This window comes from Podarcis melisellensis (assembly GCF_964234715.1).
Source record: "Podarcis melisellensis genome assembly, chromosome: 9".
NCBI lineage: Eukaryota > Metazoa > Chordata > Lepidosauria > Squamata > Lacertidae > Podarcis > Podarcis melisellensis.
In genome coordinates this window covers 58,781,229-58,925,407 of record NC_138541.1, presented here as the reverse complement: position 1 = coordinate 58,925,407, position 144,179 = coordinate 58,781,229, and the positions used below count along the sequence as shown (strand labels likewise).

Below are 144,179 nucleotides of genomic sequence, written 5' to 3'. Positions count from 1 at the left end.
AGTATTCGAGATTTCAAAGCAGCTGCAGCTATATTTATATCATCTGATGCCTGATCATTGTAACCGGTGAATCAAACCTGGGAGCTTCTACAGGCAAAATATGTGCTCTACGTTATGATGGCAAATGAAGCCAGTGATAGTTTCATAGCAGCCCCATCTGCATTATACATTGAAAGCAGAATCAGACATTCAGCAAAGAACCTTGGGAACTGTAGTTTGTTAAAGGTGATATGAGAGTTGTTAGGAGACCCTTATTCCCCTCACACAGCTGATTTCCTAGAGGTCCCTGGGAAGAGGGACTGGCTGTTAAACCACTCTTGAGAACTGTTGCTGGGAACAGAGGCCTCCTAACAACTCTCAGGACCTTTAGCAAACTACAGTTCCCAGGACTCTTTGGGGGAAATCCGTGACTGTTAAAAGTGGTACAAGACTACTTCCAATGTATGGTGCAGATAAAGGTAAAGGTAAAGGGACCCCGGACGATTAGATCCAGTCGTGGCCGACTCTGGGGTTGTGGCGCTCATCTCGCTTTATTGGCCGAGGGAGCCGGCGTACAGTTTTTCTGGGTCATGTGGCCAGCATGACTAAGCCACTTCTGGCGAACCAGAGCAGCGCACAGAAACGCCGTTTACCTTCCCGCCGGAGTGGTACCTATTTATCTACTTGCACTTTGACGTGCTTTCGAACTGCGAGGTTGACAGGAGCTGGGACCGAGCAACGGGAGATCACCCCGTCATGGGGATTCAAACCGCCAACCTTCTGATCGGCAAGTCCTAGGCTCTGTGGTTTAACCCACAGCGCCACCCGCATCCCATGGTGTGGATATGGCCAGTGTAAACCATACAACTAAAAACGGCGCTTCAGAATAGAGCTCTCCATAAACGGGAGTCAAATAGAGGCCGCTTAGGATGCAGATCGAACCCCTATTTTCCCATCTGCAGTGTTGAAATAAGAATCAGCTGCCAGTCTGGTCAACCTCTGTGCATGGAATCCCAGTGGGAAGGGAGAGACGCCATTTTGCTTTTCACCTCAGTCAAAGTAAGGTCTTGGGACCCAAAAATAAAAATGCTAAACTCCATTAGGAAAACCCTTAAAACATAGAGTCCTAAACAGACGTATAGAGAGAGAATATCCTATTTTGTAGAGTGGATCTTAACTCTTCACTTACCCACGGCCCCTATAGAGCACATCACAACTAGAAGCAGAACACACCAGATGATGTCTTTGTTTACGCTCTTCTCTAGCTTACTTCGCTTGTACCGAAGCCCTGTGTTGTTTAACATTGCCTTGGTTTCGTGACCTTTCGACAACACAAAACACGTCGGAGCTTTTAATGCAAACTGAAACAATTAAAACTGCACCCCGCCGGGGCCAAGGATAGACACTGGTTGTTATAACTTTTGCAAAGTTTGGCCCCCGAGTCCCATAATTCTTACTAGATGCAAATGGCCACTTGGACTGGAGAAAATCCCAAAGGCCCAAATTCCCAACTTGGACGCCTGATGGTAGTTACGCAGAGTCAGCATATAGCATATAGCCAGGCAGAAATCAAAGCTGCAGAAGGCCTGTGCTAGCTTAAGGAAGTAGTTTGAGTTAAATAATGGGCTGGGGAGGAAGTTGTTTCTGCAGCCAGTCACACTGTGCCACCTGCGCCAGACTGAGTCCTTGGGCTTTCCAGTTCCCCATCGCTACTCCCATTTGACCAAGAAGTAAAACCAAAACCTGGATGCTATGCAAATAGGGGCAGGCTCTGTTCCCAGTGGCTCCTTGGAAAGAGGGCATTTTTGTTTATGGTGCCCTAGTTGTCATACACACACACTCTTATCTCTCCAGGGAGGCTAGCCTAGAGCCTAAGTCATTAACATCTCTTACATGCCTGGCAAAATCCTTTTTATTTCCCAAGGATTAACAACTTTACAGTTGTTGTTTTTTTAACCCACTATAATAAAATTATAGCACTGTGCTTTTTTTTGCTGTAAACTGTTTTATAGCTATGAAATCCCCAAGACATTTTGAACTGGAGGAAGGCACAGGAATGTTTTAAATATTGATCTTTATATAAAGAATTCTGTGGAACAACTGGGAGGAGAAGAAATTGATGTGAGGGGACACTGATTTTAGGAGCCTTTGCTATTTATTGAAGCTCCCTTCCAACCTTCACTTGGCATCATAATGGATTAATCCTCTACATTTAACAGTTACACCCCTAGAATAGACTTTATCGCACGAAGTATTAGGCTGCACCCAACCAAATCCTTAGAACGTTATTTTTATTATTACTTATTCTTTATTAAATTTGTGTCCCACCCTTCATCTGTAGATCACGGGACAGTTTACGACATAAAATTACAATATGAAAATTGTTATGTAGTGTAGTTTCACCCTGGGCCAACAGGGGGATACTGTATATAGTTTTCACTCAGGTCTGTAGATAGTTTTCACTCAGGTCCGCGGCAGTTATTTTAGGCGGGAACTCTGGGCTGTTGTTGTTACAATGTTGACAGCCGGCTGCCTATAAAAGCAGGCCGGCTGAGCTGTTTGCAGTCAGTTCTATTCCAGCTTACAAAATAAAGAGCTACTTGAAGAAATCGCTGTGCCGGCTGCTATGTCAACCCACAACTTAACACTGGCGACGAAGGTGGGATAGATGGACATCAAAGCACAGCCAGATGCGGCCAGCCTCTGAACTGAGCTGAATCACTGAGCTGAATCACAGAGCTAAATCACTGAGCGAAATCACTGGGCAGAACCAATTCAGAGCTGACTGTTCTGGCTAGAGCACTGTGTTCCATCCATACAACACATAGCAAAAATAAGAATGTTGACAAACCAATAAACCACCCTCCCATTTAAAAAGGGCATCAGATATCAATCAGCCCCAAGGCCTGGAAGAAGAGGAACATTTTTGCCTGGTGCCTAAAGATATGTAATGAAGGCACTGGCCGAACCTCCCTGGGGAGAGCATTCCACAGGAGTAGAATCCCCTGAAATTCATTGGCATAAATTAGCTGTGTCTATCATTTCAAGGGGTTACTCTGAGTAACAATAGGGGACAACCCTTTGTGTTTGCCAGGGATGGCAATGAACGACTTCATTTCTCAGGCCCTGCAAACCAGCGACATCTAGACAGGGCACTGACCTGCGTACACCACAATGCCAACAACAACTGTTGTATTTCTGATGGTGCATCCTCTCATCAGCAAGTTGTCCTTGCTCAGGCCCACTCGTTCATTATCTGGGTGCTCCCTGTAAAGACAAATCCAGCTCAAGATGCACTCATGTTCACAAAGGCTCCGCAAATACTGCCAACACCCACGGACAAGACATTCAAAAGAATATATCCTAGAGCACTCTTTGACAACCTGGTGCCCTCTAGATGCTGTTGGGCTGCACTAGCTAGGACTGATGGGACTTGCAGTCCAACCGGTGTCCGAAATTAGCCAGACGCCAGACATATTTTGCTTTCAACCACTTGCAACCAAGTGGATATGCCTGGGTGCTAGGACATTGCCACCATCTGGGGATCATTGGATCTAGACTGTTTTCATCGACTAATATGCCACCTTGTAGAATTCTATCAGCTATATTTTATCTGCACAAACGGAATGAATTTCTGGAACCAAATGGCTTTTTCCGTGCAGCCTGAGCAGGAGCAGAGACCTTTAAGATAAAGAGGGCGGAATACAACAAAATATATGTGGACTGTCCCAGGATCAAGTGACTTTCCTTCTTTCAGTTCTCAAAGCCGTTAACCCAGTTCAAGGCTGCCATCTGAACTAGAACCAGAAGTTCAACTGAGAATCAATCACAGCCAGTCCATCATTTGAAAAACAAGACTTTAGAGCTGTCTTGCCCTAAAACAGCAACTAAATATTCCGCTTTTGTGACTGCAACCTTCAGGAGCCATTTGTTGCCTAGATTATATATCTGATTTTCAACGAATTTGGAAGACACCAGGTTTGTGAAGGCTGTCCTAGAGCATCTCGCCTGCATTGAAAACATCTCCAAGTGAGGTGGCTTGGTGTGTTTGGGCTAGTCATTGAGAAGAAAGCTTGACAAGGGCACTTTCAGTGCAATCCCTCATTGGTGTTTGAATTGTAATACAGTGGCAATACAATTGTAATACAATTGTAATAATTGGTTCTCAAACGTAATCCGTTCCAGAAGTCTGTTCGACTTCTAAAACATTCAAAAACCAAGACGTGGCTTCCGATTGATGCAGGCGCCCTGGAAACAATAGCTGACAACTGCATTGAACGTTTGGCTTCTGAAAAACGTTCCAAAACGCTTACTTCTGGGTTTTCAGCATTCGGAAATGTTTGAGTACCAAGGTGTTTGAGAACCAAGGTAACACTGTAAATCAAATTCATTGGCAAACGGTGTCAGGCCGTGATACAAATACTTTGATAATGTAGCCCAATAATGTAAAGTTGCTAATAAGCTTTCCAACTTCAAGCTGGGAGCCTCCCTTGACTCTGAAGCCGAGGGCTTTCCATGGGATCAAGAGCTTGCATAGCTGGCAAACAAGATTTGCCAGGAAACCACTTTGACGAAGGAGTGAAGGCCCAAAAATTCGTCCTTGAAAGGAATCTGCTGTCAAGTCACATCCCATAACCATTTGTGCCTCTCATCCCAGTCCCTTCTGCGAGGGGAATAATAAATAGCCAGTAAGTGGCTAGGCGTGGCCTGAAGACTGCTAGCTGCTGCTCTTCACTTTAATACGAGTGCTATAATATTTTACCAAGCAGAGAGAGCAGACAGAGCTTACCCCAAATTACTTACATAAACCCCCGGAACCTGGTAAGATCATTGTTTGGCGCCTCACACTCTATCCTGCTTGCGAAATTTTCCGGATCAACTTCAGTTTCCTAGATACAAATTGGGGGGGGGGGAGAGAAGGGGGAAAATGGAGCTCAAACGTGGGATGCAGCAACTTCGTTAAAGTTATGTCTATCTACGCTGGTTGGCATGACAACCTGAGGTAAAAATCCAGGTACTGCTAAATCTAGATCCTCAGAGAACTGAGCAGGTTCACAGGAAGGCCTGCTTTCCCGCTTATTGGGTGCAAGAAAAAGTAAAACCCGCTCTGAGGTGACTGAGAAGAGTCTCTTGAATGACTGAAAAAAGGGCAGAAGTTGCTGGTACAGACCTCTGCCCAAGAAAGTTTGTGAGCCAGTGTTATCAGAGGGAAAGAAAATGGCTCAGACAGACCCAAGGCCTCACTCGGTTTAATCAAGCCCCATATGCCACATAAATAAGAATTGGTTGGTTACTTTTTGACATCGTGACAGAAATGTAATTGACAAATAAGCACTGAGAAGGGATAGAGATTGTAAAATTTCCGGAAATTTTGAAGCCATGAGGGAAAAACGTTTCCCCCCATAAAAAAATAGAAATTTTGGGAAAACTGAAGAAAAAAAAGTTCAGTGTGGAGTAGTTTTACAAATTGTGTGAAACACGGTGTATATAAAAGTATCATGCTCACAATAAAACAGGTAGCCACCCCCCTTTCCCTCACAAGCAAAAAACAAAAGCAAGAAACCATCAACATAAAAAATCAACAGATTTGCCCCTTAGCACCAACAGCAAATAAAGTTCATGTCCACCTCAATATTTAGGCTCCATAGAAGGTCTACCCTTTGAGTAGTGCTTAAAAAAAGAAAAGAAAGAAACAGAAGACACAACATATACATGTAGTTTATTCTATCTCATTTCCTGAACTACTGGTATCATTTTCCATTTCTTCTTCCTCTTCTTCTTTGTCATTTTTCTCATGGACTTCTAAAAAACGGCTTGGGAAAAAACCGGGGGGAAACCAGTCCCCCCCGCCCCCAATTTTTCCGTCCCCCCCCCCCCAGGCCTTCACATCTCTACTCAAGGACAGCTGGGGCAAAGCGTAAGGCAATTTTTTTGCATGCCAGGCCCAGAAGTAACCAACATCCAGTTACTGAATAGTAAGGCTCCAACTCTGTTTGAAAGAAAAAGGAGTGTGTGTGTGTTTTTAAATTGAATTTCTTATTATATATTACAAACCGCATGATGGTAAGAGAGCTTCTAAACAGTTTACAAAAATATACAACAGAACATTAAAACGATTGATAAAACACAGTTAAAAGCAGGTATTTAAGAGTATTCAAAATATGATTAAAGTCAACAGTGGTTAAAAGGAAGTAAACCGCATGCAGCTTCTACGTGTTCAGATGGGCTGGCCCTAATGAAAATGTTTTGAGCAGTTGCCGGAAAGAGTACAGTGAGAGCACCTGCCTGGTGTCTGTCGGCAGGGAGCTCCAAAGTGTGGGTGCTGGAAGGACTGGGGAGGGGGGACACAAACATGAGGGGGGAAGGTTATTTTTTCCCCACAGCGGTTTTTTTTCCAGGAAAAATTGGGGAAAAAAGTGTGTGGAATAGTCAAGCTATATCAAACTTCTTCTTTTTATCAATTTTTTCCAGGGGGAAATGGCTTTGGAAAAAGATCTGTCCCCCCCCCCCAATTTTTTTCCAGGCCTTCCCATCTCTAAGAAAGGAGGAGTTTTTATTTTTAAGGTAGAAGAGTCCACCTGTTAGTGACTCCTTTGACTATCTATCTAGTCATTGCATATGAGTGTATTAATATAAGGCAAAATATACATGGGTTGATCAGATCCTGTGCTGGACTATTTATTACATTGTACTCTCCCCTACCCCAATTATACAGAATACCTCTCCCTCAGCCACTGTTCTCCCCTCTGTGAAACGGGATATAGTATTAGTGCATCTCATAGTTGTGGGATAAATCACCTTTGTGGAGAGCTTCTTATGCAACAAAAGAACTAATAACGAGGAACATTCTCAGCGGCAGTGAATGTCCAAATTGTGGTGAATGTCAACATTCACCAAGGTGTGTGTGCCTTTGTGTGTGTATGCAGTGTTTTTTCTAGAAAAAAGAGGTGCCGGAACGCACCACAAACACCTCCATTGTTCTCTTATAATGGCAATGGTAATGGCACCCACCTGATAATAATAACAAATTTTATTTATACCCCACCCTCCCCAGCCAAGACTGGGCTCAGGGCGGATAATACCAGATATAAAACAATTGATTGAAATACAACTTAAAAACAAGATTAGAAACAGCATTAAAATGCAGCCTCATTTCAGCAGAAACTCAGCTGAGAGGTGCCGGAACTGAGTTCTGGCTGGAAAAAAAGTCCTGTTTGTGTTTCTGGAATGACATTGTGAATCACAAGGGTTGCTGCCAGAAGGAAGAAAATTTGTGTTGTTTTTCTGTGTGTGCTGAGAGGAGAGGTATCCTGGAGACAAAATGAGTAGAGCCAGGAGTCCGAAATCAGTACAAAGAGAGCTGTCAAAAACTATTGAAGTTTATAGGATTCCTCCTGATATGGATTATACACAGACTTTCTCCCAAGAAGTGCCCATTTATACCTGCTCGCCAAATCCTCTCACAACCTGTCTCTGTTTCAGGTTGGTCTCTCCGTCAAGGCTTGATGTTTCAATGTGACAGATCCCATCTCCATCACTAGTATATATCAGCACCATGTCAGCGGGAATTTCCTCATTACACAACAGTCGGATAAAATCACCAACTTTAACATCTTTCCAGAACTTCTCGACATATGCCTTTTTATTTCTGGGGAGGAAAAAACAGGAAGGGGGAGGCGCAAGACCCATTTTTTAAAAAATGATAAAACGAACTAGAAGGAAAACACAAAAAGCAATAAACCACCACGCATTAAAAAATCCATCCGTTTTCCAAACCTTTTCAGCAGGGGCCAGTCCACTGTCCCTCAGACCTTAGGGGGGGGGGGGCTGGACTATATTTTGAAAAAATAAAATGAACGAATTCCTATGCCCCACAAATAACCCAGAGATGCATTTTAAATAAAAGGACGCATTCTACTCATGTAAAAACACACTGATTCCTGGACCGTTTGTGGGCCAGATTTAGAAGGCAATTGGGCTGAACCTGGCAAGACTCACAGCATTCGTAAGGGGACAATCGGACAAAAAATTCTTAAAAGAATGGGGATGAGCTAAAGAGTATATGAAAAAACATTGTTCTGGAATAAGCATACTGGTATGTAACGAATGAAGCTTTGCAGGGTTAAAGAAAGAGAAAAATGGTGCAAAAAGTAGAAAGATAGAGGTAATCTACATTACACACAACAATTTAGAAAGAGTAAAAATTTTGAGGTCTTAGAACAAAGGAAGTAAGTCAATATCTGTATATGTACATAATGATTAGAATGATGATATGGTTTTATTTGTAGATGTGTGTTTTTGTTTGTTCGTTTTTCTATTGTTTTTTTGGTTTTTTAAAATTGTTTGTACTGTTTTATTTTGGATTCATTGTTTTTTATATGTCCATTATATCCACAACCACAGGCCAACCCCTTCCTCCAAATTCTGCCTTAGCCCTACTATCTCTGTGGGCTCCACCACAGAGAACTAGTAGACTTCTTACTGACTGTAACACAATTAGTGATAGCTCAACAATGGAGGAACCTGGGATACAGCAATGTTTGAGCATCTCGCCAGACACGGAAGACCAATTATAGAGGCATAACGAACAAAGACATTTTCCAAGAAAAATGGACCCCTTTCTTTATGTTAATGACCAAAATCAAGACCTCGTTATACCAACTGCTCAACATCCTCAGTGGAGAGGTTAGGTTAAGTAGTATGTTTGAATGTGTATTTGATTTTTAGAACAAGCACCTCCATATCCAGAGCACACCACCCATTCCTACAATCCCCTCTCTGCTCATGTCCCCATCACATTCAATCCTTGTACAACGATTTCAAGGGCAACTCTACCCACAAGACTTGGGTTATGAATGAATGAATGAATGAATGAATGGATTTATTTTGGTCACTGGTCAGGTGGTGCTGTGTTTCAGTGTTATGTGCTTTTTTAAAACCTTATGTGCCAACTTTTAAATGACCGGCCTATCTGACAATTAGAAGTCCATCCCTCACAACGGTCTACTGAAGTTTTTTTTTAAAAAAAACACTTTTGTTTTTATTTTTCAAACTTTTAAAAATGATTTTACTGTGTGGTTTTATGTATTTATATCGTTGTAAACCGCTGCGATACATTTCTACAATACAGCGGTACATAATTATTTTAAATAAATAAATAATCAAAACCACTTGAGCTCCTGTAGTTTGAATGCTGGAGAGTTTCTCGTCCTATTCTTATTATGTAGCAATAAAGGGCAATTGCATTTGAGAGACCTGCTCCTTCCAGATTTGATTTTCCTGATACTCCAAATGCAACAACTTGCTTAGAAATTGCATGCCACTGCTCTGTCAGCCAGAACTTGGCATTTGTCAGCATCATGGAAATAATATGTAAACAAGACGGAAAGCGTGTTAATTATACTTAAGTAGAATATGAAAACTAGCTGAGACCCAAAGGCTCGTGGTATATTTGTTTGTTTTTAAAAAAGAGGATAGAGGAACCATTGCACAAACAAACAACAGGTTTTTCCCCCCTTGGGGTCAAAAATCTGTATCAGCAAACATTCAACAGACTGCAAGCCTAAAAGGAGAGGCCACAAAGGACAAGAGGACATTCACTTTTTTGTATTTTCCTGCTCCCAAAAAGGCAAGGGAAACAAAAGCAGAGAAAAGGAGGATGGAGGAGCAGCACAGCCTAAAAATATTTAGTACAAGTCAGTTGCCTACTTCCTTTCCTAGATGGTTATCACTGGTTTTCTAAGCGGACATAAAAATCAATGTGCAAAATCGATACAGCAGTATAGGTACAAAACACACTAAAGCTGCATTAACGTCTGCCAAGAGCCTCTTGCCTCCCAAAACAATACCGTTAAACTGTAATTACCACTTTTAAGCAGCGCACATTTCCTAAAACAGATAATGAGTTCAAGGCCCTATCAAGAGCTCAATCTGAAAATATTTTAAATTCAATTTGCACACAGCCAATGTTACGCATGTTAATATACACTCAAAACCAAATCTTGCCTTGAAATGTGCAAAGCCAGTATGAAGGGGAATCAAGGGGCTGGTATCTGTGGCACCCTCCATACCTGGCTGGTATTTCTGCATTTTGCAGCCCAGTGTGAAGGAGAGCTGGATCCGGTGCAATGTGTATTCCCACCCCACTGCTAAGGCAGGTTCATTATCGTCTGGGAAATGTAGTACAGCACAATCATCTATAAAGAGCGAATTACCAATTGCTTCAACATATAGCCAACCTAAATTATGTCTCCTGAGATGCAGATTGGGATTCAAGCCCTTAAACGGCAGCAAGGTGTGGAGCTGGCCGTTCCGTGAGGCTCTTCGTATAGCGGTTTTTTCGTCTTGCGAAGCAAGCCCATTGACAGCTTAGCGGATTAGCGGCTTTTAGCAATCAGCTTTTAAGCGGCTTATCAGCGGATCAGCTGATAAGCGGCTTAGCGGCTTAGGAAAAGGGGGGGGAGAGAAGGGGAAAAAACCCGCAGGAACTCACAAGACATTTTCGTCTTGCGAAGCAAGCCCATAGGGAAATTCGTTTTATGAAGCGCCTCCAAAACTGAAAACCCTATCGTCTAGCGGGTTTTCCGTCTTGCGAGGCGTTCGTCTTGCGGGGCACCACTGTATCAGCTTAAGCACAGGAGGAGAACGTGAGCACTGTTTCATTCTCTTCCCCGATTCCCAAACAGGAAAAGCTGGCTATACATTTCCAGCAACTATTCACATTGCTATTTTTTTTAACCTGCCAAACCTTAAAAGTCTTGGAATCAGGTTTCACGAAAGACTGCCTTCCTCTATATAAACCTACCCAAGAACTGGAATCTCCTACAGAGGCCTCTCTTGTTGTATGTCCAGATAGTTATAAGGCGACCATAGAATAATAGAAACGTAGAGTTGGAAGGGACCACGAGGGTCCTCAAGTTCCTGGAGGCCAAAACATCTGGAGGGCACCAGACTGGGATAGGACGGCTTATGGCAAACACCGGCAGCTGCACGCCCAATGCACAATCACTCATATACCCACCCATGGTAGATAGGACTGCAAACCACAAAGAGCCACAGGGTATCACCCTGCACTGAGGAGGGTGGGCGGCAACATTGCCACCCATTCTCCTGCTCCCCTACCCTGCGTCAGGCCCGACCCGAGGGTGGAGCTGTGGCCGGGCATGAGCGCCGCAGCCAAGGTGCAGCTCCTTCTCGCTTAGAGCCAGGATCCGATGAAGGAGCCTGCTGGATGGGGGGGTGCCTGTTTGCACCTCCGCACAAAATTGTGCCCGGCCCCCCCCCCACGCCTCTGACTGCACCCATCAATTGTGGGGCGTTATCCACTGGGAGCAGTCAAGTGCAACATTCCTTCTTTTGCTAGAGTGGCCATGCAGGGGATGTTGGTCCAGTCACTTGAACTTCCTGTTCCTCTTGGCCTGGAGCATCCTTCCTTGCAAGTGACTAGTAGGTGGCCGTAACTTTTCAAGACCTGGTAAAAGGCCAAGTCATGCAGCCACCTTCCTCTCTTTGATATTTTTTTCATCCTGTGAACTTCCTGGTTCACCTGGACAGTACTGCTGGCTGCCAGCCAGCAGTCCCCCAGGTTATCTCCCATATGGGGTAAACTTGTTTTTACACGTTTGTAACTTTAAGCCTAAAGCCTACCTTCAGGGATCACACTGTGCTCTGCCTGATCATGAGTAAAACTACTTTTTGTTACTTATGAATAAGACTGTTGTGTCTTTATTCTTTTAGGATGGATTAAAGGGGTCTTACCAGGAATAACAGAACATATCTCAATCTGGGCAAGCCAAATTGAATTGCTTCTTGTTTTAAGAGACTCACACGAGTTTGCAACCAGCTTTCTGCTGTGTAAAAGGGGGGTGCACTCTGCTAAGTAAAGAAGCTTGCTAACGCGAGTTAGGGAGGATAATATTAATCAATATATCCTCTCCTGCCACCCTCAACTTTCCCACATCAATCTCCCAACACAGGTCATCTACCAGGGCGGCCAATGCAGTTTCAGCTTCAAAACTGGACTGGAAGCCAGGATGAAATGGATCTAATTATTTAACTTCATATTTATACAGTGGTACCTCTGGTTAAGTACTTACCGTATTTTTTGCCCCATAGGACACACCGCCCTATAGGACGCACCTAGGTTTTTTGGGGGGGGGAATAAAGGGGAAAAAATTATTTCCCCCCAGGCACGGGGCTGGTGTGGGGGAAGCCCGAGCTTCCCCCGACTCCAGCCCCCAGAGTAGCCTGCTATCTGTAAGCCTAGGGAGCCGTGCTGGTCTCCCCAGACTTGCGGAGAGCTGCGTGAAGCCCGGGCACGCTCTTCAGCACGCCCGAAGCTTCGGAATACAGGCAGCTCTGCGCAACTTTGGGAGCCCGGCGCGGCTTGGTGCCGGGCTCCCGAGGGTTGCGCAGAGCTTCTGACCCCTCTCGCTCTCCAGGCTTCAGTGAAAGCCTGTATTCGCCCCATAGGATGCACACACATTTCCCCTTCATTTTTGGAGGGGAAAAAGTGCGTCCTATAGGGCAAAAAATACAGTAATTCGTTTTGGAGGTCCATTCTTAACCTGAAACTGTTCTTAACCTGAAGCACCAGTTTAACTAATGGGGCCTCCCACTGCCGCCGTGCCGTCGGAACACAATTTCTGTTTTCATCCTGAAGCAAAGTTCTTAACCTGAAGCACTATTTCTGGGTTAGTGGAGAGTGTAACCTGAAGCGTCTGTAACCTGAAGCGTATGTAACCCGAGGTACCACTGTATTTGTCAAAGGCAATGGTAATATTATTTCTGATTTTCTTACCTACAATAGACTTGAGTCACTATGTTGTTTATTTTTTTGTCCAACTGGTATTTTGCGTAATCCTCGACACCATCTTTCACAGCAATAATTGTGAGAACCACAATGAGAGGGATCATGGTGATTTCTTTCCTGAAAGCTTCCACCACTGGAACCCAGTTCAGCAGAACTATAAATAAGAAATATAAATTGGCAGCTCTGGAAAACACAAACACAACAACCCACAGGATGTTAGTGTCAGCCATTGACGCGAGTATAAAAAAAAGTGTCTGAAGCTTGATATGACACACATAAGTGAGTAGCAGTTGACTTCAGATTAGTATTCAGCTCATTAAGGATGGGTAAGTTGATATTAAAGCAAAGTATGGGCATGCGTGTTATAACTAGGCATTTACTTCATGGGGCTAATGGCAGAAAAAATCCCACAACACTAGAGTAAAATCAGAAAACGTTTCCCAATTAATCAAAGCAACATTACACACAACCACAAAATGCAGCTCTTCTCCCACAACCATTATGCTTCCAAATCACCTTTTCTGTTTTCTCTTTTCAGTTTTATTATGTTTAAAATTACAGTCCAAAACCAAGGCTTCCTACATCAGGACGTAGGTGCTTAGGATAGGGTATACCAGGGTTAGCCAACCAGGTGCCGTCCAAATCTTCTTGACTATGGTTCTCACCTGCCCCTACCTAGCATGATCAATGACCAGGAATGATGAGAGTTGTAGTCCACCACACTGACTACACCCGGGGGTACATCAACAGTTACATTAAATTCAAAACGTGACATTATGCCTGTATCTCATGCAACTAAACTATCGCAAATGTTGACCACGAGGGTGCCAATTATTACGTATTCAAAGGGGCCAGCAGATTATTTGGAACTATCTAGTAATTATCTAGTAATTACCGTATTTTTCGCTCTATAACATGCACCTGACCATAACACGCACATCGTTTTTAGAGGAGGAAAACAAGGGAAAAAGCATTCTGAATGAAACAGTGGATGTATCATTTTTGTGCTTCATGCTGTGGCCACAGACATGTGATCTGATGGTGAATTTGGGGTGACCCAATGCAAAAATCCTGAGAATCCCTGTGGATCCATGCTTTGTAACCACGTTTTTGCACCATTACAGCCCCAGGCAACAGTGGGTGCGTGATTTTGGGGGGGCAGGCTGTAGCCATGGACATGCTATGTGATCTGATGGTGAATTTGGGGTGACCCAATGCAAAGATCCTGAGGATCCATGTAGATCCATGCTTTTTAACCACGTTTTTGCACCATTGCAGCCCCAGGCAACAGTGGGTGCGTGATTTTTGGGGGGCAGGCTGTAGCCATGGACATGCTATGTGATCTGATGGTGAATTTGGGGTGACCCAATGCAAAGATCCATGTGGATCCATGCTTTTTAACCACATTTTAAGTGGGGAGGGAAGGAAAAACACAGAACGGACAAGGAGCACGAGAGGGGTGTGCAGAGAAGCAGCTGGCTAAGAATGCAGGAGAGTGGTATAACGGGAGGGAGGAAAGGAAGGCAAAAGTTTTCCCTCACCTACCCACCCAAGCCAGCCAGCTCGCGCGCGCTCTCTCTCTCTCCCCCCCTCCTGCATGTTTTCACTCTGCTTTCCCCTCTGCTTGCCTGGAGGGGAGGGGCTTTCCCTGCTCTTTGTTCCGTTTGAGCAAACACAGCAAGGAAACAGAGAAGGGTGGGCAGTAAGACCCTGAGGCAGAATGCAGGAAAGCAGCCGCTTCCTCTTTTCAGGTTTCCCTTCTCCGAGACGCGCGATTTGATTTTTGCCTGATATTTTTTGCCATTTGGCTCCAGGGACCACACATTCGCTCAATAACACGCACAGACATTTCCCCTTCCTTTTTAGGAGAAAAAATCTGCGTGTTATAGAGGGGAAAATACGGTAATTACTGTTCATTATTGTAACAAACTACCATTGCTTTCACTCTGAATGTTGCAAACAATACTATCTAATTATCCTTTAATTTCACAACTGTGCACGTTACCTGTGAAACTGTTCGAATATGTTCTTCGGTATAAAGTTCCAAAGTCGGTACTTGGTAGTCCGTATTCTGTTGTTTTGATACAGGTGGGATACTTTTTCGTATTCTTCCTTAAAATGCCCCAGACATGGTATAACAATCCTGTGTTTACTGATGGTCTTGGCTGGCTGCTGGAAGGTGACGTCATTATTGCCTTCTGCAGAAACCATGCGCTGCCATTTGCACCTGGCCCACTGAAGTGACTCTTCCATGTTCTCGTGAAAACCAAGTCGTGTCCTTTACTTTGCAGCATGTTAAGATAAAAAGAGATAGTTGCAGAATAAGCTGGGTGAAGTTGAAATGCACATGACAAGTGACGACAAACTGCTGTTTTGTGTTGAGAAACGTCCAATTCATCCAAAGCCAGTTTTTAACTTTATGATAGCAAATTAACACTGAAGTGTAACTTTAGATGATGATGATGGTGATTATGATTCTATTAATTTATACCCCACTCATCTGGATTGGCTTAATGCCCATATAAAACCACAATAAAGATACTAACCAATTAAGAGAGACCAGAAATCATTGATTAAATGGCAGAATGACATTACAGAGCTATTCATTTGGATGGGTTTGCTATAAAAGAAAAGCCAAAGTCTTTGTGCAAGACGTTTTTTTCAAAATGTGCCCCCTCAACTTCTGTGTTTGACTGGAGAGCTCTATGTATTAATAGGCAGGGAAAAGGGAGCACTGACCAAGATCCCTAACAGGAAAATTCTCTTATCACTGAGACCAACAAGATACTCTCTCCGCCTATTACCTGCCAACACCCCTACTGACCTCTCACTCAACACATCCCCCTTTCCCTGCAGGAACAGACACAACCTGCTTCTTCCACCAACTAGCAGGTTAGATAGCCTACCAAGAAATCCTTCTTTCCTTGTAGCCCGTGGCTTGACAATTGCTGAAATAAAAAAAAGAGAGAAGTCAGCTGTGCAACCTACTTTTCCAGCATCCCTCTCTGTGTGCACAGATTACAGAGCCTACCCAATATTGCTAGAACTGGAGTGAGTGAGCCATAAGTAAAGGGACTCCTGACCGTTAGGTCCAGTTGTGGCCAACTCTGGGGTTGTGGCGCTCATCTAGCTTTACTGGCCGAGGGAGCCGGCGTACAGCTTCTGGGTCATGTGGCCAGCATGACTAAGCCGCTTCTGGCGAACCAGAGCAGCGCACAGAAACGCCGTTTACCTTCCTGCCGGAGTGGTACCTATTTATCTACTTGCACTTTGACGTGCTTTTGAACTACTAGGTTGGCAGGAGCTGGGACCGAGCAACGGGAGCTCACCCCGTTGCGGGGATTTGAACCGCCGACCTTCTGATTGGCAAGCCCTAGGCTCTGAGGTTTAAACCACAGCGCCACCCGTGTCCCGCATGGGTGAGCTATAACCATACATATATCTGAGAGCTCCATATATCTGAGAGCACTTCATCACAATCAGGCACCACTGCATACTTCACTTAGGATAATCTAGCAAGCCTGCTTGTCCTTAGGTCCTGCAGGTGGCTCTGTTCCTGCTTAGATATACGCAACTTGGACACTGGGACGATGCAAGGGGTGACTGGACCGCTGGATTGCCCTATGCAAAGCATGGAAGGGCTCTGCTTGACATAACTGCCTGCAATAAAGTGTGCAGGCCAAAGTCAATGCTCAACCAGTGCTGAAGGGTCCTGCTCAGCTCCTATCCGATTGCGTCCAACCTCACAGGGTTGTTGTGAGAATGAAGGAGATGGGAAAAATTGTTAATGGCCATGAACCATTAGAAAAATGTAGGAAATAAATAATACCCAGGATGTATAAATAAGTAATAGGGACGCGGGTGGCGCTGTGGGTTAAACCACAGAGCCTAGTTCGAAAGCACGTCAAAGTGCAAGTAGATAAATAGGTAGCGCTCCGGCAGGAAGGTAAACGGCGTTTCCATGCACTGCTCTGGTTCGCCAGAAGCAGTTTAGCCATGCTGCCACATGACCCAGAAGTTGTACGCCGGCTCCCTCGGCCAATAAAGTGAGATGAGCGCCGCAACCCTAGAGTCTGTCACAACTGGACCTAATGGTCAGGGGTCCCATTACCTTTACCTATAAATAAATAATACCTAGGAAATGTATTATCACACCCAGACTTTTCTCTCTTCTCTCTCTTTTTTTGCAAAGCTATTTCCTGTTTTTTCTTTACCCGGTTTGGCTTTTTCCGATACAAAAACAGTGGTGAATGGGGATTTGCTTCCCCACTGCAGAATATCTCCTATCCGCTATAGTCCCCATGAAGAGGTATTGTAATATGTTCGTTTCTGCAGTTGTTCCGATAGCCTGCAGATCGAGCACTAAAGACACCTGGCTTCGAAGCCAACTCTGGATAGCACCAAGGTTAAAGCTGTGTGAGCCTGAGCTGATAACAGCATTTTGAAAGGAAAAGCCATTTAAACTCCCAGCTGGTCACCCAAATCCATGAGTCAGCATCAATGCAAGGAACTGCTGTTAAGGGAGAGATGATAACATTGTGCCCCAGGGGCACAATCTGTGAAATGTGCACCAAGATCATGTTACCTAAGGAACTTTTCTCAATGAACTGGGGAGTGGGGGCGGGAAAAGGCATAACAAAGTGCTGGCAGTCTTGACACCTTTCTAAGGCCAAAGCCACAATAGAAATGTGGTCTTAACTGAGCTACTCCAGCTTAACCACTGTGGGCAGCTAGGCATCTGGTGAATGAAACCTCGCCATTAGTTCAGCTCACTGAATCCACACCACAGACTGTCCATGCCTAGTTTTGACTGAGATAAAGAAGGCAGTGGGGAAAGTCATTTATAATACCAATACTAATACTAATTTATTATTTATACCCCACCCATCTGGCTGGGTTTCCCCAGGCGGCTCCCAAGAGAACATTAAAAACACGGTAAAAGATCAAACATTAAAAACTTCCCTAAACAGGGCTGCCTTCAGAAGTCTTCTAAAAGTCAGAGAGTTGTTTATTTCCTTGACATCTGACGGGAGGGCGTTCCACAGGGCGGATGCCACTACCGAGAAGGTCCTCTGCCTGCATGATTTCCTTATCTGTACGTCCCAAACCACCAGACTGAGATTCAGATTTCTGGAGAGATTTGATTAACTAATGAGATTAACTATCTTTAGTTTCCATTCCTTGTTTCTCTCCTCCCTGTGCATACATTAGTTTATTTATAACTAATCACGAGAGACTGATATTTTTGCTTTTGTTGTTATCGTTACTCTTTCCTGCACCACTTCATAGTGTACAAAACTCAATGGAATCCATTTTTTAAAAAAACAAAAGAAAAAAAAAAACAAATTACCTTGGTTTTACCTGGATCTGTTTCAGACTTGGTTCAGGCACTGTTTGGGACTGAATTAGAGAGGAGCACCACTCTTTTCTTAACCTTAGCTTCACCCCTGTGGTAAGACCCACAGCAGTCACTTAGCTGTTACTAGCTACATTTGCAGAAGCAAAGATGCACTCCTCCTGTCCTGATACAGGTCATTCGCTAGGATGACCAAGGCTGATTCAGTCCCAAACAATGCCTGAACCAAGTCTGAAACAGATCCAAGTAATCCATATCCTCCTGAAATGGCTCAGTCACCATTCTCTCCACCACCTTACCTGCAACCGGGAAGTTTTTTTTTTTTTTTAATAAATCACATATAAAGTTTAGACGGAATGACACTGATAACCCAGTCCTTTGTAGCTTCAGTTGCTATCCTACCTGCAGTGTTTGTGCAGAACGATATCTGTCTTGTGTGTGGTTCAGAGGATAGGATACAGTGGTACCTCTAGTTATGAACTTAATTCGTTCCGAAGGTCCGTTCTTAACCTGAAACTGTTCTTAACTAAAGGTAAAGGTACCCCTGACCATTAGTTCCAGTCGTGACCGACTCTGGGGTTGCGGCGCTCATCTCGCTTTATTGGCCGAGGGAGCTGGCGTACAGCTTCTGGGTCATGTGGCCAGCATTACTAAGCCACTTCTGGCGAACCAGAGCAGCACATGGAAACGCCGTTTACCTTCCCGCTGGAGCGGTACCTATTTATCTACTTACACTTTGACGTGCTTTCGAACTGCTAGGTTGGCAGGAGCAGGAACCGAGCAACGGGAGCTCACCCCGTTGCGGGGATTCGAACCGCTGACCTTTTGATCAGCAAGTCCTAGGCTCTGTGGTTTAACCCACAGCACCACCCGCGTCCCTGTTCTTAACTCGAGACGTGCTTTTGCTAATGGGGCCTCTTGCTGCCGCCACGCCATCAGCACACGATTTCTGTTCTCATCCTGGGGCAAAGTTCTCAACCTTGTAACCTGAAGCATTTAAAAACCTGAGGCGCTTGTAACTCGAGGTACCACTGTATTGCACTTGAAACATGAGGGACTCGAGTTTAAATCCCTACAACGCTGGTAGGCCTTGCCCAAGTCTCTTGACAGGAATTCATTATCAGTCAAATAGGCATTCAAATGAATTACTTCAGATTTGATCTATGAAAAGAAATAACAAGAATGTCCATTGGAACCAATGGGAGCCATTTCCCTGTTCTTATTGTAGCTTATATTTATTTCCACGGAGCCTGGTCATATCAATTGACATCTGCTGTTCCCATTATTTCTTGTGGTCCTTCAGGGAGCTTCCATTGTTTCTGGTGGGTATTTTTACCATTCTTTTTAGCAGCATTTGAAATTCGTCAGGTGCATCTTGCACCTGCCTATCAGCCACTTGCAACCAAGTGAAGACACCTGGGTGCCAGGATAGCACCTGATGTCTCCACCATCTGGAGGTGCATGCCTGGGCATCCTTGGATATTATTGACTGTTTTCACACGCTAGCAACACATCCTGTACAATTCTATCCATTATATTTTCTCTGCACAATCGGAATGAATTTCAGGAACCAAAACGTCGTATTCAAAAATACAACTGTGTAGCCGTCCTTAGTGGCAACGAAGCATTCTGTTTTGGCAACTATAACCCTGGTTCAAGGAGCCATTTGGCATCTACCATATATCTGAGTTTCTAACACTCTAGTACACCCTATCCCAATTGCCACTGTAAGAAGAGGGCAGACGTTGTCTGATGCCTAAAAGATAGAGAGGTGAAGGCACCCGGTGAACACGGCTAGGTGTAAAGTTTCAGAGCTTGGGTGCCACCACAGAGAAGGCCCTTTCTCTAGCAGCTGCCCACCTAACTTCTGAAAGCAGGGTATGTGGACAAGGGCCTCTGAAGAAGTATGCAACTGATTTGAAACAACTGCCAATGCAGTCTATCTGCAGCCCGTGAACTAGTTTTCCAGATAGCTCATTAGTTACCTATAACTTCCTAGGGCCAAATAAGAACCTTTCAAGGAACTAATCTCATTCAGGGAAGACGGGGCAAACTGCCAGAAACCAACAGCCTTTGTTGCAGCCACGTTTTGTTCAGCCTACTCCAACATCTCAGGAATGACAATGCAACTGAGCTCTTTGCAACTACGAGTATGCCAGCAACAGCAAGGAGGTTGGGACGAGATGACTTGCCCTTTCACTTCCTGGGCTCTATTCTAGATTTGGCTGTCAATCTTTCCAGTTACCAACTACCACTGTATTTACCAATTTGAGTGGTGCAGGTAGATGTTTGGTTCTATATTAGCATTACCTTATTTGTGAAGCTTAGGATGTTACTATGTCCTATACATTTATATTTTAAATGTGCAATGGATTTAAGTGGAGCCATTCTGTAACTTTTTCTTTTCTTAGAAATTCTGAATACTGTATTAAATGGCATATAAATACTTGAGGCAGAACGTATGCTCATTTTCAAAGGGGGAGAGAAAGAGATGGCAAGGATGAATGAAGGGAAGGGTAAACAGAGGGTGTGTAGGAAGGGAAGGTAGAGATAAAAAAATGTTACATTATGGGGGGAGATTGAAATCAACTACCTTTACAAACAGAAAGGTAGTACACAAATATCAGAAATTCATCCCTTCTTAAACAAGTTTTCACCCTTAAAAAGCCCCACCAACTTGTTAGATTCCGTTATTCAGGAAAACCATATAATCCATTGTCTACAGAAGAGTTCATGAATTATCATTCACCAAACTGAACACACAAGCAAGGTTTAAGTAGAAAAGTGCTTCTGATACTGTGAAACATTACAGAGATGTTGGAACCTGTATAAACATCTGTGGATAACCTGATCCAGGTCTTGTCTTAACAAGCCCCAGAGCTACCTACCATTCCAGATACTGATCAGCATCAATTAGAGTTTATCTCTGCATCTTTCATAGTCACGGCAATCCATATGAACACAAATTATGTCTTTATATAAACCTTGTTAATGCATTTTAAAGGTTAAACCATTAAACATTTTAAAGGTTAAACCATTAAAGGTTAAAAATTAAACCAACATACACTGAGCAGAATTGAATTATTTTAATGGTGATATCCAAGATTAGTCCTACACATAGTAGTAGTGATTTCCATTTATTTAGATGGGTGTACTCTGAACGGAGGGACGCGGGTGGCGCTGTGGGTTAAACCACTATGCCACTTGGGCTTGCCAATCGAAAGGTCGGCGGTTCGAATCCCTGCGACGGGGTGAGCTCCTGTTGTTTGGTCCCAGTTCCTGCCAACCTAGCAGTTCAAAAGCACACCAGTGCAAGTAGATAAATAGGTACCACTCCGGCAGGAAGGTAAACAGTGTTTCTGTGTGCTGCTCTGGTTTCGCCAGAAGCGGCTTAGTCATGCTGGCCACATGACCCGGAAAACTGTCTGTGGAAGCGGACAAACGCTCGCTCCCTCGGCCTGTAAAGCAAGATGAGTGCCACAATCCCAGAGTCGTTCGCAACTGGACTTAATTGTCAGTGGTCCCTTTACCCTTTACCTTTTACTCTGAACAGGACTAATGATGGATATCACCCTAAAAGAAATAAAGTAGCATACTATCTGATCTTAACTGTCATTATAACCTGAGACAAAGCTATAAAGGTAGAATAAAATCAACTGGACTTTCTAAGTACAGTAAACATGGTGTGACTCTGGCAATTAGCATGCATAAAATTACAGTCTAGTAAATACTTATTTATCCACCTTAATACTGTACATGCTTAACCTGTATGAGAGCAACTTATCATGTTTTAAAAGTGTTGCTTTGTCTAACTTAGCCATGTTTTTACATATTGTGACAGTGAGTTTAAAATTTGAAACAGAGATCAATCCCATACAGCTCAAGGCCAATTCTCAGGGCTAAATTCCCTGCAATGGTCTGCATTAATTCCAGGGAATTAATGTGATTGTGGTTAAATAATTCCCCCCCACCGACAGTGGAGATCCACTACTCAACACATGCACAGAACCATAAGAATAGCAAGGAAAAACCAAAAGCACAGGCAGTGAGAACTGGTCCCACTTAAAATGGAAGATAATACCAAACTCTTCCCAATCACTTCATAGTCTCTCAAAGGACAATAATAAAGAGATATAACCTATTAACAATCAACTATAATATACTTAAAAACAGAGACATAATGGCCAATGCCTGTTTCAAGGGGCTCTTATATTTTATTATTACGGTAATTTTTAAATCCTTTAGGTGTCCTAATCAGTACCTCAGAATTCAATTTCAAATACTAGTCACTCCTTTTGCACTTGAAGGAGTGACTAGTATATATAATGGGACGTAAAATAATGAAAGTCTGCCTCTCCCTCCCTCCCACATCCTGAGTGCTCGAAGTCCAAATTCTAATTAGTGTACCTTTTTAATATATGGGTGCGAGTCTTCAAGTAGGTATACCCAAAGCATCTATAGTACTTCTTTACCACAGCTCTGCTTATCTCTAAGGCTACTTAGCAAACAAAACTTGTTTAACAAGTAAAGTGCGAAGCTCAGTGCTTTTCAAAAACTGCCGTGTAGGTGTAACCTCAGCAATATGGATTTGCCAAAATATTCCTTTGGGGTTTTCCTGCAGATTGCTTATATGTTCATTCCAGATCACTCTGCAGTCTATCATGTGCATTTAGTAAGGGAACTTCAGAGCCCTCTAGCTGAGAGGACACCCAGAGATACCACATCAGTACATTTGTCCCTTCTGTTTATGTACCCAAAATATTTGACTCAGCAAATCTCTCCTGTAATGTGCTGAAATCAGTGGTGCTAAACCAAGGCAGATTCCGTTTCGTAACCTTCTAGCCCTAAGTGTGGAGAACTTCCTCAGGAAATACGTACAGGAACAAGAAAGTCAAATTGTTGGTGGGCTGCATTCCCTAAACTGACCCAAATATAGTTGTTTCTTCCACAAGGAACACTGCAAAATTGCTCTTCAGTGTGCAGAGAAAGTCGATAAGCAGCTTACGCAATCTTTCTGCACAAGGAGGACTGGCTCCAGATAACAAACCTCACCATGGAGAAGTACGGTATATATATGGGTCCTGCTTCCCCGGCCCCTGAGGGCAGCTCTGAGCATTCAACAGCTCAGCAACAGGTAGAAAATCAGGTGCAGCTCAAGGAGACGCAACAAAGAGGAAAGCCACCCACTGCTACATTTCTGCCAGAAATGAAACTGCTCAGTGCACAGAGCCACTGCTGACTAAAAAACGAGAAGCACACCTGAAAATAGCAAGGCCCTATTGGCCAGCTAATAACACGGTAAGGGCCAACATAAAGTTTTATTTAGTATTGTTTTATTATTTATTAAATCTGCATACCTCCCTATACCCAAAGATCTTGGGGCGGTTTGCAACACAAAATGACAATATAAAAAACAAAATACATAATAAAAATAAGAACAAAAACAAACTGATAATCCCCATGACCACTCTCTGAAGAGTCTTGGCCCTCTTTGCTGTCTCGATGTTTGCAATGACCCAAGTAGTAGAGTTGGAAACTGCCTTATACTGAACCAGATCATTACTCCTCCTAGCTCAGTACTGTCTGCACTGATTGGCAGCAGCCGTCCAGAGCTTCAGATAGGAAATATTTCCTTGCCCTACACCAGAGGTAGGCAACCTAAGGCCCGGGGGCCAGATGCGGCCCAATCGCCTTCTCAATCCGGCCCGCAGAAGGGCTGGGAATTAGCGTGTTTTTACATGAGGAGAATGTGTCCTTTTATTTAAAATGTATCTCTGGGTTATTTGTGGGGCATAGGAATTCATTCATATATTTTTTCAAAATATAGCCCGGCCCCCCAGATGGTCTGAGGGGCAGTGGACCAGCCCATGGCTGGAAAATGTTGCTGACCCCTGCCCTACAGTGATGCAAGGGATATAAACAGCAGATGCTCAGCAGATGTTGTGCAAATGAACTGGGACATTTCCCCCCCTCCCCAAAAAGCCTTCTCACAAAACTCAGTATGTAGCTAGAGCTACCAAGGAGCCTTAAGCCCTTCACAAGACATCCCTCATCCCACCACATTTTGGACAACACCTAAAGCTATCCCAAAGAGACGATGCCAAAGATACCTGGGTGGTAGCATTTGCTGGGGGACAATTGGTGTCCCCATCATGTGTCTAGCCAGAATTTTTGTTGGGGGGGGGGCAGAACCTCAGTTCACTATGTATTTTTTATTGATTTTTATTTATTGGGGGGCAGCTGCCCCTCCCTGCTCCCCCTTGGCTACACCCACGCTCCCCTTACTTATGGGGAACAGTGCCACTCGCTTAGTAAGGCTGAATGCCTTTCAAATGCTTGGCGCCACATTTTAGACGACCAGACACATAACGATTTCTCCAGCCTAGCAACTGCTACAACAAATCAAGTGGTTTAAGCAAAATAGCACCTTACCTATTCTGGATCCACACAGCTCCAAAGCAAAGTAACATTATTTTCATGCAACAACATTTAGCGACTCTTTAGCCATCGCCGCTGAAGGGATTTGCAAAAGGAGTAGCACAGCAGGCTTTCTAAACATAATTCTTAAATGAAAAAATACTGTATTACGGGACTGCGGCCTAGGCGGTCAAACCGTTTCTCACAAATCATATATGGCTGCCGTGCAGTTCAGGTGCGGCTCCCGACAGGTTTAGAAAGATGAACGAAAGAAGCTGATCTATAAGGGTAAGTCAAAAAAATGTGTGAGAGAGTTAAGAGTGCCTTTTCTCCTTCTCTCATCCCTTTCCCTAGCCACACAGTGGCCAAATGGATCCCGGGAGCGTGGGGTAGGGCTTAAGGCTCAGGAGGAAGCAGTAATATCGCTGAAAAGCAGAGAGAAAGGAATAGTATTATGCCTGGCAGAAGCTGAGAAAGGGGAGAGGGGGAAGCAAGGCCCTGGCAAAGGAAGGGGGTGGGAATCATAGGGAGAATAAGGAAGCAGTGTTGACAGCCAGGTCCGTTGACAGAGAAGAGATAACTAGGGAGGGTACTGTATGAGGATCGTTGCAGAAGGAGAAACAGCAGCGGGGCTGTGCCTTGCGGCTCTCAACCATTGGAAGATATTGGCAGGATTTCCTTTGGCACAGAAACTTGGGCCGCCCCTGAGCTGCAACCGCCTTCCTTAAGCTCAGGGACTTCCTCTTCAGAACTATAAACTAACTCCCACTGTTCTCAAATTCTAGAAGAGATGGAAAGAGAGTCATGTGACCCACAAGATGGCTGCTCCAGAATTCCATGGCTCCCACACTGGCCTGCTCCTCTCAGCCACACACACACCTGTACAACTGCTGGTCCCTTCCTTCTGGACCCAAAAAATAATTGTTACTAGGCTCAGAAGACTGACCCTAGAGAACCTGAAGTCTGTAGGAAGTCAGATTCAGAACGTTTCCTCTCCCCAGAACAGTTAACTTCAGACTATTGACATCCTCAATCAGCCACACGCTTAATCTCTGACTCCAAGACCCCCTTCCGCAGCCTTACTTTAATACTAAAATGTATCAAGGAGGACAGAGGCCCAGTCTCCTTACACAGACAACTAAGAAGAGCAAGCTGATTTTCTGAGGAAAACTAAGGAGCATGTATACTGCGGGGATCACCGTGAAGACGATTAAATTGGTGGAATATGTGGGGAAGGGATATGTGTCCCACCTTACAGAAGACAGCTGCCAGAGGACTGTCCTCTATTTGAATATTTCCATTTAAAGTCCAGTCTAATAAGGGAGATCAACAGCCTTGTTTATTAGCAGCAATAGGCAAACAGGTCACCTGGTCACACTCTTCCTCATGACGGTGAGATGCACTGGGTTTCCATTGAAATTATAGTAATTATTCTCAGATTAGTATATATGCAAAAATAAATTGCCATATGCAGATATGTGGCCTCTTTTTGTCTCCTATTTATGGGTGTCCCTTTTTTTGATGTGTAGGTGTCCTTCTTAGATTTTTAAAAAATGAACAATCTGCTCATACTAGGTGTCCCACAGAAAGCCCAAGAAAATACCTTGCTTATAGCTGAATTTACAGCTTAAAAAACACAAGAGGGCCGAAATAGAGAGAGTGCCTACCAACTCCTGAAGCCCCACCAGTAAAAGGACTATCAATCAGAGCTGTAATAGTACAGTTTTGAAGAAAGACAAACATGGACTTCCAGGACTCGCTGCCATGGTGAACAGCGCATCCCACACTAGCGGACACCGGCTGTGCAGCAAATTAAAGGTAATTTAATAATAAGGATAATCCTTGCAAGCCCTCCGCAGGATTGGGAGGTGAGCTTTCACTTGCAGGTTGTCTGAAACCTGCCTCTCGTTCCGATGGAATGCGGGGGGAACGGGACAGGACAGGACACTGAGTGCATAGCACTGCAAGTAATGGAAACTCTTCAACGCAGCCACCATGAGTGGAGATACTTCTGTTTTTTAAGATGGATCTGAATTTGAACTTAAGAAACAGATGTGTTCTGGATGAAGAAGACAAGATAACCTGCTAAATGAATCAGCCACTGAGTGCCAAGGTTTTGATCTGGAGAGGATTTTCGCCATAACTGGATTAGTATGTAGGTGGAGGGGAGCCTTTGTTCTCTCTTTATATGCTGTTTTATGAGTCGGCAAACCTTCACTGAAGAAAGAATTAACTACTAATGGAATGCAATTATTAATGGAACGCAAGAGGGAATTAACAAGAACTTCATAATATTTACGGATTAATTGAAAGAATGGAACAGTGTGAAAACATCAGAATGATTTGTGGCATTACCCTCTAAAGAGGACTCTAACTTTGAATTATTATGGCTCTGGCGAGACAACAGCTTATTAACAGATGGGAAAGAAATCAAAGAAGACAATGCTGAAAGTCTGCCCGGAGCAATGGACAGACACCAGATCTCTTTCAGTTTGGAAAAGCAAGAAGGCGTGAAGCTGTGGTGCAACAAGAATTGAATCCTTGAAGTGGGGGGGGGGATGCTGCAAATGATAGATTACAAAATAAAGGGAAGGACGAATGTTGGGAAAAAAAAACATTTCACACAGAAAGTTACAAGATATAAACTCTTCTTGCATAGTTAAATATGAACGAAAGTCATCACATCAGTGGCTGTTAAAATAAAGGATTAAGATCAGAACTGTTTTATTTGGATTAAATAAGAGGATTGGAACAGGACGAAGTAACATCATCATCTCCTGAGAAACAGAAAATGGGAAGTCACCCAAAATGTTTAATTTGGAATTGGGTAATTGGCTCTTTTGATTGTATTAAGATTTGGTATTGTATTAATGTGGCTTATATTGGATTGTTGTTAATGAAAAAAAATCAATTTTTTTTAAACAAAGGGGAAAAAGAACACAAAGATATAATATATAGTAAAACAAAACAAAAAGAAAACTCTAGTCTTGTGTTTGAAGGTTATAAGGTATATAATTAATAAGACCTTAGCAGATAAATCACAATGTAGCATAGTTAACACCTGTTTATTTCAATAGGACTACAGTATGGTGAGCAAAACACTGAACCCAGAGTGTTTTAAGAAAGGGAAAAATATGATGAATGGCATTACCTCCTGCAAACCAACTGTACAGGAGGAAGAGAGGGGATACTTCATCTTGTGGCACAATGGATCAGTGTATCTGGCTGTTAACCAGAGGGCTGGTGGTTTAAGCACTAAATCATGGTTTAGTATTTTGTGAAAACCAGGCCAGTATATCAAGTAGAAATGCAGGCCTAACCCAATGTCATAGCGAGGCTTATTAACCCTTCCACCTTAAACAAGCTGTGGTACAAACATGGCACTTCAGGTCTCTATGCTGCCATCAGCCATGCATTAATCCGATTATGATTCTTTCATTGGGGCTGGGAGTGGGGCAGATATAACAAAATCAAAACCCTTTTCACATGATCTGACAAAATCAACTCAGAAAATGGGAAGCCTAATTATCTTGTGCAGGGCAGCATAGTCTGACGCATAATTATTCACTCAGCATTAGAACAGGGCATGATCCTACATGCTTTACTGACACTCAGCTTATTGAGTTAAGCATCTGGTTTCATTGTTATTTTTGCTACAAGAATCCCATAAGCAAAATACTCATACAATGCTGATTGCTGCCATTTTGCTAGTGTCTCCTAGTTAAGGTTGCTGTAGCAAGCAGGTCTCTAGGTTACAATGCAACAGGTAGGAGAGGGAAGTAGATGGAAACTGCCCACATGGAAAACAGATGGGAGAAGCCGAAACTGCCTCATCTCCCAGGAGATTTAAAGGCACAAAGGAAATCTCTAGTTTGTAGCTAGGGAACTCTTAATGGCCTCCTGGGTACTCTTTCCTCTTTTTACAAAATAAATATTTTATAGTTCCCTGCCTAATCATCAAAGTAACTCAAGGGAATTTACAATCCAAAACACAGGATACACACACACACACACACACACACACACACACACACACACCATCTTTATTAAAAGTACAAACTAACATCAAAGCCAATCCATTACCAAAAAAACCCAAACAAAAATCCTAAAACCACCAGGCTCAATACACACTCAATACGTTTAAAGCACCTGACTTCCCCCAAAGAATCCTGGGAACTGTAGTTTATCGCTCACAAAGCTACAATTTGCAGCAACCTTAAACTACAGTTCCCAGGATTATTTGGGGAAAATCAAATGATGTGTTCACACCAGAGAATGATCTACAAGTCAGGAGTTCCTTGGTTCAAATTTTGCCTCTGCAATGAATTCAGCTGCTGGTCTCAAAGCAAGCCACACTCTTTCTCATTCTTGATCTCCTCTACCCCTGCAATATGGGGACCAATAACACTAACTGGTAGTTCTAAGGGATTGCAACAAGATAATGCATGGGAAGCTCTTTAAACGTATGGAAGTACTATATAAATGTTTGGAATTCTGTCTAAAAATTTAATTCCCTCTCTCTACTTCATAATAATAAATTTTACTTATATTCCGCCCTCCCCAGCCAAAGCTGGGCTCAGAGCAGCTAACAACAGTAAAATGGTAAAACATTCTAAAACCATTTCATTCTAAAATTAATTCCAATCAAATTAATGGCAACCATTGGGCTAGAAGTTCTGTGAGGATTGCCAAAGGAGGGAGTCAGGCTGTGCCCTGGCCAAAGGCCTGGTGGAACAGCTCTGTCTTGCAGGCCCTGTGGAAAGATGTCAAGTCCCGCAGGGCCCTAGTCTCTTGTGACTATGTTCAATAGGGGCAAAACAAGAAAATCCAGCTTGCTTGTGCCATGAGGCCACAGGCTGAACTTTCCCAAAGACCAAACCCTAATACTGAATGCAAATGTTAAAGCCCCAATACCCGGATGGAGAACCTGTGGCATAGGCAGTGGGGATTTGCGGCACACCTGGACAAGTGCAGGAAAGCCTGCAGGCCTGCCCACAGGATAAGAGTCAATCAACTCTCCTGCCTTTCATTCCTAAACTGTGCTGCTACCTATTCTTCAGCTCAGATACTACAGACAAAGCCACACCAAGGCAAGTAGTATGGGACACTTGTGCTGGCCTACCTTATACAGTGGTGCCTCAGGTTAAGTACTTAATTCGTTCCGGAGGTCCGTACTTAACCTGAAACTGTTCTTAACCTGAAGCACCACTTTAGCTAATGGGGCCTCCTGCTGCCGCCGGAGCACGATTTCTATTCTCATCCTGAAGCAAAGTTCTTAACCTGAAGCACTATTTCTGGGTTAGCGGAGTCTGTAACCTGAAGCGTATGTAACCTGAGGTACCACTGTACTTTAGATTTGACTTACCACACATAAGCCTAAAAGATTGGCCATCAAATGGCCTAATGAAATGCAAACGTTGAACTGCAGCTTACAAACTCCACACAGCTCTGCTCTGCATCCATAATTACAAAGATCACATGAGGCTTTATTCTACTTTCCCCAAAACTGTTCTAACTTCCCATAAAGTTCAACCAATAGAAAGACACCAACCTAATTTTCAAATACACACCTATACCTGTCCTGGTCTATTTTGAAGATACAAAACTGAACGACAAAACAGAATCAATCATTCTGAGCGAAGCACAGGTTTGCCTCATGTGGCTATGATAAAACCTTCCTTAGGTTACTTCTGCCTACTCAGAAGTAAATCCTAAAAGTTCAGTGCGGCTTCCTGTACCAGGTACTGTAATGTTGTGACGTGCCTGCCCCTGGGACGTTAGGATGAAAGGTGTATACAGTACAGTATATTATAATAAAGATGCACAAGACTTGCAGCGTTGGAGAGGGGCGTCTGAGGAATACTTACGTTCGTTTTTCTAGACGAATAACAAGTACAGTAAAATCCTGATTTAATAAAGCAAAGCCAGGAGAATAGAACTTTCTGACTATGTCGAGGGGATTCCGACAGAGCGGGATGGTAAAACGCTCTGGATAGAAAGGGAATCAGCAACGCACCAAAAGGAAGGGGAAGACGAGAGAGAATGAATTCGCTCGAGAAGATGCCTCTTTCTACCTCTCCCCCTGGGCGCATCACAAAAACGGCCTCGATTCTCCCCGCGCACTCGAAGGATCTCCCTCTGCCGCCGCTGTTCCCACTACGGTCCGAAACCTAGACTCGCAGCCAGCCGCCTGCAGCTGGGAGCAGATCCCCTCCCCGCCCACTTCGCCGGCTGCAGTAGGAAGAACCAACCAATGTGGGGCGGGGGGGGGGGGAAGGCTGGGACAGCGAATCGTCTCCACAAAAGCCAATCTTTGCAAGGACCCGGCCTCCGCCCTTTCTGACGCCTCCTTCAGGCATTTCTCTTCTCCCAACAGAAGAAATCACAGATCTGCAGAGCTGGAAGGGAACCCATAGGGTCATCTAGTCCACCCCCCCAAAGCAGGAATCTCAGCCCGTGGTCCCCCAAAACTATACCCGACCCTGCTTTGGAAATGTGCCAGCAGTTTTATTTCTGCACCACGAGGACCCGTTTAGAGCAATGCGGCATTGGCTTCCGTGGCAACTTCTGTGTCGTTGTGTTTACTTTTCTCTTTCACATATTTCTTTTTGCAGCAGCTAACTTCGGTCTAATTTTCCCCTTTTTACTCCTTCTGTCTTCATTAGTTCTGAGATCCTAGTAACTCTTGTTTAGGATCAGTGCCTTCCTAGGATCAGTGCCTTGTTTAGGATCAGTGCCTTACAATACAGTGGTACCTCGGGTTACATACGCTTCAGGTTAAATACGCTTCAGGTTACAGACTCCGCTAACCCAGAAATATTACCTCGGGTTAAGAACTTTGCTTCAGGATGAGAACAGAAATCGTGCAGCGGTGGCGCGGCAGCAGCAAGAGGCCCCATTAGCTAAAGTGGTGCTTCAGGTTAAGAACAGTTTCAGGTTAAGAACGGACCTCCGGAACAAATTAAGTTCTTAACCCGAGGTACCACTGTATTTGTTTGTATTTGAATATCCAGGAGTTCCCATTAGTCCCGTCCCCCCACTTTATTTAACAGCAACTGTGACAGAAATGAGATCTCGGCATTTTATTCTATGTGTGACTAACAGTCCTGAATGCCCCCCTAAATTGTCTTCTCCAGACATTTCTGCTGGTGCCTGGCAGACAGGCACTGCACATTGGGAATCACTAAGATCAGGACTCAGCCAAGTCATTTTGTTGCCTGAGACAAAAAAACTCAGAACAACAACCTCTGTTACTAGTTAACATAGAGTACCACCCCTTGGCAAATAAGTGGGAGTCTTCTGAGCAGATTATCAATTCAATCTGATTCCCAAGACACAATCTCCCACACTATTGCTTTCAGTGGTATCCCAAACCTGCTGAGGAAACTGCCTCACCTTGTATCATGACAAGACAGTCTTTGGCTAGAATGCCAAATTAATATCTGGATATCAATATTTATTAAAATATTTCTTAATCAACTCTCAGGGCATAACAATCTTCACACTGTGGTGTACAACTCCAGAATCAATCACAACAACATGAAATCATTTATCTGAAAACTCACAACCCCTTAAAATTAACAGTATAAGTTAAACCAAAGTACAATTATGAAAAATGTAGATGAAAATTAAAATACCACATTTTTCTGTGTATAGGACTAGGGTTTTTTTTTTACTACAAAATAATGTTAAAAATTAGGGGGTGTCTTATACATGGGGCCCCCACATTTTCTTAAATATGAGTCCCCCAAAATAGGGGGTATCTTATACAGTACATGGAAAAATACATTATGTTTCTTTAAAAACAACAACTAATAATGATGGAGCAGAGCCAGATGGATTTCCAGGGAGAAAAAAATTCCATAAATTCGGAACTACCAGCCTAAAAAGCCATGCTCCCAATACCCATTGGCCTTCAGACATCAATCTTAATGCACAGGCAGGCTCATATTGGTACAGATAGTCCTTCAGATAGTCAGGCTCCCAAATCAGAAGTCTCTGATGCAAAAAGCAGAAGGTCACACTCTTATTTATGACTTTAGAACGAAAGTGACTACCGTGCTAGTTCCACTTCTAATATCATTAATCCACTTTAGAATCCTCAACCATTTTCTTTGGCTGTACTATGAAGATCCCCCTCTCCCAATATGTATATACCTACAAACTTTATAGACTGCTTTAACTACCTGGCACAAAACATATGCCACATTTACTGTATTTCAGTTAAAAGACCGTTTGGTGTGTTTTGCCTGGTTGGGAATATCATAAGGTACTAAGTTTGTTAAGTGATAATTAACCAGAAGTAATTGAGCATGAGACGCAGGGACGCAGGTGGCGCTGTGGGTTAAAGCCTCAGCGCCTAGGACTTGCCGATCGAAAGGTTGGCGGTTCGAATCCCTGCGGCGGGGTGCGCTCCCGCTGCTCGGTCCCAGCGCCTGCCAACCTAGCAGTTCAAAAGCACCTCCGGGTGCAAGTAGATAAATAGGGACCGCTTACCAGCGGGAAGGTAAACGGCGTTTCCGTGTACGGCTCTGGCTCGCCAGAGCAGCGATGTCACGCTGGCCACGTGACCCGGAAGTGTCTCCGGACAGCGCTGGCCCCTGGCCTCTTGAGTGAGATGGGCGCACAACCCCAGAGTCTGTCAAGACTGGCCCATACGGGCAGGGGTACCTTTACCTTTACCTTTAATTGAGCATGAGAGTATGAACCCAAAAGATTCCCAACCTTTTGCCTCCCACTGAAACCAATAGGACTTTCCTAAAGTTTCATGCCGGTGGCCTGTGGCATGTCCCCATTAAATATCCCCATTGATTTTTCATTGTATTCTGATTGCTTCTTTTAGTTCTTATACTGTATTTTATTATACTGTAATTTGGATTTTATGGAATGAAATATGCAATACAATAGAATACAATATAAGAAATAAAAGAAGCATTGACATACAATGAAAAATAATATAGCATCTGGCACAGCGCGTTACAATTGTGACAAGAGACATAAAAATCATTAAGTGGTCCTCCAAGAGCACCAGCAATTTTCAAGTGGTTGGCGGGGGAGTTTGGGAACCACTGACATAGGAATACCATGATACTTGAAGCACCAAAAACAACTCTTTGGACGGAAAAGAATGCTGATGCATCTCAAAGGGCACAAACTTCATGAATGTGTATGATCTGGGATTGTTCAAAGCTTATTTGGGATGGTAGAGGAGCTGCTGTCTATTGGACAGAAAGAGCTGTTGTTTCAGATGAGAAACCAGGCGCCAACCTCAGCCTTGCAATCTTGAACTAGATTGCAGGCAAGCAGGCAGGGGCTAAATAAACTAAACTAAATATCACTAAATAAATTTATCACTAAATAAAATGCAAATTTGTTCTGCAATTTTAATTGAGAATTTCTCTTTTCTCTGCTTAGCTGGATGGCCTTGAATTCTAGTTATGATGAAGCAAAACTTCTCCCTATCCACCTCATCTGCACTATGCATGATGGCTGGAACACTAGCAGAGGGAAAATGAATGAAAAATGTTTCATGCTCCAGGGTGAAAAGAACCCACTGTTGTAGATCTTACAGAGGAGACAGGAGTGGGTGCTATAGGTCAAGTTTGTACGATTTCTCACCCTTTTTTCACCAGCCTCTGGTTATTCTAGTGTGGGGTTAATGAGAATTTTGCCTGCTAGCTGGTTGGCTACAGTGAGAGGAAAATGCGGTTTCTGCCCCAGGTGAGAGTGTAGGTATAACCTGTCCTTCCAGGCGAAAGACCCTAGGTGAGAGAGATGGGGTGGCTTGATTTGATGCTTTTCTATTTCTCGTCACAAGGTTAATTGAAGTTCCTCACATCATCTAATGTGATCGATTAGTATATTGTGATTTTGTTAATTTATATTGTACTTTTATTATATACCAGCTGTCTTTTGACCTGGTTTGCAGCTTGTTCTGCTGAAACATAAACACACTGATATAAAGATCTGCCTTAGGGCAGGACCACTAACCAGCTGCCCTCCCTTCTGGAAGTGCCGGGTCCGGATTAGCACTTCAACTCAAATATAAGGAGAGCCACGCCTTTGAAGCTGGGATGGGGCATAATGCGTTGAAAGAGTGGGGCGGGGCTTCAGTCGTTGCGCAGGCTCCTGGCGCAGCAGCAGCAGGAGGAGGAGGAGGATGACGCGGAGGCGGAAGCGGCTTTATTCGGGCGCTCTGATAGGGCGAAGCCTGGCCAGCGCGCGGTCACGTGGCCCCGCTGCGTTCGAAGCTTTCGCCTGGGGAAGCGAGTCGAGACCCCCGCGCGTGCGCAGCTTGGATGGGTGGGGCAGAAAGATGAAGCTGACGGAAAAGTTGCCGGCCGAGGAAAGGCTGAAGGTGAGAACGCGGGGAGGAGTGGGGGGAGGGGGAGAAGGCTGGCCGCTGATTGGTTAAAAAAGGCGCGCTCCTTTTTGCCTGCGTTGGAGGGTTTGCTCTGAGGCAACGAGGTGGTTCTGAAGGAGCGACTGCGGTCCATTCCCAAACTTAGCCCTCCAGATGTTTTGGGACTACAATTCCCATCATCCCTGACCACTGGTCCTAGTAGCGAGGGATGATGGGAGTTGTAGTCCGAAAACAGCTGGAGGGCCAAGTTTGGCCGTGCCTGAAAGCCCAGAGTTTTGCCTCCAGCATATGTGTGACGGTTCACAAGCAGGGCGTGGAAAAGATGGGTTGTCCCCTTTCCCAAATGACCCCTACATCCCTCGGGTTTCAGAGGAACGGCGCTGCTCCTGTTCATGGAGGCTCCATTCGCTTCATGCCAGCAGTGCTCCAGCTTCTGAAGGGTTGATGGCAGGCAGAAGCTGCCATGCGGGCTTCTCTGGTGGAGCCCTGAACTGACTGCATGGCCTCCGCAGCATGAGCTGGTGCTTTTGCCCTTCGCCATTAGGAGTCAACTCCTAATGGCCGAGGCCCCTTCGCCCCCCTCCAATAAAATATTTTTTAATATTGTTGGGCATTGCCATTCAAGTAGTGTGTGTGTGTGTGTGTGTGTGTGTGTGATGTGATCAATTATGTGGGCGGGGCTTACCTGCCCCCCATATTTTATTCAAGTTGGCACCCCTTGTTCTTCACTAATGCACCTGAAAAGGTTCAAAGATAGTGTGTTTAGAGCACAGACTTGGGCACAGAAACAACAGGTGATCTCACAGGCAGGGCTGGCCCCAGTGGTGTAGCGTGGGGGGTGCAGGGTGGGCCGGCCGCACCGGGCGCAACATCTGGGGGTTAGGGTTAGGGTGCGCAAATCCATGGGTTAGGGGCAGTGGCGTAGCGTGGGTTGTCAGCACCCGGGGCAAGGCAAGTAATTTGCGCCTCCTAACCCGTGGATTTGCGCCCCCTAACCCGTGGATTTGAGCCCCTAACCCTAACCCCCAGATGTTGCGGCCGGGCCCCCCTGCACCCCCCACGCTACGCCACTGGTTAGGGGGCGCAAATTACTTGCCTTGCCCCGGGTGCTGACAACCCACGCTACGCCACTGGCTGGCCCACCCACGAGGCGACCTCAGGCAGCAGTTTCCATAGGGACAGCAGATTCTGCTGTAGATCTTTATGGTCCCTCCTTGTTCCCGATGTAGATCTTCACTCACCTCTTCTTCCCAGGTGGGGAAGGGGGGGTTGCCATTTTGTGTTTTGCCTCAGATGCCAAAATGTCTTGGGCCAACCCAAGTAATTTCAGAAGAACCCCTTGCTGGACAGAGGCATACCCGGAGTCCTGCAGGACCGTTTTGTTAATTTTAATTAATTTTGCTAAGGCTATCATTTGGGAGTGATCAAACTGTTGATTGCAAATGATGTGGTGTTGCATAGCAAAGTAGATGTGCAAAGATCCTGTTCGCTACTTATAATTACAAACATCAGAAAATACAACATCAATAAAACCAACAAAATGCAACATCAGTAGAACTAGCTGTCTCTTAAAGCTTTGTTTATACTCATTTCTTCCAGTTCTTTCACAAAGTAATTGATGGGATTTGTGGCCGCGCATACCCTCGATATCAAGACTATAACACTATTTGGAATTTGACAGAATGGATGGAGGTTCTAGAACAAACCTCAGCATATTTCAAAAGTACCGTTGCCAAAGATCGCTCAGATGAAGAGGTATCCATACTTGTTTTGTGACTTTGTAAATAAAGACTCAGTATTGCTATTCTAATTTATGTAATAATATAAACTGTTATGAGAAAGTTATAAGCAGAGCCTTTGTGTATCTGCAACAGGTATCTGCTTCAAAATTAAGTAGAGTTAAATTCAATTTGCACTTTTCAATTAAAACAGATTCTGCATTAGTACTTCATTAGTACTTCAGCCAGTGTATTCTGTAATTCTTGTACATTATGAAATGAATCTAATGAAGTTTAATATGTCTTAAATCTTTCATTTTGGATAATGTTCGGTTAAAGACTTTTCTATTAACCTACAGCTGGTAAAAGTCGTTGAGCTACCTGTACTTGATTTGTATTCCCGAAATGGTTACCATTTTTCTGATTTTGATTTGATGCTCTAGAACATCTTTTACTCTGATAGCGAACCCAGTTGGTGAGTGCCAACATAAACGAAGCCAAAATGGGGGCACTGAGAAACAAGAGGGAGGTACTAATATGCATGGGGGACCCCCAAGGTTTTCAGAAGTAAAAATGATAGTATGTATATATTTTAAGAAACCCAAAAATGAAAGTGGGGGGAGGGAAATTACCCCAACAAGGAGTGTATTGCTATAATTGTACAGCCAACAACCACACAGTCACTCCACTGCTACATGATTAAAGGACTCGTAATCAGATGATCAGGGATGATGAAACAGCTGGAAATAGGGCCAGGTGCAGACACCTGCAGCCAAACCAAGCAGCTTTGCGTTTGCCTTCTCCCAAGTTGGAGTTTTGCCATGGACTGCTGGATGCCCTGTCATTCCTAGCCTGCATTTCTTACAGTTTTCCACATAGTCATTTTCTCTTTCAGGCACTTCCCTACACCATAGTTTTGACAAAGGGGAGACAGTTTATGATTTCCCAGCTGAGCACATGAAGGGTTTTGCGGGCCCAGCTGCTTGTTGCTGGTTATCAAAGCAGTAGGAGCTGCTCTTGCCTGCGTATCGGTGGTACCCAGTTGCATGTGGTCCTCAGCTGCAAGGCTGAGGCCCATATTTTAGTCAGTACTTATAGTAGCAGTAGAACTGGCGTAATATAGGCATTCTGGTGGTTTTGATTGTGCCTACAAAACATACACAGAAATGATGTGGTCTTTAAAAAATAACTCTTGTATTTACAAGTACAAACAATGCCAATTGTTATTGTACAGCCTGTTAGGTTTACGTGTTTTTTCCATTTTTTGTTTTGTTTTGTAGGCACTTCAGCCATTGGACGAGCTGAGTTCTGACTCTCAAAAAGCTGTGGTGACTTGCTTGAAAGGCAGAAAGCATGACATCAGGCATGCCCTGATTGAAAGAACAAACGGCATCTGTTCGGCACGCCTCCTGGATTTTGACTGGCAGCTGAAGGTTAGGCTAACAGTTTCATTCCTAGCTGTATAAGACTGCTAGATCAAGGGTAGCCAAACTGTGACTCTCCAGATATTGTTGAACAGCAACTTCCATCAACCCTGAGCATTGGCTACAATGGCTGGGGCTTATGGGAGTTGGAATCCAGCAGCATCTGGAGGGTACCATGTTGACTATCTAGACAAATATATGTGGCCTATGAGACTTTGAAACAGACTATAGCAGATCAACTGAGGGGAGAGGAGGCAGCCTGAGGTTCCCCATCTCTGCTGTATAGTATGTAGTAAAGATTCCAAACAATTGTTATTAAACAGTTGGTATAATCATGAGAGTTTCTTTCTCGTAAGATTGAGACGAGCCATAGAAAGGAAGTTGGCTATTATGTCTTATGCCAGGGGTCAGCAAGGTTTACCTTGCCTGGGCCGGTTCACTCCAGCGGAGATCCCTCTGTGGCCTGGATCGCACACTCCTGCGATTTCCGGCATCCGCGCAGACGCGATTTCTGGCACTGCAGAAGCAAGTTTCTGCGCCGTGCCTGTTTAGCACAGCGCGCGGGGACTCGCTGAGCGGGCGGCTCTGTTCGGGGGTGGCTCGTGGGGCGGTTAAACAAACCCTGTGGGCCACTTGTGGCCCATGGGCCTTAGGTTGCTGACCCCTGTCTTATGCAATAAATGAACGATGTACATAATGCAGCATTTCTTCACTCTCCTGAATTGGACTGGTTTACAGCATATTTACTGTATGGCATAATAGGTTGTAGCAATGTAACATGCCAATATAACCTACAATTCCGCTTGGATTATATATAGAACATTCAGGTTGTTTATAAGATCTGCATAAGAGGATCTTTGTGAAATCTATTATAGTAGTTTGGTCACGTTAATGAGAATTATGCAGCTGGTAGTTTGCAGAACATCTGGCCGTCATGCAAAATGTTTGCTCAGAAGAGTGATTACTCTTCTAATGTGCTTCTGCTTGCTTCGCTGTGGTTATAAATTGCCTCTTGCTTAAATTTGTTCTGGAAGCCATTAGATAAAGAGAAGTGTTTTTTGTGTGTCTTATTGGAGTTCTTAAAAGCATTATTTGTTGAATGTGAACATTTCAGTAGGAACTTAATTGTGAGCCTTTAATCTGTAGCCACACGTGGCTCTTCATTTCTGAAGGGCTTGCAACTTTTCTTTATGGCTAAGGTTTAATTTATACTGTAAATCTGGTTAATCTGCAGTTCTCTTTCCCCTCTGGCTAATTTGTGTGCATATTTTCAGCCTTTGTGAACAATACCTACAGCCAGACCACCTTCTGTACCTTCAGGTATATATGTTGATTATAAACCCCACCAAACATGTTTGCATCCAAACCCTAAAAATACCTCCTTAGAAGTGAGACCCTGTGAAGTCTATATATGGTCTGACAGGTTGTATTAGCACTGCCAGTGACAAATCACATTGAATCCTGGAAACCAAAGAATTACTCTGATGCAGTAAGAATGTTTTCTGAATAGATAGTCTTGCTTTATTATGGATTATTCCCTTGCTAGGTTGGGATAAACAATGTATTACACATGGACAGCTTCTGTCTGGTCAAGGTTTCTTTTCTGAGTGCTTCTATACTGCCTTGCTAAGGACATAGTATCCAAGCCCAGCTGATTCCATAATGTGTGCAGTTTTATGGGTCACACTGGGGATCCCACCCCCTGCTATATTTTTGGCAGTTCTACTTCACAACAATCTATATGAATTAGTGTATTTATTTAGGATACATACTGCTCTTCAACAACAAGGCAACACATTCTCACACTGTACAAGGTGGCTTACAATCTTATTTCAGTAGAGTTTTCATAGCAGGGGTGGGCTTCCACAAGTGTATTTCCCACCCTAGAACAAAGGAACAGATCCATTTATGATACTTGGGCACTGGCTGCTTTGGCTTTGGTAGATCTGTGGGCAGATCCCTTTCTGCAAATCTGAGCTTAATAACAGTGTCTGCATTGAGGGCTCTCTCACCACACAGCTCTTCGTAGAGAAAGCTCACCTGATGGCAGCTAGAATTCTCCTAGAAGAAGACATGTTGCAGTTGCTCTCCTCCCTTGCCAATATCAGTGGGGGAACTCTTGGCCTCTGTTTTATTGTTGCTTTTCGAAAGTCAAATTCACATCCTTTAACTGGGTTATTTCCAGAGGAAATTTCACTCCAGCTGATTTGAAACCTGTGCATTTGCTCCATATAGAAAGCTGCTCAGATCTTTGTTGTTGTTGTTTCTGATTAAATATTTTTGGTCCAGGATTCTCAGTTACAGGAGGATACCCAGAATATACATCTTCATGTCTATATAGTTAGTATAAATAACTTTTTATCAGCCTTTCAGAATCCGCTCACTTTGATGTAAAAGTGCAATCATAACTGGCCTAAGCTGTTTTTTTTCTTTCTAATTATTCTCCTGTATAGCTTGCCCTCTCCAGTGATAAACTATCCATGCTGCAAATGCCACTTCTAAACCTGGATCTGGATTTGACAGAGAATGGTAACCTCAAGCCGTACTCCATAGAAATGAATAAGGAAGAGCTACAGAACCTAATAAGTTCACTGGAAGCAGCCAACAAGGTGTGTATCACATTATTTTAGAAAGCTGAAATTACCCAAATGATTTCCCTGATAAAACTAGCAACAGTTATTTGTATGTAAAGAGTACACTTTATGGGATGTAGCCAAGAAAGTTGTCCTGTTTCTTGGTGCAAGGACTTCTGCCTGTGCAACAGGATGTCCTCTCCCTCTCCTCTTCCTGCCTGCCTCTTGGCCTCCCCATTTGCTCTGGAGGGCTGAAAGAACCCACATAACAGATTAGGGGGCACAGGGAGAGGAAAAGGAAATCCTGTTGTACAGATTGAAGTCCTTGTGCCAATAGCACAACTTTGCTGGGGAAAAGCCCTCATTATGTAATAAGATCCTTCTCTGGGGCTAGGAGAAACTTCTTTAGGTCATATCAGTTAGAAGATATTTGACTTAGGACAAGGATGGGGAATCTGTGGCCCTCCATAACTTAATTCAAATGCAATGGGAAGGCTTGCTAGTGTTAGCAGTGGGGTTATTCAGCTGTCTTTAATTCAAAATACTTCACTATGGGTGGCAAGATCTTTGGAGTCCCTTTCAGTTCTGACTTCCTGCCCTTGTTTGTTGCCTTGGAAATGTCTCTTCTGGCAGAAAGTGCTATGAAAGTGAAAGCCTACTATTTTTCATGTGGAAGAAGATTACCAATCCACCCCTTAGTTGTGTGAAAGCTATTAGAGACTTATTTTATCCTTTAGATGAGAAGGCAAAAAATGTGTGGGTGTAAGTTTGAAATGTATTCAAACATTTTAAAAGGCTGTGTAAGCCGTTGTCTGAGCATGAGAACCTACATAGTTGTTAAACGTTGCTACTTAGACTTACTGCTTCCAACTTTTGTATTCCTCTTGAAGGTTGTTCTGCAACTGAAATGATTCTGCCATCAGAAGTGTCCATGATAAGAAAATAGATGTGTGTTCTTCAAAACAAAAGGAACTGAAATGCTTCTGAAGTGCTGAGGTTGACACATTAAAGTGAGAGACGGAAAGATGTTATTCATAATCTTACTGAGAGAACAACTCTTGATCTCTGCTAGGCCAAAATAAATGCAAAATAGCATTGTGGCTAACCGGTGAACTTAACTTTGATAGACTGCTGCATTTCTGAGAAGTTTTGAGTGCCATGTTAAAGCATTTGTTGGAGATCCTGAAGATAGGCTGGACTTTGTCTTATCATGTTACTAACAAGCAGCCAACAGTTACCTGAAATAACTTGATGCAAACATTCCTTTTCTTCTTTTCACGGGATTTATGTAACTACATTGCAGACTAGGACTGTGAAAACTATTTTAAACTCAAAGACACAATTTGCTGTTATATTTTGGAACTGCATAAAAAGAGGTTTTGTTTTGCAGATTGAGCTCTGTTAAACACAATAGAATGTGTCTACAATTAAGTGTAGTGGATTGAACATGCCTATCACCAGACCATTTTAAGCATTCTACCTGGCTGTAGCTTGTAATGTGCTTCTGTGTGAAATAAATTGATTTCACTTAAATATTAAAGTCGGGCTGTGAAACAGTACAGTTTAAGCCAACACAACTACCCCTGATTGGTGTGATCTAGCTTATATTTGCTTATCAGAATAATTGCTGGTAGACTGTTTAAGTGAGCACACTTACTTAAATGTCAGCCCATGATTGCAAACAATGATTGCATACTTAGAGTTTGCTCTATAAAGTACATGTATCTATGTAACACACTAAAGAAAGTTATTGAAAGAAAACTTCCAAAGCACTTGACCTTTCGCCTTACAAAGCACTCTAAACCATTCTGAACTAGTTCAAAGAAAGTCAGTACTTTTTTGTGGATTGCAAGGCCATGGGAATTTGCCTTGAAGATTTCTGTCTGCAAGAGCCACCATCATATGATGGCTTTTGATATTGCACTTGTTTTGTTGTCTCTGTAAACCCTAACTTACCTGTGAGATGGTCTGTGGGTTGGCTGCAAAGGTATCTGGGTAGATGGTTAGTGCCACACTTCTCAAGATTTTTATTTGTGTATCCATTTTGTTGAGAATTGGAGAAAAGACTCACAAATTGGCAAATAGCTATAGTATTGCTGGAATAAGGTAATATATCATTTCCTATATACAAAATGCTTCTGAGTTATGGAGAAGATCCATTATTACCAGTACTTCAATGCCAGTATGGAAAGGAGTATTTTTCAAATGCTTAAAGTTTCTGTATGACTGACTGATAAAACATGACTTGAGAAGAGATGTAGCAATATCATTTTTTTCATGAGTTTTTTAAAAAAGGTATGGGGAACAAATTTTTCATTGTTTTATTTACACACACACACACACACACACACACACACAGCCTCATAATGCATGCTTGAAATCTCCATATAAAATTTCAAGCTGTACAATGGAAAAGTTTTTAAAAAAATGTTTATTTGGTTACTAGGAATACATCAGCTAATGAAATTTACATTTTATTACATTTTCAGAAGCTATGAAAACTGGTTTAATGATAAAACGTAAATAATGCTACTTCGTTTGCATCTCTTCCCCATCCCCCGCTCATTCCTGCGGCATTTAAGAGGAAAGTCCGGAAAACGAAATACTGAGTAAAAGAACAAGGGGATGGTAGTTTCTGTACTACTGTAAAAAAACAAAAGACCCCCACAATTTCTCTTGAGTACTGTGTTTCAGAATTGATTTTTTTTCTAACATACATAAAGACTAAAATCAAAATATGTGAAAAATCAAAGTTGGGACTGGGGAAGGGGAGTGAGAGATGGCACCAGGCATATTGACACTTCTAAAAGGAGAGGCTGAAAAATCTTCATAGTTAAAGGAACAGCCATATATGTGAACCTGAATGTTACGTTGCATCCGATATGTGGATGAACAAATAGTCCATTGTAAATGAAGAGCGTGATATAAAGAAGGATGGCTCTTGTGTGGCTTATTGGATCAGAATGATGCAATCCTGGGCCATTTTAAAGATCTGCAATCTGACTATGCCCCTGATCAGTCTGTGATGTTGCAGTGAGTGGTCAGTACTGTTGAGACCTGGGTCCATATCCTTCCGTCGTCATGAAGGTCACTGGATGGGTTTGAGAAAGTAAGTTAGTATTTATCAACCTGGCTTGTCTTGTAGGATTGCTGGTAGGATTATCCCAGGTGTACACTGCAAAAAGGTAAAGGTATCCCTGACCGTTAGGTCCAGTCGCAGATGACTCTAGGGTTGTGTGCTCATCTCGCTATGTAGGCCAATGGAGCCGGCGTTTGTCCGCAGATAGCTATGCTATGGCGAACCAGAACAGCGCATGGAAATGCCGTTTACCTTTCCGCTGGAGCGGTACCTATTTATCTACTTGCACTTGATGTGCTTTCGAACTGCTAGGTGGGCAGGAGCTGGGACCGAACAACAGGAGCTCACCCCGTTGCAGGGATTCGAACGGCTGACCTTCCGATTGGCAAGCCCTAGGCTCAGTGGTTTACACCACAGCGCCACCCGCGTCCCTGTGCACTGCAAAAGTGTATACTAAAAATGAGAGAAATAGGTGAACACAGGCCATCATTTTAATATAAGGTGCAATTTAGGATTGTTTTGTAAATAAGCAATTCTAAACTACAAATGGCTATCATTACAAGGAGACCCAGTTAGCCACATGAAGATTACTTTGAATGCCACTCCCAACTGCGTGTTGGTTTAGAACAAGCAATAGGGAAGAATGGCGTCGAAGAATGAATACTGTCTGCTTAACAAGGATCATGATCCATTAATGTTTAGGGAGCAAGCAAATGTGCATTCACTTTGGTGGCAAATAAGCAACATATGCAAGGTGGTGAAGAAATATAGCTTGTTTTTGTCTTGGTTGAACTAACTTCTGTTCACCTAAGGCTGTGCAGATTCATATTTTATTGGATATGGGTGCTTAGCCTGTTTATCTACAGACACTAGATACTACAATGTTAAGTACTTCACACAATGTCAGTTATGGGCTGATAAATATGATAGACATAGTTTATTGAAAAGGATGATTCCTCTGTCACACAGCTGTTATTCTTGTGGGTTTCTTTTGCTATGATGCGTGGCTTGCAAAATATGTACAAAATACGCCCCCCCCCCCAAGCAGTGTTTTGAATGAAGGCTGCAAGAACAAGGTCACAAACCAGGGAGTTTTCTGGCACCAGTCCTCCTTTGCTGGACAGAAAGGTGTGTTTTCCGCACGTGTGATCATTTCTCAGGAGTGTCATCTTGGAGAAATCACAGCACCTGCTCACTGAGTTTTGTTATAAACAGAGTCCAGTATGCATGCCAAAGGCAAAAATCTAGCACAAATATTAAACATTGAAAACTTTGTTTAAACAAAGGATGGTGATAACACCATTTTAGCTGTTGCAAGGTTTAGAAGAAAATTTCACAAATGCTGCTATGGAAAACACTGCTTTTTCTTGTTTTGCAGTTTAATTTTTAAGATCGCCAAGAATGAACTTTGCACCTCACAGTGAAAAGATGCCACTGCTCTGTTGCAATGAATGAGAACTCAGCAGGAATAAATGGAGCTTGTACAGGAGACCTTCCTGGTGACCTTTGTCCTATACTAGATCAGTTGAATCAGCGTATGAAAATAATCACAGTATTGTGGGCTTTACAGGTTTCTTTTTCAAAACATACAAAAATGTACAGTTACTCCCAGAAAACACCTTTGGAAAAATATTTGAAAGAACATTTGTGTTGACAGCAATAGAGTCTAGTGCTACATTATGCAGAATGTGCAAAAACAAACAAACATGCAGTTATATACAGTAAGGAAACAGAAGCCTAACAAAAATTATAAAATACGCACACTCTAAAAAGTTAAGACGTGGGATGTGTAAAAAGCAAGTACATAAATTCACATTGCATTAACAGATCAGGAATTTTAATCAGAAAATGCAGCATATCTGTATACAAAATAGAAAAGTTAATCATAAAAAATTAGTCTATTTTTCCTCTCTTGGCATTTTGTTGATTTTATTTCCTAGAAATCTTTCCTTTCGTTTTAGAAAACAAATATTTAAAGGGATCCTTTTAGCAAGTGAACTGCAGAAACTGCATGTATAAAAGCTCTTTCATGTCGAATAATTGGTTTCGAAAATGTGTTTGCAATGAAAGTTCAGCTGGAATTTATAAGTTTTTATGAAAAATTAAGTCAAAATATTTCTTTAAAATACGTAAATGAGATTAAAACGAGCCACAGAGAAAGGCTGCCCCCACCTTCTTAAGGAGATCCTGTAATGTGTGTAATTGTATTAGGGCCTTGTTTTTATTAGACAAATTCAAAAATGAAAAACGGTTACTTGGAAATAGTTCATTTGTTGCTGGAAGTGCGTTTTGATGACCACATCAATCTGGTCAGGAACAATAGAAAGTTGTGAAACTGGCTTGGGGAATATAATCTCGGTGTGTAGATGTTTTAGATAGATTTGAACCACCGTATCGTGGTTCATCTTTGCCTTTGGATAAGAGTTTCACCTTGATGGCCTCATCCTAATAGCAGCCATGGACACCTAATACTCTAAATTGTTTAGGCCAAATTTTTAGATTTCTTGTGGATTGAGGCCTGTAGAGTTCAGATACGTTGTCTCAGATTCCATCCCTGATATATTTCCATTATTAATCAGCTGCTCAAGCCACAACGGCAATCCTCCCCATTTCATTTTTAATTAGTTGGCAAGTTTATACACAAAAGGTTTATGCAATTGTTCTTCAAGTTACTTGGCAAGTACTGTACAAGGTCAACCCAAGCTATCCTGGCTAACAAGAGGTTGCACCAGGCTGATTCACTGGTGTCTGAAGGCACCAATGGTAGACCAAGAGTAGTGATGGAAGACCGAGAAAGTCTCCATCATGTGCAAATGCAACCAGGTGCCAAATGGGCAGCTCTATGCTTATGCAAGGAGGTCCTGATTGCTTAATGATACGACTTGATAGGAATATAAACCATCATACTGCAACCTGTCTGCATAACCTGTGACCCACCAAGCTGTTTAGCCAAGAACCTGATAGACCTCAAATTTTGCTGCCTGCCTGTGACTGCACAAAAGGGTGGGATTATTGATACAACCAGTAGGCTTAGCAGAACACAAGCTCTAGAAACCTGACTGCAGGACAAGCCAACGTGGTGCCCTCATTTTGGGACATTGGCAACTGGGGGGCACTGTATTGGTTACCACCACCCTACCCTACCATGTTCTTCTGTGTGCATTCATGTAGATGAAAATGTATTTGCAGCAAAAGGAAGACAGAGCAGATTATTGACCAAGAGCAAAGCTTCATTTTATTGTTCCTTCCACACGCTAATAAAACTATATAATGAATGTTTTCGTATATTCTTTCCTCCTTCAGTTCTACTACCCTATATTTAATGTGTCTTGTTCCTTTTTTATGCAAGAAGGGTAATTTCAAACGTGGGACTCTCACAGTCAAGCAATGGTTAAACAATTTCACAGAATGTATGCTGTAATGACTTGCTGGGTTTACATATTGGGTGAATTGCCACCTGACTCCCTAATGACTCATGCAAGAAATGGCACAAGTAGATTTACCACCTTGTTATCTGTGGCAAAATGATGTATCTCTCATGGAATTAGCTGATAAGATACACACTTTTGTATGATTTCATATCTGCAGAGAAAATGTTAGATATAGCCCATTAGTGATTCTAGTCAGGGTAGACTTTTTAAAAGGACATTTCTGCTATGTAATCCATTTCCATTCAGAAGCAAATCCTGGTTAAGTTCATTGGAACTTGCTCCCAGATGAATGTGTTTAGGATTTGCAGCCTTACAATTGTATAAGCAGATAGCTAGGAATTGGTGGAAAGGGGGGATTGAAGAGACTAGAAGGTTAGCAAATGGTGATTAGTGCTTCATCTTAATTTTAAAGTGTTTTGACCCTGATGGTCTCTTGTTCCATAAACTTCTGCCCCTCATATTACAGTTAGAGTCCAAGAGATGGAATGTATAGCCATGCTCCTCAAACTCTTATCACCGTACAACTTGATGGATTTCTTTAGTTGTTGGTGCCACTTTGCTTTTAATCTTAGAGTGGCACCCGAGACAAGCTTTGGCTCTCAAAGGGGTGGTAAATAAAAGAGGAATGAAAGCACACACACTCTTTATCATGGCAGGAGAGCATTTTTCATTTGGAAATTCTAAAGCAAGCCGTTAGTGCCAATTTAGCTATCTTTTTTTTTAAGGTCCTTGTATTGATTATACGTACCCCAACTTCCAAAAGCTGGCAGCAATGTTGAATCAAGCTATAGAGCTATTTTCCCTGTTGCTGAATCTTTAATTCAAAGCCACTGATTAGGTTTTTAGAGGTGTATCCAGATGTATGAGCTAACTTTCTCAATGCCTCAAGAATTTAAGCATCTCCATAGTCACACAAAAAAAAGAGGAACAGATGAAAGTCCAGCATTTGAGAACTAGGCAATGGAGAAGAATTCGTTCCAGTAAATGTCAGCTTTAGAAGATTAAGATGCTGTGTTTTCATGCCTATTTGTACAATCGTTTTGGAAAAGAAGCAGGGTTTCAAAAATAATAAATTGAAACTGAAATTCCAGCAAAGCCTCATACTGTTTCAACATCAAGAATATTGGCGTTACTCAGTTACTTCATGGGATATCGTCCAAGCATTTTCCTGAGTCTGTCCTGTATTATCTGCATATACGCTCCAAACTGACAGCACATGGCAGTAAATTAGCTTTTTACATTAAATATTTCAGGGTCCATTTGTGTAGAACAATTTTTTTTGGGGGGGCTATCTTTTTAGGAAACAAATCTCCTCCACCCCCTGCAATTACCCTCATTTTAATAATAAAAAGTTTGGCTCAGTTCAAAGAAAATTGAACCAAGGTTTGTATGAATAAGGCACTTTGAGGATATGTTGTTTTCATGGATACTTTTTCATGGATTTAGATAATACTCAAGCATGGATGCATAGAAAGGCACAATGTGAGTGAAACCTCTTGGCTCAAATTTAGTGCTACTTTAAAAAGGAGCTTAAGATTCTGCTTCCCGTTTGGCACTTTGGGTATTTCTTTAGCTGTCAGGGTTTTAGGAGAACATTATAACAGATAAATAAGGAATGGGAGTCTTGCTGGGATAACACTGCAAAACCGGGGCTGGCCCAATGCATTTTGGGAGGGAATTCGAAATGCAGCGGAAGTGTTAGATGCCTGTTGGGTGTGGTTTGAGAGAGGTGATGATGTGTCTTGTTACTCTTGACTCTAAGGAGATCATTCAAGTCACATACGGAAGGCCTTCTATTCTAGACATTACAATTTCAAAAGGTCCTTTCTTTTTCCTTTTCCTTTTTCTAAAGTTCTAGTCTAGTAACTCTAGGTCTAGATGATGGTAAAGGTAAAGGAACCCCTGACCATTAGGTCCAGTCATGGCTGACTCTGGGGTTGCAGCGCTCATCTCGCTTTATTGGCCGAGGGAGCCGGCGTACAGCTTCTGGGTCATGTGGCCAGCATGACTAAGCTGCTTCTGGCGAACCAGAGCAATGCACGGAAACGCCGTTTACCTTCCTGCCAGCGTGGTACCTATTTATCTACTTGCACTTTGACGTGCTTTCGAACTGCTAGGTTGGCAGGAGCTGGGACCAAGCAACGGGAGCTCACCCCATCGCAGGGACCCGAACCGCCGACCTTCTGATCAGCAAGTCCTAGGCTCTGTGGTTTAACCCACAGTGCCACCCGCATCCCTCTAGATGATGTTAGCACTGCATTAACCCAAGCTGTGGTTTTCACTTCTCTGATAAGATGTTCACTAGTGAGACTGAATATATGGAAGTCCATCACTTTCTAGCAAAGAGGCTCAGCTAAAACAAATGTCCTGGGAGATAGGAGGCGAGCAACATCATATATTTGTTGATTCTTGCTTTGTTTATTGGGAACAATTTATCCATTGTCAGTAAGGCACTTTCAGCCCCATCCCCATAGATGCTTAATAAGAAGTCCTGCTTATTTCAGTAGGATAGCATTTTAAGTAACGCAAAAAGCGACTTCAGCTTAAATTATGCATGGGAAGAGCTGGTGATTCATTTTGAAGATCCAAACTATTACTGAACATTCCACCTTCCTAAGGCACAGAACCCTGGCATGTTCATGATGCATGTGTAGTAACCAGATTTATATGTGATATCAAGCACAAGGGACTTTTGATGCCACACCTGGAAAAGAGTAGCAGTACCAAAAATTGGGCAGGAGTAGGTCTTAAATGCTCATGAACTGAAGGCAATATTGGGCAGGAGAATGGCAAGCTTTGAAACTGATGTGCAAAAATAGCTTTTGACTTAATCGAAAGTGTCAATAGAGTCTTGGGAGACTGTCCGATCATGTATTCACCAAACTAATGATCCTCCACATTGGATGAGTTATCACCCCCCCACTGCAAATAACATGCATGACTAGGTGCATATATGGGTGTATGTCCATCCTACTAAAAAGGGTGGTAATGGTAAAAGTACTGTAGGCATTGGGTATATGTGTATGCACAATACTTGCTTTTCCATCAGTCCCACATAATGATGAATGCATGATCTGGGCGCATGTGCATGAGTTCACTAAAACAACAAAGAACAGAGATGTGAGATTTGTAGCTCTTCAGATGTTGCTAGACTCCAGCTCCCATCAGACCTAGCTGGTGTGAGATAAACAAGTCAGAGTGAGTTCTAGCACCGCCTTTGGGCCAGCCTGTAAAAGGCCTCATACTACTTGGAAAAGCTCTGCCAGATGACATAATGAAGATGCAATGGAGGCAGCAAATTATGCCTTTTTTGCTGCCTTCGCTACCACTAGGTAGGCTCAATATTGAGCTCTTACCAGTGCTCAGTTGCATTTGTTTGGATCTTTCCTTCACTTGCTTTCAGGCTGTCTCCCAGCTTGTTTCCTCGCCCTAAACTCTGAAGTATACCAGGGGGGCCAAACGGGCTCTATGAAGTGGAAGAGGGCATTCAGGGGCGATTGTTTCAATAGCCTGAGCCATTTGGATGTTCAAGAGGTCAGCCAGGACTTGCACAGGGGCGTCAGTCATATCAGCCAGAAACACCCCCTGAGCTATTTGGAATCCCACTGGATCCATCAGCCTCCGAGGGCAGACTTTCCTAATAGGTCCCCTGCCTCTGTAGAGGGGGAAAGGTACTGACAGCCTAAATCTCAATAGGAAGTGATCGAACCACGACAAGGGACTAATGTCAGTGTCCCCCACTTTCAAATCACCCTCTTCCTGCCAAGTCAACAAAATAAGGTCCAGAGTGTGGTGTGCCATGTGCGTTGGGCCGGTGACATGTTGGAACAGCCCCATGGTTGTCATGGCGGCCATGATGTCCTGAACTGCCCCAGAGCCAGCTGCCTCAGCATGAATGTTGAAGTCTCCCAGAACCAGCAGTCGGGGAGTCCTCAACACTGCCTCTGAGACCATCTCTGTCAGCTCAGGCAGGGAGACAGCTGGGCAGCGAGGCGGGCAGTAAACCAGCAGAATCCCTAATCTGTCCTGATTGCCCAATGCCAGGAACACACTCAAGACCCGCCCGCCCCCCAACTGGACAGAGAGCCTGGAGATAGAGAGAGGATCTCTATAAACCACAGCAACTACCACTCCCTGACCCTCAAGTCCGGCCTGATGTTGCACTGGGTACCCAGGTGGACACAGCGCATTGAGACCCTGTTCACCCACACAGATTTCAGTGATCCATTGGACTGGATGTAATGGACTGGATGAGAGCCAACAAGCTGAAACTCAATCCAGATCACACTGAGGCACTGTTAGTGGGTGGTTCCCTAGACCAGATGGGTGGGAGATTGCCTGCTCTTGATGGGGTTACACTTCCTCTGAAGGAGCAGGTTTGTAGCTTGGGGTCCTCCTGGATGCTTTGCTGTTGCTCGTGGCTTAGGTGGTCTCAGTGGCCCAGAGTGCTTTCCATCAGCTTCGGCTGGTGGCCCAGCTATGCCTCTATCTGGACAGGGATAGCCTAACTACTGGTGTCTACACTCTGGTAACCTCAAGGTTAGACTACTGCAATGCGTTCTATGTTGGGCTGCCTCTGAAGTTGGGAAATTTCAGCTAGTGCAGAATTTAGCGGCCAGGTTGCTCATCGGAGCAAGACGGTTTGAGCATGTTACACTGATCCTGGTCCAACTGCACAGGCTATCAATTAGTTTCCAGGCCCAATTCAAAATGTTGGTTTTGACCTATAAAGCCTTAAACTCCTCAGGACCGCAATACCTCAAGGACCGCCTCTTTCCATAGGAACCTACCCAGACGCTGAGATCATCTTCTGAGGCCCTTCTTTGTGTGCTTCCTCCTTGAGAGGCCCAGAGGGTGGCAATACAAGAACGGGGCCTTCTCTGCAGTGGCTCCCCTTCTGTGAAATGCTCTCCTCAGGGAAATTTGCCTGGCGGCCTCATTATACACCTTTAGGTGCCAGGCAAAAATATTCATTTTTAACCAGGCTTTGGGTTGATTTGATTGATATCCTATGCCCTTTTAAAATGTGTGGGTTTTTTGTGGGGGGGGGTGCAATTGGGTTGTTTTTATTTTGATTATTTATTTTGTGGATTCATATTTTGATTTTATTCTGTGAACCGCCCTGAGACCTCCAGATATAGTGTGGTATGTTATATATATATATGCCAATGTCCCCTCAACTTGGGAGGAACTAGGTAATCAAGTCACTGTTGTCTTCCAGTCTACCTGATGAACTCATCATGTGAAAAGGTTTGAGCTGGTTACTCCAGTTTAGCCACATGGCTCTAGTCCTATAAATTTTTATCTAAGCCAAGTTTTAATGCCTGTGCAACTTTCTAAAGCAGGTGAATTTGATCTTTGGAGAGTTTGTAAGCAAACCATTTTTAAACTTACCAAATATGTGGCCTTTTCCTATGCCTGGGGGAAGAGGGACACGTTGAAAAGAGATCTATTAAGGGGACATTTTAGAACCCTGCCATGCCAGCAACCCCACTCAGCCATGAAGCTCACTGGTGACCTTGGGCCAGTCGCCATCTCTTAGCCTAACCTACTTCACAGGGTTTTTGTGAGGATGAAATGGGGAGAGGAGAACTATATACACCACCTTGAGATCTTGGAAGATAAAGGTATTATATAAATGTAACAAATAAATAATGAACTCACTTGGAGGGTCACATATTTTAAAGGTCTAGCAGCCTAAATCTCCACATTTAATTTTGAGGCATATTTTGTGATAATAAATCCCTGCTTGGGTTCTCTCACCAAAGAGTACTTGCCTCAATCTTAGATCTTGGCACCCAATAATTCTCCTTTAATCTCTCTCTCTCTATCTCTATCATCTCCATCTCTATCTCTATCATCTATCTATCTATCTATCTATCTATCTATCTATCTATCTATCTATCATCTATCTATCTATCTATCTATCTATCTATCTATCTATCTATCATCTATCTATCTATCTATCTATCTATCTATCTATCTATCTATCTATCTATCATCTCTATCTTTATCTCTCTCTCTCTCTATCTCTGTCTCTATATCTCTGCACCAACATCCAGCATGGCCAAAAATAAAGGGTGATGGAGTTTGTATTCCAGCTCGGGTTCCTTGCATCCTGGGGTGGGGCTGGGGTACCCTGGAGTTGCAGAGGGGGGCATTTATCCCCTTTACTGGATTGCCCCCTGCACCCTGTGACTTCCATTTGCACTAGGAGGGAAACTCCCACTGGTACCAATGACAGCTTCCCTCCTAGGATAAGCAGCAGCCACGGAGATGGGGGTGACTTTCCAGATCAGCACTGCAAGCCTCCTCCTTGCTGACCCTCTCCCCACAAGGCTGCCTATTAAGTAAAGGGGAAAAGGAATCCAAGCAGACAGTGGCCAATTGTGTAATTCAGGGGTCACCAACCTTTTCGGGCGCATGGACACACCCGCATACCAGAGAAACTGCTACAGGTACCACAAACACACATTACAACAAAGCACACACCACAGGCTGTTCTATTGCCTACATTAGAATGCTTTTATCAAGCCTAATTTCAACTGGTGGTGGGGAGCAGGGAATCCTTTGGGCGCCTGTGAGTCATTGGTGACCTGTGATGGAATACCACATCTACTTTAGCTCCTAAAAAGAGAGAAAAACGTCCTCTGATAGGGGCCAGGAATTGCTAATAAAGGCTCCAGTGTGTTCTCACAAAACTAACACCATGACAGAGCGGGAAAGGCAAAATCTGAATTGGCACTTATTTTCTTCCAGCAACCCTTAGTATGTAATGTTGGTACAGCTTCATTTGTGCTGTAGACCAGCCATCGAGCCCAGATCCCAAAGACACACATTAGGTGTTCTGTCTAGACTTGGCACCTAATCAAACAGAGATTTCCTTAAAATAATTGTATGAGATTAAATCGATTATTGATTAAATCCGCATACAGCTGTAGCTTTGCCTTTTCTTGAATAACACTTGAGCTTTGTTTGGCAAATAGTATTGTAGTACTAGGAATGTTCACACGTTATGTTTCGTGAGTGTACAATCTGTGTACACAAATAGTTGAGCGGTACACGCAAACATGTAACATTCCATGAGTTCATACCTGTGCTGAGATGTACAAATCAACAAATTAGCTGCACACTCTTTTACACAAACACTTGTACATGTGTAGAGAGAGCTGGTAGCTGTGTTCAGTGTAATGTGTGAACAAGCCTATGGTTAGGACCAATGTATGTGTTTTGGAAAATAAGGCAGAATTTTCACGCCATGTTTTAAATGGTAAGAAAAAAGAAAGGAAAGATTACCAGAAATAACCTTAGAACAAAACAGAGGGGTAGCACTTGTGTCTTCAGTGTCGCTCTTTGAAAGCAGATCTAAAAGGATGAGCGCATGTTCAAATAGATACTGTCTTCTTTTTTGAAGTAAACATGGTTTGATTTTTGGGATATGGTTAAAAGGGCACCCTAACCCACAGAATGGCTGAATATTGTACCTTGAATATGTAGCACTGTGGCTACAACAGTCTTTAAGGTTGGCAAATTTGAGAACAGGAGTCTGGGCTAGGCAGGTGGAGGAATCACAGCATAACTCAGTGCACATAATAAAGCCAGTAGACCACATTGAAAAGGATAAAGGTGATAGGAAAAACCATCCTGGACCACTTGTCTATGGAATTGACATCAGTCAAATCTGGGATTTTGACCTTGAGCTGCGACGCTCTTCTCCGTAGGCGTCCCTTTTGATGGGTTGTCTGTCTATCCAAAGTGCTCCTGTTGTAGAGGTCCCTTGTGGTGGCAGGCCTCCTGTAATGGATGCTGGCGCTGTCGTAGGAGTACATGGTAGCTCTCGGGTCATTCAAAGTTGCCAGCACATTGGCGCTGCTGACTTCATTTCTCATTTCCAGGGTAGTAAGAAGAATATTCCCACGGGCGTCAATCTAAAGAAGGAGCATGGCTTTAGAGAAGGTCTCTTAATCCCTTAGTGGTGCTCAGTGGCGTAGCGTGGGTTGCCAGTGCCTGAGGCTGCACTAAGGGGTGGGTGGGAGGGAAACTAAGTACGCATGCACATTCAATTGCCTAACGCTGTCTACGTCACCCAGGAGATCACAGCTGCAGAGATAAGAAAAGAAGAGTAATTCCGTTGTCTGGAGATGTCACTTCCTGGTTTGCATGGAGAAGCCGTTTTCAATGCAGTCCAGCAACGGAAGCACGCAACTGTATTGAGGCAGCACTGGGTATTGAAATTTTGCACCCCTAACAATTTTGCACCTGGGGCAACCACCCCTGGGTCCTCCATGCTACGCCACTGGTGATGTTTGGCACACTGGCAAATGAGTGAGATGATAACGAACAAAATGCATGATAGGAAATGACAACGAGGGCAGAGAAGGGGTAGCCTTCCAATGCCAACGTTGGTGAAGAAATGAGAAAAAGGAATCTGAGAAAGAACCTGGAGATTGTTTTAGTTAATGGGAACACTGGTGTTTTGTAACCTTCCAGTCTCCGCCCCCTTTTTCAGCCATTTCTGTCTGTAATAATACTGATTATTCTTTGGTTCCCACTGCCTATCTTCACAGAACATCAGGAAGGTACTAGTGCTTCAGAATAGTCAAATGCCTAATGAAATCTTTACTTGGATTTTTTATGGGTTTTTCACCCCTCATTAAAATTTAAAAATTAACAGAAGTTGCTAGAAGTAAGTGAAATGGTAGGAAGGCGGTAAGTAATATTCACCTGTGCTACACACGTAACCTACAGTAAAGGTAAAGGTAAAGGTACCCCTGCCCGTACGGGCCAGTCTTGACAGACTCTAGGGTTGTGCGCTCATCTCACTCTAGAGGCCGGGAGCCAGCGCTGTCCACAGACACTTCCGGGTCACGTGGCCAGCGTGACGAAGCTGCTCTGGCGAACCGGAACCAGAGCAGCACACGGAAACGCTGTTTACCTTCCCGCTATAAAGCGGTACCTATTTATCTACTTGCACTTAAGGGTGCTTTCGAACTGCTAGGTGGGCAGGAGCTGGGACCGAACGACGGGAGCTCACCTCGCCGCGGGGATTCGAACCGCCAACCATATGATCAGCAAGTCCTAGGCGCTGAGGTTTTACCCACAGCGCCACCCGCGTCTCAGCACTACCTATAGTAGTGTCCACCTTAATGGCCCAGTGTAATTGAACTGTTTACTGTTGAAATTACAGTCTCTGTGAGGTTCACAGTCATTATCTCCCTTGAAGAAACAGGACCTAGAGTCACCCAGCAGCCTCATAGCCCTTGCCAGGTATCCATTTAAGGATTCAGTCTAAGGAAGGAAGTAATGTGCAGTGAAATAAATGTTGTGCTGGTTGAAATGCAGTGTACTGGGCCGAGCAGCCATTATTGTTGACCACAGGACAGTAGCTCAACCTGTAATTATTGCAGGGGTTTTCCAGACTGCATTTGGGAGTCTCTGGGATTCCTTGGAAGCTAATCGGTGAATATTTGCAGAGAATATCGGTAACAATGGCAAGCTTTCCTGAAGAATGGCTGGCCCAGTACCGGTGACCCCCCTGCTTCTCTCAGCTGTGTTCAGTCACAGAATTCAGTGTGCATTCTCAGTTCAAGCACAGCTGCCAAATAAGCCTGAATGGGAAACCTGCTGGTGGGTGTGACACTAATATATGAGAGTGCTGGAGGTGAAATAGTTAAACAGGTTACCCAATCAGAACCCAGGGGGGTGGAGTCAGAGGGACTATAAAACCAGCTCTGGGAGGGGCAAAGGGAGGAGTTTGTTGGGAGTTGGGTGGTTGGTTGGAGTGGGAGTGAATTGGGATAGAGTCTGTGGATAGGTTGAGTTAGTGTAGCGAAATAAGCTGAGTCAGGAACAGTTAGGGGCTAGGAAGATAAGCAAATATCTGAGAGGTGGTTTAGTGAGTGAGAGCAGGTAGCGGAAGTTATAGGTCTGGTTAGGCACCCCATGATTGTAATTTACCGATACCGTTTATGAAACCATAAGCTTGTTAAACTGCAATAAATAAACAGAAGTTTATGTTCCAATTTAACCCTGACTGGACTCAGTATTGTACCAGGTAGGGCCTGGGTGGTGGCGGTGAGAAATAAAGTGGTGGCACAGGGATCAATACATGGTGAAATGTCCGGGGACCCTGTGTGATCATCACAGTGGGGTGGTGGCACTTGCCCAAATTCCCATCACCAGTGCCATTGTGGCTTGGTAGGAGGGAGAGGGGTGAGGTGGTAGCGAAGCCTGGGTATGCTGGATTGGGTCCACCAGTGAATTCGTACCATGCCAACCACACTGCCATCTTAGCCCTTTCCTTCCCAGTAAGCCACAGTGACACCAGTGATGTGAGCTCATGTGAACGTTGTTGCCCTGCCAACAGCTGGATGCTACTGAAGTCTAACTCTCATCACTCCCAGCCACCAGAGCCAATAGTCAGGGATGATGGAAGCTGTAATCCAACGACATTTGTAGAGCCACAAGTTCCCCACCTCTGCCCTATAACTTTCCTCAGAATCTTCTGCAGGAACTTCATGGCAGATAATTCAAGGTGGAAGGGTTTTTGTTTTTGTTTTAATAGGAAAAAGTCTTAGTGATGGTGTCTAGCTTTAGAAAAAGATTTGACGAATTCATCGATTGAATTTATCAATGCCTATTAAGCCATGATAGCTAAACTTCCATATTCAGAGACACTACATTCTGGAATATAAGATGCAGGGAATGAACAACAAGAATACCGCAGGCTGTTGTTATTATTGCCTGAATGAACTGCACATCTATAGTCTTTTAATTACTGAACAATTCAACTGGCAAATTAAAGGCCTTCCCAGATTTGTTATATAGTCACCTGCAATAGAAGCGCAAATATCATTAATATCTCTCTGTTGTTTTTTCTCCATTGTAAAGACTAATAACTGACAAATGCTAATGGTTTATATTGATGATTCATGTGAGTCCCCTCATTTAAAGTACTGTGCACTCATTGCTTATTACAAGGCAAGTGTTGGATGAATTACTGCTTTAATTTAAAGTGTTATGAATGAGCCTGCTACATTTTAAAATGAGTTTCTAAATCACTTTGAGACCCCTGTTCTGTATAAATCATCAGACTATTCATTTTCTCCGAATTATAAGTTTTGCAATTCATAACAAAGAGTTTATCATGATTGCTAACAAATTAACACATTCACCCAAACGGAAGGAGATAATAATCTCTATTTTTCTTCTCTGGTGCACCTTTTTTTTGCCCCAATTCTCTGTTTGCCCAGTGTTACAGACTGGGCAATGGAAAGTGATTCAGTAGATAATGTGGTCCTTTTCCATTGTGAAGAAACACGTACAGGGTGTCCTACGTTCAGGACAAAATTGCTATGGATAGAAAATTATGTGCCTAGCTAAGGCTAAATGGCCTGGTGACCAAAAGAACAGGGAGAAATTATTATTCAACTGCCCACATACCCACAAATGACTGCCCATCTTCCTAGAAGAACTATTATCTCCAACCTTAGGTCAGTTGATAAATAACTTGCAAAAGGAAAGAACGTCACAATTATCCAGCATGTGACATTTCCGCGCAGGTTAAGGGTAGGGAGATCCAACCCACAGAGCTCTTTTCAGATCCCATATTTCAGAGACTTCTACAAAAGTAGAGTGAAGGAGAAAGATGAATGGAGACAAAAGGGGAAGGCCAATCTAAATAGAAATGGCAATAGCAAAAAAGAAATAAAAATAAGGCAAAGGATGATATTGTCAAAATGGCCCCATCTGGGAGATCAAAGGCCACCAATCCAGTCCATTTCAGAATCCACACTTAAAAGAAAATGGCCCCATTGGAGGCTGGTCCATTAGGGGGGATGGGACACTGACCCACCAACCTCATGGTGCATTCAACCAGCCCCCCACCTGCCTGTCTTCTTAGTTATAACCAGCACAGAGTGTGGCAGCATTAGCTCTTAACTACGTCCTCCTTAGACTCAGACTGGCCCTTGTAGAACTCAGCAGGGAGGATTCTGGGGAACAACCCAGAATTCAATGGTTTGATCTTGCATTGGCTGCTGGTCTCCCTGCCTTTTGCCCTACTGGTCCAAATGGGTGCCAGTCGCCACTGCTTCAGTGTATCTTCTCCAAAGAGTAAAGTTGTCGGGACTGGCAACTGGTGAGAATTCAGCCTGTGGTTACACCACTAAGATGGCTGGGAAGCATTTCAACAGCAAAAAGGCCAAATGGGTCATGTCCTACTGCCTGACTGATAATGAACTTCCAACTCTGTTGTGGTCTGCCTTCACCTTTGCTCTGCCCTGACTTGCTATTGCATTTTCTCTTCCTGCATGATAGCAGCTGGGGTTGACAGTATGGTCCACATGCATATTCCCTGCACAACTGTTTTATGTTACTAGTATTATTTCAGGGGGTATGTCTCCATCCAGTTCCTCCATGCCATACACAATTCTATAAACTATCATGTCACCTCTTATTTCCCTTTTCTTCAAACTAAGAAGTCCCAAAGGCTGCAGCTTTTCCATATGGGAGGTCACGCCCCCCCCCCCTTGGATCATTTTGACTGTCCTCTCCTGAACTTTTCCAACTCTGCAAAATCCTTATTGAGCTGAGGTGACCAGAACTGTACACAGTTCTCCAAATACGCTTGCACCATACAGTTATATCATGGCATTATGACTTTAGCAGTCTCATTTTCAGTTCCTTTCTTAATGATCCCTAGCATGAAATTTGCCATTTTTGCAGCTGCCATACACTGGGTCATGGGTAGGCAAACTAAGGCCCGGGGGCCAGATCCGTCCCAATCGCCTTCTAAATCTGGCCCACGGATGGTCCGGGAATCAGCATGTTTTTACATGAGTAGAAGGTGTGCTTTTATTTAAAATGCACCTCTGGGTTGTTTGTGGGGCAGAGAAATTTGTTCACCCCCCCAATATAGTCTGGCCCCCCACAAGGTCTGAGGGACAGTGGACCAGCCCCCTGCTGAAAAAGTTTGCTGACCCCTGTACTAGGTCAACATTTTCATCACTGTCCTGTCCTGTGCTGCATACAAATATTCCATATGGAATTCTGTCATATGGCACAAGTGAGGATAGCTCTGGAAGGGTTTCCCGAGGTGCTGCGTCCTTCCTGCTTCTCAACCTCACCCTGATATATGTAAATGGAAATATCTGAAAACTCAGGCAACCAGTTACCTGAACTTTATTCATCTCCAGTTTCCTCTTGTCACTGCTGGCCTTCTCAGCTGCTTTCTTCTGATGCTGTGGGCCTTTGCCGAAGAAGGTGTAGTTCACAAACGCGTATTCCAACAAGGCAAGGAACACAAACACGAAGCAGCCCATTAGGTAGATGTCAATTGCCTTCACATAGGGAATCTTTGGCAGTGTCTCCCTGAGATGAGTGCTGATGGTGGTCATAGTCAACACAGTGGTGATCCCTAGGAGGAAGGAAAGAGCTCGGTATACAAGGCAACTCTTCATGCAGAAAGATGCCACCAACAAACCTGCTAAAATCCTATATACGAATAGCAAACTCCATCTGGTACGCAGGCTGAGACCCTATCTGCCTGCAGACTGTCTCGCCAGAGTGGTACATGCTCTTGTTATCTCCCGCTTGGACTACTGCAATGCGCTCTACGTGGGGCTACCTTTGAAGACGACCCGGAAACTACAACTAATCCAAAACACGGCAACCAGACTGGTGACTGGGAGCGGCCGCAGAGACCACATAACACTGGTCTTGAAAGACCTACACTGGCTCCCAGTACGTTTCCGAGCACAATTCAAAGTGTTGGTGCTGACCTTTAAAGCCCTAAATGGCCTCGGTCCAGTATTTCTGAAGGAGCGTCTCCACCCCCATTGTTCTACCTGGACACTGAGGTCCAGCACCAAGGGCCTTCTGACGGTTCCCTCACTGCGAGAAGCCAAGTTACAGGGAACCAGGCAGAGGGTCTTCTCGGTAGTGGCACCCGCCCTGTGGAACGCCCTCCCACCAGATGTCAAAGAGAACAACAACTACCAGACTTTTAGAAGACATCTGAAGGCAGCCCTGTTTAGGGAAGCTTTTAACGTTTGAAGTATTACAGTATTTTAATATTTTTTTGGAAGCCGCCCAGAGTGGCTGGGGAGGCCCAGCCAGATGGGCGGGGTATAAATAATAAATTATTATTATTATTATTATTATTATTATTATTATTATTATTATTATTATTCTACGCTGGCTTTGCCGTGTCCACAGAATGGAAGATGGCAGGATCCCCAAGGATGTGCTCTGCAGGGAGCTGGTTTCCCATTGGCAGACCAACTCTGTGTTACAAAGATGTATGCAAACATGACATGAACAGGCTGGCAACATCAACCCTGCTGCGTGGACGTCCCTTGAAGATGACCGCAGTGCCTAGAGACAGGCAGTCAGGTCATGTATCCATAGCAGTGACCACAGGAGGAATGACCGCTGGGAGGAGAGCGGAGAGAAGGAACGATGCGGTGCATCTGCAGCAACACAACCATACTCCTTCATTTGGAGTTATCCCCTATTCACCAGAAACAGCTAAATGAGGATAAGCATATAATGCTAACTATTGAGAGGGGGGACAAAACTAGGGAGGGGTGAATGGAATGGAGCATCCTGAATCCTGCCTGGCTATCTGGCTGAATCCTGAACAGGTCCCACCTGTACATTGCAAATGTATTTTACAAATATATAGACATCCAATCCCTGCACTCCTACACCACTGTAGCAGCATAGTTGCTACATTCCATGCTGGAAGATGGCACTTTCATAGGGAGCACAGGGTGCAGACTTTTGGAAGTAGTAACATTGTTAAGGCCAGTGTGGTGTAGTGGTTAAGAGCGGTGGACTTGTAATCTGGTGAACTGGGTTCGCTTCCCCGCTCCTCCACATGCAGCTGCTGAGTGACCTTGGGCTAGTCACACTTCTCTGAAGTCTCTCAGCCTCACCTCACAGAGTGTTTGTTGTGGGGGAGGAAGGGAAAGGAGAATGTTAGCCACTTTGAGACTCCTTCGGGTAGTGATAAAGTGGGATATCAAATCCAAACTTCTCCTCCTCTTCCTCTTCTTCTTCTTCCTCAACCTCGGCCCTCCAGATGCTTTGAGCCTACAATTGCCATCATCCCTAACCACTGGTCCTGCTAGCTAGGGATCATGGGAGTTGTAGGCCAAAAATATCTGGAGGGCCGAGGTTGAGGAAGCCTGGTTAAGGGTAATATAAGGTAGTTTCCCATACTGCCATCAGCTATCGGTTATTGTAACTGCAAAAGCTTTTTGTTTGGTCAGCCAAAGATGCATTGCCAACATAGCACATTATCTTTTATGACTCCTTTTCAGAGTCACCATCATTTTCTCATGAGATCCAGGCAGAGAGATGGTCTGCAACTGTATAAATTATACAAACTAAGCTTGTTTTGTGCAATAACTAGAAGATAGAACACAATGACTAGAACTGGGAGGGTATGACTCATATATTATGGCTCTGGAAATCTTATTTACACCCCCCCTTTCCAGGTTCTGGGATACACTGAAATTCCCCCATACTTTCAACCACTATCTTCACAACTGTAAGGACTTGAAATTTACTTTAAAAAAAGAGATACATGACCAGTAGTATAAAATTGCCAGGATGTTAGGTGCCATTATGGGCTTTTTTAAAAGAAAGAAAGAAAGAAAACCAAAACAACACAACACATGGAGCACATAGAGCCCTCTAACATGCTAAAATGAATTAATAAATGAAAAGAATAAATCTCACACACCAAGGATATTTAAGTAGCTTCGTTGTCCAAATAATAAATTACCTAGTGCAACTCGTGCAGCAGATGCATCATAGTTGATCCAGAAAGATACCCACGACAGAATTGTTATCAGAGTAGAAGGCATGTAGGTTTGCAAAATGAAGTAGCCGATATTTCTTTTAAGTCGAAAGCTCAGTGACAGCCGAGGGTATGCCCCTATTTAAAAAATAAAAAAGGGAAAAGTGAAACCACAGCATGTCTCTTTTCTACTGCCATTCCCAGAGTATGTCTCGGGATGCTCACTGCTTACCTGTTGCAAACTCTACTCTTTTTGAGATCATCTTGTAGTCGATAATTGAGAATTGAGGGAGCTCAATTTTATTAACTCCACTTACAGCAGATTCCCCTCCATTCCAGTAGAACTCAATATCATCCGTTGTGTATCCATCTGCAATAGGAAAGATATACCCAAGCATGTTAGTTGGTTGACCAAATGTTTTATAAATTAGTTGAGGAGTAAAATTAAATATCAAAGCCAATAAAATGTCAATAAAATGAAAATAAGAACAAACATTACTGACCATTACTGTGAATGTCCGCCATTTTTATTTTATTTCTTGTTGGGCAATTTCTGATGGTTAGAAATTATAAATAAGCTTTCATTACCAGATTTTATACCAAGCCACTTATTTTTCATGAGAAACAAATGAAAGATTAACAAAAGTAACAAAATATTATGTCTGTGCTTTTATATAATGTTTATTGCATTTTGATAAAAGAAAGCATCCGTTCCAAAGTTGAAGACTATTTATTTAAATGTTTCTCCAGCTCTCTATCAAAGGCAACATGAAGATATTGGAGAAGTTCTGACTTGGGCTTTCTTATTCTTCTTAATTTAAATGATATTTTTTAAAAATGGAATTTCACAATTACAGTATAACAAATTATAAAATTATGGATCTCAAATTGTATAAAATATACAAAACAACAACAATAATAAATGGAAGAAATATAATTGATGAAGAACAGATAGCCCTGTAAAATATTACAGAGGAACTGTTGTGGGCTTGGGGATTTAGGCCTGAATCATAAGTTGTCACTGGAATGATGGGCACTATGTCCATAAGGCTACAATCCTATGCACACTTTCTTGGAAGTAAGCCTCACTGAATGCAATTGGGCTTTACTGCTGAGTAAACATGCATAGGATTGTGCTGCGCCTCTCACAGATTTAACAGTGAAACCATATGCATATCTACTCAGAATTAAAGCAAGGCTTTTCTTAGTCCTGGTAGAAAAGTGAAACACGTGGCTCAGGTAAGCAGTAAGGAATGGTTAGCAAACATGCTGCAAAATAAGCATTCCTCTGGCTGAGCAGGATCTGAATGAGCCCTGAGACCAGCTGCAGAGGGCAGCCATGACTTGCAAGATACCTCCCTGCTTTGTGCAAAAACTATCTGACTTAAAAATAAAATCAAAATCCCTGCAGTTTTCAAATTATGGTTTGCTTATGCTTCACACCTATTTTTCACTCATCCCACATGTGAATGTTGCATCACTGCCATTTGCAAACTTTGCATCTGAAGGCAAGATTCATGTTAAACTCTGCAACCACAGTGAAAGTAAATAGCAGCCTGATTGAATCAGGTACCGGTGGATTGGGAAATGGCTGGTTATAGAAAAGGGCTTTGACTGGGTTTCAGACCCAATCCAAACACAATGAATATTTGTTTGTTGGTTTGTAGAGTGCAATATTTTAGCTGCGCATCAAGATATTCACCTATCAGGATTTCATACCCTCCAACATTTCAAAAATTGAACCTATAAGGTTTTCCCTGGAACTTCCCGCTGCTTAGGAAACTGGGGAGTACAAAACATGATTAAGATGTGAGCATCGCACAAGTGTTGTACAAGAGAATGAACATCTTCTGAATGTTCAATCATAATGCCAAACTATGGTTTGGAATTATGTGAATAAAACAAAGTGTATTTCACATGTCCCCCCTTGCACACGGAAGACGGATTTTTTTTTTTTTAGTAAACCGTGTTTAATGTTATTTCTGAACCCTAGACTGTGGTTTAGCTTCTGTTTTGTTACTGAAACAAGACAGCTTTATAAACTATGCTTTGAAGTTGGCTTGTTTCAGTAAACCGGAGCTATCCAAACTTGGTTAGAGTAGCAATAGTTTGTCTTGGTTTGAACATAATTCTAAACTGCAGTTTGTAAAAGTAGAAGTGAAAGCTTTCCATCACCACATTGCGACCATACCATAGCAGAGGGGAGGGGTGAGCGGGCACATTCATGTAACATTAAGCAAGGTTTGCTACAAACACAGCATTACTGCAAACACAGTGTGTTGCCTCACTCAGACATGTTGTTAACTGGTTGCTATATCATTTGTATTTTTTTAAAGAGTGTTTATAATTGTGGATAGATGTTGAATTCATTAAGTAAGAGTTGAGGATAAAAATGGAGGATGAAAATGGAGTTCCCATTGCGGCGAGGACTGGAATAATTTATCATATGCTGCAGCAAGCTCACCAACAGACAAAGAAAACCTTTAAATTAATTCTTTGCTTAGAGAGTCTGTGCTTCAGGCAGCTGTTCACACATTGGCAGAAAACCAGTAAATGCATAAACTGTGCCAAAGGCCAACAGTGTGAGGATGAATGTATTACCATCAAACAGTCCTTGCCTCTTCTTCCCACACACACAAAAAAAGGTGAAACGACAAGATTCACAATTTCAGCTGCCTGCTCATAGAGATTTAATTGTGAGCTGACTGTATAAAAAGTTGCTAAGGGCTTTCACACAACAGACTGGAAGTTCCAAGGTTCTTACAGCATCACATGCTAGGGCCTGCCTGCAAATCTGCTTTGTTTGCCAGAACTTTATGAAAGACCTGGGTTCTTAGGTACGGCTGGGAAAACGTAGGCGATTCAGCCTTTGGAGTTTAGGAGTATGGCTGTCGTACCCTGAGAATGAATGAACATCAAAGCAAATAGAGGTTCAGCATGTAACCTTGCACAGGACTTGAGTTGAAATTTAATGACGCATTCTTTCTTAAATATTTTCTAACAGGAAGTTCGACAGCTGATTCATATTGCAAGAGTGTCAGCTCACAAACCAAAGCAGTCTAGTGGGGGCATCCCGCAAGAAACTTAGTCCCAAGCAGCTGAGGGCTTCTAATACCATTATTAACAGCTTGAACTTAGACCAGTTACAAATCGGCAATTATTGCAAATCTTTGAGCAGGTCTCACTCCTGCCAGCAACCATGCTGCAGCATTCCAGTTCAAGCACAAGGGAACCTGCAAATAGAGAGCATTGCAATAATCCAGTCTTGAAGTCACCAGTACCTGGAGTCAAGTTCCCCTGGTCCATAAACAGTCAAAACTGCTACCTGTCCCCCTCCCCCAGACCAGCCTGGATCCATAAGCCCCTGGCCTCTCCTCTAAGTTCATTAACACATCACTTGACAATCCTATCTGACTGCATTACTTTCGTCGAATTTACAGGTCACTGAGCAGCACTGAAGTGCATTGAGAGACATTCAGAAGTTAGTTACAATTCATAAATTCATAGTTTCTAAGCTCATGACAAGGTTTTTGATGAGCTGCCTTAAGCACTTGTTTTCCTGAGATGGCTGCGATATCTGTCAGGTGAGGGATTGTCACCGTCCTAAATTCAAATCTCCACTCAGGCATGAAGCTGCTCCTTGGCCTATTCCCCCTCACAGGGTTGTAAGGAAAATATGAGAGGAGGGAGAATCTTGTGGGCCACCTTGAGCTCCTTGAAAGAAAAGTGGGATATTTATGTAATAAACAGACAAATAACATCTGTTTATCCTTAAGCCTTTTTCCAAAAAGAAGAGGAAGAGGAAGAAGGAGGAGGAGGAAAGCTTAGTTATGTAGACCGGTTCATATTATTCCTGAGCTATATGGCTGCTGTTGTTGTTTCCAAGTTCCCCATAACTAGATATCAGTGCTCACAGGATTCGAACCACCAACCTTCCGATCAGCAAGCCCAAGAGGCTCAGTGGTTTAGACCATAATGGAGTGAGCTCTCATTGCTCTGTCCCAGCTCCTGCCAACCTAGCAGTTGGAAAGCACGCCAGTGCGAGTAGATAAATAGGTACCACTGTGGTGGGAAGGTAAACGGCATTGCACCAGAAACGGTTTAGTCATGATGGCCACATGACCTGGAAAGCCGTCTGTGGACAAGCGCTGGCTCCCTCGGCCTGAAGCAAGACGAGCACCGCAACCCCATAGTCGCCTTTGACTGGACTTAACCATCCAGGGGTTACCTTTACCTTTTTTTATCAGTGCTCTTGGACTGTATGGGTTCTAGAATACCACATTAGCGGTAGCCAGTGTAGTGGGAGTGAAAAATAAGGTAGGTCATCCACTCTTTCCCAAATGCCCAGATAAACAGTTGGGGTCTTTAGCTTCCAGCAGAATTGGCCTTCTCCAATGATATGCAGTGTGTTTTCATGCTTCCTGTGAAACCCTTTCAACCCAAGGTATTGTATATGCAGCCACCGTAACAGTGCAGTATATTGTCTCAGGAAGGGAGTGATAATGATTCTGCACAAATCGGTCAAAATGCTTTTTGCCAGTGTAAGTGGCAATGTCAGTTCAAATAAGAATGCAGCTATTGGAGTGTCCCCCCCTGGCTTCCTGGCAACCAACCACTGAGCACGCGGCTGGAATATTTTTCTATTGATGCATACCAATGCCTCTTCAAATTGACCCCTGTCTTTGTTCAGCCATTATGTACATTTAAGATTGCATCTATTTCCGCAGAAAGAAGGAAAACACAGCGACGGGCTTTTCCAGAATCATAAATGCCTTAATGAGACATTTTCTATTCCTCCCACGATCTCTTATTTAACGTGGAAGCCAATTCTATGGCGACACCCGCTGAATGCTCACAATTTGATATTTAGTGTTTTACATTTGGCAATTAGTATTCAGCGACTGCTGTTCTATGTTTGATAGTAATTGACGATGGTGGATAACATTGCGAAAGATGACAAGGATGCTAAAAGTGTTGTAAACAGAAGAGATACCAGTCAGGGCAAAAAGAAAGCCAGAAAATTGCTTATGCAGGAATGCACAATTTGTGACCCACTGAGCCTCATGTAGCCCAGGACAACAACCCCAACTCTGTTCTTGAAGTCCTAAGTAGGTATTATTTGTACAATCTGCATTTTTATTCTATCTTCCTTCAGAGCTCAGGGTGGCCACAAAGCACACACACAAATGCACAAATGCACATATCATCTCATCAATGCTGTGGAGTAGATTCAGCTAAGACACTGCAACTAACAAAGCCACACTGTGCTTCATGGCAGAGTGGAGATTCAAACCCAAGATTCCTAGTCCAACTAGTGCAAGAGGTTTATGGAGACCCTGGTGGGGCTCCGTATAAGGATGGTGGGCAGTGTTTTTATCTCCTTTTCATAGTAATCTAATGGTATTGCAGCCAATGAACTAATGCACACAGGTGCAAGATACCAACCAACCAGGAAGCAAAGCTATATTCGCTGCTGTGGAGCATTAGATACGCTGAGTCTGGAGTAGGAATTCTCACTGCAACAGAGGAAGTTGCCTTGGACAGAGTCAGGCAATTGGACTGTGTAGCTCAGTACTATCTATACACAGTGGCGTAGCATGGGGGGTGCAGGGGGGGCCGTTCGCACTGGGCGCAACATCTGGGAGTTAGGGTTAGGGGGCGCAAATCCACGGGTTAGGGGGCGCAAATTACTTGCCTTGCCCCGGGTGCTGACAACCCACGCTACGCCACTGTCTATACATGGTATATTTAACTGATTTAAACTAATCAGTACCGTAATTAATCTAGATGCACCACCATACTGTATATGTGACCAGCTTGTTATATTCCTATTTTAAAGATACGGTAAAGAGGCAGCGTAATGTTTAAAAAATGTTTTAAAACTTTAATAGTCAAACTATACTTTAGACAATATTGCAAATTAGGCAAGAGATATAAGCAAATTTATTTGGGCTCAGAAATATGGTAGCAATTGAGGTGTAGATGGCGGTATACATTGTAAGGTTCCTTGCCACACATTGTACAAAAGTACAAAACAAGTTTGTGCTTTTATATAAGCAGTAGAAAATGGGGAGACAACTTACAGCTTTCAATTTCCAGCGTGCAGTTTTGTTCATCCAGAGGGTACCTTCGTAAATCCATCATGCAGGCAGCCGTGGTAGTGATCCTGAGAAGGAAGGAAGAGGAAAGAGAGAGAGACAGGGAGAGGGGGAGAGAGAGAGAGAGAGAGAGAGAGAGAGAGAAAGGAGGAGAGGGAGAGAGAGAGAGAAGGTAGGATCAAGAAAGAAGGATACGTGGACTTGCAGCTCAGGTCAAACATTTTAACAATCTTAAAAAGCTTTTTGAATTATTATTGCAAACTTTATTGAATTTCTTTAAAAACATTTGCCAAGCATCAAGTGTTGCCTTGCAGGACAAATAGTCATTCACATGCCATCAAAATAGACTTTAAAAAAGCAGTCAAAGGCTGTGTGCAGGGGGTGGAAGCAGGACCAGATTTAGGTTTGATGAGGCCCTAAGCTACTGAAGGTAATGGGGCCCTTTCTATGTCCAGCTGTCCTTTGTCAACAATAAATTGTCCCTGTTTTTGTGTGTTGAATATATGTTATATGGTAATTTATGGACCAAATAGGTATCTAAAGCCATTTGCACATAACAAAGTATGTATTTTATCAAAGTAATTGTTGAACTGAAATACGATTATGAAGAAGTATATTAATAGTGATAGTGATACTTTAGGGAGCAGGTGGGGCCCATTACTGACATCAGGCATGGCCAAACTCGGCCCTCCAGATGTTTTGAGACTATAATTCGCATCTTCCCTGATCACTGGTCCTGTTAGCTAGGGATGATGGGAGTTGTAGTCCCAAAAACATCTGGAGGGCCAAGTTTGGCCATGCCTGACTTACAACATAGGAGCCTACACAACACAAAACACTGTTGCTGTATGTAGACTTAATTTTATTTATTTATTATCTTATATTTTGGAAATGTACATCTAGTTGTTTTTTCCTTTAATTTTTTCGGGGGGCCCCCAAGAGACTGGGGCCCTAAGCTATAGCTTGTTTAGCTTATACGTAAATCTGACATGGGTGGTGCTGTGGGTTAAACCTCAGAGCCTAGGACTTGCCGATCAGAAGGTCGAATCCCCACGGCGGGGTGAGCTCCCGTTGCTCGGTCCCTGCTCCTGTCAACCTAGCAATTCGAAAGCACGCCAATGCAAGTAGATAAATAGGTACCGCTCTGGCGGGAAGGTAAACGGCGTTTCCGTGTGCTGCTCTGGTTCGCCAGAAGCGGCTGAGTCATGCTGGCCACATGACCCAGAAGCTGTATGCCGGCTCCCTTGGCCAATAAAGCAAGATTAGCGCCGCAACCCCAGAGTCGGTCACGACTGGACCTAATGGTCAGGGGTCCCTTTACCTTTAAATCTGGCACTGGGTGGAAAGGTGTGACCTCTCCATAGCCTTTGTCCTTCTAGCTAGTGCCCCAGCCAGGTCGTCCATCCCTTTCTGCTTTGATAATTTTTCCTTGTCTATTCCCTTTGTTGATTTCTTCCAGCCCAGCTGTGTGAAATGCTACTGGAATAATTCTTGGTGCCATGCAAGGCAGCCATTTCTCAGGTAATTAGTTGCATACTGCACTGTGTGAGTGTGGGCTCCTTATTATTAATTTCTATGGCGTGGGGGCAGTTCATGAATCAATCTGTGATTCGGATTCTGCCTTTGGGCTAGCACTGTCTCTGCTTGCTCTGCATATTCCTACTGTTTCTTTTCAAGCTGCACATTTTTTTAAAGCAAACAAATGAAGCTATAAGCATCTCCCATAAATCTCCAGTTTTTGCTCCTCCAAAGGAAAACGGACTACAGAAATAGCTCCTTCGGATTTTCTACTTTGTGGGGAAAGGTAGAGAAGCACTAGAAGAGCCAGTTAACTTAATTTAAGATCCCTAGCCTTTTGGGACCTGTGGGTACGTTTGGAAACCTAAGGTACTGTTTTGGGTACCATAAAAACAGAAAATTAACAGAAAAACTGGGAACCCCCCCAAACAAAGGGCAACCCACCTACACCCCCCCCCAAACAAATAAAACCAATAATAAAAAAGGAGGATCCCCGGAAGGCAAACAGCAGCAGCAACAAAGGACCAAACCCTTAATTAGGGGGAAAAATCAGCAGAAACAGGAAGCCTTGGTGGAACCCCTGTACGCCACATTGGGGATATTAGGAGCAATTGGCTGTTCAAACTGAATTATGTATTCAGACTTGCTCAGAAAACAGCCCTCTCTAAAGAATTAATAATTTTTATTCAGCATTGACAGTATTGATTTTTTGCATAATATCTCTTACAAGTTTGCTAATGGATCAAAGGCGCCAGGTTCCCCTCACCCCTCAGTTCTATAAAGCACGTTGAGCTGTATTTCTAAATGGCTGAACTAAAAGCTGTAGCTGAACTTTTTCAGGGTGAGATCTATTTGAATTTAAAGCTTTTCATAGTCTCATTCTTCCTCTCTCTCTCTCTCTCTCTCTCTCTCTCTCTCTCTCTCTCTCTCTCACACACACACACACACACACACACAATAGCATTTTAAATGCAACACACCAGGGATAGGGAACCACTGGCTCTCCAGATGTTGTTGGGCTACAATCCTCACACTGACCATTCGTCATACTGGTTGTGGCTGATGGGAGCTGGAGTCTAACCACAACTAGAGGGTTGCAGGTTCTCCACCTCTGGAATGCCCCAGGCAAAGAGAGTAGGCAGAAGCCCATTTTTTATGTGTGTGCAGAATGAGCCCATAGCTGGGTCAAGGTAAATTATTTTGCAAGGTACCATAAAGGCTACCTGCCAGGTGTTCTGAAGATGCCAAATACAAAGTAATGTTGCACTGTTTTATTTTTTTAATTTTTATTTTACCCAATATCCTATGGGACTGAGATCTATTGAAGAAACTTCAGCGCACTTAGCCCTTTTCACTGCGAGGCTATAAATACAATCAACTAAAATTTATAGCAGAAATTCTGACAATGCTATAACTACACTTCTGCAAACAAGCGGCAGTAATAAAGGTTGTCTGCGAATGGGAAGCACAATTTATTGCAAACAACAGTTTTGTTTGACAGAGCAAATAGAGGGTAGAGATGTATGTGTGTGTTTTAAACCCAAAAGGGAGTGGGAAACGGCAAATTTAAGAAAGCAAGAAGAGAAAAGCAAGCTTTGAGGACTGAACAGGCATTTCAGATGTGAAAATGAAGAGGAACCACAGATTAATTTTAGTGGTTCATTATTTTTTTTAATTGTTCATTGAAAGATGATTTCCTCAAAAACCAGCTCATGATGGATGCTCTTCCCCTCATTGGCACCTTGAAATGGCACCAGTTTATTTGTGTAGATACTTCTGATCTATTGCAGTGGCATAGCATGGTTTGCTGGTGCTTGGTGCTCACGCAGGTGCATGCATGCCAGGCCAGTGTAGACTGCGGAGCGTGAACATAGCCCACCATGCAAGCCCAGCCCTCACTGCTGTTGCCACCACAGCGACTTGCACATGGGGAGCCCAGCCAGTCAACATGCACCTTCCTCTCTCTGTGCTCCTGCATGAGTCACGTGACCCTTATGAGATCATGGAGCCCAAAGCACACACTTGGGGGGCATGCTCTTATAGTACCCAAAAATGGATACTATAAGTAGAGATTGTGTCCCCTCCAAAAAGTGCTTGGGGGGGGGGGAGACCTTGCAATGAAATCACGTGATATCACGGTGCCCAAAATGACCATTGTGTTCATTGTGTTTTTCCAGGACACTTGCGGGATATGTGGTACATGCCTGGTCTGTATGTGCCGCAGAATGAAGTGACAGAATCCTGAGGTGGCAGAATCTATGTTGCCACTTGCTGCGAGTGTGTATGTGTGTGTCAAGTGCCATTTCTGAATGCCCAGAGAGCCAGTGTGGTATAGTGGTTAAGAGCGGTAGTCTCGTAATCTGGTGAACCGGGTTCGATTCCCCGCTCCTCCACATGCAGCTGTTGGGGGACCTTGGGCTAGTCACACTTCTCTGAAGTCTCTCAGCCCCACTCACTCACAGAGTGTTTGTTGTGGGGGAGGAAGGGAAAGGAGAATGTTAGCTGCTTTGAGACTCCTTAGGGTAGTGATAAAGTGGGATATCAAACCCAAATCCCCTCTGCCTACAAAATTCCATGCAAGGAAAAACCCAACAAAGTATCAGGGAGAAAAGTCCTAATCCTGTTCTCCCCTGGCTGCTTTTTACACACAGGGATTTTCTTTTTCTATATAGGCATAAAAAATTGACCCTCCATCAGTAGTCTGCGGTAGAGCAGTCCATTCTGCACCCCCGCAAGACAAGTACCACTTCATCCCCATCTTCTTATGCTCAATGTGTAGGATCCAGACTTTATTGACAAATGTGATGGGCTACAGCAAACTAGAACAACCCGAAAACGTATACCTTGGGTCATTCATTTTCATCTACAGTTGAAAATATAAGCAGTAATCTAAGGCAGAACATAGCAGGCAGGGTTCCACTTTTCTTTCTAGTAAACAATAAATAAGACAGGAGTAGTACGCCGAGCAATTTTCTTCTGACATTTATGATAGCCTGAATTTTAGGCAGCAAAAACAGCCATTTCTCTACAACATTAAAGCACAGAGTTTATTAAGTTTTTATAAATAGCCTCATTTATTCTCCTTTCAAAGCTATCCATCACCCCAAGGAAACTCTTCAAATAAAATCAACAGAGAGGATGTTTGCTATGTTTAATTCTCATTGGGCGCAGCTCCATTATGTCTATAGTGATATTTCATGCCTTCCAGATGTACGAAACTGATATTTAAAGGATTTCATTTTCTCCCCCCCCCTCCCCAGTTCAAGACGAAAACGAGTGCAGCAGAAAATGGAAAGCTGCTTACCAACCATTAAACATTATTATTGCCCTCCTGTGGCTTTCTGGCTTTCATACATCTCTCTAGTCATCCGTGCCATCTTTCCCTTCCAATTGCTTTGGGATACTGTGGAAGTGTGTGTGTGTGTGTGTGTGTGTGTGTGTGTGTGTGTGCATTCCAATATGTCAGGTGGCCGGCTAGTTTAACTTGCTACAGTTATAGCAGCTTGGGAGTCCAAAAATGGATGAAGCCCAGCTTCAGATGCCTGTTTTACTACACATTTTAGCACATCTCTGCATGGGATGTTAGTAAGCTACTTTGGCCTTCTGAATAGGCTCTAAGTCTGGCTTCTAAGAATATACTTCAAGCCTTCCGGAGAATAAGAAGCATCAAATGTTCTGTCATTTATAAAGCACTGGTGGAAAAGCTCTACCCACTGTTTCCCATTTTTATCTTCACAGTTATAATAGGATCATAGAATTGTAGAGTTGGTGGGGACCCTGAGCATCATCTAGTCCAACCCCCTGCATTACAGGAATATGCAGCTGTCCTATATTAAAAAAGACAATAATTCAAGTGCTATGTGTGAACCACTTCTATATATGAAATAACCATTATGTGTGTCATTTCATTACTCTGAGAAGGTAAACTAGCTGGAGTACAGTTTGGGAAAGTGGGGCATCTTTGTTACCATGACAAATAGCTTATGTGGGAATGCCTAGATTTCTACTGAATGCCACCTCGCCATTTAGGACGATGTGTGTATTTGTTCTGGAAAATGTGGCACCCAACCATGTTACCGACAATGGAATTATTTCACTGTTCTTGGCATATGCTGTCTGGATCTGGTTTGACACCGTGCACTTCACCTAAACAATGGACCAAAGCCTTTCTCTTTTCTGCTCTGCCGTTGCAGGAGCTATTATGTCGTCAGATGCAGGTTGTATGGGGAGAAAAACACACAGGAGTGCATTGTGCTCTCTCAGCAGGCTGACACTCTGGCTCAAGAAAAGGTCATGCTGCTTTTGCAAAAGGTGTAGCCCTTTTGTGGATCTGTGCGAGAGCATTTCTAAGAGGGTCTATAACATTGGCTCCAATCCGTGTGTGTCAGAATAGGCCAAGGCATTATGGTCGTAAGATCCAGCATGATTCCTAATTTGGGATGGATGGATGGATGGATCCCTATATAACTGTCCCGAGCTGGTTTCATTTCCACTGCAAAAGACAACAACTCTGTTTTGCCTCGTTTATGGGTGGACTTTTCAGGAACCCCAAAAATTGGCCCACATTTAGAAAAAGGGAGAGAAGTATTTACGTTATGAGGTGTTGGCCTGTTGAGAGAACACAATGCACGCCTGTGTGTGTTCCTCCCCGAACAAGGCTGAAGGATAATTACTTTCAGAGGCCACACAGAAGTCTGGGAGGTGCAGATCAGGTCCATTTTGCAGCAGAATTCACAGGAACCAAATTCTTCAAGCACCTTTAGTCCATATACAGTGGTACCTCGCAAGACAAATGCCTCGTAAGACGAAAAACTCACAAGATTAAACAGTTTTTCGTTTTTTGAGTTGCTTCGCAAGACGAATTTCCCTATGGGCTTGCTTCGCAAGACGAAAACGTCTTGTGAGTTTGTTTCCTTTTTCTTAAAACCATTAATACCCAGGGAATCCGTGCTTCGCAAGACGAAAAAACTCATAGAACGAAAAAACTTGCAGAACGAATTAATTTCGTCTTGCGAGGTACCACTGTACTCCCTGCTCTCTGTCTATGTTCTAGGGATCAGAAGGGTTGGGGTGGGGGGTTAAAGATGGCAGAAGAGAGGAAGTGTGTGCCATGCTCTCAGTGATGGGGAGACTGTTTCAGTGCTTAATGAGGGGCACTGCAAGTTTCTTAAGGACCCTCCTGCCCTTCTGAAATAGGCAACAAGTGCTCTGACAGCGCTGACAGCTTATTGTGCTGATGTCTGGATTAACTCCTGACCCTCCCCGGTTCCTATTTTATACTATACTATACAAGGTGGAGGGACGTGGGTGGCGCTGTGGGTTAAACCACAGAGCCTAGGACTTGCTGATCAGAAGGTTGGCGGTTTGAATCCCCATGACAGGGTGAGCTCCTGTTGCTCGGTCCCTGCTCCTGCCAACCTAGCAGTTCGAAAGCACATCAAAGTGCAAGTAGATAAATAGGTACCGCTCCGGCGGTAAGGTAAACGGCGTTTCCGTGCACTGCTCGGTTCGCCAGAAGTGGCGTAGTCATGCTGGCCACATGACCCGGAACCTGTACGCTGGCTCCCTTGGCCAATAAAGCAAGATGAGCGCCGTAACCCCAGAGTCGGCCACGACTGGACCTAATGGTCAGGGGTCCCTTTACCTTTACACAATGGTGGAAGATTAGTAATGCTAACCTGCCACCCAATTATGTGTGGAGGTTTATAATGCTGCTTGTGTTGGGTGGCAATTTTCTCCCTCCCTTCCCGACAGGTGAGTGGGGTTTGCGACACCGAGCGAGCTTACCTGTTCGGATGCCTCCCACCTGCGATAGGGTGGCCATCGTCCCACCCTCGGCCTGGGAGGACAATGGACGGCCAGCTGGGGGTTGGGCGAGGGCCAAGGGCAAAGAGGCCGACCCCTTTGGCCAAACCTCACTTTGTTTCCTTCTCTTCCAGGTTCACCCACCCAACCCTCCCAAATTAATAATATTTTCTTGCATTCCAGGTCTGCTATGGTCATAAGATGGTTGCTGTATTCAGAACCGGGAAGGAATTTTCCATGCATTGGCAGGTTTTGCCTTCCCCGTAGGATTTCGTCACAACTTTGGTGGTTTTTAGGCCTTGGCAAGGTATCCTTTAGTCTATCTTCGAGTTGGGGGGGGGGATAAGCATTCCATGCACCCCCCCCATGTGGCGGCAGCTGCAGGGCCAGTTAAAGGGTTGATTGCGGGAGCGGCGGCATGTAGGTCAAACTCCCGACCGAGGTAAAGTGGGAGGGCACACTGTGTAAATTCATCCTTTACAGTCCCCTCCTACTGCATCTCATTGCCCTGCACATCCTCAGTGCCAGTCGGGCTGAGATGGTTACATGTCTAGGCCTATGCCAAGTTTCCCACATTCAGAAGTTCAATAAAGTTGTGGCCAATTTGAACCCATACTTTGGTCTCTTGTCTCATTTTTTTGGGGGGGGGGGAAGGCTCCATGGACAGGGTTCAGTGCCTGTGCTTGCAATAAAACTCTTTAAGCAAAAGTAACCTATTATTACATTTCACCTGGAAAGGCTCCAAGAGGCTATATTGATTGGCTGTATGTGAACCTCAGAACAATTCCTGTTTCCCATTATATTCATTCTGACATTTAGCATCAAGGTGTATCACCGATTTGTCACCTTTGATTGTTGGTTGATATGGATTTGTTATATGAATAGCAAATGTTTTCCTTTGGATCAGTTTGATCTTCTTAGATTCCTTACTTTGGAGAAGACCCATTTATTGCAGTGGATTTTTCCTCCTCTCCCTCCAGAGTCAGTGGTTTAAGGATTGTGGCTCTAGAACTCATTAAAAGCATTGTTGGGGGTGGGGTGGGGGAGAGAAATCTATTGCAGACTTGCAGAAATAAAGATGAAAGGGGCAGTAATTAAAGTTGTACCTTACATTGGATTTCCAATTTGCATGCAATTACCTGACATACCGGTGACAACACTAATATATATCAAGAGAAATCTAGCAGCATGGATTCCAGTGTGAATAAGCTCGGCCTGATTTTTCTTTTCCCCTACTGGCAGGGGGATTCAGGTGCAGCAGTCAAAATTCAAAGGAGTTGTTAGTGCGAAATTGGGGTTGTTATTATTATTATTATTATTATTATTATTATTATTATTATTATTATTTTAAAGGCACAAATGAACCCAGATCCTTTCCTTTCAGCTGTCAGGAACAACAGAGAACTAGGAGATGTGTTGATGTACAGCATCGCAGAAGCATAACAAGAAACTACCCACATCATGCACTCCAGGAAAGCTGTGATGGTATACTGAATTTATTTCCCTCTTTTCAGATCGTCCCTGGATCAGGAACATCAGAGGTGACTGTTGGAAAACTGTGGGCTAGGGCTGTGCAATAAATAGTTGTATCGCATTGAAATATCATTGTGATAAGTGTTTCAACAAGGCAATATACTAGATCAGCTGAACTGATACTTTGCATATATACTTTGCCTTATGTTGCCTTATGGTGTAAACTTTGAAGCTATGAAATGTTTTCCCTCCTCGTACATTTTTGTACACTTTTTTTATCAAAACCTTTCTGTGCCAGGATAACAATGCCATTTTAATGTCATGGCCAAAAATTTAAGAGCTTCCCATCTCACGTATCGGAATAATTGTATGGCTGTCCAGCTACAGCAAGGCACGAAAGGCACCCTAACATGTTTTACAGTGCTTTTTTATGGGGGTACGCATACCCCTAAACATTTTGTGAATCTTTGTACTTTTGTCCATTTACTGTATATATTCTTCCCAATTTGAACTTCCCAATTTGAAGATTTTCTTGAGTCAAAATAAGAGTACCCCTAAACGTATTCTTTTTTTAAAGAAAAAAAGTGTTGCATATTTCCAAAATGCATCTATATATCCCTCAAACTATACAACGGCTTATAAGCTGATTTTCATTAACCACTGTGATGGATAGGAGCCGCAGCCATGAAGATTGAAGGCAATTAGAAAGACACATTTTCCGCATGCTCTGTTTAACTAATAATAACCACATTCTGGAACTTATCAGCCATTTCCCCAGTGCCCTGTTTTCTCTTTCGCTGCTGAAACACCAGTTTTCCCGCTCCCCTGAGAAAAGTCATTTATGCACACCAGTGTGGTCCACCATTCCCCAAGAGAGACTTAATAGCATTTTTTTTTGCTTGAATCATTCATAGAGGAAGCAAGAAGTGTGGGGCAAAATTAATGAGAGTGCAGTTCTTCTTCTTACTATTGTGGCTTCAGTTTGTTTCAAGCTTCCCTATATTTGCTATCCAGAATTTTGCTACTGCTGCAATGACTGCAGACCCCTGTGATTGCTCACACAACGATCTAACCATTGAATGTCACCATCCTGAACAGATTTCCTAAGCAGTAAGTTTGCAGGACACTTGCCCCATTCCTTAAATCACAATTTGCTAGGACTACCAAGAGCCAGAGAAAACTGCTTGGCTGTGAGTCTGTGAGGAGTTTCTGAACAGGTTAAAGGTAAAAATCCCCCCCCCCCGATAAATCATCAGGCAGGGTCGCCGATTTGGGCCCCAGGTTACGAGTGCCCAGCTCGCCGATATGACGCCATGCAACCTGTGGCCTCAGAACCTGACTTCCGGTGGCACCGCAAGGCCTCGGATTCAACTTCCAGTGCATCGCGAGGCAACAGAAAGTGCGTCAGGGGCCCTGCGGTGTGGATGCTGAACACCCAGAACAAAAAGTTTTGAGGGTGCTCAGGCCTCCAGGGCCCCCTAGAGATAACGTCCCTGTCACCAGGTTTTCCAGTTCCCATGATTAGCTACACCCCAGTACGTAGCTGCACAGTAAGCTTAAATAGAGCATTACCTACCGCAAACCGTAAAGAACAGTGCCATCCGGATGTAGCCGAATCATTCGATTTTTCACAGTAACTCCATGAACAAAGGACTTCTTGTCATTCAGGAAGTATGTATCTGGTACCCAGAGATAGTCAGCCACTCTGTTATCTAACGTCAGATTCAAAGGTATTCCAGAGTACGATAGTCTTTTATCCCTCCAGGACTGCTGAAAATACATAGTGAGTGTGTAGTCCTGGGAACAAAGAAGAAAAGAAAAATAGTAATTCAGTGTGTGTGAATTTTGCATAGTTTCTAATACCTTTTAAGATCTGAAGAGCGCAATTATTGCCACTGTACAATGAGATTCACTGAAAAAACAAACAACTGTGAGGGTCATGAATGCTGCTTCTGTTGGCCTGTTGACGCGAGCTTTTTTCTTACAAGTGGTACGGTGAACAATCTTGTGTCCACCTTTTCCACGAGGGACTTGCTTAAACTCCAAGATGTAACTGAGAACATCCTGTACAAAGGTGTCACAGTGCCTTAAGCGTGACCATACAGACTTTGCAAAACAGATCTTCATGTTCTTCAGCTTAAGGTCAAACCTACACGGCAGGCTTGACGTCATTGTTTATCCAAATCTTATATAGCCCCAGATCCCAATGCAGAGAATGTCAGGTACCTTTGAATTCAACTAGATAGTTAAGACATCCTGGCCAAGCTTCAATAAGACTTTTTTAAGGATGAGGTCCTAATATGGGTGCCAGCCCTCAAAAGATGTATGTGTCAGTGAGTGTCATGAACTGACTGGTTGCACCAGCAGGGGAAAAAGGCTCAGAGCCAGGGGGTTGCTGGTGGGATGACCATGAGTGGTCAAAGAGAGAAGAGAGAGCAGACTGGGAGGAGGAAGTGTTGGAAGCTTAAGAAGTAACTGGGTTTAGAACAGCACTCGTATTTTGATAAAAAGTGCCGTGGGTGTAGGGCTGCCATACATCCGTCGGAAATAGCGTCCAGGCTAAAAATGGCAACCTATGCTGGAAGTTTTTTTTTTGTGTGAATTTCCTTAAAAATAGCTCAAAAACTTTAATTTTTTGAAGATTTTGCAAAAATAGCTGAACAACAGATTTTCACTTTTTGAAATATGGCAACCCTACGTCGATGCTAGCATGAAATGGCTGCCATGGGTAGAAAAAAAGGAGGGGGGCTGTTATTCTCTACCAGTGAGTACTGTCACCTCCACTAACCAAAGCCCTGGTCTTATGTATGTTGTTAATAAACCCCCCCCATGATGTCTTTTTAAACTACCTCTAAGCGACATAAAATGTAAATACAGTTATGTTCAATAGAAACCTACTGACAACATCCTGCAACTTCATATTTGGGCAATGCCAAAAAATATCACAGAACTCAAAAAGCTTGCCCGCTATTTTGTGACATTTTTGGTCGCCCTAATAAACTGTGGATTTTGGAGTGAAAACTTATTATTTATAATTGTTTTCATTCATAACCATTTATTAGGATCTCCTAATTTGGGTTATATAAATGGATGTGCTTAGTTGTCCAGGGATAAACTGAACTTGTAGGCTCAGAGGAATCTGGATCTACAAGTGGTAAGGTCACTTATTACAGTGACGCTGGGCCTCCTTCCCTGGAAAGATGTCAACTAATGCAACCACGATGAGCTTTTTAATTGCTTGCAAGTGCACCAAACATGTGTATTGCTGCCATATGGTGACTCTTCAGGTTTTCTCAGAAAAGGGACTTCAGTGCCAGCTCTTGCCGCCCCGACAAGCCTCTCCGTCTCACTAGATGTTGTGCCTGCTCCACGCCAGCTTGCCTGGGGCAAGAAAAGCAACTGGGAACCAAAAGGCAAAGAAATGAGAACAGCTGGGCTCCTGTAAGGACTTTAATGAAAAATGCAGAGAGGATTTGAAAGCCAGTAGCATCCATTGCCATCAAACCCATTCTCATATGTAAGTAGATACGGTTTACTTCATTAAGAGGTTACTTCATATTTTACTTCATGATTGTGTTTTAGTTCAGGATTGCCTGTTAGTAATTCTCAAGTCCTTACTTTCTAAAGCTGCCATTTCCAGTGCCTCTGCCATGTTTTAGGGGCAGATTTGTAGTGTAGATGGCCTCTTCTGACATAGTCTTTGTCTCTACCGCAATCCTCTATTTCCACAGAGACATATATTTAATAAAGGTTGTGTCTTCAGAAGGCAACATTCACTTGAATTCTGTCCAGAAAAGAAATGTGATCAGGAGGTAGCACGTGGATCTAGACTCCTGCTTAGGAATAGTTCCCAAAAAACCTTTATGAGTGACTAATTCTGACTGAATTCATCATACTTGTGAACTGGAGCAACCTCTTCAAAAGCAACCATTGCGGACAAACAGCACAATTTTGCACGACAGCCTACAAAATGCGTCAGTTGTTTTTACCTACTCGGCCTACGTAGACCATTTATCTGTCCTTTAAATTACTAAGGACTCAGCTACATTGGCAAAGAAAAAGCGCTTTATGTGCGTTGTTTATGCATTCTAACACTGTGTCAACAGATAACGCTGTGGAGTTCTATTTTTGCCAACCTGATTTCTCATACAAAGTTTAAAACACCTTTAACTGAAGCACTTCTTTGATGTGTCTAGATCCAGCCTAAGTCTTCAATTTTGCTTACACACCTTTTAATTTTACTTTATTTTATCCATACCAGTATTAGCTGTATTAAATAGAGTACACTTGTTTTTAACCGTATAATAAATTATAAATATACATAGGTACTGAATGGATTTTGCAACTCTGATGGGCTACTCTTCACCCGCTTTCCACATCTAAAACGAGTTCATGTGAGGTTGGCATAATCTTGCCAGATGGCATCGTATTGCCAGAGGCATCCCTTCAGTTTTTTTCCAGACTAGTATTGATGTTCAGTGCCTCTGGCAACTGGAACACAGATGCAGCTGCTATTAAGATTTGCTCCCTCTGACAGAGGCGGCATCCAACATCTTGGGAGGGCAAATTGGGACCCACCCACCCACACCACGCCCTTGTCTGCCTGCCATCACTCCCTGCCACTTCCCATCCAGCCCCTCTGCCTTACCTTCACCGGCACATGCCATGGCATCCTGAGTGTAATCTTCGACACCTCCCTTTCCATGGAGGCGCAGATTGCAGCTCTAACAAAGGCGGCATTTTTTCATCTCCGCCAAGCTAAGCAGTTAGTTTCTTACTTCTCTCGCCCTCACCTAGCCACTGTGATCCACGCGATGGTCACCTCCAGACTGGATTATTGTAACTCGCTCTATGTGGGGCTGCCCTTGAGACTGACCCAGAAACTCCAGCGGGTGCAGAATGCCGTGGCGAGACTCCTTACGGGGTCCTTGCTGCGGGATCACATTCACCCAGTGCTATACCAGATGCACTGGCTCCTGGTGGAGTACAGGATCAGGTTGAAGGTGCTGGTTTTAACCTTTAAAGCCCTATACGGCCTAGGACCCTCGTACCTACGGGACCACCTCTCCTGGTATGTCCCACAGAGGACCTTCAAACAAAAACATCTTGGAGGTCCCGGGCCACAGGGAGGTTAGGCTGGCCTCAACCAGAGCCAGGGCTTTTTTGGCTGTGGCTCCGATCTGGTGGAACCCTCTGTCACAAGAGACTAGGGCCCTGTGGGATTTGACATCTTTCTGCAGGGCCTGCAAGACAGAGCTGTTCCACCAGGCTTTTGACCAGGGCACAGCCTGACCCCCTCCTTTGGTAATTCTTCACAGAACTCTAGCCCAATGGTTGCCATTGATTTGATTTGAACTGATTTTATAATGAATTGATTTTAGAATGCTGTATTATTTTACTGTTGTTAGCCGCTCTGAGCCCAGCTTCAGCTGGGGAGGGTGGGATAGAAATAATATTTTTGTATTATTGTTATCATTATTAGAGTGAGCGCACTATGGCAACTGCATGGGGACATCTCAGCACCAACAGTGAGTCTCTCCTTCTCTCCCTCCCTCCCTCTCTCTCTCCTGCTCCCTCTGCTGCCATGGCCTCTGCCTCCTCTTCTGCCATGGCTGCAACATCCACTTCCTCCTCCTCCGCTGTACTTCCTGCGCATCACTTCCAGAACCTGGTGCCTATGGAAGTGTGGTGGCAACCCCTGAAGTATGACTGGTGGTGGCGTTGGTGGCAGAGGCTACAGCAGAGGAGGAGGAAGAAGCCAAAATGGGACATCTGGGATTGTGATCAGATGCCATCATGGCTTTAGTAAATCTTGGATGTCCCACTCAAAATGGGACAGTTGCGTGGTATGGGGTGGGACGCCTGTGGCTTTCCAGAAGTTGCTGGACCACAACTCCAATCATCCTTGGCCACTGACTGTGCTGCCTGCAGTTGATGGGAGTTGTTGTTTATAGTCGTTTAGTCGTGTCCGACTCTTTGTGACCCCATGGACTAGAGCACGCCAGGCACTCCTGTCTTCCACTGCTTCCCGCAGTTTGGTCAAACTCATGCTGGTAGCTTCGAGAACACTGTCCAGCCATCTTGTCCTCTGTTGTCCCCTTCTCCTTGTGCCCTCCATCTTTCCCAACATCAGGGTCTTTTCCAGGGAGTCTTCTCTTCTCATGAGGTGGTCAAAGTATTGGAGCCTCAGCTTCAGGATCTGTCCTTCCAGTGAGCACTCAGGGCTGATTTCCTTAAGAATGGAGAGGGTTGATCTTCTTGCAGTCCATGGGACTCTCAAGAGTCTCCTCCAGCACCATAATTCAAAATTGGAGTTGATGGGAGTTGGAGTCCAACAATCTCTGGAGGGCCACAGTTTCCCTATCCCTGCGTAAGATAATGTTGCTTTAGTTTCAGCCTTCTGCTATTGCAAAGGGTGGAGGCTGCTTCAGTGACATTTTTGATGATCTGTTGGCCATGGCATGATGCTAGTCTTATCCTCTACTTGTCTTGTCCGAATAATAAACCCTTTGCATGACACAGTGGTGATATGAGGGGGCTGGTGGAGAGGACTGCTGGGGCAGATGAATGAAAAGCTACATCTATTCCAGCTTTAAGGCTGGGCCCACAAGCCTGTGCAAAATAATGAATTGTTCTGGTCCTGGCATCCTTTCACCCTGTTATTATAAAGCCATTAACTGCAATGGCCTTAAATGAAAAGATGCATTTACATATACCTATAGCAGTGCAATTAGCACTGAAACCCATTCGTGGGGACTTGCTGCAATGCAGAAGTCAACCCAAACTCCATATTCTTTATAAAATTATGATGGATAAAAAATAAATCTATTCATGCATTCGGCCTACCCAGGGTGCCTACCTAATTACCTGTTATTGCCTAATTTTTATTAGGAGTTTTTAGGAGCTGCCTGAAGTCTCTGATTCAAGCCAGCAGCACAACCTCTGATATTTATTTATTTAGCTTGATTTATTTATAGCTTGGGGTGCAGGTGGCGCTGTGGTCTAAACCACAGAGCCTAGGGCTTGCTGATCAGAAGGTTGGTGGTTTGAATCCCTGCGACAGGGTGAGTTGCTCGGTCCCTGCTCCTGCCAACCTAGCAGTTCAAAAGCATGTCAAGTGCAAATAGATAAATAGGTACCGCTCCGGCAGGAAGGTAAACTGTGTTTCCGTGCGCTGCTCTGGTTTGCCAGAAGCAATTTAGTCATGTTTGCCACATGACCCAGAAGCTGTCTGCGGACAAACACTGGCTCCCTCGGCCAGGAAAGCGAGATGAGCGCCCAGAGTTGTCCGCAACTGGACCTAATGGTCAGGGGTCTCTTTACATTTTATTTATTGCTTAATCAAATGAATGATCTCTAAGTAATAATATTAAATATTCATTACAAATATTGATGAAAATAAGCACTTAAAATAATGAATAGATCAGTTAAAGACAAGTTCTTAAAAAAGCAAAAGGCTGCAGAAATATGTATCCATAACAGATTTCTAGGGTCATTTTTCATAGAGTCTCTTAGGCTTCATATTAGATTCCATATCAAGGACATAGTCACCTTCCTGCTGGTAAAGTTCTAATATGCTACCAATCAAGTTGTTTTGATGTGTCTGGTGATTATTTTCTCCTCAATACAAGCTGACACCTTTGGCTAAGGAAGAATTTGTTGCCCCATTGGCAGAACGATTTCACATGGAGAACTGCGATGAAAGGAAGTTGAATAGTGTGAGGGGAAATGTTTCATCCTCCAAAACAAGCTATTAGTCCTTTCTGGAGTTACAACCTACTAAAAATTGTGCAATTTTTCACATGTGTCGCTTAAATGTCATCAATAGCATGGACAGGTCTGCAGGTTGCATCTGAGCATAGCTGTCAACCTTCCCTTTTTTTGCGGGAAATTCCCTTATTCCAGCGCCGTTTCCCGCTGCTTCCCGCTGCTATCCTGGATTGTTAGATATCCCATAGACTGTCCCTGGGACAGGTGAGGCTGCTGATCCCTTATTTTCGAGGCTGCTGATCCCTTATTTTCAAATCTGAAAGTTGACAGCTATGCATCTGACAGATGAAACTGTAAGCAAAGTCAGCCTGTTCTGCATTTAGCCCTGCTCGCCCTGCTCATGGACCATCAAACAAACATGACCCATTGTAAAATACTGCAAATATATTTCATAGAAGAATCAGATTGTGTTACAGCAAACAAGAGTGATTTAATTAAAGCAGGAATAGAAAACCTATGGCCCTCTAGATCAGAGCTTTCCAAACTTTTCATGTCGGTGACACACTTTTTAGTTATGTATCTTTTTGCGACACAGTAATTTAGTTTTGCATCATTTTGTGACACAGTGATTCAGTTTTACTAGCCAACCGGAGGTTAAACTAGCCCCTTTCCAGCCCTGGGAGCAGTGCGTGGAGCATTTGTGCGACATGCCTACACACTGCAGGCGACACACTAACCTGTCACGACACACACTTTGGAAAGCTCTGGTCTAGATAATGAGGGACATTAACTCTCAACAGCCCTAGCCAACATGGCCAATGGCCTGGGATGGCAGTTAAGAGTCCAAGAAGATCTCCATAACATTCTAGAGAGAAGATATGCAAAAAATTATAGCTAACATCCAACTGGCCTCCAAAGTTCTTAAGAATTATCAGTAAGCATCAATATTCACAAATTTTATAACATTTATCACTGCATACATATTAGCTGTGGATGGTGACTAAACTCATGCTATCTTTTAAAATACATTGGTAAAACTTGCTTGAATTTTTGAAGAAGAGAAGAAGAAGAGTTTGGATTTGATATCCCGCTTTATCCCTACCTGAAGGAGTCTCAAACTGGCTAACATTCTCCTTTCCCTTCCTCCCCCACAACAAAAACTCTGTGAGGTGAGTGGAGCTGAGAGACTTCAGAGAAGTGTGACTAGCCCAAGATCACCCAGCAGCTGCATGTGGAGAAACGGGGAAGCGAACCCGGTTCACCAGATTACGAGTCTACCGCTCTTAACCACTACACCACACTGGCTCTCCTAATGACAACTGTTAAAAACCCCTGCATATTATACCAGCCTGCCCCTTTACATTCCATATAACACCAGACCAGAAGAAACATTTTAGATCATGTTTTTGAAAGGAAGGAATCATTTTCATAAAGTATATACGGGGCCTGGATGAGAAATCTGTAGTTTGAACTAGAGTTCACCAGGTCCAATTGATAATGCTGCCAACACTTCATTGTTCTTTGAAATCTGTCAGTGCTTGAAGATGAAACTAAGAGAACTTCAGAGGTTTCCCTCCTCCTCCTGAGAAGGGAATGCATTTTAATTAACTTTTGGCACCCAGAAATGACAAAGGAACAGATCGGATTTTCTTTAAAACCAATGCCTCGGTGATGAGAAAATCCTGCAACTTGTTTTCTATGACCTGGAAACTGGTGATTTCATTTGATGTGATCCAAAATCAGTACCCCTCTTTGAGTTTAAATGAAGATGCCATTCTGAGCTTGCCTCCCAACCCTAATTTGATATTCAGTGCATTGCCATCCATCTTTTATGCCTTCATGCCAATGCCGTCTCATATCAAAGCCCTAGCAGATGAATTTCCACAAACACTTGAAAGCTAATTCTCTAACGCTTGACGTGTTCATTGGATTTTTCGATGCATAACAAGCTTAGCTTGGATATCAGAATTCACCTGTACCAGTGCCTTTAGCCTTATGTCTGAGTGTCTCCTTTCTCCATAATAACTGAGCTGAGGCAAAGACGGAAAAGGAACAAAAACACATTACACTGCATCAAAGCTCGTAAGTTTGCGCAGAAACATTTCCAGTGACAAATAACAGAACATATCAAATACAATGTAATAATTTAGTTGCCGTTGCAAAACTGCGGCCTTTCAAAACCTTTCATTGCCATATAAAGAGTCAAAAATTCAAAGCAATCATAATAAACACTTCCTTGACAGCCCTTATACTTTCGGAGTACAATGTGAGGCAGCCCATTATACATTCATCCTAAAGGAGTGCGATCCAAAACTCATCTAAGTCAACCAAATTCTTTTCTACAGCTTTTGTGAATTCGGAAGATTTTCAACTCTGCAATAACTTCCCATTCTTATAAAAGCAAAAGTGGTAACAAATACTTAGAGAGTACTTTGCTCTTCGAAAGAGGAGAAAATGAATGTCAGCATATCAAGAAATTGATATGATCCATGACTAAGGGTCTTCTAGACGGGGAGGGGGGGTGTTAATTTGCAAACTGGATGCTGTCAACGGAGGGTTTGTTTGTTTGTTTGTTTTCCTATTCCCCAGAAAGGGTGAATATGGATTACATGAGGGGAAGCTATGTTGTGTGGATGGTGGAAAAAAACGACCCCGATCAGCAGCTATTCTACAATAAACACCCATCTGGAGGCACCCTTTGAGCTGAACCTCATTTTATTTCTTTACTTAAAAATATTTAATGCAAACAGATGCCAGGGCAATGTACAATGGGCATGAAATAAACTTGGTTCCAAATACCAATACAGTGGTACCTCAGGTTAAGTACTTAATTCGTTCCAGAGGTCCGTACTTAACCTGAAACTGTTCTTAACCTGAAGCACCACTTTAGCTAATGGGGCCTCCCGCTGTTGCTGTGCCCCTGGAGCACGATTTCTGTTCTCATCCTGAAGCAAAGTTCTTAACCTGAAGCACTATTTCTGGGTTAGCGGAGTCTATAACCTGAAGCGTATGTAACCCAAGGTACCACTGTACAACAAAACAAAACAATAGCACATCAGCATTAGTTATGAATTAGCAAGATGAGAGGTGACAACAGAACAACAATGCAGTCTAAACATAACCATTTAAAATGCCTGGACATTTTAACATCCAGAATAATAACCATACCATGGTTCTGTGCAAACTTCTTATATATAATTTTCTCTTGGTCAGCACATTTTGTGAGCCACCAACTCCTCAGTCATGTATAATGAATAGCCCAGCAGGTGCTCAGTTTTGCTCCTTGCCCTGGACTGCAGGAACAAGCAGCTGATAAGCAACTGACTACGATAAACTACAGTGGAGGGGTGGAGTCCTGTGATTTAAATGCATAGTGTGTATGCAGCCCAAGACACCAGGTGCCTCGTGTTCATCATAACTGTAAAAACTGCAACGAGTATTTAAAGAGACAGAGAAGGAGAGAGAAATAATTCAAATGTGCTCCCCCCACCATTGTTAGCAAGTTACACAACAAGCAGCCATTGTAGGATCACACGCCGTATTTCTAATAATAAACCAAATTCATAAAGTCTGACAGTGTCCTTCAGCAAAACTGCGTTAAGTTGTTATAACGTCCATTATTATCCGGTTGCTATGGCAACTGTGTTTCTAAGACAACTTTCCAACCCCACTGGGAAGTTGTGGAGATGAGGCTGGTGTTGATAACATGACATTAATGACATGCTAGGTATTAAGAAAGCTCTGTTTAAAATTTGAATGAGAGTAGAAAATGGGAGACAAAGTGTATGCAAAATTAGTTCTTCTGTTGCGCTAAGTAGGTCAAGGTCTCCCAAACGGCGGATGAAGTGGTACGTTGTAACACTTCAGACTGCTTATTGATGGGGACTCATATTATTGAATATTCATATTTAAAAAACACCCATATATAGGGGCGTAACGTGGGTTGCTGGTGTCCGAGTTGGAGCAAGAAGAAGAAGAGTTTGAATTTGATATCCCGCTTTATCACTACCCTAAGGAGTCTCAAAGCGGCTAACAATCTCCTGTCCCTTCCTCCCCCACAACAAACACGCTGTGAGGTGAGTGGGGCTGAGAAACTTCAAAGAAGCGTGACTAGCCCAAGGTCACCCAGCAGCTGCATGTGGAAGAGCGGGGAAGCGAACCCGGTTCCCCAGATTACGAGACTACTGCTCTTAACCACTACACCACACTGGCTCTACATCACACTAGTGGAGCAAGTATTGTACTCCCCTGGTGAACTTTGCAGCGGTCTGTCCCTTCACTGGCCAGCATCTAATCAAGGGAGTCTCTCCTTACAAAGTAATCCAAAACTGTCACGCGGACAGATTTTTGTCACAGCATATTTTGTATTTAAAAACCAAAGTGTTCCTATATCCATGCTGCAACATACAGTGAAGAAGTAGAAGCTGAACTTATAACCTTGCTCAGTGAAAGGAACAGGAGTATTTCTACCTGCTGAAATATAATGCCTACCCCTTTGCTGACTCCTTCACAGTTTATTCAACAGGAGGAAATCTAAGAGTACTCTGAAATATTGACTCACCTTTTCACTACTAATGATACAATAGACGGAGATAAAATAGCAACTCCACTCATAAGTGTGGGGGCTTGCACTAACAATTCAATGAGAACGTTGCTACATTCGTCAAAATCTTGAACTTTTGAAGAGTTGCCAATGACATGTGTTATGAAACCGAAATGTAACTCACAATTGAGAAGGTTTAGAGATAAAGAAGTAGAGTTTGTGCCAGAACTGACCAAGCTTTCTTAGAATTGTCATTATGGTGCAGTTATGGTACGACGGGGACGCGGGTGGTGCTGTGGGTTAAACCACAGAGCCTAGGATCTGCTGATTGAAAGGTCAGCGGTTCGAATTCCCGCGGCGGGGTGAGCTCCCGTTGTTTGGTCCCTGCTCCTGCCTACCTAGCAGTTCGAAAGCATGTCAAAGTGCAAGTAGATAAATAGGGACCGCTTTCTAGCGGGAAGGTAAATGGCGTTTCCGTGTGCGGCGCTGGTGCTGGTTCGCCAGATGCAGCTTAGTCACGCTGCCCACATGACCCAGAAGTGTCTTCGGACAGCGCCGGCTCCCAGCCTCTTGAGCGAGATGAGCGCGCAACCCTAGAGTCGGTCACAACTGGCCCTGATGGGCAGGGGTACCTTTACCTTTACTATGGTACAACAGACATACTATAATGTGGAAGTTCTTCTGGAAAAAAATGGCAGAGAATACAGTAGTTTGAATGACAGATAATTTCTGATCCTACTTTAAAGCTAGACTGGGCTGTTGAGTTAGGAAATAAACATGCATCAAATTTAAAGACACTACTGTGGAGAAGAGGAATAGTAGGCTCACGTGGTGATTTTATATTTGACTGCAAATAAGGTTTTGCAAACCTGACAATTAACTCAATCCCCTAACTGGTTCTTTTTGCAGTCTTAGCAGAAGTGCACCTTTTAATACAACTTGTTCTTATCAACAGCTTATACTGGCTTAGGATTCCTAGTAATATGCTACCATCAACACAAACAGAATATTGTTGCCTGCCACCCCAATCTTTTGAGCGGTGCAAGATTCAAGAGGTTTCTGGTGTTTACCCAGGGTTCGTGTTTTCTTTGGAATGAAGAACAGCAAAGGTTGTGGTGTCTTTATAATACAGTCATACCTTGGGTTACAGACGCTTCAGGTTGTGTTTTTTTGGGTTATGGACCGCCGAAACCCAGAAGTACCAGAACAGGTTACTTCAAGGTTTCGGCAGTCGTGCATGCGCAGAAGTGCCAAATTGCAACCTGCGCGTGCGCAGACACGCCGCTGTGGGTTGCGAACGTGCATCCCTCACGGATCACGTTCGCAACCTGACGGTCCACTGTATATGGTTTATTTACACCTATATACAACCTGAGCCTACGATAGAGGGGTTCACAGCATTAACACCCCAAAAAGGGACTTGCTTGTCCCATAGCCAGAGCCTTGGATTCCCAACCAGGTTCTAGCTCACATTGCACCACTCACATCTTATGCTTCTTAAACATATGCGCTCACAGATTTTGGCATGCTGCCTCTCTCTATTCTCTCTCTCCCTCTCCCTCACTCTCTACACACCTTAAAAATTGTGTGCATGGGGTGGGGGGAGAGGAAATGATGGGATAGGAGAGCAGGAAAAAATGGCCAACAATCCTAGCAGCCTTCATGGGAGTGTTGGGTGAGGAAGAGGTGGTTGGAGAGGAGGAGGAAGACTAGGAACCACATTTGTCCCACCACCGGTATGTGCAGCGATCTAAAAAATGGTTTTGTATGGGTCATTCTGGCTGTACCCGATTTTGCTTATGCAGTGGTACCTCGGGTTACAGACGCTTCAGGTTACAGACTCCACTAACCCAGAAATATTACCTCAGGTTAAGAACTTTGCTTCAGGATGAGAACAGAAATCTCACAGCAGTGGCGCGGCAGCAGTGGGAGGCCCCATTAGCTAAAGTGGTACCTCAGGTTAAGAACAGTTTCAGGTTAAGAACGGACCTCCAGAACAAATTAAGTTCTTAACCCGAGGTACCACTGTACGTGTAATAGCCAGGAACACAACCCTGCTATTTTTGCTGGGGCTGATGAGGACTGTTGGTTTCACATCCTTGCCTTAGGCTATGATTTGCACTGGCTTTACACTATTTTTGTGTTACCCCGTTAAATGGAATATATCATGTGGGAATCAGCTGTGATTCTTGACTATCTTTGCAGAGAAAAATTATTCTAGTTGAGCTTGCCTATCACTTTCCATACATCAGGGTCGCGGGGTGTACTGACTGCACTTTTTTTGTTTATCCTTTTCAAAAGACTGAATAATAATAATAATAATAATAATAATAATAATAATAATAATATATTTATACCCTGCCCATCTGGCTGGGCTTCCCCAGCCACTCTGGGCAGCTTCCGACAAAATATTAAAATACCGTAATACATCAAACATTAAAAGCATCCCTAAACAGGGCTGCCTTCAGATGTCTTTGAAATGTCTGGTAGTTGTTTTTTCCTTTGACATCTGGTGGAAGGGTGTTCCACAGGGCGGGTGCCACTATCAAGAAGGCCCTCTGCCTGGTTCCCTGTAACTTGGCTTTTCGCAGTGAGGGAACTGTCAGAAGGCCCTAGGAGCTGGACCTCAGTGTCTGGGCAGAATAATGGGGTGGAAATGCTCCTTCAGGTATACTGGACTGAGGCTGTTTAGGGCTTTAAATGTCAGCACCAACACTTTGAATTGTGTTTGGTTTGGTTTAAAAGCCACTATTATTTAGCCAGAAGTGTCTGATCTGTTCGCATGCTAATCAGAGTTGTTAATCATTCCCTTTTCAGCAGGCCAGGGAAATGGCATGTTCATGCTACTGTATACAGTGATAATTAATTTCACATACATTTTCTGCTGTTCAGACTGAGTGGTAGTGAGGCCATCCTAAAGCTATTTATTCCAAACATTTGATTGAAATCTTTATGGACAGCTCTTAGCAAAGAGCAGAGTTCAGTGATAAATGGTTGCTCAAACATCTACCATGGCACAGCATACCAGCAAGAAGATTACATAATGCTTTAGTAAATGTCTTGTTTTGTGGCATGGCATGTAGCTATTCCTTTTACTGCTCTTCAAAGAGCCAAGTTGCATGGTCAAAAGTACTGTGTTGATGCACTGTTCAATTTCCAGTTACAGGTGAAGGGCCAATGTTTTGATCTGCCACATCATCATCATCTACTAATATATTTTATTTATTGGAATTATATTCCACCCTTCCCCTCGAAGGAACCCATTTGTGTGTTAGAGAGAAGACTAAGCTAGAAAATGCAAAAGCTAGAAGTGAGTCAATCAGAACCTAAAATTGCAGATAAAACTATGTGCATGCCAGCAATATTGCAGGCTTGTTCACAGCGGGTTTTCCTAGGGAAAGCAGTTGGAAAAACAAAAACCGATCAGACCTGTGCCTAGAAAGCACGGGGGAAGTGGAAAACCTCCTCAACCTGTGCTTTCTAGGCATGCAACAAGCAAAAGTGTGGACGAGCCCTGAGTCTCGAACAAGAAACTTCTGGGGTCTGAAGCTGGAATCTTTCTCTTTTATTCTTATTTCATTCCCTAACATGCACAATTCCTTCCTTCCTTCCTGTTAAGTTGTGGGTGAACATATCAGACGACACAGCGATTCTTCAAACAGCTCTTGTTTATTCACAGGCCAGGACAGAACTGAACTGAAGGGCTCAGTCAGCCGGCTTATATAGAGCTCTACTACAATGCAACTGTAACAACTTTCTAAAACTATCCAATCACTGAACATCACTTTCAACCCTTCATTTGCATAACTATCTACGGTATCCCCCTGCTGGCCCAGGGTGAGAACTTCGGTACATAACACCTCCTTCCTTCCTTCCTTCCTTCCTTCCTTCCTTCCTTCCTTCCTTCCTTCCTTCCTTCCTTCCTTCCTTCCTTCCTTCCTTCCTTCCTTCCTTCCTTCCTTCCTTCCTTCCTTCCTTTGTAATTGCCATGGCAACTTCGCTAGGCCACACATACTGTGAAAATGTATAGCATTTAGAAGGTACTGAGCGCTAGGATAAATGAGCATCTTCAGCCTACTAATAAGCACCTGTGGCGCTGTAGTCTAAACCACTGAGCCTCTTGGGCTTGCCGATCAGAAGGTTGGCGGTTCGAAACCCCACGATGGAATGAGCTCCTGTTGCTCTGTCCCAACTGCCAACCTAGCAGTTCGAAATTATGCCAGTGCAAATAGATAAATAGGTACTGCTGTGGTGGGAAGGTAAATGGCATTTCTGTGCGCTCTGGTTTCTGTCACACCTGCATATTTGTGGAGATTTTCTTTCACAGGATAATAGCAAGACCATCTCTCTCACCCTAACCCTACCTGTGTTCTAAGATGTGCATGCTACTCTGGTAGACTGGAGCCTCTCAGGTTGTCTGCCTTTCTCTTTCTGTTCAGGTTATTCATAATCATAATCATAATATCTTTATTTGTGTCAGCCACAAGCCATAGCAAAGGAATCAAATACAATCCAATACAGATATAGCTAGATGGTCGTCTATACAAAATGCATTCTGAAAATTTACAACTGTACAAATAGAAGAGTTAATAACTGTCCTTGACTGTAAGTAAAACATATGAACTAGTGGGCTTTCTTCACTAGGCATTAAACGGGTTAGTCAGGTGGCAGATGTAATTCCAATTGCCCCAGCTAAAAATTTGCTGTGTTTGCTGTCACCTGGTAATCTTCAGGAAGGAAGGAGACTGTGGCAATGGATGAACAACCTGGTATGGATGATGGAAGAGGGGTAATAACCTCGTCATACAGATCTGTATAAAGAGAGCAAGCTAGGAGTACATGCACTACAGATTCGATACTGCCATATCTGCATGGACATAATCATTTTTCAAGCAGAATTTGAGGGAAGCCACCCTTGAGTACTGCCAACGGCAGTATGTTCAGTCTTGCATAGGTGAAGTCACGTCTGTATTCCAAAACTGTTAAGTTTTGCAGATAGGATACAGATGTGTGGAGGAGACTAGGTGCGGAAAAAATGGTACCAAGGACAAAATTTTCTTATGGTGGCTGAATTATTCTGTTGCTCAATGTCGTTTAGGCGTTGCCTAATTAAATTCTTTGCTTTATCAAAACCCGATGTTAAACTGTTGGGGTGATAAACCAGAGGAATAGAGCTTTTGAATAACAGTTTTTGTCCAAGCACTCTGGTGACGGTCTTGCAATATTAAGGGCAATAGACCGGTGGGGGTGAAATTCAGACAAAGCTAATAAGTAAATTGTCCTGTACGGAATTTGTAATTCAACTGAGGGAAGGTTGGCCTCCAACTGCAATGAAGCATTTGGAACACAAGATGGCACTGAGAAAATTTGCTTTAAGAACTTGGACTGAACAATTTCTATAGAGTCAAGGTGAGTATTAGGCCAAATCTGTGCCCCATTTAGTAGCTGGGCCAGGGGTTTAGCTTTGAACACTTCTAGGGCTGAGGGTATGTGGCTACCGCCTTTTGTGTGGAAAAACCGTGATAAGATTTTGCGACTTTGAGATGCATTTTCCTTTATATAATTCAGATGTGCTACCCAGGACCCTGTTGACTGAAAGACAAGTCCAAGATATTTCATGACTTTGACTTGTTCAATTATCTCAGTATCCATTTGCCATCCATAGGCCCTATAGTTTCTTAAGAAGGCCGTAACTTTGTTTTTATTGTAATTCACAGCCATTTGTTCTTTTTGGCAGTACAGTGGTACCTCGGGTTACATACACTTCAGGTTACAGACTCTGCTAACCCAGAAATAGTGCTTCAGGTTAAGAACTTTGCTTCAGGATGAGAACAGAAATCATGCTCTGGCAGCGCGGCGGCAGCAGGAGGCCCCATTAGCTAAAGTGGTGCTTCAGGTTAAGAACAGACCTCCGGAACAAATTAAGTACTTAACCCGAGGTACCACTGTATCCTGTGAATGCCCTCATCAATGACCATGTCATCTGCATATAGTAGGACCGAGATGGCCTTTGTGGCCAATTTAGGAGCATGAAACTTGGTCAGGTTAAAAACATGGCAGGTGCATAATCAAGAGTTCACTATAGTTATTACCTTTTTTAGCCATACAAATTGTTGGGGAAACCAGGCCATTTATCACATTATTGAAGTAAAAGTGCCAAGTGGCTTACTGTGAACAAATACAATTATAGGTATCTCGTAAGGACCAAAGCACAAGGAAGGTCTGTGTTAGTGAGTTTGTTAGGGCTGTTGTATAGTCTCCTTTAGGCGATAAAAGAGTTGCTGTCAATTGACTGTAGTCTTTGGCATTAAATAAGCAACAAGTTTGTTATGTCTCCACCAGGCTTATGAATCTACCTTCAGTTCCTTGAATTGTTCACACAGGTCTGGAAAACAGACCTGTTTGCATGCTTTCCAACATTTATTCTATTCAATAGTAGTAGTAGTGGTAGTAGTAGTAGTAGTAATAATAATAATAATAATAATACCCAACCCATCTGACTGGGTTGCTCCAGCCACTCTGGGCAGCCTCCAACATATATATAAACATAATAAAACAGTTAACATTAAAAAAACCCCTTCCCTATACAGTGGTACCTCGGGTTACATACACTTCAGGTTACATACGCTTCAGGTTACAGACTCCACTAACCCAGAAATAGTGCTTCAGGTTAAGAACTTTGCTTCCGGATGAGAACAGACATCGTGCTCCACTGGCGGTGCGGCAGCAGCAGGAGGCCCCATTAGCTAAAGTGGTGCTTCAGGTTAAGAACAGTTTCAGGTTAAGAACGGACCTCTGGAATGAATTAAGTACTTAACCCAAGGTACCACTGTAAAGGGTTGCCTCAGATGGATTGGGGATCTGATAACTCCATACCCTCCAACATCTCTAATGAAAATAGGGACATCCTAAAGAAAAGTGGTACATTCCAGGATCAAATCAGAAACCTGGATGGCTTCTGTAAATCCAGGACTGTCCCTGGAAAATAGGGACACTTGGAGGGGCTGTGTGTGGTCTTTCTGGTCACCACTGTGATAGAAGAGCACTTTTAAAACAGAGGACCAAGTCAGTTAAGATGCTCAAAGAAGCTAATTCCAGAAAGAAGCTTTCATGTCCTGTTTAATAATACACTGCCAAGAGAATAATTTCTGTGTAAACCTGTCAAGTGCTCATCTGGGCCAGAGAACAGTGCACCACTCTTAATAAATCAGAAGGCTCCACGCTACAAGAGGGAATGTACAGGATACAAAGGAATGACTTGCAAAGCTCAGCAGGACAGGCGGAGCCTAAGAAAGAGTTACCCACATTTCAGCCATGGATAACAAAGAGTTTTAGGGTGGATTTGATGACCAGCCTGTAAGAAGTGACTTAGCACTGCCACCTCTTTATGTTGGTCATATTTTGGAAGCTGTGTCCCATTTATTACAAGTAGAAAGCACAGATGGGGCAATTGATTCCGTGCGCTCTGGTCTCCATCGCGGTGCCCCATTGTGCCAGAAGCGGTTTAGTCATGCTGGCCACATGACCCGGAAAGCTGTCTGCGGATAAACGCTAGCTCCCTTGGCCTGAGCACCGCAACCCCATCGTCGCCTTTGACTGGACTTAATGGGACTGTCTCTCCTGGTATGCCCTGCAAAGGACCTTAAGGTCCATGAATAATCATAATTTAGAGGTCCCAGGCCCTAAGGAATTCAGATTATCCTCCACCAGGGCCAGGGCCTTCTCAGTGATGGCTCTGACCTGGTGGAATGCTCTGTCCCAGGATTTAACTTCCTTCCGCAGGGCCTGTAAGACAGAGCTATTCTGCCTGGCTTTTAATTTGAACTTAGCCTGATCTTTTATTCCCCTTCCTTCTTTCCCTCCCCCCTCCCCTTTTTATGAAGATTACCCACTCTGGGATCTCACAGCAAATTCTCCCCTGGTCTCCTCGCTCGGCCAAATAGGACTAATTTAGCCAGCTAGCCCTGGTGATCATCTAATGTTTATTGGATGGATTTTCCCCCTAAATTGATTTTTGAATTCTTAATTTATTGTTATTCACATTTTATACTGTATTTTATGCTTTTTTCGTTGCATCAATTAAGTGTTTTAAATTTGTTGTTAGCCACCCTGAGCCCAGTTTTCTGACCCAGGAAGGGCGGGGTATAAATAAAATTATTATTATTATTATTACCTTCACCTTTTTACCTTAATTGTACTTTGCAGGTAGATCTAATCCTATTTTTTCTAGAAAAAGAGGTGCCAGAACTCACCATGAATGCCTCTCTCATTCTTTTAGATTGGCAATGACACCCACCTGGGAACCCACCGCAGAGGTGACAGAACTGAGTTCCTTTGAGTTCCAGCTGAAAAACAGCCCTGCGTAGACTTATCCAAATACTGTTTTCTTACTGGGAAATGTGCCTCAAATAGGGTTTTATGAACAGAGTTATTACACGTCAGGTTGCTTTCTGAAGTTCAAGGAACGGGATCATGGCAAGTACCGTAGATGCACAGTGAGCCTAGTCACAAGATGAGGATTTTCACCCCAGAGTCACATCCTAATAAGAAAACGGTTATAGGAACCCATTCTCATGCTACTCACATTCCCAGTCCTGGTGTGAAACGGCAGCAGCTGAGGGCAAATCTCCATAGTTTATGTTAATCACTTTTACCCAGCTGTGCTGTAATTTGAAACCTCTGGAGCTGAGTTCTCTCTCCCCCCCTCCATCCTTAATGCCTTCTGCTGAAGAGGGTACTCTAGCATTACCAACAGTATGATGCAACAGACGGATTATTATAAATATAGTATGCAAATATACACAAACTCTCACCTGCGTATGCGATAAGTCCAAATTGCTTTTCATTCTATCTACCGCTAGCAGATAGAGGGTGGCAGGCAGCTCCTGCTGTAATATGCATTATGCAGCAGGCAGATTATTTTCTGTGAGTTATGAGAATGGGAGCAACCTGCTGGGGTCTTCTGCTCTGATTTTTGTAGGTAATGAGCAGTTCACTGACAAATGTTTCTCCATTTGCCTTCCTTCCACAGTCACATTTGCAGGGACCTAACTTTACATGGACAAATGGAAACCTAGATAAGTAATATTATAATAATAATAATAATAATAATAATAATAATAATAATAATAATAATAATAATAATAATTTATTTATACCCCATCTGGCTGGGTTTCCCCAGACACTTTGGGCAGCCTCCAACAAAACACTAAAATACAATAACCTATTAAACATTAAAAGCTTCCCTAAACAGGGCTGCCTTCAGATGTCTTCTAAGATTTTGGTAGTTATTTTTCTCTTTGAAATCTGGAGGGAGGGTGTTCCACTGGGCGGGTGCCACTACTGAGAAGGCCCTCTGCCTGGTTCCCTGTAACTTGGCTTCTCGCAGCAAGGGAAGCTCCAGAAGGCCCTCAGCGCTGGATCTCAGTGTCCAAGCAGAATGATGGAGGTGGAGATGCTCCTTCAGGTATACCGGGCCGAGGCTGTTTAGGGCTTTAAAGGTCAGCACCATCGCTTTGAATTGTGCTCGGAAACATACTGGGAGCCAGTGTAGGACTTTCAAGACCAGTGTTATATGGTCTTGGCAGCAGCTCCCAGTCACCAGTCTAGCTGCCGCATTCTGGATTAGTTGTAGTTTCCAGGTCACCTTCAAAGGTAGCCCCACACAGAGCGCATTGCAGTAGTCCAAGAGAGAGATAACCAGAGCATGCACCACTCTGGCGAGACAGTCTGGGGGCAGGTAGGGTCTCAGCCTACGTACCAGATGGAGCTGATAAACAGCTGCCCTGGAAACAGAATTGACCTGCGCCTCCATGGATAGCTGTGAGTCCAGAATGACTCCCAGTCTGCGCACCTGGTCCTTCAGGGGCATAGTTACCCCATTCAGGACCAGGGAGTCCTCCACACCCGCCTGTCTCCTATCCCCCCAAAACAGTACTTCTGTCTTGTCAGGATTCAACCTCAATCTGTTAGCCGCCATCCATCCTCAAACCTCCATGTAAGTGAAGCATGTGAGTGGCCACAGGGGCAGTTGTCCCGGGCACAAAATAGTTAGGGGTGCAAAATTTCAACACCTGCTGCTGCGCGCTTCCATTGCTGGGATCAGTTGAGAACGTCTTCTCCATGCGAACCAGCAAGTGACCTCTCCAGACAATATCCATCATCTCCAGGCAGGACTGAGAGATACCCATGCCTGAAATCTTGGAGAACCGTTGCCAGTCAGATGAACTAATGGTCTGGCTGACTTAGTATAAGGCGGCTTCTTTTGTTACTATATCTAGGCAGTGGTGTAGCATGGGTTGCCAGAACCTGGGGCCGCGTGAAGGGGTGGGAGGGAGGGAAATGGATGGAGTATGCATGTGCATCACAACCACAGGTTTAAGAAAAGATGAGTCGTTCCGTTGCCTGGAGAGGTCACTTCCTGCAGCATTCTGCATGCAAAGCAGCTACTCTACCACTGTGCTGCAGTCCTTCTGCATACCACCTCCACTGCTTCCCTGATAAACCAAGGGGACTGAGCCACGAGAAACAGAAAATGAGACATATATTACTGAGTTGAAATGGACAAGATCAGGCAGATTTGGTGTTTGCATCTTATTGCTTACCTACTCCTGATACCTGCCCTGACATCAGCCATAGGAGCTATGAAACTTTGCTGGCTTCAAGTAGATTTTAGGAGCATATAGCAAATTCTAGCAAAAAAAGAAAGGAAAGGAAAGGAAAGGAAAGGAAAGGAAATACAGCTACCTAAAAACTGAATGGGAATCCTTAAAAAAAAGGGAAGACAACCAATGATGCTAAATTAATCCAGCAAACGGAGGAATTATTTGTGAGCAGACTTTGATTTTTCACGAATGGATTCACGATTGGGAAAAGGCTTTAATAATGTATTCAGTGACTAATTTCAGCCCATGGGATAGTCACAAACATTTTGAGATATGTCGTGAGCGGCATGGCCATTTCAGTCATATAGTATTATTTCAGTTTCCTAGATGAAAGCCTGAAAATTATACAAAAATGAGGAACTTTCTGTCTTCACGGGTGGGTTGATTTTGTGGGATTTATGATCACATGAACTTCCCTGCTCTGAAAGAAAATTCAGTGGGAGGAATCAAGATTTACAGTACACTACACAGGCCTATTCAGTCGTAAGTCCCATTGTGTTCAATGAAACATACTCCAAGGTAGGTGGGTACAGCATTGCAGCCTGTACTCCGGTACAGTGGTACCTTGGGTTAAGTACTTAATTCATTCCGGAGGTCTGTTCTTAACCTGAAACTGTTCTTAACCTGAAGCACCACTTTAGCTAATGGGGCCTCCTGCTGCTGCCGCGCCGCCGGAGCATGATTTCTGTTCTCATCCTGAAGCAAAGCTCTTAACCTGAGGCACTATTTCTGGGTTAGTGGAGTCTGTAACCTGAAGCGTATGTAACCTGAAGCGTATGTAACCCGAGGTACCACTGTATCGATTTATCTGAGAATACGCCTCAATGGAATTTTCTGGGTAGACATATATCTATAGCACTCTGCTGTTATTCTGGTGGTTTATCTGTACAAGTTGGGTGGGTCATTTGCACAATTGATAAGGAAAATACAGAATATCGAGTGATGATGTAAGGATGATGTAGGTTTGTGTGCGAAAAGAACAGAAGCAGTTCTGGGAATAGAGAGACGTGGGAACTACAGTCTTAGAATGAGAGGCAGAGCGAGGGACGCTGAGAAGGTGAGCAGAAGGCCCAAAAAAGCACTTTGGTACTCTACTTCACGGCCTCTCTCTCTCGAGATCTGACATGGACCTATGCTCAACTTGTGCATTTGTAAATAAACATGAAACATTACAAAACGCCGCAAGTCTCCCAATTACGCCTCCTTCCAAAGGAAACTAAACCTGGGGAAGCATTGCCCCAGGAACTTCTCGCCATCTGGGGAATGCTTAGCAATATATCAATAATGGAAACGGTGCAGTTTACTTTAGGTGAAGGATGGAAGAAATGCCAAAACCAAATTATCTATGCCTTCTCATTTGGGGGAGCCAGCTATTTTGGGCTCCGTTCGCTGGGACTGTCTCTTGAGGCAGCCCTAGTTGAAATGAATGAGAATTCATCATGCTTTTGTGACTCTCCTGTTAATTTCAATAGCACTCGTTGAAGAACAGTTCCCAGTGGAATGCATCTTCCTTAGTAAGTGATTTTCTCTTACCATGCTGCATTTGTTAAATATTTAATACCAAATTTGAACAGTGATTAGCAGGCTCATAAAGCACATGTTTAGGATATGTCAAATCCTGCTACAGAGGCAGTTGTGTATCGTGGGACGTATTTTCCAATGAGCTTTATTTATTTTTAAATCCATCTTAAAAACAGCAAGTCCCCTGATGTCTCTTTTCAACATTTTAAAGGAATCCATAGACATTAAGGCTAGTATACTGAGCAGATACAAATGTGTCTAAGCGGAAACAAGCAAAAGCAAAGTAACTCATATTTTAAAGCTAAAAATCTGTTCTGATAAGATTGCATATTTTTAAAAATAAAATTTCATCCTTTTCAACCCCTCTGGAGGCCTAAGGGAACAGTGGTGCTTCTGCAATGAAGAATGGAAGCAGTGGCAGGTGCAGAGCATTAAATATTCCCATTGATTTTTAAATGTATATTTATTGTTTCTTTTATTTCTTATTCATTCTTGTTATTTCTTAATGCATTTTGTATTGTATTCTGTGGAATTGAGCAGCTGGAGGGTACCTGGAATTCATATCGTAATATCATAAAATACAATATAAGAAATAAAAGAAGCAATAAAAATACAATCGAAAATCACATTGCATCTTGCACAGTGCATCACAATTGCTAAAGAGGAGAAAAATCATTAGATAGCCTGCCAAGACTCTCAGAGGTCTAGGGGGGAGTGTGGGGACCACTGGTATATAACTTAAAGCAGGATTGGGGAACTTTTTTTCAGCTAGTGGACAGTTTCTAACCTCCCCCATGGGCCGCCTTATCAGGTGGGTGGGTCTGCTCACTGTCAATCACTTCATGCCATTATGACATCAGGTGAGTTCAAAGGGTCTGGTTGGCAGCACTGACCAACTGATTGGTGCTCCTTAACAGTGACGTAGCGTGGGGGTGCAGGGGGGGCCGTCCGCACCGGGCGCAACATCTGGGGGCGCGCGCTCGCACTCACAGCTCTCTGCCCCTACCTGGCTCACTCACTCCCTATCACCGCAGTGCTGGCTGTGCGAATCCGATCCGAGCTGCCGGGTCGCCGCTCACTGTGGAGGGGTGGGTGCCAGGCGTGCGGTGCGGAGAGAGAGCGAGGGACTACCTGGGGGAGGGACAGTGCAGTGGCTGCCCAGCGCAGCGCTGAGCGCGGGAGAGAACCACACCAGACCAGCCCAGGCAGCAGCAAGAAGAAGCTGGCAGCGGCAGCAGGTTAGGGGTTAGGGGCGCAAATTACTTGTCTTGCCCTGGGTGCTGACAACCCATGCTACGCCACTGCTCCTTAATGAGGGTCCTGGTTGCGTGCGGGCCCCTAAGCCACCCCCACTGGGAGAGTTGTTGCCAGGCATGACCCAAGCCTTAACCGTTGGGCCCCGAGATCGCGCCAGGTTGTTTGGGCCAATCGGGGAAGTTGGCGCGATTCCTGGGGCCTATAAAAGTGGCAGCGTGGCGTAACTGGGGGAACTTGCATTGCACTGCCGAACACCTGCCCTCCCTCCCTCCCTAATTTTAGGTGCTGCTGCTTTGGCCTTGCTTTGAATTGGGTCGCCTGCTTTGGAGCAGGAGCTGGGTAGGAATTTTTCCATTTTGCACATTGGCTGTAGCCACTTGGTTTTCGCCTACCCCCTTAGCAATCGTCACAACTTTGTAAGGTTTGGCTGTTAGGTATTGGCTTATTGAAGTGTGTGGGAGGGGAGGTGCGGACATCACCTGCCCCTCCATAAATAAGCGTATTCCAGTAAAGGAATCTGGGGATCCTGGTTCTCGTCCGCTTGAGGGGCTAGGGCCATGCCAGGACCACAGGAACCCTGGGTGAGCATCATTGGTCTTCATCGATGTTGCTCCCTCGTTTGGTGTTTACCCTTCTAGACTTCCAGCCGGAGAGGCAGGAGTCAGTTATAGTCTGTTGCCAATGCCTAAGCCAACACCGCTCACTTTGCTGTAATCAATAAAGTTCTGGCCTAAATTTTGCCCAATAACTTTAACTAAAATTACGTGTCAGTGTGAAGTTATTTTCAGGGGAAGGGCTTGAGGGCCTCGGGGCGCAATGAGCCTTACATTATTTACGTATTTGCAGGTGCTGTTTGAATCCAAACCCTGCCTGCAAAGGGACATTTTTCCTCTGCAGATTGGCATTTTCCTCTGCAGGCATGGTTTGAATCCAGGGATGGGAATATGTGACTCTCCAGATTTTGTTCAACCACAGCTCTTATCACCATTGTCCATGCTGATGGGAGTAAGAGTCCTGCAACCTCTCCAGGGTCACATCTCACTGCTCCCCATAGTTGTAGACCAGGGATGGCCAGCTTCTAAGAGACTGTGATCTACTCACACAATTAAAAACTGGCAGTGATCTACCCCTTTTTGGGGGGTTCAGGTCAAAGTTGTTGAGCTTTTTTAAGGGAGGAAAGCCCCCCCTTTTTAAGGAAAATCCTGGGTTTTTGGGGGGGATCAGGGCGAAGGAATAAAAAAAAGATCACTAATGATACAGTCAGCATCGCAGTGAGAGCTTCATCTTCCAGTATAGCGATCTAGAGGGTGGGGCGAGGAGGCAGGGCTGGATGGAGGAACCAGCGATCGACAGCGACCTACCCGGGGATCGACCAGTAGATCGACCTTTTGGACATCCCTGTTGTAGACTATGTGTGTGTATGTGTGTGCAAGACACATGGTCCCAATGAAAGCCTTGTGCATGCAAATTTTTCCGCCACTGAGTTTGTGAACCAGCCCAGAGTTCCACAATTTGGACCTATGTTTGAAAATTATGTATGCAGGTCTTGCAGGGAAAGTGGAGATGAGCTTAAAACCCCCGTGTGATGTATCTGTTGCGGAGCTTTATGTCCCATTGCAGATCAAGGATGGGGAAGTGAATGTTCAAACATGCCATTACATCAGAATACTCTTTACACCAGGGGTCACAGCTAGCATGGCCGGGGAAAACCTTGCCTAGAACTTTGATATGTCAATATTGCAGGTGCAAAGAATATTTTATGCATGAATCATTTAAACATGCAGTATCTCATCTGCAGTCTCAAGTGGTACAGCTCAGTGACCGTTATATCCTATGAGGCCTCTGCTCATCTGGTTTTGCTCTAACTGGGAATGGATTTGTGCAAAAAATTAAAATGCTAGGATTCTGCAATAGGCGTTTGACCAAATGTGACCCTTAGAAACTGTACAGATTCCTACCCCCCTCTTGCTCTTCTAACTATGGTGGGCGGGCTTAACCTTTGGCCACTCTGATGTTGCTACAGCTGATGGGAGTTAGAGTCCACCAATATATGGGGAGCAGAGCTTAGCCACTCCTAAGCCAACGAGAGGAGGACTAGGCAGGTATGATCCTAGCAAGTGATTTAATTTGGACTGAACCGCAAGAAGCCCCACCAATCTGAAGTCAATAGACAGCCACTTATATACAGATCCAATGCCAAGTTACATTTTGACTAGCATGCAATCCCCTCTCCCTACCTGATTGATATTTGCATTGTTGCTATAGTTATCAGAACAGAAAGTTATGCTGATGAGTCACCCGCTCCCTCTGATATTATTTATTCATTCCAATCCTATTCTTACACAATAAGCCCACAGCAGATACATCATGAAATCTGGCAAGGCTTCTGTTTCCAGATCGAAAAACTGGACATTTTAAGAGCAGAATAACTCAGGCATAGGCAAACTCGGCCCTCCAGATGTTTTGGGACTACAACTCCCACCATCCCTAGCTAACAGGACCCGTAGTCAGGGATGATGGGAATTGTAGTCCCAAAACATCTGGTGGGCCGAGTTTGCCTATGCCTGGAATAACTGTTGGCTAGTTTGAAGGCTATCCCACTGAAGGTTGGGTATTCTGCACCACAGATGAAAGTTGCAGGTGGCGCTTCTCTTTCACTTCTGAAAATGTACAGAGCCTCTGCCCAAGACACTCATCAGACCTATGAACACATACAGGTGAAACTCGGGAAATTAGAATATTGTGGAAAAGTTCATTTATTTCAGTAATTCAACTTAAAAGGTGAAACTAATATATGAGATAGACTCATGACATGCAAAGTGAGATATGTCAAGCCTTTATTTGTTATAATTGTGATGATTGTGGCGTACAGCTGATGAAAACCCCAAATTAACAATCTCAGAAAATTAAAATATTAAATGAAATCAGCAAAACAAGAATTGCAAATAGACCAATATTGGACCTCTGAGAAGTAGAAGCATGCATATGTACTCAGTACTTGGTTTGGGTCCCTTTTGCATCAATTACTGCCTCAATGTGGTCTGGCATGGATGCTATCAGCCTGTGGCACTGCTGAGGTGTTATGGGAGACCAGGAAGCTTCAATAGCAGCCTTCAGCTCTTCTGCATTGCTCGGTCTCATGTCTCTCATCTGTCTCTTGGGAATGCCCCATAGATTCTCTATGGGGTTCAGTTCAGGCGAGTTTGCTGGCCAATCAAGCACAGAAATCCCATGGGCATTGAACCAGGTTTTAGTACTTTTGGCAGTGTGGGCAAGTGCCAAAGTCCTGCTGGAAAATGAAGTCAGCATCCCCATAAAGCTCATCTGCGGAAGGAAGCATGAAGTGCTCCAAAATCTCCTGGTAGATGGCTGTGTTGACCCTGGACTCAATGAAGCACAGTGGACCAACACTAGCTAATGTCATGGCTCCCCAGATGAACACAGACTGTGGAAACTTCACACTGGACTTCAAGCATCTGGCATTGTGTGCCTCCCCATTCTTCTTCGAGACTCTGGGTCCATGGTTTCCAAAAGAGATGCAAAAGCTGCTCCCATCATCCCTAGGTAACAGGACCAGTGGTCAGGGATGGTGGGAATTGTAGTCCCAAAACAGCTGGAGGGCCAAGTTTGCCCATGCCTGCCCTAGACGAACTGGTGATGCAGTCAGAGAATCATAGAACTGTAGAGTTGGAAGGGACCCAAAGGGTCATCTAGTTCAATTCCCTACAAAGCAGAAATCTCAAGTATCTCAGTGACAGATGGCCATCCAACCTCTGCTTAAAGGTAAAGGGACCCCTGACCCTTAGGTCCACTCGCGGATGACTCTGGGGTTGCGGCGCTCATCTCGCTTCATTGGCCAAGGGAGCCGGTGTACAGCTTCCGTGTCATGTGGCCAGCATGACTAAGCCGCTTCTGGTGAACCAGAGCAGTGCACAGAAACACCGTTTACCTTCCTGCTGGAGCGGTACCTATTTATCTACTAGCACTTTGACGTGCTTTCGAACTGCTAGGTTGGCAGGAGCAGGGACCGAGCAACGGGAGCTCACCCCATTGCGGGGATTTGAACTGCCAACCTTCCGATTGGCAAGCCCTAGGCTCTGTGGTTTAACCCACAGCACCCCAGTTAAGGAGAATCCACCATATTCCGAGGGAGTCCATTCCACAGCTCTTATTGTCAGAAAGTTCCTCCTGATGTTTATTCGGAATCTCCTGTTTTGTAACTTGAAGCCATTAATTCAGGTTCTGTTCTCTGGAGCAGGATAAAGCAAGCTTGCGCCATCTTCCATGTGAATTCATTTAAAGTAGCTAGGTGTTCCTTTGCCATCTCTGTGTCAATAAAAAAGAAGACCTCGAGATCTGGGGTTCTTATAAACTGTGCTGTCAGAAAGCTTTCTGTAGTTCATGTCAACTTAACACAAAGGTGCTCCCTATTTAAAACAATCATGCTGGTAATGTGCTCATTGTAACCATTTGATAATGATTAATTCATTTGATCTTATAACAGGTGACATGAGCCCTACCATAGGAAGTAATGCATTTTGCAGCTGAGAAACATTCCCAAAGGTCACTGGCAAATTTCTCTCCCTGTGCCCCATTGTGCACTGAAAACTGTCTCCACAAAGTTCACCATGTCTATTTTAATTGTCTTCCAGCAAATACCCTAACAGAGAGACAGACTAATTGATGTATATTGATGTGCATAAGGAAGTGTGAAATTAGGCAGAGGCCTTCGAGAAGAAGTAACATGGCTTATGTCGTTATGAAACGAAGAGATGCATCCAGCGGGAGGAGGTCTGTGCTTGCTAGCAAAATGCTCGTCATTTTGAGGGATGGTATATACTGTATTTTTTGCTCCAGAGGACACACTTTTTTCTTCCTAAAAAGTAAGGGGAAATGTCTGTGTGTCTTATGGAGCAAATGTGTGGTCCCTGGAGCTGAATTGCCCAGGGGCAAAAAGCAGATCATGCTTTTTTTTTTTTTGAAAGAGGGAAGTGGGTGTTGAAACAAAGCCGCTGATCGTTTGCTGATTGGGGAGAGAGATAAGGGACACTAGAGATAAAGGAGGCTGCCTGGGAGGGGGAGGTAAAGACAGCAAACTTGCAAAGGGGGGAAACAGGAAGACTAAAGCAATCAGGAGAGAAATTAGAAGAAAAGGAGGAGCAAAAAACTGCTCCAGCTAAGGAAAAGACACTAAGGCAAACAAGAGGGAAGGGAGTGTTGAAAGGAAACAGCTGATCGGTGGGACTGGGAGAGAGATAAGGAGCGCTAGGGATAAAGGAGGCTGCCTGGGAGTGGGGAGGTAAAAGCCCATGGAACCTCAGGATTTTTACATTGGGTCACCCCAAATTCACCATCAGATCACATAGGATGTCCATGGCTACAGTCTGCACCAATAAAATCATGCACCCACTGTTTCCTGGAGCTGCAATGGTGCAAAAATGTGGTTACAAAGCACGGATCCACATGGATCCTCAGGATTTTTGCAGGATTTAGGTGCATCTTATGATCAGGTGCGTCTTATGGATTGAAAAATACAGTATGTGGAGGGAAGACTCAGATTATAGGAACCCTAGAATGTGTGAGCAGATACGCATTACACTTCTCATGGATCTCCTGTTGGTGAAAGCTGAGTAGAGCAGCCATTTATGCCTCTTCAAAAACGGAGGGTGTGGAGTTGCATAACATTTGCATGTGCTAATTTATATGTATAGGTGTTTAAAAGAAACACAAAACATCTCACCATTGTGGTGGAAGACTGCGACCAAGTAATGAGTGTACCTGCTTGCTCTGCTGTCCAAAAGCTTACTGTTGGTAGGCAACCACCATGCTCCCTCTATATCTTTAAACTGGATGTGGATGGGTGTTCCTTCCACTAGAACAGACCAGTCAAATAGATCACTACCCTCTGTTAAGTAGGACTTGTAGCTAGCTACCCTAGAACAGAGCCACAGAGTGCTGCAGGTAGTAACAACATTGTCCTCCTAGCATGGCATTTTACTTTCTCCTGTAGGAATGAATGGCTGGCATTTGCTGATATGTGGGTTGAACTAGATGTGAACAGCAATGGACCCAAGATTTTAAAAATTGCTCTGGCATTTAAGACACAGCAGCCCCAGTTCAGGCTATGGGCAGTACATGAGGGATACTGGGAAGTCGCAGCTTCAATAAGGCCGTGAGAAACTATTTAGAGGGCTGCTTTTATTTACGAAAGCTACCACTTAAGGGTGTTTATTTGGAAACAGGTTTCATTGGAGTCAATGTGGTCACATTCATAGCTGATAGGCATATCAATGGCTACCAGCCAGTACAGCTACATTCTACCTCCACTGTTGGAGACAGCTTGTCTCTGTATACTAGTTGCTGGGAATTTACAATTGGGGAACAGCAACTTACAGTTGTTTTCAGGCATCCCATAGCCACTGTGAAAGTAGATACTTTGGATTTAAAGTTATAGTGGTACAGCATGAGTGGAAGTAGCAGACTACAATCGTATTGGGAGCAGAAGTTACAGTCATACAGCTAAGACTTTGAGCGAACATGTCTGAGGCTCCATATCCTAAATAAAAATAATGAGTTTGTTGTTGTTGTTTAGAACTAGGGGCTGAATCAACAGTTATTTAGGCTTCAGTGTGTCTTGACTTACATGTTGTTGTTGTTTAGTTGTTTAGTCGTGTCCGACTCTTCGTGACGCCATGGACCAGAGCACGCCAGGCACTCCTGTCTTCCACTGCCTCCCTCAGTTTGGTCAAACTCATGCTGGTAGCTTCGAGAACACTATCAAACCATCTCGTCATCTGTCGTCCCCTTCTCCTTGTGCCCTCCATCTTTCCCAACATCAGGGTCTTTTCCAGGGAGTCTTCTCTTCTCATGAGTGGCCAAAGTATTGGAGCCTCAGCTTCAGGATCTGTCCTTCCAGTGAGCACTCAGGGCTGATTTCCTTCAGAATGGAGAGGTTTGATCTTCTTGCAGTCCATGGGACTCTCAAGAGTCTCCTCCAGCACCATAATTCAAAAGCATCAATTCTTCGGCAATCAGCCTTCTTTATGGTCCAGTTCTCACTTCCATACATCACTACTGGGAAAACCATAGCTTTTACTATACAGACCTTCTTGACTTACATGGCAGTTGGCTAATTAGTTAATTAAATAAATAATTCAATCTATCTGTCTATCTATCTATCTATATCTATCTATCTATCTATCTATCTATCTATCTATCTATCTATCTATATCTATCATCTATCTATATCTATCTATCTATCTATCTATCTATCTATCTATCTATCTATCTATCTATCATCTATCTATCTATCATCTATCTATATCTATCTATCTATCTATCTATCTATCTATCATCTATCTATCTATCTATCTATCTATCTATCTATCTATCTATCTATCATCATCTATATCTATCTATCTATCTATCTATCTATCTATCTATCTATCTATCTATCATCTATCTATCTATCATCTATCTATCTATCATCTATCTATCAATCATCTATCTATCTATCTCTATCTATCTATCTATCTATCTATCTATCTATCTATCTATCTATCATCTATATCTATCTATCTATCTATCTATCTATCTATCTATCTATCTATCTATCATCATCATCATCATCATCTATATCTATCTATCTATCTATCTATCTATCTATCTATCTATCTATCATCATCTATCTATCTATCTATCTATCTATCTATCTATCTATCTATCTATCTATCTATCTATCTGTATCTATCTATCATCTATCTATCTATCTATCATCTATCTATCTATCTATCTATCTATCTATCTATCTATCTATCTATCTATCTATCTATATCTATCTATCTATCATCTATCTATCATCTATCTATGTATCTATCTATCTATCATCTATCATCTATCTATCTATCTATCTATCTATCTATCTATCTATCTATCTATCTATCATCTATCATCTATCTATATCTATCTATATCTATCTATCATCTATCTATCTATCATCAATCTATCATCTATCTATCAGACTTTTAATATTCTAGAGAACCTATTTATTATGCTTTCATCTTGATTTGTTTGCATGGAAATTAGATGTTGCCATCTGTTTATTCAATTTGATTTGTTTGTGGCGTGGTTAGAGGTTGTTGCATCAAGCAAGCGCTATCCTACAAACTTCCCAGTGCATTCCCCCATCAATTTCCTTATCATGAGAAGTCTGATTTGGAGAGAAACAGGATTGTTGTTCAAGAGTACCAATAAACTTTAATTGTGCAACCTGGATTTGCTGGTATGTGATTGAACCCCACCCATACAAAAGCAACAGCCTGGAAGTAACTTAAATACGACTGCTTCTGTTTAACTGAAGCATTGGGAAGCAAATTGGGCTTTATGGGGCATATCTCCCCCTTCCACCTCTGCTCCTTCTATCATCACCAGATTCTTTTAGAACCTGCAGCAAAGGCCCCTCCCCACATCTCTGTCCTCCTTGTTACAAACAAGTTAAGATAATATGCGTTTGTGATCTAGGTGCCAAATACACATGTTATGGTCGACTGTGATATATGGCAAGTAAGCTGAGGGCCAGATCTCTAATATGAATGCATGACCCAAAGAAGGAGAAGCATCATTAGAGCATTTCCACACTCCAAAACAACCAGTGAGCAGTGTGACTTCAGACTTGGTCCCCAAATTTATTCTGCTTTGAAAAAGAATGATCTGCCACAGAGAATTCTCATTGATTTTCAGAGAAATGGTGAACAGCACGCCTGTGCTATCAGACACCATCAGAAGTTCCAATGAGTCACATTACAGCTGGAAAGCGTTGGGAGTAGATAAGAGCAATCTTGGTCTCCCTGCAAGACAGCACCTCTTTGCACCACTTGTGAGTAATGTCTGGCCGAGAGCAAAACTATGAACTGTGAGAAGCCAGAGGGCGAACCAGGGCGCAACAAGCTACACTTAGTGAAATTCTCCCTTCTGCACAACTGTGGCTGGATCTAGAAACATCAAAAAAAAAGTTTCAGGGAAACGCGTTGTAAAGCTCATAATCCCATTGTCAAAGGAACAAACTCTACAGCGCCGTCTGGTGCTATGACACATTTAAAACACTTTTTAAAATACAGTCGTATCTTGGAAGTCAATCGGAATGCGTTCTGGACATCTGTTCGACTTCCAAAACATTCAGAAACCAAGGTGCGGCTTCCGATTGGCTGCAGGAAGCTCCTGAAGCCAATCGGAAGCCGCATAAGCCATGCTGGACCTTCGGGTTCCAAAAACGTTTGCAAACCGGAACACTCTTTTCTGGGTTTGTGGCGTTCAGGAGCCAAAACCTTCGAGTTGCAAGGTGTTCTTCAACCAAGGTATGACTGTATTCTAATGTAGCTGAGTCCTGTCAGTGAAGCAAGAGGCCTGTCCTTTTTTGTGTAAAAGGTAAAGGTAAAGGGACCCCTGACCATTAGGTCCAGTCGTGACTGACTCTGGGGTTGCGGCGCTGCTCTCACTTTATTGGCCGAGGGTGCCGGCGTACTGCTTCCGGGTCATGTGGCCAGCATGACTAAGCCACTTCTGGCGAACCAGAGCAGCGCACGGAAACGCCGTTTACCTTCCCGCCGGAGCGCTACCTATTTATCTACTTGCACTTTGATGTGCTTTCAGACTGCTAGGTTGGCAGGAGCAGGGACTGAGGAACAGGAGCTCACCTTGTCACAGGGATTCGAACCGCTGACTTTCTGATTGGCAAGTCCTAGGCTCTGTGGTTTAACCCACAGCGTCACCCGCATCCCCATTTTTTGTGTACCACCATCCTAAACATAGCAATTCAGTTAGCTCCAGTGAAAAAGCAGGGAAATTCATTCTATTTACTTGCAGAGGCTGGACCATTAGGGTACATGGAGCAATGCTCCAACATCAGTCTGCCCTTCATCATCTCTCAACTTCCTACTTTATTACTTTCAGACAGTCCAGAGGGTGGCGCTGGCTGCCAGCTTCCTCTTTCTTGGTCTCAGTGTTGCCTCTGTAGAACTCAGCAGGTAGGCAGATAGGGATAAAACTAGAATTAGTGGCTCTGGCTCCATGTTCTGTTGATCTTCCACCCTTCTGCCTTCCATCCTTCTGCCTCCCTCATTGCTGTCCACTATAAAATAACTTTTGATGACACAAGCTTGAAATGGTGGGACACATGGTTGTGATGGGAAATCAAGTAGCCTTGCAAATACCGCTATATGTTTCGAACAGCCAGATATGTATTCACTCTTCATTTGCTAAAGAATGTTTATGTATATCTGTTGAAGATTCATTTCCCGTGCTTGCAGTCATGGGATTGTTGTCTATCACATGACGGTGTATGCTTCCATTCCACAGAGTGGAAAGTGACGGAGACAGGATGTTTGTGTTTCTGTGTTCCGTGAAGTGGGACTATTGTCCTTTGTCCTTTCTCTTTGCTGTCTGATGAGAAGGAGGAAGGAGCTAAGCCAGAATGCTCCGAGTGTTTTATATGTAAATAAAGTAGATTAGCCAAAATGCTGAGTTGCTGAGGTCTGTTTGTTCTGCAAACTGTGAAAACTCTGCGGATCCATGAGTGTGCTGATGTCAGTTTGTTTGGGCAGAAGAAAGCTTTTGAAGCTCCTGAATGATTGACCAGGAGGGAGAGAACATGCCAGTCGGGCATGTGTCTCTGCCAGGGTCCTACTCGTGAGTAGGATGGCTCCTGACAAAATCTACATATAAACAAACTTTTTTTTTAAAAAAAACAAAACTTTAATGCCAGTTGTGAAATAGATTGGAAGTTTGTCACTTGGCCTCTGTGTCTAGCATCACAGGTGCTAGCCTATAGGTGCATGCAATAGCCACCAAACATTTGATGAGTCAGCATTTGTCTTTTTCTGCAAGAAGGAACTAGAGGTTTTCCTAGTGGAGTTTGGAGGGTGCTGGAAACCTGTAAAAGAGCTTGCTGTGGGACCAGAGAGGTAGGTTGGGGGGGGGGTACGTTTGTTCTATATCTAGTCTCAACAATCTTATGCCCTCCAGACATAGTATCAGTCCGTATTCTGTACCTTCTATCCTTTGATGTAAATCCTTTCATCCCTCTTATTGGCAAACGTGGACAGGATTTGTGAACCACCTCCCTGCCACAATTCTACATCTAAATAGCACGTCAACAAATATAAGCAATATGGTTTTATTGGAAACTCTTTCCCCTTATCATGCTGCAGCATGTAGAAAACGAGAGGTGGTTTTTTTATTATTTAAATGAAATGCTCTTATTAGTCTCTGCTGCTGCACCATGTGTTGCTTGCTGATCTTAAAGCTTATTTACCATTTGTCTTCCTCGCATCGACTGCCATTTTAAAATGTCACCAGTCTTTCCCCCCTGGCCAAATAAAACCACTGAACGTCATTCAAAATGTCTCACAGGAGGCAAAGCATCGCTGCAAAAGCCATAACTGAAATTCATGCTGAGCGTTTCCCCTACACGCTGCCAGGTTTTCCCCCTCTCTTCGCTTGCCAGGCAGGTGTTTATGCCTACTTCCCTCTAAGCTAATGAGGCCAGCCACCTGGAAACCAATCTCCCAGCTTGCTCCTGCCTCTGCACTGTCTATAATTCCCTCCTCCCAGGAATGCAGGAAGCCGGTAATTGGAGTGCCACTTACGCACCCATAATGACCACTGGGGCTGGGTGCCCCCACGATGGTTAGTTCTGCAAAGAGAAAGCGCCCAATCTAGGGCAAATGGTATGGTTCGTGCCCAACAGTGCGAGAGTCAGTGTGGTGTAGTGGTTAAGAGCGGTAGACTCATAATCTGGGGAACCGGGTTCGCTTCCCCGCTCCTCCACATGCAGCTGCTGGGTGACCTTGGGCCAGTCACACTTCTCTGAAGTCTCTCAACCCCACTCGCCTCACAGAGTGTTTGTTGTGGGGGAGGAAGGGAAAGGAGAACGTTAGCCGCTTTGAGACTCCCAAGGGTAGTGATAGAGTGGGATATCAAATCCAAACTCCTCCTCTTCCTCCTCCTCCCCTTCTTCGTCTTCTTCGTCTTCTTCTTCTTCTTCTTCTTCTTCTTCTTCTTCTTCTTCTTCTTCTTCGTCTTCTTCGTCTTCTTCGTCTTCTTCGTCTTCTTCGTCTTCTTCGTCTTCTTCGTCTTCTTCGTCTTCTTCTTCCAACAGGGTTAGGGATGGGAGAAAAGATGGATTCAACTCACATTTGAATGTGAATATACCCAGTTAACACGTCCCACTGTAGGTTAAACCAGAGCCTAGGACTTGCCGATCAGAAGGTCGGCGGTTTGAATCCCTGCGATGGGCTGAGCTCCTGTTGCTCAGTCCCTCCTCCTGCCAACCTAGCAGTTCAAAAGCACGTCAAAGTGCAAGAAGATAAATAGGTACCACTCTGGCGGGAAGGTAAACAGCGTTTCCATGCGCTGCTCTGGTTCGCCAAAAGCGGCTTTGTCATGCTGGCCACATGACCTGGAAGCTATACGCTGGCTCCCTCGGCCAGTAAAGCGAGCTGAGCGTCGCAACCCCAGAGTCGGTCATGACTGAACCTAATGTTCAGAGGTCCCTTTAAAAGGTAAAGGGGCCCTTTAAAAGGTCAAGTAACCTTAATACCATGTGTGAACTGAAACACACCCACTCTTTAGAATTTCCACTTCTCCAAACTTTGCAGTTCCGTTCTCCAGCCAAGTGACATGTACAAAAATGCTTATATATTATTAATAATAAAAAATAATAACTTTTTATTTATACCCCGCCCTTCCCGGTACAGAAAACCGGGCTCAGGACAGCTAACAACAAATTTAAAACACTTAATTGATGCAGAAAAAAAACAGCATAAAATACAGTATAAAACACGAATAACAATAAATTCAGAATTCAAAAATAAATTTAGGGGGAAATCCATCCAATAAACATTAGATGATCACCAGGGCTAGCTGGCTAAATTAATCCTATTTGAGCCAGCGGGGAGACCAGGGGAGAATTAGCTGTGAGATCCCAGAGTGGGTAATCTTCATAAAAAGGGGAGAGGAAGGAAATGAAGGGTAAAGTGTGACTGTATATATTAGTGAAAATAGCATATAAAATTTATTATATTGGGGGAAAGTGCTATGCAGAAATGTGTATAGTAGGAGAATTTCATACTAAAATGCTGATGAACTTTCACTAGGTTTTGGGGTTTTTTTTAATTGCAAATTTGTAAACAAGGAACACTAATCTGAAGAAACATGAGGAACTGAAATGGATATATTCACCGATTGCTAGGCATGAGTTGTGGGCTAAGTCAATTTAACAGAACATCTTACTTCTGTTTTTTTCTGTTGTTTTTAGAATGCAATTTCTTTTAACGGATTTTGATTCTGTATTATTGTGTCGTCGTATCCTGTCCTGGGAACTTGTTGTGAAAGGTGGGCAAGAAATCATATAACTAGCTGGGTAAATAAAACCTTCCACACAGTTGTGTGCCAATGCGCATTATCACATGGAGTGACTTGACAGCCTACTTTCATGCATAGTTCCTGGGCTGGCGCTACATTTCTCACCAAGCCTGGCTTTTGTCAAAGAGAATGACAAAACAGCTTGTTTAGCAGTCTTGTCTTCCCTATGAAGGATAATAGATTTAATTATTAGGCATTTTAGGCCGCACATCCTATACACACTCATCTGGAAGCAAATCCCTTTGAATTCAATGGGGCTTACATCAGAGACTGTGGTAGTGTGACCAGTATGGCCATACTGGTCAGGGCAGCTGTTTACCAGCTCCATCTGGTACGCAGGCTGAGACCCTATCTGCCCGCGGACTGCCTCGCCAGAGTGGTGCATGCTCTGGTTATCTCCCGCTTGGACTACTGCAATGCGCTCTACGCGGGGCTACGTTTGAAGGTGACCCAGAAACTACAACTAATCCAGAATGCGGCAGCTAGACTGGTGACTGGGAGCAGCTGCCGAGACCACATAACACCGGTCTTGAAATACCTACATTGGCTCCCACTACGTTTCCGAGCACAATTCAAAGTGTTGGTGCAGACCTTTAAAGTCCTAAACGGCCTCGGTCCAGTATATGTGAAGGAGCGTCTCCACCCCCATCAGTCTACCCGGACACTGAGGTCCAGCGCCAAGGGCCTTGTGGCAGTTCCCTCACTGCGAGAAGCCAAGTTACATACTTGCCAGGGAGAGGGCCTTTTCGGTAGTGGCGCCCGCCCTGTGGAACATCCAACAGATGTCCAAGAGAACAACAACTACCAGACTTTTAGAAGAAGGCAGCCCTGTTTAGGGAAGCTTTTAATGTTTGATGTATTATGGTATTTTAATATTTTGTTGGAAGCTGCCCAGAGTGGCTGGAGAAGCCCAGCCAGATGAGCGGGGTAGAAATAATAAATTAGTATTAGTATTTTAGTATTAGTATTAGTATTAGTATTAGTATACTGGGTGCCATGTTGCAGGGGTCACCCCAAAAATGCTGTAGAATAGAGCATGAGAGGCAGGGTGGGGTGCAGAATTTTAGCCTCGCACAGGACACTGCTGAAATTTGAGAGTCTAAAGTCTGCCTTTGCTTATTTCTAAGTAGGCATGTGTAGGATTGTGTTAGTATAAAGTATTTGGATTCCCTTCTTCCAATTGTGTAGACAAATAAGAGCCTCTCTATTGGTCTTGCTGCATGATACCGTGGGACGTGACTCAGTGTGATTTTGCCAAGCACCTAGCAACAGCTCTTCTTCATCTCCATCTTGCCAGTGTGCTCGCTTGTAAACATGCTGCGGCGGACAGCTGAAGCGAGCGAAGCTAAACCTTCACAGTTGCCTGTTGCTATAGCTCAGCGTGTCAGTCAGCAGCCCTGCTGAGCAGAGTGTAATTATCATGCGGCAGGATTGCACTGCTTTGGAATCACTTGCAAGGTAAAGCCGGGAGTAAATAGCTGTCAGGGAAAAGGAATATTGCGTGCTGGAGCTTGTGGAAACAGCCATGCTGAGCCTCGTGAGCATCGCTGAGTGGTTAGATCCTTGGGGCAATTGGATGAACTGCGTTCTGGGGCAGCCTAACTCCCTGACCAGTGCACCCTGTCCTCTTTCCTTTGTTGGTGGAATTCGCACCAAGGTGCAATAAATAGGATCCTCCTTACAGAGGGTCCTGGTTGCGCATGGGCCCCGCGAATAACCCTACAGGGTTGTTAGGGGCGTAGCTAGCCCCAGCCCCCCCAGCCCAGGGATCACGCCAGGCTGTTTTGGCCAATTGCATGAGGCGGCGTGATCCCTGGGCTCAATATAGGCGGCTGCACAATGCAATTGGGGCACTTGCTTCACGTTACCAGACACCTGCCCTCCCTTCCTCTTATGTTAGGCTGTGTTGCGTTGGCCTTGCTTTGGATTGGGTTGCCTGTTTTGGAACAGAGGCTGGGTAGGAATTTTTCCATTTGGCAGATTGGCTTTGGCTACTTCGTTTTCGCCTATCCTTCAGCAATTGTCACAACTTGTAAGGTTTGGCGGTTAGGCATTGGCTTTTGGAATGCGGGGGAGGTGAGGTGCGGCTATCACCTGCCCCTCGAGGAATAAGGTTATTCCGGTAAAGGAATCTGGGGGTCCTGGTTCTCGTCTGAAGTCTGTTTGAGGGGCTAGGGCCATGCCAGGACCACAGGAACCCCGGGGTGAGCTTCGGTCGGTCTTCATCGATGTTGCTCCCTCGTTTGGTGTTTACCCTTTCAGACTACCAGCCAGAGAGGCGGAGTCAGTTATAGTCTGTGCCAATGCCTGAGCCAATACTGCTCATCCTTTTGTAATTAATAAAGCTGTGGCCAAAATTTGCCCAATAACTTTAACTAAAATATGTGTCTGTGTGACGTTATTTTTTTTTTTGGGGGGGGTCTTGGGGCCTTGAAGTGCAATGCTGGCAGGCATCATCCCACAGCTGAAATCTCCCATGATGTAATGAAATAGGGTCTGTCTGTTACTCATGCCAGACAGACCATTTGTTTCTATCTCTCCCAGAAGAATTGAATGCAATCATTGCCCCTCCTTGCCTAATAGCAGAAAAACAATCTCCATCTTGTTTGATATCAGAAATGGACATAGATTTACTTCCCGTTAATAACGCTAGAAATTACGATCTGTGTCAATGCTATCATTTGAATATGTGGCTGCCGTTTCATATTTCTTGTGTACAATGATGTAAAATGAGTTTAAATGGTGGCCTTTGATTTGGTAACCAATTCACAAAGTGAGAGAGAGCCATATAGTTTGTGGCCAGACTTCAGAATATTCAGCAGAGATATTGCACACATCACAATGTGATTTAGGTGCATTTTTGTCCACCAACTGCTGAAAGACTATTTTGAAGTGCAAGCATGAATATCTGAACTGGAGCTAGCCTGTCTATTGAAGGACTGAGATACCTTTTCAGGGGACTTGATCTGAAGGATGCACTATACAGCAATTTGTTACATTTCATTCACGGACCATCTGGCATTATAGACTAAGTGCCTCTGAGCATATACACAGAGTTCCTTTCTACGAAGAGGGGAAATATTAAAAAATTATTAGATGGAATAAATGTATCTTCACTATGTGCCCCCAACCTAGAACTGGTTATCTCCAGAAGCAATTTTCGGCATCTGGGCATGCGCAGAAGTGATTTTCAGACCACAAACATGTGCAGACGCAAATTCCGGTGTCTGGGCATGCACAGAAACAATTTCCGGAGCCGTGAAAGAGAGTCCCTGTGCTGCGCTGCACCGCTTTAGTGCAGCGCGCGGGGACTCACCAAGCGGGTAGCTCAGTTCGGGGTTGGCTCATGAGCCAGTTAAGTGATACTCATGGGCCGCTTCCAGCCCATGGGCCTTAGGATTCCTACCTCTGGCATACACAGCCCAACAAGACAACAACACGAACCCACCGGCAGCATACAATTCAATATGGCTAACTTAACCCAAGCATCTTAAAAAGCAGAGACATCGCCTTGCCAACAAAGGCCCGTATAGTTAAAGCTATGGTTTTCCCAGTAGTGATGTATGGAAGTGAGAGCTGGACCAGAAAGAAGGCTGGTCGCCAAAGAATTGATGCTTTTGAATTATGATGCTGGAGGAGACTCTTGAGAGTCCCATGGACTGCAAGAAGATCAAACCTATCCATTCTTAAGGAAATCAGCCCTGAGTGCTCACTGGAAGGACAGATCGTGAAGCTGAGGCTCCAGTACTTTGGCCACCTCCTGAGAAGAGAAGACTCCCTGGAAAAGACCCTGATGTTGGGAAAGATGGAGGGCACAAGGAGAAGGGGACGACAGAGGACGAGATGGTTGGGCAGTGTTCTCGAAGCTACCAGCATGAGTTTGACCAAACTGCGGGAGGCAGTGGAAGACAGGAGTGCCTGGCGGGCTCTGGTCCATGGGGTCACGAAGAGTCGGACATGACTAAACAACAACAAAAACTTAACCCAACAACCCACCACCCTCACACAGGCACAAACAACTCCCACTGCAGCCAACCAAAGACAGTCAACCACACCCTAGACCACCCCAACCTCTCTCACCACCAAGGAGACATAACAAGCGAATAGAAAGAGATCCTACCCAAGTGACACTGACACAAAACCACCACACACACACTAAGTAAAAGAACACAGTCTTTACCACCCCCCCGCCTCCCCCCCGTTTTCTTCCCAACCCTATACTGCATATAACACCCGTGTCTCACGACAAATGTAACTGATCTGTAGAAAACACAACCTGAAGAAAGAGACGAAGCATATGCTTTTGTGAACGAGGAAAATAATTTATTTATTTTTAAAAAATGATGAGCAGCATTAGCTGACTGAGCAGCACAGTCCGTTCTGTCTTTATCTTTGAACTCTTGATATATTTTAAACTCTGGATACAGTGCCACATGTTGAGCTGAAATGTGGGCTTGGGAAAATAAGAGGCAGAAAAAGGCACCAAAATGCCTGAGATTCAGTTAAAAACAAAGCCAGCATTTAGCAGGGCTTTGTCAAAACCGATAGGCATAAAATCTAGCCTACCTATCACCCCCTTTCTGCTTTTTGTTACACAGTGCTGTTGATGTAACAGGAGGACAAATCGTTCTGATTTGGCAGCATTCCATTATATCTTATCATTTCTGTGCATTTTATTCTGCCTGCATGTGTGTGTGTGTCCCTCTAAAATTCTGATGAGTGCATGTGCAATTTTTAAAAGAGGTCTAAATAGCAGGCCAATTTAAATGCATAGAACATTAAAAAAAAATGTTGAAGTTTCAGCTTCTGTCCTTTTAGCCTGACCCTAAATGGGCTTACTCAGAACTCAGTTCTACTGACTTTGCTCAATGGCTTTTACATGTAGCCTTACAGACCTTTAATCTCTTTCTCCGCTTCCCGTAAAGTTCAGAAGAACTTTAATTTGTTTAAGGTTAAAATTCAATTAAATAAAAAACAACAACATGATGGTACTTGAAAAAGGTGGGAGATAGGAAGCAAAATATAAAGGGAATATTAGAGAGTGGATTTTTATTTATTTTTTGCAGGTCATGCTTGTGGACTTCCCATAGGCATCTGGTTTAGGTACTGTGAGAAGGGAACACACGATATATTCAGGTCTTTGGTCTGATCCACCAAAAGGCCATGTTCTTAGAGATGGCATCAACATTCATATTTCTAGAACTGAAAATATGAATCTAGCCAGTCTGTGATATTCACCGAAAAGCTGTAGTCCAGATTGAATCTTAATACAGTGGTACCTCGGGTTACATACACTTCAGGTTACAGATGCTTCAGGTTACAGACTCCGCTAACCCAGAAATAGTACCTTGGGTTAAGAATTTTGCTTCAGGTTGAGAACGGAAATCATGCTCCGGCGGCACGGCAGCAGTGGGAGGCCTCATTAGCTAAAGTGGTGCTTCAGGTTAAGAACAGTTTCAGGTTAAGAACGGACCTCCGGAACGAATTAAGTACTTAACCTGAGGTACCACTGTATAATAATAATCTAGTGGTCCTTAGTGCTGCTCTATCAATAGGTAAAGGAGGGAGAAAAGTCTCCCTCCATGTTTTGATGCCTGGTTTTTCCATGCCAGGCACCAGGAGGTCTGAGAGACGTCACTTCCCTAGGACTGCAGATATTGATCAGTAACACCGGGGAAACAATTGTTGATTGTGTGAAGACAGGAACATCTAATCTGCCCAGTGTTTTCAGTTACTAAGGAAAGTTTTCTATCTAAGTCTCCTATATCTCAATCTTTTGCCCTTTCCCATGCAGCAAACTAAAGCTCTGTGCCATCCTAGAATGTCACTCAGGTTTTTGGTGGAATCCATCATTCTTCTTTTTCCTTTTTGTTAAAAGCAAAAAGCAGACTTGCCTTTGCGGAACACCACGCATCTTTATCAAAAAGCCCACTTAGCAAACAGTGCCCACCTAGCTCAACACATCCAGAAGTTTGGTGGAATTAATTAATGCTGGAAAGCCAATTTCTAAAAGCAGGTGGGGGGGGGGACTGCAAAATGCATAAATGAATATTTTTCTACGCAGTTATTTTTGTATTTCTGAGACAGACTGTGTCATGTAATGTAGCTGTTTCCATGGCAACACTTGGTGACTCACGATGATTATGAAGCACAGCCCCAGGTAAGTGGTTCAGGTTCCAATGCTACCCTGCTCTTGGTTGTTTAAATGGATAAAACTATTTCCATTTCCCCTTTATTTGCCCCCCTTTTCTCCCTTTTTGACATGTGGATGGTCAGCTTGACATTTGAACTAGCATCCATAACCAGCAGGTTCATTTCATTTAATTTGCTGCTGGGCCTTTAGCCTGCAAGTGGGGGGGGGTGAATATTTGAAGCATCCTCCACATTAAAAGAAACAAGCAGCCCATTCTATTGTGCCTAGCAACCAAATAACCAACCAACCACCACCATCACAGCAACCACCAACACCATGCCCAGGTTCTCCCAGTAGGCTTGTCAGATGGAGCAAACCCGGAGATTTGCTCTGTCCCTTTCCAATCACCATTAAAAAGTAGTATGGGAAGACAGAAGGAATAAGGTAGCCACAAATTCAACTGGTTGAAATTCAAGAAACCTGCACAACTATGGTCATAAATCAGTGATTGGTAGTAGTAAAACTGTGTTTAGAACTGTCCTCTAAATCAGTTTACTCCCAGAGAGATGGAAGAGACTGCACTCAGTATTCTTTTAAGGAGAGGATGTGATAGGACTTAGATGAATTTGTCCTTAGGGAATACAAAATGCAACACACACACACAATGGCTGTTGAAATCTGTGAAGAATATGGGGAGGTTGCATATATACTTGGAGTGGAGTGAGATCTCATTCTTCAGTATCCCAACCCCATATTTCCAATTATCTAGCTTTTCCAAACAGCCCTGTCATTCTTCCTTGCAGAAGGCACCTTTTAGATAAAGGTCATTTATTAGATTTATTGGGAGCCGCCCAGAGTGGCTGGGGAAACTCAGCCAGATGGGCGGGGTATAAATAATAAATTATTATTATTATTATTATTATTATTAGATTTATTTATTTAGTACATTCATATTCCACCTTTCTTCCATCGTGGAACTCAAATTAACTTAAATTCCAATGACATTATTATTATTATTATTATTATTATTATTATTTCATAGTTGTTTTCACAAACGTTAACTCAAATCAACGTATTGCAACTGTCGGAATCTCCATTTGACCGACCTGATAAGGTTCATCTTTGGAATCGCCTCCCGACAATTAATTGATGACCTGATCCTTTGATAAGGCCTCAGGCACGTCATCCCAGCAGAGCATCAAAACAGCACATGGAAGGATGAGATAGTATGAGCTACATTGCTATGCTTTATTTTCTAGCTACGCAGAGAGCAAAGAAATGTACAGCCTCTCCCTGTGAGAGCAGAGAGCAACTGAACAAAGGAACAAAGGAAACAGGAAACCACACTAACGTCACATCCCGTCTCCTTTCCTGTGAGACTTGAAGGTCTCTGGAATGTAAACAGAGTCCTGTGACTCCAAGCAGCTGCTCAGTGATAAGAACAGAAACTAACAGAAACAAGTATAAAAACAAGGGTAAAAACAACCTAAAATTTTCACCGACACATGTGCGCGTTGTGTATGTATACATTTCAATGTGCATGACAACAGAAAACCTCACAGTAACTTTCTCACTTACGCAAGATCGAGGAGGAGCACTAAATTAAAGAATGACAAACTAAAACTAAACCACCAAATCCAAACACTGGGCAGGAGCTTCTTCTGCACTGACGCTACTCATTCTCCTTTTCAACGCAGCCACAACAAAAGGCCAACCCTTTCCCTTTCACTAAATGCTCTCCTATGCCAGTAACCAAACTGCACACCCCTCCGTCAGATATTGCTGTGGCTGGTTATTCTGTGTTATATCATTTATTGACTGTATGCAATTTATTGAATTATGTGACAAGGACAGCTTTCATGAATAAAAATGTTCACTATTTGGGGGGAACTCTGTACACCAGTGGTTCCCAATTAGGGGTCTGGGGACCCCTGGGGGTCTGCAGAACGCATCCAGGGGGTCCACAGACCCATCCCTTGCCTCCCCCTCCAACTATTTTTTTGTCATTTTTGCATGGTAATATCACAAATTTTATGGTCTTTAAAAAAAAACTATACCTAAAATCATTTGCTTATTAGGGGCTAGCCCACATTTTGTTTAAAAAATTGCTTTGCAGAGGTAACTACCATAGAGCAGGATTTTTGTTGGGGGGCAGAACCTCAGATTTGTATTGATTGGGGGGCAGCTACCCCCCTTGGCTACACCCATGCCATAGAGTTATCAAATCTTTCAAAAGTAGGGGGTCCTTGGCCTGGCTTTTGAAAAATAGGAGGTCTTTGGTAATTAGCTATAATTAGGAACCACTGCTGTACACAATTACTTGCTCTTGTGCATAGCAAGATTACAAGCATTCACCGGCTTCTCTTATAAACAGCCTGTTTAACTCAAAGCAAGTTGCTTCCAGAAAGCAGACAGCTCATGTTGACGGAGTCTAATAGATTTTGTCGTAGTCATAACCCTGCTGCTAATGGACTCATTTCCGAGTCTTGTAAATGTTTCACAAGCCTTTTGTTACTGCTAAATTCTGTTAAATTGCTATTAATTGATGCTATGCCAAAGGGTCACCTTGTAGATTCCAAAGATGCTCTGTAAGTGGCAGCGAGAGTGTCCAGAAAGCAGAGGTGAAATAGACTCACATTAACATATGTCTCATGGTAGTCTAGGACACAGGGTGTGTATATGGGCTAAAGCAAGGGATTGTGACATCTGAAGTTCATGCTGACGTACTTTGATTTTGCACATTCCTTTAATCATTTGGCTGTATGAAGCATACCCATGAAGAGCTTTGCTTTATTTTTTAGGTTGACTAACTGAGGGCATCCATGGCCAGCAAGCCCTGTAATAACTGTGCTGACATTGCCCTGATCTCATGATGGTTTGCTTGGCATGAGTCACCGTGGCTGATCAAATCAGAGGATGGGAAGATGTGCAGAGCAACAGGGTACTTTCCCCTAATCTGCTTCTAGTTTCCAAAGAACCGAAGAACCATGCATAAGTATCTAAGGATGCACACCTGTCACTCATGCTTGCAAGGGTTTGCCACATTCAGAAAACAGCACACGTGTCATATTTGTGAAAATCACTTTACAAAAATGCATAACGTTTGGTGAAATTCCTTGCACAAATGTGTACATTAGTCAAAGTGGTGTATGAAATAATAATAATAATATATTATTTATACCCCACCCATCTGGCTGGGTTTCCCCAGGCACTCTGGGCGACTTCCAACAAAATATTAAAATACAACAGTCCGTCAAACATTAAAAGCTTCCCTAAACAGGGCTGCCTCCAGATGTCTTCTAAAAGTCTAGTAGTTGCTTTTCTCTTTGACATCTGGTGGGAGGGCGCTCCACAGGGCAGGTGCCACTACCGAGAAGGCAAAGTCAAAAATTCAGGCTAACATTCTGAAGAATTTTCATGAGGATTTAAAAAAAAATAAAAATCCACAGATTTCTGCAGAAACGCAGAGAACCTGTTTAAAGATGGGAAAATCAGAAACTGAGAGGACTGAAACTGACAGACTCTTCCATCCCTCCTATTGAGCAAGGATGCCTGAGAGTCAGGGTGAGATGGAAGTCAGAAGCAACACAGACTACAGAGTAGGGATTTGAGGAAAAGGCAGCGGAGGGAAGCATGGCCCTTAAGAATGAAGGGACTGTGGAGAAACTGGGGCTGGTACAGATAAATACCAGCCTTCTTATACAAATAACTTTGCTGTGCAACATCTGACAAACTAGCGCAGGGATCTCTAATGTAGGGATGGTAAACCTGTGGCTCTCCAAGTTGTTGCTGGACTCCAACTCCCATCAGCTTCAGCCAGCATGGCCAGTGGTCAGGGGTGGTAGGAGCAGAAGCCTAAGAGTACTTTGTTCTCCCACCCTGATCTAGTGACCGTGCATTAGAGGACTGCGTTAGAGCACCGCAATAGAGTCTCATGTGCCAAACTGAAGCAGAACATGAAGTAGAATATGCACGCATCAGAATAGAAAAGTTGATTAGCTGCTCTCTACAATCCCTGGAACTTTTAAAGCATCAATTTGACTCCATTGTTAAGAGTGCCCCAAGCAGCTAAATGCTAATCAAGTTTATTTGAGATGAGAGATGCCATAATCATGTTCCTTGTCAAAGGAGAAGTGATTGGCTTTGGGTTCTTTGGATTCTCTCGGCCTTGCGTGTTGGGATTTATCCATTTTTCATGGACTTTCCTGAAGGGATTCCTTAATGCCTTTACTAACTGAGTCACTCGTGCTGCAGTTTGATTGCCCATTGTTACCAAGGCTGATTGAATCATCCATGGAAGTCCAACATTCCTTTCCTGTTTCTTAGTTCTAGTAGAAGAGCATATTCCTGCCATCTCATTTATGTCCACATCATGTTATTGTACACAAAAGGTCCGTATAGTTAAAGCTATGGTTTTCCCAGTAGTGATGTATGGAAGTGAGAGCTGGACCCTAAAGAAGGCTGATCACCAAAGAATTGATGCTTTTGAATTATTGTGCTGGAGGAGACTCTTGAGAGTCTCATGGACTGCAAAAAGATCAAACCGATCCATTCTTAAGGAAATCAGCCCTGAGTGCTCACTGGAAGGACAGATCCTGAAGCTGAGGCTCCAATAGTTTGGCCACCTCATGAGAAGAGAAGACTCCCTGGAAAAGACCTGATGTTGGGAAAGATGGAGGGCACAAGGAGAAGGGGACAACAGAAGACGAAATAGTTGGATAGTGTTCTCGAAGCTACCGGCATGAGTCTGACCAAACTGTGGGAGGCAGTGGAAGATAGGAGTGCCTGGCGTGCTCTGGTCCATGGGGTTATGCAGAGTCGGACATGACTAAACGACTAAACAACAACAGCATGAGGTATATCGGGGGCAGCATTTCATTAGGGAGGGGAATGAACTTTTTGAGGCAGACAAGGTTCTCAGTAAGTTTTCAAGGGTCATTCTTGGACCAAATCAAAGTTAAGATGCAAATGTGAAAAAGAAGAGTAGGGTAACCATGTTTGTTATGGCTCTTAATAAGTAAAGCAATTAACTAAATGGTCACCCTTCTCTTAAGCAAAGGTTTTTTTTATTATTCATACCTGATCCGTACACCCATTTCTGTGTTTATAATAGGTACTCCATATGCTGGACCAGTGAGTAGGCCAAAAATAAATTTGCTTCCAAGATAATAGGTATTATTATGCTTTTATACACGATATTGGAGTGGATGTTTTTTAAATGCGCCTAGTCTAAATGGAGGTCCTCTTTCATAATAAAAGAATAAAATACAGGTGTGTATGCAGGCAAAGGACTAGAAGCAGGAAGACCTGTTATCAAATCTCCACTCAGCCATAGAATTGTAGAGTTGGTAAGGACCAGAAGGATCATCTAGTCCCATCCCCTGCAATGCAGGAATCTTTTGCCCAACATGGAGCTTGAACCCACAAGCCTGAGATTATGAGTCTCCTGCTCTACCAACTAGTACATACTCAGCTAGTACAAAGTGGGTGACCTTGACTAGTGTAACCCACCTTGTAGGGCTGTTGTGAGGATAAAAGGGAAAACAGGGAGAACTATGTGCACCACCTTGACTTTCTTGGAGGGAATGTAAGAGGCCAAGGTAAAGGTAAAGGGACCCCTGACCATTAGGTCCAGTCGTGGCCGACTCTGGGGTTGTGCGCTCATCTCACTCTATAGGCCGAGGGAGCTGGCGTACAGCTTCCGGGTCATGTGGCAGCATGGCTAAGCCGCTTCTGGCCAACCAGAGCAGCGCACAGAAATGCCGTTTACCTTCCCGCCGGAGCGGTACCTATTTATCTACTTGCACTTTGAGTTGCTTTCGAACTGCTAGGTTGGCAGGAGCAGGGACTGAGCAACGGGAGCTCACCCCGTCTCAGGGATTCGAACTGCCGACCTTCTGATCGGCAAGTCCTAGGCTCTCTGGTTTAATCCACAGGGCCACCAGCACCCTGATCTCACAGAGGCCAACCAGATGCCCATTAGAAGTCGACAGGGGAACCGGAGTTGAAGAGCACTGTCCCAACTTGCCATTTGCAGCAACAGATGTTCAAAGGCTTACTGCAATGAACATAAAACATGACTATCATGGCAGGCAGCCATTGGTAACCTTATCATCCATGAATTTGTCTAACCCTCTTTTAAACTTAAGTTGGTGGTTTTACTTGGTATAGTGGGGGGTGAAATCCCCAAAAAGGATGTCACTTTTTTCTGTATGCCACAACATACAGCTGCGAGAATATTACTAGCGAAGAATGGGAAGAAACAAGGTTTACCAACTATCGAAGAATGGCAGATGAAGATGATGGACTATATGGAACTTGCTGAACTGACTGGGAAACTCCGAGACCAGAGAGAAGAGACGGTGGAAGAAGATGGGAAGAAGTTTAAGGAATATTTGAAAAAAATATGTTAATATTTAAATCTTAGAATAGCTTTGGAAGTGGGTATAGGCTGTAGGGTTAGAAGTAGAAGATAGTGTATTTTAAAATAGTATTATCTGTAAGTAATGAAATGTGAAGATTTTTATGGTTAAAGTAAGTGTGATGAAGAAAAATGGTTAGAAATTATGATATATGTAACTGCTAAAGATGAGGTAAAATGAAAATCAGATAGGGGGGATTTGGGGAAGCCCACCTAACAATGTTTAGAAAAAATAAGGACAAGACAAGAATTTGTTTGCATTCTTTGTTTTTCTGTTTGTGCTGTTTATTTGTGTTATAAAATGAATAAAAAAAATCTGGGGGGGGGGAATAAACTTAAGTTGGTGGTCATCACTGCCTTTGTGGGAGTGAATATTTCCTTTGTCTGTCCTGAATTTTCCACCGTTTGAATTTGATATCCCGCTTTATCACTACCCTAGGGAGTCTCAAAGTGGCTAACATTCTCCTTTCCCTTCCTCCCCCACAACAAACACTCTGTGAGGTGAGTGGGGCTGAGAGACTTCAGAGAAGTGTGACTGGCCCAAGGTCACCCAGCAGCAGCATGTGGAGGAGCAGGGAATCAAACCCGGTTCACCAGATTACGAGTCCACTGCTCTTAACCACTACACCACACTGGCTTCATTGGATGTCTCTGAGTTCTAACCCTATGAAAGCAGGAGAAAAACTCTTCTCTTTTCACTTTCTCCTCACCATGCATAGTTTTATATGCCTCTTATTTGCTTACATCCTTTCTTACTTGACTTTTCTCCAACCTTAAAAGTCCCAAATGTTGTAATGGCCCCTCAGAGGGGACTTGGTCCATTGCCTCAATCATGTCGGCTGCCCTTTTCTGAACTCTTTCCAGCTGCACGATATCTGTTTTGAGGTGAAACGACCAGAACAGTGCACAGTATTTCAAGTCTGGTAGCACCACAGATTTTGAAAATGACATTATAATATTGCCTATTTCGTTTTCAATCACTTTACAAATGATCGCTAGCACTGAATTTGCCTGTTTCACAGCTGCCACACACTGTGTCACCTGTGTCTCATTCTTGGTCAGTTACAGTAACTACAGATGTGTGCATATATGTTAAATTTAGACATTCTTTTTTCTTTTTTCTTTTTCTTTTTTGCTGCAATGTGACCACTTTATACTTGCGTACATTGAATTTCATTTGCCATTTTACTGCCCATTCACTCCGTTTGGAGAGATCCTTTTGGAACTCTTCACAGTCCCTTTTTGTTTTAACCACCCTGAACAATTTGATATATTTGATATCATCAGCAAACCTGGCTGCCCATTCCTAAATGTAGACCATTTATAAATCAATCACTTTCATCTGCTCTTAAGTGACAGATTAATTATTTTGATGAGCAACAGATAGTGTCTCCACTTTTATGATGAGGCAAATATTCTGTGATGATAACTATCTATTACTGCAGAAAACCAGCTTTTTGGCTTTACATTCAATAGCAGTTGTGAAGAACCTATCTGCCTAGTTAGAACACAGAAACATTTAGCCCGCAGCTCTTAAATTCTACTAAAAATTGAAAAACGTCACTATAAAATATTCTGGCTGAACTTGGCATTTCCTGCAAACTGGAAGTGAGCAGGTCTCACCTGTTAAATGCCAGCTGTATTCTAATCCAAACACATAGACTTTGTCATTCATTCCAGTGGAAGACTGGCTCTGGCAGTACAATGGGATACATGCAAAGGGAAACATAGTTGCTCCTCCCATTGAAGGGGGTAAAATGAGAAGCCTTTTCTTAGGGAATGCATGTGGGGCTCTCAATTTGTGCAGCAACATATCTTCTTCGCATCGTTCGGTCTACCGTATTTCCCCCCCTCCAAAAATTAAGGGGAAATGTGTGTGCATCCTATGGAGTGAATGCAGGCTCCTTGGCTTCAGTGATAGCAACGCGAAGCCTCCGAAGCGCAGAGGGAGCACTCCCTCTTCAAGGATTAGCTGCCTGAAGCCTTCGGAGCACAGCACGAGTTCCCGCTGTGCTCGGGAGGCTTCGGGTTCCTTTTGCTGAAGATGGGAGAGCAAGCCTGCGCTCCGCAGGCTTCAGGTTCCTTTCACTTAAGCCAGGAGAGTCTTGCTCTCCCGGCTTCAGCGAACGGAACCCGAAGCCTATGGAGCGCAGTGGGGAACTCGCGCTGCGCTCTGAAGGCTTCAGGGAAGCTCCGCAGGCTTCGGGTTCCTTTTGCTGAAGCTGGGAGATCAAGACTCTCTGGCTTCAGCAGAGAGGGAGAGCTGCGCAGCGCCCCTTCAGCGAAGCGGAAGGAGAAATGGAAGGGGCTCCGTTTCTCCTGCCACTTCGCTGAAGGGGCGCTGAGCAGAGGGGTGTGTCTTGTTCTCCCCCTCTAAAACAAGGTGTGTCCTATGGCCGGGTGCGTCCTATAGAGCAAAAAATACGGTAAGTCTCTCCAACTGAAACAATCGGGAACACCCATAAAACAATTGGGTAGGTTTAGGGGGGAGAAGGAATGAAGAGTGCTGCTTGTTGCGCATTCATAGACTCACAGAATTGTAGAGTTGGAAGGGACCACAAAGCCCACCTAGTCTAACCCCCTTGCAATGCAGTAATCCTTTGCCCAATGTGGGGTTCCAACCCATGATCCTGAAATGAAGAGTCATGCTCTACCAACTGAGCAATCATTCCCACTCGCTTGTAGACCAGAAATTCACTTGAAAGCATGGACCTCTGTGCAACCGGGAAGGGCGGGGTATAAATAAAAAATTATTTATTTATTTATTTATTATCACAAAATGCCAGAATAGTTAAAATGATGCAGCTGGTTGACTCATGGGCCCGCTGCCAATTCCCTCTAGAGGAGGGGTGGAAAACTTTTGGGCCTCCAGCTGTTGCTGAACTACATTTCTCATCAGCCCGAGCAACCATGGCCAATAGTCACGTGGTCCAACAACACCTGGAGTGCCCAAAGTTATCCACCCATGTTCTAGAAAGAAATATATTGAAGTGCTGTCCCTCTGCAGATCTCTTCTGGCTCCTTCATGCAGTATCGATGGGACTTTGGGGCCAGGTGCATCTAATATTATTGACAGGTGTGCTTCAGGTGTATCCAGTAGAAAAGGGAGGCATATCCATTAAAAAAAAGTATGGACGCTCCAGGAATATTCAACAGCAAGGGCAGGGGCAGAGCTTTGCCTAATGGAACAGGGAAGAGTGAGCTAATTTTGTCTCGCCTGAAACTCAATTGCACCCAGCTGTGGCGGAAGTGATGCGCTTTGCATTTCTACTAGTAAAACTAATCTGCTAGCTTGGGCAGCACAAATGTTATAAGTCCTTTTAGACCAATTTAATTGCCCTAGGGTGAACACATCCTCAGATGCTACAAGGCATGTTTCTGCCACCTCAGCAAGGAGTAATGTGAAACCTTGGCATAGGACAGGCATGCTATGAATCATGCTGTCCTGAAGACCTAGGAAAAATATTGCTGGTGTAAGCAACACAAATAAATCCCACAGCACTCTTAAGAGTCCCACAGCGACATTCTGAGTCCCTTCAGCTCCCAGTGAAGTTAACAGAGCACTCCCAATGCTTGGAAGTTCACGAGCATCTCTTATAACAAGGCCTTTAACTCTGCTAGGGACAGCATTATTTCACTGTGCAATTACACACCCAGGCAAGGAGGTTAATACAAACTCATGTCAGGCTTGACAAAGCATTGTTTACAGTCAGAAGGAGCCGATTGCCCTGTTCAGAGATCCTGACCTTTGTCAACCAATCATAATTTTGCTCCTTAGAAAGGTTGGGATAGTTTCAAGCCCTGTCCTTTGGGAAACATAATTCTATCTAGATTAGAAAATGTTTCAGCTGTGACCATTGTTTTCTTAATGAAAGAAACATTGGGATGTACCACATGACATGTGGCGAAACATACAAGCTATAGCACTCAAACCTTAACCCTATGAGATTTTATAGCTAGAAAACTCTAGGTAGCTTTTCTTGTGAGTTAGGTAGTTTGTCTTGTATAAGTGCTGGTATACAACAGATAAGTTGTATGCATGTGTGCATGTACAGTGGTACCTCGGGTTACATACGCTTCAGGTTACAGACTCCGCTAAGCCAGAAATAGTACCTCAGGTTAAGAACTTTGCTTTAGGCTGAGAACAGAAATGGGATGGCAGCAGCGGGAGGCCCCATTAGCTAAAGTGGTGCTTCAGGTTAAGAACAGCTTCAGGTTAAGAATGGACCTCTGGAACTAATTAAGTACTTAACCCGAGGTATAACCAAAGCAACAGGCAGCTAGGACAGATTTCTGGGCAGGAACATGTAGAAGAGATATCCATGTGCCATTTTCTGTAAAGGCTTGTGCTGTTTAGAATTAGGAACAACCAGGGGATAGGGACCTGATGATATCGAAAGACAATAAAGATGGGGGTGGGGTGGGGGGAGATAGTAAATATCTATATCTGTAACCATGACTGCTAAAAATAATATTGGATTAAATTCAGCACTGGAAAAAAAATAGTAGTACAAATTGTCCCTCAAGACTTCTTTGTGCAAAGCTATTTACTCAATGCAGGAAACTAAAACATATGGATGGAGGTAGGCAGGCAGGAGGCAGGCAGGCAAAGTAAAACACCAGAAACCTGCTTCTTCCCCAGCTGGACTTCCTCTTCCCCATCACAGGGCCATCTAAGGCCAACTGGCATGCGATAAGGAATCCAGGAGCAAGAGTCATGCAAAATGCCTGGGTCTGTGCCAGCTGGACTTTCCCCTCCACTCAATAGGGGGCCATCTGACCCAACTGCCTTGTGGGAAATAACATCAGCTGTTAGCTCCTGCTCAAGCAGAGTGGGGCAGTCTTTGTTTTCAAGTGCATGCTTCTAGCTGCATCAGTTTCATATTTGTAACAAATAAGATCGAGTAGTTGGCTACTAGGGAACACCCCAGTGGTAGCAGCCCAGATAGTCTTGCTTGGTGCATATACTCTGGCTTTTGAAAAAATGGAACCAGGTGAATACTTTTTTCCCTTTCCCCATGCCTTTCTTTCCCCAGGCTTTTAAATCTTAAAACTGTTTTGTTGTTTATAAATTTGTTGTTTCTGAAGTTTTTGAAATCTGTGAAATGTTTGGTGCTGCTGCTGATCTTTTATGCGATATTTATTTATTATTTTTAGGTTTTAATTTTGCATATAATTGTTTTATTGTAAGACACCCAGAGAACTTTTGTCACTGAACAGAGTATAAATACTGTAAGCAAATAAATGTGAGATGATTTGAGGACTGTAGTCATAAAGCAGCATATAAATCTACTAAATCGACAGTAAATATTGCATGGCCCTCATTTCCCAGCTGCAAACAAGACACACCAAGGGACATATTCTAGTAAGCTTTCAAACCCATAATCTGAGTTGTCTCTTGAATAAAGTCATCCAGACTTTCAAACTTAATTCTTGTCATTGTTTTTTTATTACTCAGCAGGAGTCCCTCAAGTCAGCACTGATATTCAGCAATCATCACTCAGCAGTTACTGTTCATCTTCACAAGAGACTGTCAAAACACTGCGGGGCGGGGTGGTGGTGGTGGAATCAACAGGCTTCTGTATCTCCAGTAGCAATTCAGCTGCCAACCCTTCCTAATGAACCAAACACTGATTTAGCCCATCACTGAATAGCAGCAAGAATTTGTTACCTAAATAAGATCAGCACAGTCTTAAAGTAAAATAAAATAAATATGGCTTCTTATTATAAATATTCCCCCCCATCACTCGCATGCCAAGTTAGATCACTGCAATGAGAGCCGCAGTCGTTAGATTACAGGAAGCTACCAGTTGCATACAAAGTCCTATAAGCTCCATGCTTGCACCCCTTTTTTGCGCTTTCGCATCCTTTCAGCATTTGATTCCGAACGATCAACTGGCTATTCGTTCAGCTCCCCTCTTTTTATTCTATTTCACCCCAATACAATTGCAGTTTAATTCCTTATCCAAATCAAACGCTACAGAAGGAGAGAGCGGAAGAAGCGTAGAAATACCATTTTAAAAGCCTAGGCACAGGTCGCTGTCCGCGGTGCTGAAACTAGTTCGTGACCTGCGGCGGTCGGCAGGTGGCGCCGTTCCACATTTGGAAAAGGTGAGGCGAACGAGGGGGCAGCAGCTAAAGTCTTCCCCAAACTGATTTCTCCAGCACACCTCAGAACAGGACGCCACGACATTAAACTCGACAAACGGCCAACCTCTCCTGAATAGCCCTCTGCAATCTCAGAGAGCGCCTTGCGTCCCCTCCGCCCAATGCTATTTATTCCAAGAGAGTACTCACCATGTTGACTTCCGAGACCATATCTATACTGGCAATCTCTATTCTCATGCCAACGTCAACGGGAGAGCCTGGAAACGGAAACAGGTGTTTGTTTTTAATGGCCAGCAGTCAAAAGGGTTGGAAGGTCAGGACTTCTGAGCCTCAAGTGGGTCCTGTACCTGTTCACGTGCTTAAACGTTGGTGTGCTCTTTTTCATGTCTGAAGAAGAGCTCTGTGAAATCTGAAAGCCTACCATCAGACCCCAGAAAAATCCTTTTATATAAGGACATCGATTTACTGAATCAATTTAGAGCCCACACGTTTGGAGCATGTCTATAGATGTCCGAATGTGTATATGAGGGGAGGGGAGGGAAGAGAAAAGAGAACGTGCCCATTTTGAGAGAAAGGAATTGGTTACCAAAGGGACCCCTTTCCCGGCTGATTAGAATTCTAAGCGGCCCTTGCCTCTGACCCTGCAGGGACCGGCACGCAGCCTGGTGATTTCCCCTTGTAAACAAATCCGAGGAGACTCACCTCCGAAGTCTGGCCTCAGGCGAATGTCGTATCCTTTGAGTAATTTGTCCACGGTCTCTTTCACGTAGGACATGTTGCTGGGCTCATTCAGGCTGAGGGAGAGGAAAAGGATTCAGAGCGAGCGCTTGAACGCACACACACAGGCACCGACACAGCCACAAGCTGGATCCCGACCAGCCTCCCAGCAGAGGAAGAAATCCACGGAGCTGAGCTCCCCGGAAGATGAGGTCCATCATTCAGCCCATCACATACACACAGACGCACACACACGTCCTCTCGCGCCCAAGCGCCAATCTCACCTCTTGGCATAGCAGACCATGGCTATCATCGCAGGGAAGAGCAGAATCCCCACGCGCTCCCGCGGCCGAGCTGCCCACATTCCTTCCTCCGGGTGGAGAGTTGCTGCCTCTTTCTCCCCCTTCCCTCTCCCCACCCCCTCCCGCGAAGATTCAAGGGATGTAACTTTCAATCCACAGGCAGAGCTGTGATGCCGGAGAGAGCGGCGCATGCGCCGAGCTGGCCCAGTCTCCGAAGGCACCTTTGCGCCTTGCCAGCAATGTCCGGCCAAGCGAGCAACAGCTGCGGCGGCGGGACCTTGGGGAGTTCCCTCGTCCTGCGCCCTGGGCGCACCCAGCGCTTTCCCCGCCTGTCTGGGCAGGGTGGTCCGGCTGGTTCCAAAGGGGAAAGCGAGCTCCCTACGGAGCGCCTCGGCTGCTAGAGGTCTCCGATTTCCGAAAAGCCACGGGGGCAAGGGCGGGGGGGAAGTTGTCCAATGGCAGCAGCCGCCCCCTCCCCAACCTTAACCCGCAGCCTCCTCCTTCCACATGCCATCATCGCCTCCCCTGCGCGCCCTCCAGGACCTCCCTTCCCGTAGCAAAGGGATGCCCAAGGAGGCAGGCACTTTGAACCGGCAGCGTTCAGGTGTGGCCGTGAAAGGAGGATAAGAACATAGCAGACGCCACCCATTCACCCAGCGGAGAATCTAGCCTAGGACTGGCAGGAGGTGGGGCGCGTGGCAAAGGTCTTTAGCTGCAGAGCCAGACCTTACTGTCAAAGCCAAGTCTAGTGGCAACGAGTAGGACTAACAGCATGACGCTCCCGCTTTTGTGTGGGGTTGTGCGCGCTTGCTTGCTTGCTTAGAGAAGCTCCAAATGAACTGTTTTGGGGTTTTTTCTTGCTCCAAGGGCTCTTGGCGGTTTCGTTTCCAGGGGAAGGATGAAGGGATAGAACACACCGGAGTTCCATTGATTCCAGCGGAAACTTAAGTCATGCCTAGCATGCCCCATTGGTTTTAATGGGACCGCAGGTCCACTCACTTTGCCTGGATCCAACCCAGAGAGTTTTGTTTCTGAGACAGGGGGAGACAAGACAATCAAGGGTTTCATGCGTTATAAATGGGAAGTTGTGGAAATGGGGAAGAGGGTTTGCAGTAGAGGGGGGCATGGACGTCGCGAGGATTTATTTTAGGGGGGCAGGATTAATGTTAGGGGGCAGGGTTTATGTTGGGGGACAGTACCGACAGTATCTGCCATGCAATTTGTCAGTTACATCTTTTTATTTATTTACTTGATTTAGAGGGGACAGCTGCCCCCCTGCCCCACTGGCTATGCCCATGGACTGCATTGGGGCTGAAAGGGTGCCTTGTAGGAAGGTGTGTGTGGAGGGGGAGTGGAGAACAGTAGGTAAGCTGCCACAGCTGGAGCAAATTCATGTTGTGATCTGGAGTGTGGGCTTTGGGGGGGGGGGAATGGGGAAAGCGTAGGAGCCAAATCTAGGGGCCAAGGTCCCTTCGCTCCCCAAAATAAACTAATTGAGGGAGCTGGGCTGGAGTCCTCCCCAAAGTTAATGGACAGATGGTGTATATGCATGTTATGTACTGAGTTGAATAGGATTCAGAATGCAGCAGTCTGATTGGCCCTAGAACAATAGGATTCAGCATGCAGCAGTCTGATTGGTCCTAGAACAATAGGGTCCAGAATGCAGCAGTCTGATTGGTCCACAGGAGCCACCCAATCCAGCTCCAGGTGGAAGTGAATCCACAACCTGATTGGCCTACAGGTGAATCCCAGAATTAGCCAATCATGTGGGGCCCATTGTGTAAATAATAGTGTAAATATAAAGCAGACAGTCTGGGGGAACTTCCATTCCTCCTCACCACTATGAGCTGAATAAAGAGCATGAAATCCACTCTCGACTGCGAGTATATTTCAATGCACCACATCTTGTGACTGATTTATGCGGGGTGGGGCTTACCTCCCCTCCAATATTTTATTCAAGTTGGGTCCCTGGTGGGAAGGTGATCCCTTGGGAGGTTAAGGGAGTTTGCAGAGAGAGAACATTAAATACACACTGAAGATCACTCAACAGTAGGGCTGCAGCATGCAATTGATCAATTTGTTACATTAATCAATTAAAACCTTTTAATGAACTAAATCAGGTGGCAAGCTAGATATACATACAGTTTTATGTGATTTCTTTATTTTAAATATTCCTTCAGCTCCTGCTAACCAAAAAGGTGTGTGCGCAGAAAAGTGAGCATGAAATGCTTCTTCCAACCCTACTCAGAGTAGGCCCATTAAAAGGAGGGGCTGTTTCTGCTGAATGCTAAGTGTGCAGAAGATATACACCAAGAAAGTATGCTTCTCACTTCAGAATTCTTTCAACCCATCTGTCAATTTAATCAACCAATCAATTAAGTGACTTAAATCATATGATTAATTGGCTAAGATTTCTTGAATACGATGACAGCCCATTTGGACAGAGATTTGTTACTCTGTATCAGTTTATTTGAAAAAGGCCACTACAGTCGTATGGCTAGTACTAAGAGCTTATAAAATGATCTGTAGCATCAAATTGAAGCCAGAAAATGGCAAGATCCTGATAGAGACAAACTTGCTCTAAGCATCCCTCTGATACAGTGAAGCCTCATTCATAATTTGAGAAAAATGCTACGGCATTATATAAAAAAATAACTATCTATTAGGAGGAACTTTTTTAAAAATAAAGAATTTAATAGCATACAATGTTTCTTTAATGAGCATTGAGGGCTAGTAGAGATCTGTTAAAATAATCATTGATAGCTGATGATTACATGATACTGACAACCCACCGGCTTAGGTGGAGGCTGGTGAGAAATTGTTTGCTGTTGAAGGAGACAGAAGTGTGAGTTTTGCAGCTGGCAAAGTTGGCAGATAACAGCTTGGAGTCAGGGGAGGTTGTCAATGCATGTTGCTTGCTTGTGGGAGTGAGGTTTAGGGATGATTCTACTTTAAAGACCAGTATCGGGGGTTTTTTTTGGAGATGTTTGCTTATATGAAATTGATATCACATCTAGCTTGACCCAGGGTGGTGGGGGAAGTAATTAGTATGCACACACATTATTATTATTATTTTTAAAAAAGAAATAGCTGTGCTGAGGGCCCAAATAGGATCAGGGCCAGAAAGGGGCTTTAACCCTTTCCTACCACCGTGGTGTCAATGAAACTTGCCCCACCTGAAACTACTGTTAGCCCAATGAGTGACGCTTCCTTTGGCACAAACGTTTTTACTGACATTCAAATTTAATCGATAACTAAATTGACTAAAAATCGATGATTTCAAAAGTTTAAAATCCTTTAATTGAGTTTCAGCCTGATTTTTTTAAAAAAAATTATTAAGAAAAAATCTATCTACTTGGGGAACTGGGAGCACAAAATAGCTCCCATACATGGGAATATATGTATCAAGCCTGAAGGTGGTTTCAGATGAGCATTTGTGGCGGGGTGACAACAACTGCTTAAAAAAAATCACATTGTTGAAGCTGTGTAGAGAGAAGCAGGAGCGTGAAGCCATTGGCCATGTGGTAAAACTGACCAGTCATCCATTCTGGCCATCTGAAAAGAAGTGGAAGCATCGAAATGCTTGCCTTATTGCTTGGCCAAAGTCTACAACCAATTGGCTCTCCATTAAAAGAAGCCGCTGTTTCCAGAGTTCACTAGAAAGACAATGGGTGGCATTCAGTTAAGTTTTAACCGGTGGAAACCTGATGAGCATGACTAAATTATGTCCATTAATTCCAACAGGTCTACAGTGAGTAGAACTTAGTTGACTGCCGCCCAATGAATTCATTGTACACCCAGTGGACTCTGTGTGGCTCTTATACTCTCTCCCCCCCCCAAGCTATTGGGTTCATTTGCCCATGCCTCCTTCACACTTGGTGTTATTTTGATCACAGGTTGTCTGCACATGGCCAGAGAGACAGCAGTGATTCTGTATGTACCAGTCATGGGGTGTTCTTCCAGGCTGATGTTATACATGCAGGTGTGGCTGAATGCTGTTTCTTACGATTCCAAGGACGTTAGGCATTTCAGGCTTAGCCATGTGCCTGCAGCCAGTTTTGATTTGCGATTTTGGAATACCAACCTATGTGACAGAGCTGGAATTGCCTGTTGCTTCTTTCCTGGTAGAAAAGTGTCCTTTTGTGTGCTTAAACATGCACGTCTTACTTACACCATTCAAAACTGACTCGTGTTGCATTGAGGGCATTGAGAGCCAGTGTGGTGTAGTGGTTAAGAACGGTGGACTCGTAATCTGGGGAACCGGGTTCGCTTCCCCGCTCCTCCACATGCAGCTTGGGCTAGTCACACTTCTTTGAAGTCTCTCAGCCTCATTCACCTCACAGAGTGTTTGTTGTGGGGGAGGAAGGGAAAGGAGATTGTTAGCCACTTTGAGACTCCTTAGAGTAGTGATAAAATGGGATATCAAATCCAAACTCTTCTTCTTCTTCTAGTACACTTGAGGACAATATTGAAGGAAGGTAAAGGCAGTTTACAAAGAAAACGGGTGGAGTTTATACTCAGAAACTGGACTGGAAGGATTAAAGGCCTCTTACAAAGAAAGAGGGACGCAGGTGGCGCTGTGGGTAGAACCTCAGTGCCTAGGACTTGCCGATCGTAAGGTCGGCGGTTCGAATCCCCGCGGCGGGGTGAGTTCCCGTCGTTCGGTCCCAGCTCCTGCCCACCTAGCAGTTCGAAAGCACCCCTAAGTGCAAGTAGATAAATTGGTACTGCTTTATAGCGGGAAGGTAAAAGGCGTTTCCGTGTGCAGCACTGGTGCTGGCTCACCAAATGCAGCTTCGTCACGCTGGCCACGTGACCCGGAAGTGTCTTCGGATGGCGCCGGCCCCCGGCCTCTTGAGCGAGATGAGCGCACAACCCTAGAGTCGGTCACGACTGGCCCGTATGGGCAGGGGTACCTTTACCTTTACCTTACAAGGAAAGAACATACATGATTACTTGACATGAATACCTGCCTCATAAAGACATACTTAATATAATGTGTCATATGTCTATATGTCATGGTGTTTGCTTCTTTAAAGATGGGGCATGGCCATAGCTGGACTGAGATGGTGCAAAGTAGACAAGGAAAAAGTGAGGGGCTAGAAGATGAGGAGCAAAGGAGTGCCTGCAATGTTCAGTCTCCAGGAGGAATGTGAGGAAGCCATAAAGGACTCTTCCACATGGTTTTTGAGAGCATGGAGGAAGAATGCATCCTTTGGAAAGGTTAATGTATTCTTCTGCTTCCAAACATTGGTGGAATACTAACGAAGAAGGAATAGATAACAAAAAACGAGCTGTCTCTTGCCAGGATGCCAGATGTTTCGATGATCCATGACCACAGTTTGTCCTCATGGGCATGTTCACTTACCTCCCTGTCTCTCCCAAAGCAGAAGTTGAAAGGGCAGAATAATATTTGCAACAAAGGGCAACTAAGTGCAGCCTTCTGCAACCTGGCATTCTCCAGATGTTTTGAACTACAGCTGCCATCTGCCCCAAGCAGCACAACCTGCAATGACTTGGGTTGAAGGAAGATGCAGTCTGAAGCATCAGGAAGGCACTGGATTTGTGAAGTCTGGTCTGGAGGTAGCATATTGATCACAGCCAGAACCTTGGGACAAGCAATAGACACTGGACATCACCTTCCAGCTCTGTCAAGTCCTGGATTAGGTGGTATGATTCGGCAATGCAATCCCTTATGTTGATATATCACGCAGGAGATGCAACACCTGGGCTTCACTAAGGTCCATATACCACTTTCAGAACATTCACACCTTTAAGAACAAGTTTATCAGAGTGAGTAGCTGTAATGGTTATAGGGGTTGCTCGTGCGTAAGTTGCCGCCACTCCTGGCTAGGTTACCTGGTTGAACCCTTTCTGTCTGGACAGCCCTTCACTTCGTGGCTGTTTCAGTCGCTGGCAGAATCCGTCAGTGGGCGTTTCTTGAACTTCTTCCAGCAAAGAAATTCTTTGACGCCAAGTCTCCTCCTACTCTCCCTGTGCGGAAGTCTTCTGCGCAGGAAGGGTGTGGGCAGCAGAGCACCCGTGCTCTCTCCGCTGGTCTCCGGTGAAGAGTCCTGGAGCCTCCTCTCCAATTCCCCCATCTGCCCCCCTTCTCCACTGGTGTTACGCTGATTTCCTTCCCCAGCAGATGGGCTGCCTCTCTGCCTGCTGGGACCCTCTCCGGCATCCTTCTGGAGCCTTCCCTCCGCCTCTGGCTCCGATGGCAGTTCCCTGACAGTAGCACAACATCTACTTAGACAATGACACAGAACATTGTATTTCAATTTTCTTGAGCTTTCAACTTCTGGATGTTTGATATTGCAATACATCTGAATTTGGCATTGTTATTTAACATGGATTTCCTTCTTTAAGCAACATTCATTTTTTTTAATGCAAACATGGAGCCATCTTGGATAGTTGACTAAGATAGTAAAATATATAGACAGTTTTATAACTCGTTTTATTTAAAGATCTATTGCATCCAGGTGGTTTTCCATCTAGGCCAGATCTTCCAGGGCTTAAAAAAATTTTGCTTCAGTAGATGAACCACACAGGTACCAACTTTACACCAATAAGCTGTGTGCAGCCTAACCTCTCTTTGAGGAGCTCTGAAACACATATGTATGTGTAGGATTGAATTATGCTTTTGTCTGGGATAGCAATAAGGCTTGAGTCAGCCTTGAATGCATCCTTATAGTTCAGATGGATCTAGAGATGTGTGAGCAGTTTCTAATATCTGGTACTTAATCCAGCTGGGGATTCACATAAGGAAGCCTGCTTCTGCACACTTAGGCCCATAACTAGACCACAGTCATTGTTTTAATGTCCAGGCTTTATTTCTTTCACTGAATTTAGGGGTTGGGCCATCAGTGGGTGTCAGGCTGATGCAAGTGACTTCCACGGCTGGTTGCCCAGGAATGTACAAAGACAAGGAATGTTCTTACCATCCGCTTTTTATTCAGTATTTACAGAGAGAGGCTGTAAAACTCAGCCTCTTGGATAATGGCGTTGTCCTGAGTGAATCTCCCATCTCTTCCACTTCCTAATTTGTCAAGCTCAACGTCTCTCTTATGAGTGCTGAGAAGTGCCCTTTGTCTTTGAGCTCTTTGCTCTCCTACTTTCAAGGCTTGCCGGGTTCTGGGAGATGGGGAGTCTGGAATGCTTTCTAAAGACACTGTGTCCACCTCCTTGGTGCTTCCTCCTCTTCTTCCTCCTCCTCGTCTCCTGTTATTTCCCAACTTTTCCTCTCATCTGCTTCTGAGCTGTGAACCTCCCTCAACCCCCTGTAGTTAATCTACTGTCTTCCTCTTCTCTGGAAGGGTCAGGCTGGGGAGGTGGTCTCCACCATTCCTCCTCTGACCAGCCCCTGACAGTGAGTCAGGCCTTCCTGTATAGGGAAGTTTTTAATGTTTGATGTTTTACTGTGCTTAATGCTTTTAATCTTTTACAAGTTGCCCAGAGTGGCTGGGGCAACCCAGGCAGATGGGCAGAAAATGAATGAAGGAACAAATGAGTTGCCTGTATGGCTTTA

The 144,179-nt window shown here is 43.9% G+C and overlaps 3 protein-coding genes across 19 annotated transcripts in view; 1 reads left to right on the top strand and 2 right to left on the bottom strand.

The window, feature by feature from the left end:
* The window catches only part of ATP10D (ATPase phospholipid transporting 10D (putative)), a 61,992-nt gene extending 31,201 nt beyond the window's left edge, over positions 1–30,791 (bottom strand). Inside the window, exons 1-8 of one of the 17 annotated variants that reach the window (XR_014171510.1) lie at positions 24,579–25,474; positions 15,697–15,738; positions 14,796–15,068; positions 12,779–12,973; positions 7,423–7,627; positions 4,783–4,868; positions 3,140–3,246; positions 1,169–1,300 (exon numbers count right to left, since the gene is read on the bottom strand). Coding sequence is in view for 16 of the 17 variants with exons in the window: in XM_081924353.1 (XP_081780479.1) it covers positions 1,169–1,300; positions 3,140–3,246; positions 4,783–4,868; positions 7,423–7,627; positions 12,779–12,944; positions 14,796–15,068; positions 15,697–15,738; positions 30,580–30,655 (1,087 nt within the window). In the remaining variant the exon portion in view is untranslated. Of the gene's footprint in view, positions 1–1,168; positions 1,301–3,139; positions 3,247–4,782; positions 4,869–7,422; positions 7,628–12,778; positions 12,974–14,795; positions 15,074–15,696; positions 15,739–24,578; positions 25,475–30,430 lie in introns of those variants that run through there. The other 16 variants (XM_081924353.1, XM_081924346.1, XM_081924347.1 and 13 more) reach the window with 16 other exon arrangements.
* A 3,931-nt stretch (positions 30,792–34,722) lies between these two features.
* Positions 34,723–42,181, top strand: COMMD8 (COMM domain containing 8; the record flags this gene model as incomplete). Its single annotated transcript, XM_081924645.1, has 5 exons — positions 34,723–34,920; positions 36,526–36,681; positions 37,925–38,077; positions 40,522–40,677; positions 41,532–42,181. 5 exons carry the CDS (start codon positions 34,723–34,725, stop codon positions 41,550–41,552), a joined length of 684 nt encoding a protein of 227 aa, XP_081780771.1. The 3' UTR covers positions 41,553–42,181.
* An 11,892-nt stretch (positions 42,182–54,073) lies between these two features.
* Positions 54,074–137,086, bottom strand: GABRB1 (gamma-aminobutyric acid type A receptor subunit beta1). Its single transcript, XM_081924538.1, has 9 exons — positions 136,631–137,086; positions 136,332–136,423; positions 135,819–135,886; positions 79,430–79,650; positions 69,043–69,125; positions 63,192–63,329; positions 62,945–63,097; positions 60,327–60,568; positions 54,074–55,079 (listed from the first exon to the last, which is right to left on the bottom strand). The coding sequence occupies exons 1-9, from the start codon at positions 136,837–136,839 to the stop codon at positions 54,732–54,734; spliced, it is 1,554 nt and encodes a 517-aa protein (XP_081780664.1). The 5' UTR covers positions 136,840–137,086; the 3' UTR covers positions 54,074–54,731.
* Between the last annotated feature and the right edge of the window lie 7,093 nt (positions 137,087–144,179).

What these genes read in the sequence shown, in the direction of transcription:
- GABRB1 (XM_081924538.1), bottom strand. Translation starts at nt 136,839, where the DNA reads ATGCGCCGCTCTCTCCGGCATCACAGCTCTGCCTGTGGATTGAAAGTT. An exon ending in TGGTCTCGGAAGTCAACATG is followed by an intron (nt 79,651 to 135,818) that starts GTGAGTACTCTC and finishes CTTTGTTCCCAG; the next exon opens with GACTACACACTCACTATGTA. An exon ending in TGGAGATGAATAAAGTTCAG is followed by an intron (nt 55,080 to 60,326) that starts GTAACTGGTTGC and finishes CTCCTTCTTTAG; the next exon opens with ATTGACGCCCGTGGGAATAT.